The 104,675-nt window shown below is 39.8% G+C and overlaps 2 protein-coding genes across 8 annotated transcripts in view; both read left to right on the forward strand.

Moving 5' to 3' along the window:
* XIAP (X-linked inhibitor of apoptosis) overlaps positions 1-1,908 on the forward strand; it is a 17,552-nt gene extending 15,644 nt beyond the window's left edge. For both annotated transcript variants that reach the window (XM_061358096.1, XM_061358095.1), the window contains exon 6: positions 1,142-1,908. In XM_061358096.1, coding sequence (XP_061214080.1) covers positions 1,142-1,335 — 194 coding nt within the window. In that variant the 3' untranslated portion in view covers positions 1,336-1,908. The remainder of the gene's footprint in view (positions 1-1,141) is intronic.
* A 10,514-nt stretch (positions 1,909-12,422) lies between these two features.
* On the forward strand, positions 12,423-89,780 carry STAG2 (STAG2 cohesin complex component). Of its 6 annotated transcripts, none has more exons than XM_061358109.1 (34): positions 12,423-12,562; positions 49,418-49,562; positions 51,501-51,579; positions 52,437-52,598; positions 55,217-55,313; positions 56,616-56,692; positions 58,094-58,298; positions 60,486-60,637; positions 62,313-62,386; positions 62,502-62,625; positions 63,470-63,568; positions 63,666-63,745; positions 64,258-64,365; positions 65,253-65,364; positions 65,971-66,088; positions 66,817-66,920; positions 67,631-67,723; positions 67,910-67,999; positions 69,011-69,214; positions 70,677-70,747; positions 71,151-71,238; positions 71,340-71,420; positions 74,475-74,567; positions 76,731-76,905; positions 77,314-77,453; positions 78,757-78,858; positions 80,841-80,989; positions 81,542-81,670; positions 82,016-82,221; positions 82,599-82,788; positions 82,874-82,987; positions 84,528-84,654; positions 84,995-85,072; positions 87,863-89,780. In XM_061358109.1, the coding sequence occupies exons 2-34, from the start codon at positions 49,519-49,521 to the stop codon at positions 87,884-87,886; spliced, it is 3,789 nt and encodes a 1,262-aa protein (XP_061214093.1). In that variant the 5' UTR covers positions 12,423-12,562; positions 49,418-49,518; the 3' UTR covers positions 87,887-89,780. The 6 variants fall into 6 exon arrangements, with proteins under 6 accessions (XP_061214093.1, XP_061214089.1, XP_061214090.1 ...); XM_061358105.1 differs by lacking the exon at positions 87,863-89,780 and adding an exon at positions 85,788-87,763; XM_061358106.1 differs by lacking the exon at positions 87,863-89,780 and adding an exon at positions 85,788-87,763 and having other exon boundaries at positions 82,904-82,987.
* The last annotated feature ends 14,895 nt before the right edge of the window (positions 89,781-104,675 follow it).

Below are 104,675 nucleotides of genomic sequence, written 5' to 3' on the forward strand. Positions count from 1 at the left end.
GGTTATTCATGCTGACTGAAAGGCCAAAATTATTGTGACAATGACGTTTAAAAATAAAAGGAGGAATAACTTCAGATGGTGGGACTGTGGTGGCAGAATGAAACCAACACAGCAGCATACTGTCAAATATTCAGTATACTCAAAATGAAAAAGATCTTAGTAGGGCATTATTTATTTTCCAGTATAAAATTTTGTGTGGGACAGAAGCATTTGCCTTCTTGGATGATAAAGAAAAGTGTACTTCTAGATGGTGTTTCTTTTCTATTATCTGTGTTCCAGCAATGCTGGGACATGCGAGTAATGCTCTGAAAGCCACTGTGGTACAATGCAAGTAGACCAAACCCAAGAGTTCTAACTCAGGAGATCTGTAGTGGAAGATGAACATATGGGTGAGCTCCTAGGGAGGGAGAAGACCATCTGGTTGGCATGAAAGACAGATATCTTACCAGCCTACTCTTTTAATAATATTTTTAATGGATATTATGGGAGAAAAAGAACTCACAATGGAGGTGGGTGTTATTTCTGTGGCTGGCTGTGCAGAGCTTTCCCCATGTGGCGGGGGAAGGCGTTTGAAGTTTGTGCTTTCAAATGGGGCACACTGGAATAATAAAGAGCTCATGTAAAATGCAAAATTGATTCTTTCTGTATTACACATTTACAAGCTTCTGAAGTATGGGCATTTTGTAAATGGAGGCAGGGAGGGAAATAACATCCTCATTCTCTTAATTCTTTTTGGGGGAAAAAATAAACTAAATTACTTAACCAGTATCAACGAGCTCTTCCTGCAGCTTCTGTTCAAGTTTGGGGAAAGCTGTCAATGGGAAGTCTGTGAAAAGAATGGCTCCTGATTGAAATATGTGTATCTAAATTTAATAGATACTTCAAGCTCTTGCAAATAAATAGATAGCTGAACTCCCTGCTGGCATTGGCCTGGGAGATGTAATGAGATGGGGGAGAGGAGACGCAGAGGATTCATTCCATGCTGCAGCTTGGTTTCCTATCTCTTGTAATTTATTTTTTTTCTTTTTTAAAGGTGTGACCTTTAAATTCAGACAAAGAAAACCTTGTCCTTGTGTATAAGGAAAAAAAGAGAGATTCAGCCGTGCTAAGTATGTTCTTTTTATGTTTTTAATTTCCATAGATCTCAGCACAGAAGAGAAGCTAAGACGCTTGCAGGAAGAAAAGCTCTGTAAAATCTGTATGGCTAAAGATGTATCAGTCGTCCTCATTCCCTGTGGCCACCTCATTGCCTGTAAGGAGTGTGCTGCAGCAGTTGATAAATGCCCTCTGTGTCGTGCAAATATAATGAAAAAACAGGAAATTTTTATGTATTAGTGAAAAACGCAGCACTGTGGATTAATGTTTCCTGGTTTATTTGCTTTAATTAGGTGTCATGTAATGCAAACAGTGCATTACAATTTCAGCCTGTAATCACATGGCTGCATTGAGAATTTCCTCCTGTGAAACTTTACATATCTTTTAAGATTTTAAAAATTGTTTTCCTTAAATGAATTTTGAATATTGGAAGGCAAATGTACATATTCTGTAATTTGAATTCATAAACCTGATTTGGGAAATCCTAAGTAATGCAAAGCTGTATTTACGTAGTCATTCCTTTGCTTCACTTTGGTAGGACTCGTTACGACTGAAGCTCATGCAAATACAGTTGTGTAGAGAGTCTGGCCCTATGTAACAATTGTAAATAAGTGAATTAAAATGTTATTTTATACACATGTATTATAGCTGAGATTTTAACTTCTCAAAGATGTTTTGTATGATTGAAAATTTTTATTCCTGTAACTTTGGTTGGGACATAATTCAGAGAATATGTGTAAAGCTGCTGCTGCAGCGGATCACTTTCTGCTCTCTGCTACTACTGTGTAAGTTTGCCTGCTTTGATAGTCAATTCCTGTCTCCATTTTTGCGGGGGTGGGGGGGGGCTGGCTTTGATGTATAAATTGGCTGTTTTTTACAAAAACCCCGCTATATATGTGTACGTCAATTTCATTCCTTAAAAGAGAACTCAAGAGAAACGAAGGAGATTTTACCTACATTGTGCCCTTCGTGAAGGAGCCGTCTCATTTTAATCCTATCCCTTACCCAAAAAGGCTTCATTTTAGTGACTATTTTAGTGAGAGTCTATTTTAGACTATTTTAGTGAGTCACCTCAAAATATTTAATATTTAATAAACTATTTCTTACTGGACTGTTAATTTTCCAATTAACAAAATATCACAGCTTTGTATTTAATTCCACCTGGTTTGCCATCACTGCTTAATTGTGTGACTTTTTTATTTTGTGGAGCTACTAGTATGTTCTGTGTATGTATTTTTTATCTTTGAGTCCTACACACTAAGAGATTAAGAATATAGACTATGCAGAATATAGTTTTTTCAGATGATACAAGTTTCACATTCAATGTGTACAGAAATTTAATGTCTACTTTTTCTATTTTTGTACATGAGCACTGTGGCTCTGTGCTAGTGGAATGTTATGAATAGTTAAAGTGCAACCCAGTTTCTCCTTGATCAGCAGATTTGATTCTCACATGCAGAAAAATAATCACAACAGAAGGTTGCTTTCTGTTGCCTTTGTTGTTGTTGTTTGTTTGTTTTTTGTAACTTAACTGTTACTAATTTAACCTGAGTGTTATTAAGGAGAACAAATATATTTTAATTGGAGAGGGAATAAAATCTATTGTTTATATAAATTCATTGTATAAATGCATTGATTATAAAATTAAAGTATGTTAATTTTGCTCTTTTATTTGGTAAGAGATTAGAATTTGGTTGTTAGGTTTACATGATGACTCAAAATTCATGAGGAAATCAGCACAGAAAGGCTGTGTTTTCCTATTTGTGCCTTTGTGCAGAGTTCAGTGGTTCAGGTAACTCATGCACATAGGGGTTTTTCAGGACAGACACGGCCTGTCGATTCCCACAGGCTTGTTTATGGCTCCCATGTGCACTCACAGGGTTTCTGTACCCGTCAAGGGAATAAAGGGGAGTGGGTTGGGGGTGTCTGCCTACGAGCTGGTGTATCTTGCCTGAAATAGCTTCTTCAGTCAACGCTGCAAACCGTTTTACTGGCTTGTACTGCAGACCTTTTTACTGGCTTGCCTCAGCAGATGGTTTGTTACCTAAGCTTGACCCAAGTCATGTGAGAGAGACGATCTGGATGAGCTGCATCCAACTTGGAGGCTGCAGGACTTGGCGTGCAGCTCAGCAGAGCCCTGTCTGGGAAAGAGATTGACCAAATTGTACTCAGAACTAAGAGTAAAATTAATACAGAAAAGTAAAACCTAGTTACAAAAGTAAATCCTGGTAAGGAGAGGATTCTGGGTGTAAATACCGTATGGGAACTGTCCAAGAAAAGCAGCAGGTCACAAATAGTACCTCTTGAGCTGAAATGGAAGCAAACACACTGTCCAAATAATGTGCAAGCGAATAGCATAAATGCTTCATGTTAGAGCTTGTTACCTTTTAAAAGGATACTGTATCCCTTACTGTAACTTCTTGATAAACACTATAAAAGATCCATTTAAATTGTAATCACTTGGGAACATTAAGGGGTTAAAAGCCCATTAGATGACAGAATAACTGCTCTGCAGGTTTAGGTTTTTAAAATACCACTAATCAGGGTTCTATTCAGATTAAAAGTGAAACAAATAATTAGCACAGTCATCAAATTTTAACAACTTGAATTGAGAAGATGTTTTTTCAAATTACTTTGATTTTCAGTATCTTAAAAGATACAGAAGAAATTCCATGGGTGCTGATACTGGGCTGAGTGCTTAAAAGAGACAGAAATGAAGGATGCGAGTAAATGAGGTAGAAGCACAAGTGCTTTGAAAAGGAGGTTTGTTGCAGCACAGAGATGCTTTGGGAGCTCATTTTTACAAGAGTTACTTGGAATGAAGAGCTATAGATTATATTCAGGTGTCAGTATTCAGTAACTTCCTTCTAGCAGCTTCTAGAATGTAAAATCCTCACTCCTAATTTGACTTGCAAGAACAGAACTATTTGCTGCTCTAGATACATGGGAGGCTTACAGGGGGTTTTAGTAATGCGCCCTTGGAACTATTTTATTTAGAAAATGCCTGATTTAGGGTCAGAGGCTAAAATAAGGAAAACCCATAGATGAAATTGTTACGTATTTGGCTTTTTCTCACTGCCTCACAATAAAAGATTTTCAATGATAATTTATTCTTTTTCAATTATTTTCACTCTCTTTTTATCATTGTCTGGCTAGTTTTGACTGTGGCATTCCCATGTTTATTTGTTAGCTGTATGTGCAGCCTTAAGCTACAGGACAAATAGTTTGTCAAAGTTTTCAAGGCATTGCTGTTAACTGGAGACATGGGGGTTTAAACGTAGCTTTGATGTTTGATTTTATTGAAGCTAACAAAAAATGAAATACAATGGTTTCTTAGAATTGAATTAGAACTGGGTGGGAAGTCAGTGCAGACACTTCTAGCATATGATGTGTAAGGCCTACCTGAACGAAAGGTCAGCTCTTCATGCAGCAAAGTAGGAGCTGGAGATGTTTCTGGCTCTTGCAGTGTTTCCCCGTGGCGATGTGAACAGTGAGCTGTTCTTTGTTAACCTCACTTTGTGCTGGACTGATTCCTGGCAGCAGGAATGCAAGATGCCAAGGAGCAGGCTGGAGAAGCAGTTGCACTGCTGTCCCTTTGGCTCTTCATGGCCTGTCAGGTGCAGCATGGCTGGATGGGCCTGAGCTCTTGAGCCTGCTTTGTGAAGGGTGGTTGAAGGTTGTCTTCTCCATGTGGTCAAATGGGAAGGGCCAGTCTGGTGAGATCACCCTCATTCGTCATGGAACTGAAGTATGGGTGAATACTCTCCCTCTCACTGTTTTTGTGTGTGTTTTACACGTCAGTTTTACAGAGTAGCTTAGAAATTTATCAAGAAAACCTTTCCTGCCCCATGCCCCTGCTGTGGCTTCGCACTGACTCAGGTTATCAACAGTATCTTGCTGTCTTTGCCAACGCTTTGAGAGATGTGCTGATGCTGCCGTACAACAATTAGCTGCTGTAATTATAATGGGGCTTTCTGTGAGGAGGTAAATGAACTGTGGTAATACAGAATCTTTGCTGAAATTCAGATTTTATCTTTAGTGTTTTTTCTTAACCAGGAATTCTGATGAAGCAACACTGACTTCAACATGACAGTAAAACTACAAGCATTAATTCAGAGGATGTAGCTCTGTGACTATTCAAAGAACTTGCTTTTTCCTAGGACAGAGAAGAAGGCAGTATATATTCAGCTGTAAATGGCTTGGATAAACAAAATCCCGAGCGAAATCTAGGGTAAAAATGGCATTATTACATTGTATGTAATATTTCAAGGTAGGTGAAGACAACTTGCTTTCCTTTGGATAATTATTAATTTATGATTTTGTATGTGGTTTTTCTGGACAGCTATTGATGGCTGAGATAAAATGCTTGGTAGGTTAGAACTGCTGGAAATGTATTGGAGAGATACTTGAATTAGGGGTTTGCTCTTAGATTGAAAAATGGTGTTTACTATCAAAAACTGAAAAACACTTTTGCAGAGTTCCCCTGTGAAAACATGTAGGAGAATCATTACAGTAAGTCCTAAAAAGCCAAGTTTAGCAGAAATGCACATGGTTACCTGCAAGTTCTGGAGAATGAATAGCTTCAAAAATCAGTATTTAAATTCATTAATGTTAAGTCTTTTTGATCTTACAAAATTAGATCTTGCTGTAAAACTCTTGACACAATTTCTCATAGGTAGCTTGTGCATGTGAAATGATGAGAGCCATCATTTAAGCCAAACAGTTAATCTGAATACAAGCTTTTCAAAAGTGTCAACCCACAGTAGTCTTCCAACTCTTGTGTAACAGCAAGAGGTTCCCTGAGCCTCAGATGGACTTTACCTCCCTTTCCTGCCAAACCAACCCATGTGACGGTGCAGGAGTCAGGATGGGAGGGTTGTTGGTAGGGTAAGAGCCACCACAAAAGTAACTGTTGCTTCAGGTGTCTCTTTTGGTGTTCTGCAAAACAGAAAGTACCAAAAGTAACATGAATTCAACTCCTATCTCTGAATCACAATTTAACCCTTCTATAACTTCGTTAACAGTTGATTTGTAAAAGCTTGATCAGAAGTTGCAGGTTTCTGTAAGGAAAAGGCATGTTCCAGGTTGGAAGTGTCACCTCTGCTGGGTTCACAGCTGGAACCAGTGGTAAAGGGCATGGGGTTGGCAATCCCTGTCGTTGGCATTTACAATGAGCATCCCAGGAGTGCCCTTTGCCATGAGGGGACACCCTCTGTTCACAGCTGCTGGTGTTGAGGCTTTGCAGGGCCTCTATACAGTCGTGCTAAAGGAAGTCACAGCGTAAAAGAAGTATTTTTATCTTAACGGTTTTGAACATCTGTGCAAGCCACCAACACATCACAAACTGTTGCATTCCTTCCTACTTATTATGCATTGTGCCACTTAGACAACATCTAAACTGCAAGCAAGGGTAACATTTTGCTTTGCTTTCACCTCCCACTGTGTCAGAAAGAGGCAAGAGTAGCCTTGAACCCCAGACATGATTTAAAGGAGAGGGCACTTCCAAGAAGCACTTTTGAAAGTAATCTTCAAGTTGGCTGATGATGAAATCTAAACCAAAGGAAAGCTTGTTAGGGACATATGTGGAATCTTGGGAATGTGGTAGGTCAGCCCCAGGAAACTATGCAAACTTGTTATCTGGAAGAGTAATGTGTTCCTTGACCTTATCTGTCTGTCATGTAACAACTCCATTGCATACTCCCACTTTAATCCTCTCAGTTCTCACATTAGTAGTTTGTGGGTAAAAGACCAAGATAAACCAAACCACTGTCATCCTCCAAACATGGTGCTTGCCTGCCAATAGAGAAGATAGCTGTCCTGTTCATTTGATGGAGGATTTTCTTCAAAGCTTAAACATATTTGAATTTATAACTGCTTTTCTTTATGGTCTCAGACAGAGGTTGCGCTGAATAATGACATTTCTGTCCCAGTTCCACTCTGACTTCATCTAACCATAAGCCAGGCTCCTTCCTCCTCTTTTCCATCAACCTTGTCTGTCAGGAGTCTTAGGGGGCTACAGGCCCTGAGAAACCTGACCAGCAGAAAACTGCTTTCTGCTCCTGCCAGGTTTGGTCCCCTCCACATCAACAGCATGATGTAGTTTCACTGTTTTTTAGTGGTTGCTCAGCTCAAGCAGCTTCCCCTGCTCTGTGCCAGTTGCTGCTCTTTAACCCACTTGACCTTATTTCAGCTCATGTGCTTCATATGCCCCAGCCCTTTTTCTGCCATACAGTCTGTTCTTTCCTGCCTCTAGCTGTGCCCTGCCACTTACCCAGCTTACCCAATCTGAAACATGTTGCTCTGGTTCCTGTGCTTCTTCCACAGACTTTTGTTACTAATGCTGGCATGGTGCCTGACTCACAAAATGGTCCTTGATTCATGATGCCTCTGCCTGGGCTTAGCTACAGGACACAAGTAGGTCTTGGTTGTTTTCCAAAACCCCCCTACCTCTGGAAACCAGACCAGACCATGTCCCAGGTTTAAGAGAGGTGGCCCTGATGGGAACACTTACCCCTTCCTGTACATAAGGTAGGGTGATGCCTCAAGGGAAAGCAACTCCTCCTGATTGAGTCTATGAGAAGGGCTTTTCATTACATTCTGCCAATAACTCATGTGGCCTCCACAGAGTTTGGTGATGGGAACTTTAAAACATGGCTAAAGGAATTTTATTGCAGAGAATGAGGCATAGCAGGAGAACCTCACCTCAAATAGGGGCTTTGGGTAACCAATGGCTCAGACAGCTGAATAAAGCTGCTGATAATGCAATTAGCAGGAAAGCATTTGCAACTTAGGGGGCCTCTATTCATTTCCAGAGCTAATAACAAAGGTGAACTAAAACTTCCTTCCTTTTCAGCAATATGGGGCAAACTGGGATTCTGTGCTCCTTCATGCTCTGCAAGCATGGTGAGCAAGAACTTCCTGAATCAAAGAAAACTCAGGCTTCAGTTAGGTGTTCTGGAAAGACCTGGCAAGAAATAGGGGCATACAACAGAGACTTATGTAAATCACAAAGAATTTATTCATGGAACAGGGAAAGGCCTGAGGAGCTACTGATGTGTAATGTCCCTCCTGCAAATTATGGGCAAGTAACCCATTTTCTGGTCTTTATTGTTGTTTCTTATGTAATATCTCATCTCCAAAAGGATTCAGAGCAGATTTCCCTAGAGTGACTAAGCCAGTTTCAAAAATCTAAGAAAAAAACTCCAACTGGGAAGACTGCTTCTCCCCCCTGCACCCAACTCAGCAGATAAAAATATGACTGCTTTTTATTTAAATAGAGGCCATTGAAGTTCCCACCTCACCCTGGAACAAACCCAGTATACAAAGCCTGGTTTGTTTTCCAGTTCTCATAAGCAAATTCTGTTAAAAAATAAAAGGAATGGTGAAGGATTGTGGCTCTTTTTTAACAGAAAAGAGGAAACGGAACTGCAGAGGGGGTTCCTGTTCCGCTGCCTTGGCAGAAAAGGAAGCAGCACAAATATGAATCTCCTGCCTGGAAGAATGAATCAGCCATCTGGCAGCTTGTGTTTGTTTTGATCTTTGCTAGTGGTGAACCTCTGGCCATTAATTCAGACATGGATTTGGTATCTACCATCTCCTCGCTCAGGTTCTTAGCTGGGTGACTGAACAAGAGCTCTCTTTGGACAAAGCACAGTAAAAGTCCCTGTTGTGAAGTCTGTGTTAAATCCTCTCTGAATTGGGCTCGGTATCAGAAACACTGGACTTTGAAGCTCTTAAAGAAAGCTTCTCTTCTCTTTTATGAGAAGGATGACATAGTCCTGTAGAATGCTTTCTCCTACAGTTTTCCACAGAACATCTTTTCTATCAGATACAAATCCTTTGTAGGAAGCTCAGAATTTAAGATCTATTTTCTTATCACGCTTGGATAATACTTTTTTATTTTACTTTTTTTCATTGTATTGGGAAGGATGCTGAAATGCTGAACTATACAGAAACTTCAGGATGTTCTTTGATTTTCTCACAGTCTGAACAGATGGTAGAAGCCCAGTCTGGAATTGTCAGCTTAGAAAGAAGTGGTGCACTAGCAGAGGAACTGCTTTTCAACTCTTCCCTGTTGTACCAACTGGAAGGCTCAGTCCCAGAAGCACGATCAGTTCCTAGGGAAAATACAGAAGCCAGGCTCTCCCAGGGCTGCTTTTGTCCTCATGCAACGGTTGAGAACTTGTTCCGCTTTTCTGCCCCCTACATTCCTACCCATCATTCAAGAGGCTGCTCTGCTTGCTCCTTAGATGTGTGCTATACAAACTGGTTTATGGTGGTTATTTGGTGAGTGCAGTGCTGTGTTGGGAACCCTCCCAGGGCACAGCTGGCTTAAGAAATTCCCATCCTCTGGTCACTGGAGCAGAGCAGAAACATTCCCGACCTTGACAGGAGCATACCACACCTTCAGTTATGCTGAGTAAACTGCTGATGTGGTTGTACTCTGGATAGTGTCTGAGAAATGATCTGGTTTGGGTAAAAACAAAATGAAACCATTCTCTCAGACAACAAACGACTCCTCTCCCTATCTCTGATGAGGCAACAGCTTTGCTTACAGAGCAGCTAGGCAAACAGTTGAATGGGGCAACTGGGAGAGAGGAAATGAACTGGAGAGTGCAAAATCCTCTTGGGCAGGCTCTGTGAGCAGCAGTTCATAGTACACCAGGACACCTGGAGCCTGATCTCCAGAGTGCTCCCATGTTTTGTTGTCACAACTTTAAAAAAGCAAACTCATCATGTGAGTCAGGACACCCAGAAGTGTTTTGGAGCTGGGCTTCCAAGGTCTGAGTCAGCTCTGGAAACAGGCTGAACTCTGCCGTGGCACTGTCAGCACTTGCACACTCATTCCTTCAGAAACACACCCTAAGAACTATGTCACGTTTTGTTCTACTGAATGCATTTACCTGAAAAAATCTCAGCTATGAGGTCAAGTGTGAAGTACAGTGGGTTTGGAACACACCAAACATCTGATGCATCTAATTCACAGATTTTATGCACAGCTGCCTCTGAAGCTGCCTCATGCTGTGCTCCTGCCAGCTCTCACAGTAGACTGCTATAATCTCACAAAGTTTTGGATGCGAGTTGTAGTACGTGTAGCCCTATTGTATCTCAAGCAGAGAATACATTACTGGAATTCTGTGCGCAGGAAAAACGTTTGTTTTGGAAGCTGTAGTTTGTTTTCATGGAGAAGTTGTCTACCTGGCAGCTGTCAGAAGTTGACTTTGCACAGGGAAGGCACAAATGGATCCAGCTCCTTTGCATCTATTTCTGTGTAATTTAACAACCATCATAGTAAATATATATATTTTGAGACATTTATATATATAAAGTTTAAAACTTGAGGTTTGGTGTGTGGATTTAACAGATTATATTTTCTTCACAATTCTTCTCCAAACATAACATTAACAGATTCATATTAAAGATCATCACTATCAGCAGCACCTGTAGCTGTAACTGAAACTTTGCACACAGCTTTATGAGTAGTCAGGGTACTGTTTTAAAGTGTTCCCTAAGAGGGAATCTTTCTCCTCATTTTCTTGTCAGGAGGTAAAAAGACATTCTGAAACGTAAATTCAAACTATAGAATGTATTTTTTTAGGTCTGTCTCATGTACCACAGATTCCACCTAGAACTGCTAAGTGACATCAACTCGTATTACAGTAGGTTTTCTTTTATTTTAAACTCCTTATCACAGTTTCCATTGTGTTATTGGCTCTGCAATGCCTCAGCTTTGAAAAGACTGGAACTGACCTCACAGTTACTCTTAAGTGTCCTGCCTTTGTTAAGCAGGTGAGCAGAGTAACTCAGCTTAGTGCCTGCTTAGTTATGCTAACTGTCCCCCAAAACTAGAAGTAGGTAAAACACAAGAGGCCGATTAGTCTAATTACCAGGACAAAACTGTTCTTCGGGGGTGGTCTCTCTTCGCAATTAACAAGAGAACAGGACAACAGGAAACGGCCTCCAAGTGCACCAAGGGAGGTTCAGACTGTGTATTAGAAACAATTTCTTCACGGAGAAGGTGCTCAGGCATTGGAACAGGCTGCCCAGGGCAGTCGCCATCCCTGGAAGTGTTCATGCACCGTGTAGACCCTCAGTGACATGGGTCAGCGGTGGCCTTGGCAGTGCTGCGGAACAGTTGGACTCGATGATCTTAAGTGTCTTTTCCAACCCAGTTGGTTCTATGATTGTGCTGACTGTTCTGACTATAAGCTTGTGTGCAACTATTCAGCATGAGTAATGTGCTCAGCATTACACAATACAGAGAAAAAAACGTAGCAGGAACTGCTAAGATCCATGCTTGGAAAAACAAGAACCACAAATTTTGTATCTAGTTAAGTTTTCTATATTGGTTCTATGAGACCGCTTCAGGTTCATGCAGGTAAGAAAACAGAACCACACTCAGAGCCTAGGAGCAACTCCTGATTTGAACTGGGACCGTGCTCAGTGATGGGTAGAAGCGGGAAACGTTTCAGAACGCTCTGAACCACACAAAACACCATCAGTGGCAGCTACGTTGCTTCTGTTTGCACCGTCACACAAGCTTGGTGTCCTCAAGATAAGGCACACTGCAGCCATGGGGGCAAATGTACATTTATCTTCGAGACCATAGACTCCCTTGCGTACAACTCGGCTTCTTGAGCGCACAACTGATGAAGACAGACCAGACCAGCCGTGGTGGCTCTGAAGGGACGGTGGTGGCTGGGCCCTGGCGACCACTGCGAGCTTTGGAGGGCTGCCATTAATAGGACAGGACACTGCAAGCGGTTAATGCATTATTTCTGTAAAGACTGAACTTTGCCTCGGCTTAACAATCATTCTCTAATCAATTCGGCAGAGAACACCCGGCCCTGCCCGTGTGAGACCGGACGAGCCTCTGGAGCCACCGCTCTCGCTCCTTTTTAGGCTGTCCGCCCGCTTCGGTCACCCGATCCTGCCCCGCGAACTCAGCCAGCAACTGGGCCGCCTCCCCCCTCCCGCGGCCGCGCACGGGCCGGGGCCGGGACCGGGGCTAGGGCAGGGCTGAGTCTGGAGACGGAGCCGCTGCGGCCCCGCCCCGCTCCCCTCAGGCGGCCGCACTCGCGAGCGGGAGGGAGCGGGCACGGGACGCGCGCTCGCTCGCGCATGCGCGGCACCTTGTTTACCCCGCTCGGCGCGGCCTTGCCCGCTGCCCGCCGGCAGGTGTCGCCCCACGCCCAGGAGAGCGGGCGCCGCTCGGTGGCCGCCAGGTGGCGCCTGCGGCCTCCATTCGGTCGCGAGCCGCCGAGCAGCGAACACCCCAAACAATCCCCAGCGCCGCCGCCAAATTAAACAACCTGCCCGCGCCCCGCGCTGCCCCCCGCACAGCCCCCGCTGCCGCCTAGCCTCCGCGACGGGCCGGGCCGGGCGCGCAACCGGCAGCCGGGCCGCGGGTATAGGAGCGGAGCTACGCGCCTGGGCCTCCTCGCTGCCTACGCCGACACTGGGCAAGGTAAGTTAGAAAATGGCGGCGAAGCTTCTGGAAGTTTGGAGGGGGGACTCGGGATCGCGGTGCGTGGTTGCGGAGAGAAGCCGGGACGGGGCCCGCGGTCCCCGGGCCTGCGAGGACGGCGCGGGGCGCTAGGCCGGCTGGCCACAGGGACTCCGCGCAGCCAAGATGGAGGACGGCGGGGCCGAGCCGCGAAAACACTCCAGCCCCCCGCTTCCCCACCCCCCCTTCCCAGCGCGCCTCGGCGGGGAGGGGGGAAGCGAGCGGGAGCGCGAGTGAGAGAGCGAGAGGGCGCCGAAAGCGGACCCCGCTGCCCGTCTGGAGCCCCGTGCCTCCTGCCCAGAGCCGGCCGCGGGCAGGCTGGGCCCAGTGCGCGGCGAGCTAAAATGGAGAACCACCTTCTCCTCCTCCTCCTCCCCCCTTCTCCCGAGCCGAGCGGGGGCTGCTGGCAAGATGGAGGACTCGGGCATTGTGTGTGCGGGGTGTGTGTGTGTGTGTGTGGGCAAGCCGGGCCGGGCCGCCCGGAGGGTGCGGAGGGAGGGGACGGGGATCGGAGCCGCCGCGGACGGAGCGGGCCGCGTTCGGCGGGGCAGAGCGCTGGGCCGCGCGGCGCGCAGGAGAAAATGGTGGGGCGGCTGCCGGTGCCCCGGGGTTCGGTGTCGGAGGAGGCCGGGGAGAGGGAACTCCCAGCCCTGACAGCGCTCGCTGGGGCTCCCTTGACTCTCTTTCCCGCTGCCCAGCAGCTCGGCTCTTCGTGCCAGCCCGCGTCTGGCGGCTGCTCGTCGGAGGGAAGTGCCGAGGGACCGGAGTCTCTCTCCCCCGTCTCGGTTGAGCTGGGGCACCTCCGGCCGCCCCTTCCCGAGTGACGGGGCCGAAAGGAGCGAGCTTCTTCGGCCCAAGTGAGGACGTAGGGACTGACCTGCCCCTCTCCCCCGCTGCCATTCGCTGGCTCCTCCGAAAGAGCTGGCGACCCCCACCCCACCCCTGGCGCCCAGCTCGGGGAAGGCCTTTGTGGGGCGAGTGTTCCCCTCCGAGTGACTTTGGGCGAGCTCTTGGGCGGCTGCCCGCCGAGAGGAGGAGTTGTGGCGGTTTCTGTTCGGCTTGTTTTATTTATTTCTTTTGGTAAAGAAAGGGCGCTTGCCAACTTGTGCCGGGGACGCCCGGTGCCGGGAGCCGCGTGTTGCAGGAACCCCGCTGGGCTCTCGCCGGCCCCGGTGGGGGAGGGGGGGAAGGAGGAGGAGGAGGAAGAAGAAGAATGCTTCTTACTGGGGGGTTTTGGCGCCACTTTTGTTTTAGATAGTGCTTCTCTGCCCCCTCCTCCTCGGCACGCACTGAACTGAGCTGAACCCTGCCCAGGTAGGAAGCGAGAGCTTTCCTGGTGTTTCTCCTTTTCTGGGCGCTTATTTTCTCTACACGGATTAAAAACACACTGTTGTTGCCGTGGTTAGGGACTTACGAGGGACAGGGAGGCGGTGGACGGGAGGAGAGCGGCGGCAGATGGCTGGGCCGGGCTGGGCGGCTCCGGCTTTCGGGTGTCCTTCCCCTGCCCGGGTGTCGGTGCCGCCGAGTGCCAGCCCCGCCGCTCTCCCTCCATCGCCCATAGTGTCGTAGAGTCCGTCCTGTCCCGTCGAAATACGGGACCGACCGACTTCAAGAAAATTACTTATTTTCCTTTTTTTTTTCTTTTTTTTTCTTCTCTTCCCCGAGCACGGGGAGCTAAGGCGGTCGGCTCCCTCTTTGGCTGTTTTTTATTGATTTATTGCACTGGCCCGGCTCACTGGCTGTGGTCTTCCTACGGCATGCGGTGTCTGGAGTTAACACAAAGTTCCGATGTCCACCGAGTCCGGTGCTGTAGTTACTGCGTCTGTTCGGTGTTTATTTAATGACTTTTCGGCAGCCCGGCACCATTGCTACCCTCCCCCCAGTGCCCCCCGCGCTCTTCCCGTGTGCTTCCCGGAGCCACACCCTGGCGTGCCCGGTTTTCTCCGCCGTTGCGACCCCGCATTCTCCCGCCTCCCGGCGTGCCCGGAGGTAACCCGCGGGGCCGGACCCGCGCTGCCGAGTCTGTCGGTGGGGCGAGGAGGGGCCGTGGCAGCGCGGCGGGGCCCGCCGGGGCGGGGAGTCGGGTTACCGAAGTGCGTCACAGGCGGCCCCGACGGGGCCTTCTCCGCCGCTTCGGGCCGCCGCCCCACCTGCCGCTTATTGGCCCGTGCCCGGTCGGGAGGCGGTGACTTCCGACGGGGTTCCGTTTACCGTGGGGGAGCTGGGGCGGCCCGAGGCGTGCGGGGAGCGGCGGCGAAGGTCACCCTCCGCCTGCAGCTCGCGGCCGCGCCGTCCCTGTTCGGTTGGCGTTTTTTGGAAGGGCAAGGCAGGAGAACGCTTTCTGGGTCTCTTCCCTCGGAGCCGCTGGACAGCCGTCTGTACGCGGTCCGGGAGTTTTGTCGAGTCTTGTTCTAAATGGAACTGGAGTTCCTGACACGTCTCGCAGCAAGATGTTCTTCAAGCATAGCCCCAGTGCTAACTCTGGGCAGTTCAGTCTCGACTTGTAACTGATGATGTCTTCTTCATTTATAATGTTTGGTCATTTGAAATTACTTATTTCCTTTTAATATCTTTTTCCCGAAGTACTTTGTTTATCCACATATTTATTATTCCTGGAGTATTTGTCTATTACTGAACTGTCCGGGATTTACATAATACCCATGTGCATGCGGATTGGTTATGTGCAGGTAAATAAACACCACAAGTGACTGCAATTGGCAGACATTAATCTCTGTCGACCTGATATTACTTGCTCATTATACGCCACTTTTCATTTTTTGGCTAAATCTTGATGGTGATCAGTTGCAAAATCACAATGCCGGAGTTCTCATATGGGGGCTTTTTCCTGGGTAACACTGTGTTTTCCCTTATACCCGTGATGACAGTTTAATTACACTAGGAAGCAGAGTGTGAGAAGGCAGCTGCTATGCTGGTAGCAGAAACCTTCAGCAGCAGAGCTGAACGGGTGGGAATCCCCATCCCGTTCCGGTTAATTAAAGGCTAAGAATGCTTCAAAGTTACACGAAGAAGAAAAGTTGGCATTAACTCCGATTTTTGACAGATAGATCTTGCTCTGATCTAGGGGAGGGCTTGTGTGGGTGGTGCTTAACAAAACCAGTGACATTTAGTGGCGTCATCTACAGGTGGGTTTTATGCAACCCATGAGGGAAACTCGTAAATTTCTGCTACTTGTATTAACTGTGAACTTAACACTGGATGTTGCATCAGCTTAAATTCAAACAAAGGCGTGGAACTGTGGCATGGGAGAGATTCTTCAGTCTTCCTCTGAAACTTCCTAGTGCTCAGATATTCCCCAAGTTATGTACTTGAGCCAGAGTTAAGTTTGTGGAGCTTTTTTCAACCATTTACAGTTTTTTATTACAGTTTCAGGAAGATAATACTAATTAAAGTCAATAAGCAGTGTAAGGATTTGTTAAATTTGTATTTAAGAAGATCAGTTAAAATTTACACACAGATCTTTTAGACATAACATTTTGAAACTGAAAATTACTGGGATATTTTAATGCTATTGCTTTTTTTTTTTTTTTTTAAATGGGTTCTGTGAAATGACAAAAAATTGGTAGGTTCATAACTTATTTAAAATACTTGGTTTAAAAATGGAGTGTGCTCCTTGGAAGAGCATTCCATCTTTAAAATAGTATTTAATTAGCTGGCTGTTAATGTAACTCAGATGCCATGAATATGTCACATTCTAGCTTTACGTGTTAAAGTCTTTAAAGGCATAAATACGCGCAATGAAATAATTTCTGCTTGGAAGGAGTGTAAATAGAATTGTCAGTAAAATGCTCTCTTAAAGTTTCATTTTGTTTCAGTATAACTTATGAACAGCCACTGATTTTGGTTTTTTTTTTTTTTATGTTTTAAGTAATGTAGACAGCTTCTCTTGAATATTACATGCTACTACAGTCTCCTGTAGAAAATAGCTGCAGGCAACTAACCACTTGAAAGTGTGTGCTCCTGTTGGTGGGAGCAGCTATGTTAGCTTTAGTCAAATCATGAAATAATGTTAGCACATCAGAACATGATGAACTTTTTTAATTAGATTGCTCTCTGTCACTTATGGTTCAAATTTAGAATGATATGAGAGTCCTCAATTTGTCATTTTCATTTGTGGTGTTACTGTCTCAGTTGTTTTGCTGCAGGCAAATACAGGAAAGATTCAGTTTTCTGGATCTTGTGTTGCCAGCATAAACAGGTTGTATGTTTTACAGAAGCCTTAAACACTTTGGTTGCTTATTTTCACTAAATGAATCCCCAAAAGTAAGGAAATATTTCTGTTGGGTAGTCATGCTTCTCAGCTGTGTTACTGAAACGCTGTGTTTTGTTGAAGGACATGAGGTTTGGAACTCAGTGTGATTTCTGCCTTCAGTGTGACCATTTCACCTCCGATTAGGTTGAAAACTTAGGAGAATATTGTAGGTGTAAATATCCAAAATATAGTAGTGGCGGGTTTGGGTTTTATTTGATGGTGGGATTGTGTGTGTGTGTGTGTGTGTGTAATGAAGAAAACATACTGGAAAAGGAAGTGTGTTGTAGATTGTGTCTCTTTCAAATAGATGATAGAATTTCATATAGAAGCTTTATCTGCTTCAGTACTTGTCTTGTAATGGAAGGAAGTGATTGAAAGCATCCATCAACTTAACACTGTAATATTCTTAAATAAGCTCTGCTCACTTTCTCAGTAGCACTTAAACACTTCACATTCTGAAAGCTTCACCTTCCTTTTATGTAAGAATCGTTGACAAGAAGTGGTAGCTTAGTCCTTGTGGAACAGGGGTGAACAGGGAATTGTAGTTTTAGGTTGGAGAATGCGAAGCTTGTATACAACAAAAGAGTGGAGGAATGGAAAAGCTCTTTCCTGTATGTATCACAAAACTTAAATGGTGGCACCCAGGGTTATTGCATTGGTTTAAGTTCAACACTATCCAGCGTTTTAGATCATTTCCACTTGTAAAGTCAAAGGGTAAGTAAAAATGGGAGTTCTTCATGGTCCCATAGCTCTTCTGGTGCTGGTAGTCCTGTGGTCTGGTCTGCTCTGGTCCTCTTCGTGCCTTCCCACCCTGTTGTAATGTTGGCTGTGGACAGAGTTGGAACTAAATGGGGCTATAAGCAGAATAAATGTCCAGGTTAAGATAGCAGAGTCCTTCCTGCCAGGAAGAAGCTTATTTATGGTGTGGCAAGTCACTTGCTATGGTTTGTTCAGGTTTGGGCTGCTTCTGGAGCAGGTCTGGGTTGGTTGTGGTTTGTCAGTGTTACTCTTTTTCGTCCTTGCCCCTGCACCACAGAGGGCGCTGCGGAGGCATTTGAAGGGTCTTTGTGGGAGAGCCATGCTTGGAGGCCAGTGCATGGAGGTAGAAGGACATGGATTTCTGATTTTGGTAGAGAAAATTTGTGAGGGGGGAGCTTTTTGGTAACTTTGGCAGTATTGCATCAGCATAACTGAAGCATTTGTGTTTTCTAAAAGACTGTTTTCTGGAGTAAACCATTTAAAACTATTGCACCATTCTGTGAACAGATTTCATGTTTGAAGAATAGCCCAGTCACTTCAGTTGGCTTTTTATATTATGGTATTAAAAAAAAAAAAAAAGTGCTCTCAAGAAGTTTTATATCTTTGTGATTTAAGGGTAAGCCTTGAAATCTGATGAGACTTCTGACAAGGTCAGGTATTTACTTACGAGTTATACAGTGAAAACTTCTGGCTTGAGAGTTGGAGATTAAAATGTACTTTTAATCATATGTTGTTTTAATTAGAATTAATTTTCTTCAAGTTTTCCCATATTGGAGTTTTTAACAATCTGGTGAAGTTGGATTTTTTTGAGGGGGGAGAGCAGGAGAGTAAGTATGGTGTAAGAGAAACTTGTGACCATGGCCGTCATTTAGATCACCACAGACAAATGTAGGGCTAATGCTGAATTGTTTGAGTTGGGAAGCTTAAGGGGCTAATGTCTGACTGGCTTCTATCTTGAGGAAGATATTTCACTGTTCGCAGATCAATACAAAAAACTGTTTTCTTTTCTTGATCGTATCATGTTGATGGCTGGGTTCACAAGGACTAGAAGAGTCCTAAATTTCTTGGGTTGTGGCATTGCAGTAGTTCACAGGGTGCTTTAGCGCTTTTTAGTATCTGTATCTTTAAGTATTGCATTATTAAGAAAATTTCAGACCTGTGAGATCTTGGGTGAAAAAGGGAAAGGAAGGCATTTCTTTCCTTGCAGCTCACAAACATTTTTGTGCAACTAGTCAGATCTGAGGAGAGATCTGGCACCAAATTTTTGAGATATGGATGTGGGGAAGCTTGATCTCCCAAGATACCCCTTGGCTTTCATGTGTCAGCTTTTCCTGGCCTTTATTGGCGCCACAGTAAATACAGTGACATTTCAGGAAGTATGGAGGAGCACAGGCACAGGCTGTTTTTAAACTTTTTTATACTAGAGTCAGAAGTGAAGGATGCATCGAACTGCATTTGTATGCAGCTACATCTTATTGTGACTTAAGAGGAAAATCAGGTTAGCTGACCTGTAGCTGCTTTGTCCACGTACACCCTTTATGTCCAGGTATGTTGCCTATTCTGTATATTTTTTGGTTGTGTAACTAGCTCCAACCTCCCCCTCTGGAGGGCTTATTTTAATAAATAAAATTAGAAGAGCAAGAAGAAATAAGAAGATTGGCATATATATTCGAGGGTAAATTGTGATCTCTGATTGAGAAGTTAATCACAATACCCACCTAGAAAAGAAGTATCTAGAGATGACTCGGTTGGTTGGTGGGTTTTGGGTTTGGATTTTTGTTTTTTTTTTTTTTTTTTTTTTTTTTTTTTTTTTAGGTAAATGACTGGTTTATTTTCTTACAGTTCTGAATCTGATGGCATATTAGTTCTGCCCTTACACAACCTTTTGTACATTTTTACTTCACTATGCTTTTATTTCAGTAAAGGTAAGTCATTGGATTAGCATGAAGGAGTATGTGTGGCACGTAGAAGTCAGTGGAAGAATATTTGTTTTCTGCAGCAGTTTTTTGTTTGAGCTTCTGTGTTGTGGCTCGGAGAGGAAGGTAATTTTGTACCTCTTCCCATTGTTCTGGTGTTGATAGAGCAAGCCAATAACATCTTGCTTATATTTTGGAAAAGGTCTCAAGTGGTTCATGTTGCCACGTAATGCAAATGTCTACATGCAGTGGTCTACAGCGATAAGAATAATAATAGCTGGAGTACAAATTTCAGGATTTTCCACTAGCAAAATAATAAAAAGAAATCAAATATACTGATATTTCAGAAAGTACAAAATATTTCTGAAAATCCTGTCCACTTAAAAAGGAAGCAACAAACCTTAAGAATGTGTGTTTTATTTAGTTGTGATCGCATTCCAAAATTGGCTTCAAGTTGCTGCCAAGGTTTGGTGAAATGCTGCTTAACTTCTGGCCAGCATGTGAGTTTTGAATGATCTGCAGGACAAGTTACTGTACCTGCAGCTTCACCCTTCCCCATAATACCCCATTCCCACCTAGTGACAGTGTCATTTAGTGCACACTCTTGTCAGTTTGATGCTTTCTGGGAAGATGTGGTGATGTACATGTAATCACGCAGCAGAGGGGTCTTAACGCGGTTATTTTCCCATTGCTTAATAATACATGTGATCTGGCTAGAAAGATAGGAATATTTTTGATTTGGAGGTAATGTTGCAAATTTTTGGTTATGGCTGAAATTGACTTTTTTTTTTTTTTTTTTTTTTTTACTTAACGTGGGATTTCAGCCTAAGTGGATCTTGTTTGTTTGTTTTTAGTAAATAATATCTTCCTTGCAGCATCTCATCTGAGGAAGAAAAAAAGGTTGCCCTTTGTTAGCAAATAAAAATAATCTGTTAAAGATAAGGCTTCGCTGTCGTCTTTGTTACTGTTACCTGTTACTACTTTGGATAATACTCCCAGTTCTTCCCTTAAGAAAGATCAACTCTGGAAATCTGGACCCCATAGCAAATCTTAGTAAGCAGGTAATATGCAAGTAGTATAATTGGCTGATTTTATTTGTCAGAGTGTAATCTTCCAGCAGGGAGTGTTGTGTATGAGGAGAGCTTGTATGATGTAGGGGGTGTTAATATTTAAGATGCATATTTTCCTTTTTTTAGGTTACTTTATTATCTTACTACAGGCAGTTGACTGTATAGATAACTGAAGTTACTGCAACAAAAGTGTAAGTAGTAAATGTCAGGAACACAATTTTGTAATCCATGTAGCGTGCATTTGAGGTGTCTAGTTTTTAATTTGGAGGGGATTTTATGACATGAGTCTCTGGAATAAGTTATTCTTTATAGGTGTGGGTATAGTGGCCAAATAATTTAATTGGCATAGTAAGGTGGTACATCCTGAACTACTGGCAGTATTTGTCATTTCACTTCCGACCTTCTTAGAAGCAGGGAACTGATTAATTAGGATGATTTTTCCAAGGGAGAAAACTGCAGAAACTTGATAAAAACTTTTTTAAAATGGGACTGCGCACTGGTGGTAGTTCCCATATGGCAGTGCTGTGCGTGTGGCAGACAGGCAGGAAGCAGAATTGATACAGGCTATTGTATCTTGATTTAGGGTAAAGGATATGATTTAGATATAGTTGGCAAGGAAAGACCGTGATGTTCATAATTTAATTAATTCTTATTCTTCTGCTGTCCACACTCGAGCTTCACAATCATGTCTATGACCAGGTCCTGCAAATGAAACTTGCTTCCCTAAGCATTTACCTGTTCACTTTCAATGTCATCCTGTACCAGTGAAAATGATTCCTTCTTTCAGTTTTTGTATTTAAGCACTGATATTTTTATTCCTCCTCATAAGTATTATTTCTAGAAATTTACAGTTCATTTGAAACTATGGTAACCAGAAAAGAGAGCTGCACAAGTATCTCTCTGGCATCTGTGATACAGGTCTGTTGTTACTTGCCTAATAAACAGTTGGCCAAAAAAAGGTGAAGCTGGCTTTTGTGTATTGATTTACCAAACACAGAAATGGTTTATTAAGGCGAATACTTCAGTGGTAATGGATTTTTTTTTTTCCATGTGCTGCAGGGTTACATTTTTTTTTTTCTCCAATATTCAATGTTTCAGCTGCTCTTGTTTTATTAGATGGGCTTCCATTTGACTTGTTTTGATAAGCTGTATTTTCAAAACTGATGCATTTATATTGGTATTTGTTTGTTTTTTAGACGTTTATGAATCAAAAAGCATTGTGAATGTAGCTATGTGTGTATCGTATCCTGTATTATTACTATACTGTGAAATGGAGCAGATTTTGTAAACTGGAAGACCTGTGGCTTGACAGTTGAGACATAATCAGAAAAATCAGCCTTTAGGCATTTTGTTTCTCTTGCTGCATTGCATTGTCTTTCTGGTTATACTGCTCAATTTCTGTTCAGCAATGCACTGGTTTTATGGAAGTTAATAAAACTGCACTTACAAGAGGGTATATTAGTGCTTCAGACCAGTAACTGCTGGCAAGCAAAAATATTCTAAGGTGGCACAAAAGAGGTTGTATACACCAGTATGATTTAAAAATGTCAAAAACATTTTTAGAAACTTTAACTACAGTAACCCTGGATAGAAGAAAATACTGTAAGTCATCCTGTTCATGTACAGGAGGTCAGGTATTAAGATTCTTCATATTCCCTCCCAAATGCAATAACTATCTCTGCAGAACTAAATTCTCAGTTTGTATCCCCTTGGTACAGAAAGGAAAAAAACTTCTGTGAAGCGTACCTTGCATTCAGAACTGGTTAGGGAAGTTTTGTTTACAGAGAGGATTTATGCATTCTTGCATAATCCTACAAATGGGCTTAGTTTTCCCCTATCTCCAATGAAAAGAAGAATGGAAAAATTCTAGTGGTTCTTTTGGATGCAAGAGTGAGTCTGTGTTGTTGGTAGCTTGGGGATTTAAGAAACTTACTGAAGTTTTTCAGTTCTTCACAGTAAGGACTATTTGACAGTATAAGAATATAGAATTGAGGGGCATTGCCTCTTTCAGTATTTGAAGTGTCATATCAGTTGCCTGGTCCAACAGTAGTGGCAATTTTTTCCATCTGTAGGTCTAGGAAAACGAAACTTGATTCCTGCTGTGGTCTGCTACTTTTCTACCTGATCTTACTCTTAAAACCTACTTGGGCAATATGCCAGTTCCAGAGGCAGTCCTCTAATCTTTGTAGTTACCTGTTTTGTTGTTGTCCTCTCCCTTCTTCCCCTCCCAAAATATTGCATAGGCTGTCAGTTAGAGCTCAGCAAGGAATTCAAGGCTGCTGGTGATTTACATAATATATGCGGGCAGGAAGATCATGCACATTTTTCTTTGGTTTCAGTTTACATGCTAGTTAGAAGTTTTGCAGGTATTATGTGGAAGGGGTTATGGAGGGTTTAGGAATGGTTGTAGAAGTTTCCTCCCTTCAAGATTTCCCTCCAGCTTTAGTATGGTTAATCAGATGCTGTTGTCAAAACCCTGTTAGACCTCCTCCTTCAGTTGGATGCTTACCAGCCTGTTGTGGTTAGATCTTATTATAAGCCTTTGCACTCTTGAGTTTTCCGTGGTTTATGGAAGCTGCAGTGCCAGTTCTATACATGAGGTCTTTGTCCTTTTTTACAGAATGTGGACCATTCTATGCAATGATCTTCAGTCCCATTCCTCTCCGCTTATATCCCTCATAGCTTCTGAGTTTCTGGGGGTGTGCTGAGGCTATGGGTCTGATCTCCAGGAGTACCTGACAGATAAGCCAGACATAGCCTTTTTCATGAAATAGTAGTACTGTCCATTAGAGATCCTGAGAAATAGGCCAAATAATGCTTGAACACTTTGCTTGCCCCTCCTCTCCACTTTAGGCTTAGTTCAGAGCATTTTGTTTTCTTCCTCTTTTGGAAGGAGACTTGCAGAGTGATTTTTATGATGTGGAATCTTCTGATTTTTTCCAGCTAGCTGAGAAGATGCTGGCTTCTTTAGACATTTGGGAAAGGCTTTAGTGTTGATCGATGAGAAACTGTTCCTCAGTTCCTCACCATTGTGCAGTTCAGGTCTGGGGAAACGGACCTGCTGTAGGCAGAAGCTGTGATTTGTTGAAAATAAGCTTCCATAGAATCATAGAATAGTTAGGGTTGGAAAGGACCTTAAGATCATCAAGTTCCAACCCCCCTGCCATGGGCAGGGACACCTCACACTAAACTATGGCACCCAAGGCTCTGTCCAACCTGTCCTTGAACACTGCCAGGGATGGAGCATTCACAACTTCCCTGGGCAACCCATTCCAGTGCCTCACCACCCTTACAGGAAAGTATTTCTTCCTTATATCCAATCTAAACTTCCCCTGTTTGAGTTTTACCTGTTGCCCCTTGTCCTGTCACTACAGTCCCTAATGAATAGTGCCTCCCTAGCATCCCTATAGCCCTCCTTCAGATACTGGAAGGCTGCTATGGGGCCTCCACACAGCCTTCTCTTCTCCAGGCTGAACAGCCCCAACTTTCTCAGCCTGTCTTCATATGGGAGGTGCTCCAGTCCCCTGATCATCCTTGTGGCCCTCCTCTGGACTTGTTCCAACAGTTCCGTGTCCTTTTTATGTTGAGGACACCAGAACTGCACACAATACTCCAAGTGAGGTCTCATGAGAGTAGAGTAGAGGGGCAGGATCACCTCCTTCGACCTGCTAGTCCTGCTCCTTTTGATGCAGCCCAGGGTACGGTTGGCTTTCTGGACTGTGAGCGCACACTGCTGGCTCATTTTCTCATTGACCAACACCCCCAAGTCCTTCTCCACAGGGCTGCTCTGAATCTCTTCTCTGCCCAACTTGTAGCTGTGCCTGGGATTGCTCCTACCCAGGTGTAGGACCTTGCACTTGTCATGGTTAAACTTCATAAGGTTGGCATCAGCCCACCTCACACGCGTGTCAAGGTCCCTCTGGATGGCATTCCTTCCCTCCAGCATATCAACCGAACCACACAGCTTGGTGTCATTGGCAAACATGCTGAGGGCGTACTCAATCCCACTGCCCGGGTCAGCTACAAAGATGTTGAACAAGACTGGTCCCAACACCGATCCCTGAGGGACACCATTCGTTACAGGTCTCCAGCTGGACATTGAGCCATTGACCGCAACTCTTTGTGTGCGGCCATCCAGACAGTTCTTTATCCACCGAGTGGCCCATTCATCAAATTGTTCTGTAGCCCCATCATAGAAGGCCACCAAATTGGTCAGGCAGGATTTCCCCTTAGTGAAGCACGTTGTTGTTTTTCATGTGCCTTAGCAGGAGAATCTGCTCCCAAGATTTTGCCAGGCACAGAGGTGAGACTGACTGGTCTGTAATTCCCTGGGTCATCCATTTTCCCCTTCTTGAAAATGGGGGTTTTGTTTCCCTTTTTCCAGTCATCGGGAAATTCACTTGACTGCCATGATTTTTCAAATATGATGGCCAGTGGCTTAGCAACTTCGTTTGCTAGCTCCTTCAGGACTCATGTGAGTAGTCAGACTGACCGCTACAGCATGCTTTGTGAATGTGTAGCCTGATGAGAAATACTAGACAAGGGAACAGCTGCGTATACAGAACTTTGAGTTTTGTAAATTGTTTTAGGTTGGACAGAGGATTCTAGAGATTGGGGTTGTTCAGTGTCCATTTATGTAAGCCCCGCCAGAACTGTACTTACTTCTTTGGTGTTGAATTTGACGCACGGCGCAGTGAGCGTGGCTACTGGGCATTACTTTTCCCCAGTTTTGCAGGTGCTCCTTAGAAGGACCGGTGTGAATATAACTGCAGTTGCCTGAGTGCTCTGTTTCTCCTTAACTGCTGTTGAAACGTTTCTGTGGGACTTCCCTGCTTGGAGGCATGCCAGAATGAGTGTGTGGGAAGACTTAATACTTGCTACTTACATAGCATTTTGTATGTTCAGAGTCTTCTGCAAATATTAACTAATCTTTATTTAACATTTGAGTCCAATTTCTGTCAGAATAAATCAGTAACAGCCAGTTATGACCTCTACTTCTTCTGATGTCAAAAGAATGAAATGCTCGAACTGGAGTGGTTAAGAAAAATACCATCTTATTAACATACCTTTTTTGTCACTCTGCCCTTCTGGCTTACTGTGGTGTAGGGAAAAGTTATGAATAGAGTATAGAACTACTCTTCAGGAGGTCCATGCGTTATAGGATACTGACTGCTGGAAAGAATGGCATTTCGTTCATCTTGTGTGTGGTATTTCAAGCTTTTCTATGCTGGTTTTTGTTTTGCTATATTACGGTTTATTTCTTTCCATTCTAAGGAGCCATACTGTATTCATAACAAGTAATGCTGAGAGAATAATGTTAATTCTGAGCTAGCTTCTTCAGAACAGGCATTCATCTGAAAACATAGTTTTAAGTTGAAAATTATTTTACTTACTGTATACATGTATTAAAAAGTTACTGCGTTTCTTTCCCTGTGTTCTGGAATTATAAATGGTAGTTTTCACTTAACTGGTATTTATTAAATATAAGTCACGTAACAAAATCATTAAGCTGCTAGTGTTTAGACTAAAGTAAGGGTCTTGCAGCACCAAACCCAAAGCAGCTTTCAGTACGATCCAGTATGCTGCTTTAAAAGTTACTCTTACACTGGTTTTTGTGTACGTTGCTGATCAGCAGTAGGTGACCAGTGTGTTGTATGGAGGTATTTTGCTGCAGCAGTGTCTGAAAAATCAGCATATGGATTTAAACCAAACTGATATATAATTTGTAAAATTGCCCCTTTTGAGTGCCAGTTTTCACAGAAATTTGTGTAGTTGCACAACTTAGCTTGTATTACCCTGATTTTCTACTGCTTGTTTCTCTGCAAGAGTCTGTAAAATACTTTTTTCTTCAGGTAGTTTACAACTGTAATATGCATGAACTTAAAAATGCATGTCTTTGCAAATTGCATTGGATATGTTTTCATATTATACGTCCTTTTAAAGAGAGTCTTCAGCAGTTCTGACTTAAGTGTCAAGATTTTGTCATTCTAACATTTCCTTAGGGAGTTAAACTGAAAAATTTGCAAAACAGGTTTGCACAGTAAATTTCATGCTGGAAATAGTGTGAACTAATAGGAAGAAAAACTGAGTTCAGGACCACCTTAGTGTAAGTGGGGTGCTGGCTAAAAGAGCTCTCTTTCTGCACTGGGGCTGGCTGGCCTGAATTCTCTTACATTGTGTTGCATCTTGGAGAAAAAGAAGGCAAAGGGGAATGAAGTGTTGGATAGTGCATATTGGTCTTAAACTTCCATCTGAGAGTTGAAAGAGGAATTTCCCAAATGAATGTAAGAAATGGTCTGACAATAATATGTATTCTCATGGGAATGTGGAGTTCACAAAATTTTGAGAGCAAAATTCTGTGTCAGTAGTAAACAAGCTTGAATTGCAGCTTGTAACACATTAAAAGTTGACTGTAAATTTCAGAGAAAAAGTTCTGTGGTAGAAGGTCTGTTTTTTTACTCCCTGATATGTTTTGCCATTGCCCAAGGAGTTCACCAGTTCTGAAGTGGTTGTTATGTATTATTTTGCTGTTGAGTTTTAGTTGATGGGTGGGTTTCGTTTGTTGAAAAGTTTAGTACCTTTAGAAGTCAGTTGTCTCTGAGGCTTTTGACATTCACTAGGTGTTGAAAATGTAGCTTTTTAAGAAAAGCGGTGGTGTACAGGAAGTAATAGCAGACATAAGTATCCCAGTATGTAGGGCTGTGACTGTTCCAAGAACTCTTCAGATTTTAGTTGAAAAGAAATAAAATTGTCTTTCTATTTGATTATCATTTGACACAATGGTAGACAGAACAACTTGGGTATGAACACAATAAACAGAAATGCTCTTTGTTTGTTTTGTGGTAATAATTATGATTTTTAGAAGCTACACAGATCAATGCAGAAAATCATTAGAAATAGAACTAGTTCTCATTATGTACTGGTAGAGTATAAAACTACTCAGTGGTGAGTGCTGTGTATGATTGAATGAAGCTAGTCCTGACTTTATAGAGAGTAATGGCAGATTCTAATCACATCTGATATGCTAAAGAAACATTGTAATAGTAATAGATTATAGGACCTAAATGAGCCCACTCTTGGCTGTACTTGGTATAATGAGCTAGTGGTTCTTTTTGAGCAGGGATGTAACTGTTTCTATTTCTGTCACATCTCTGCTGCTTTCATGGCTGTTTTATAGAGGGTTTAGGCAAAGGTGATCAACTGTTGGTTTATCAGGATATTTATTCAGACACCACAAAACAGTGAGTTCTTAATTTTTGTCATTGAAAAAGCAGCATGCTGAGGCCAGGCTTTTATGTTACAGAGCTGGCTCAATCACACTTTGTGCTGGCATTTGGGTGCTGTACCAAGGATGCATCATAGCGCTGTAGCCAGGGAAGATAAGCTAGATTAGGAGCAGCATATAGTAACTTCTGAAGCAGTTACTAGTCTACCAAAACAGTATGGGCATCTCTTTTTTTTTTTTTCTTCCTGTGACAGTTGATCATGTCTGCTCTAGTGTCTTGCTGATTTTGAAAAGAGCTGTTTCCGTGCACCAGCCATGGAACTCTTTTGTGGAGCCAGCTCAGTTTACTGAACTGCTGGGAAGCTAATTCATTCAGAAAGAAATTAATAGATGGTTGCTCAACAAAGGGTCTGACAAGTGCCCTTGACTATGAGATATAGCCAGAAGTAAGTGCAGGGAGAAGTGGGACTGTTCCTTGCTTTCAGTAGCAACCTATCTATGTATTACAAAACTATTATGGTTATTGTTTGTAGTTTCATTTCATTAATTATTTAGCAAAAAACAGGTTAGATATAGTTAATGCAGTCTGTTCAGACTGGTGTAAAATGTGTTTTCAGTTGATAATTCACAGGAATATTGTAAGAAAATTGGAGATTATTAGCATTTGGTTAAGTTGTTGCCATTGAGCAGCTTCCTTTCCTAAAGTTGGATGGCAATTTGAGAAAGCATGTAAAAGGCAAGGATTGTGAAAAGGGGAGGTAAGTAGAGCTAGTGGAAGTGCTCGAGTTTTAAAAATGGATTTTGTAAAATGCATGTTAGGCATTTCATATTCTCAAGTTTTCAATAATAGCAGTGTAAAACTTTCAACTGCTGGAGAGCATGATGGGTTTAAATATGGACTTAATTTTCAGGATTTGGTAGCTTCTGCACAAAAGGCTTAATGACATTTAGAATTGAAGGGTACATTTTGCAGGTTGTACACTGGGACGAGCATCACAATTTAGTAGAACATATTCTGCAGTGTTAGAAATCTGGGATATCTGTATTCTCAGACTGCTAAAATTTTACCATCTCGATACTTCTATTTAAGTGGTTCTCTGGAGCCACTAATCTGGGAATAGATGAATAAAATGGAGGAAGATTCTGTGCTTTATTCAGGGGACATAGACGGCTGAATTAATCAGTTAGACATGTCAAACAGTGTGAGCTGCATCTTGCTGTAAAAACGGTGCTGTTTTGGGCATCAGACAAAAGCTGAACTATTGCAATTGCCATATTTGGAAGCAATGTATCTAAGCAAATCAGAACAGTTAATTCTATTATGATAAAATGTTACTGACATGCAAAAGAAGTTACTTGAAAGGTACATTTCACCAGTGTTGTTACTAGATTTGAAATCTAGAGACAGCAATGCTAAGGAATATGTTTGTATGGATATACATGGAGTGAGATCAAAAGGAGGGGAGAATAAGTTAGTTTGAAAGAAATACAAATTACCCAGAGATAAAGTGGTCAAGAATTTTGAGAAGGTACTTTTTTAGACTATTTTAATGATAAAGCATAATGATAGATCGACATTGAAGGAAATACAAACTTGAGTAAAGAGTGCCTTCAAGGAAAATGTAGTAGAAATTATTTGGTACCAGGATTGAAAATCCTATTTTTGCATTGCTGTTGGGTGTATAGTACAGTATTTTGGTTTGTTATAGTCTGCGTTGGTTTTACTGAACAAAGGGTGAGCTTATCTTCAGTCTTGGAGATACTTTGCCTGCTATGTGAGTTAGAGTTGGTTGTCTTTTAAAAATACCATTGTACTTTAATTTCCATTACTCTAGAGTAACAGTGATATTTGAAGCTATGTGCTCATGGGGGAGGGAGCACATGAAGCTTTCTCTGTTCTTGGCCTCCTCCCTCTTCAGTATAGGTGTTATTTTACAGAAACTAAATTAAACTGGTGCTTGATAAAGTAAGGGCTTTTTCATTGTTGTTCCAGGTTGTTAATGCTTTCGTAATTTAAAAATCAGTTGTATTTTGGTGCCTATTCTTTGTGAAAAAGGCCTGGCAGCAGTGTGTCAGTGAATCAAAAATGCCACAGTTTCATGTTAGGAAGGTGCTAACTTATCTGCCTGTTTGTAAAATTGATCTATAATTCTCGAACTGGTTTAATGATGTGTCATTTATCTTCTGTCCAGGAAAGATCTGGTGGAATGTGTTGGTACAGAATAACCAGAAATGTAGTTATGTGCCTCAGTCTAATATGTCAGGTTTTCGTAACTGGTGAACTGGTGCTAGTTTGTCCAAGTATTAACAGTTGTGGTATTGGTGTGGAAGGGCTCTTGGAGTGTCCCGTGACACAGAAGGCAGATATTGGTGCAGAAAGCTGTAAGATGGTGTGATTTAAGGTTCATGTTGCAGGTTTTGACTGTCCTGTAAATTAGCTCTTCCTGTGCTGAGACTCTTCTTCCGGTGACTTAATTTTGGAATAAGACAATTATTTATTCTGAAAATATTATACTTAGGGTAGATCAGTTTTTTTTTTTTTTCCCCTCAGTGTTTTTCCTTGTGAACTATGTGTGATGACAGTATAGGTGAGTATACCCGTCGGTGTACCCTATCTATCTCTATGGCTTTATGGGTTACAGAATGAAATTCCTGTTATTATGGTTGAAATTTCTATTAACTGGATACTAAAGTTCTCTTATTTGAAAGACTAATTAAAGGCAGAAAAGTATTACTAATTTTGCTTAATAGAAGCTAAATTGTGTGGTAGGTAAATATTGTCCATAACAGCCGAGTATTAATCTTATTTTAATTTGTTGGCAGTTAACTTCCTGAAGGAAATCTTTATCCGTGCCATTTTCATTTGTCTCCTTCTGCTCCCTCATTCCTGCCCCCACATATTTAGATTTATGAATAGCATCTGTCTTTGAACACTGTTAAACTCCTCTGTCTTTCGGAATTCTCTGCAAGACATAGTAATGCTGCCCTATTTAATTGCATTAAAAAAATAAATCTTTCTAGCATTGATGTTTGCTAATTCTTCTTGTGAGGTAAATGGTCTTCAGGGTAGTGAGTAGAACAGGGGAGTTGTCAATAGTGGAGCTGTAGGCTAATGGGTCCACATTAACAACTATCACTGACAAGGCCTAGCAAACTCTTATCAGGGCCTTTAAAAAAAAACAGCTTTCTATGCCGAAGAAAGCCCAGGGACAAACTGGTTTTAGGGACCAGTTTGTGTACCTATGGAGGTAGACTTGATCGCTTAGTACCAGTTAGGGCAAAAGGCTGGGAAGGGAGAAATAAAACGTTTTCCCCTGTTTTTCTGTCAGTCACTATTATTTGTTAGAGGTGCAGTGTTACAACGGCTTTTTTTTCCTTTTTTTTAATACAGTGTTAAACTTCTATAAATTTCCCCACCTGTAGAAATGTGGAGACCTGAAGTCAGCTTAGTCATAAATGGAAGCTCATAAAGCAGTTCTTGGACTAAAATTTCATTTTGCTCTTATATGCATTGATGGAGAAAGTAAAACCCAAACATTTTTTTTTCACTCTCAGGAAAGGTTTCCACATTACACCAGTCAGCTTTAACTGAAATGATTAATTACTTTGAAACAAGAAGTACAGTATTGCACTCTTGAGTAAATGTTTGAGAGAAACTTTCTGTTAACATAATTCTCCTGTTACTTTTTCCCCTTAAAGTATGTTGCTAATTTCACTTGGACATGTAATAATATGTGCTACAGAAACTGCGCTGTGAAAACCCAATCTTAGAAAAGTGATTGTTGAATTCAGCAGGTGAATTGGTGAGTTCTTGAGGGAAGTAGGGTTTGCTGGCATTAAGTTAGATGACCACTGCAGCTCCTGCACAAGAGCTAGCAAAGAATTTAAAAGAATGTGTCAGTGATATTGCTATTTGTTTTATGTAGTTTTAGCGAGGGAAGCTTAAAACTAAGATGTGCATACTGATTGAGTTCTTGTTCAGGGTAGCCAGAACTTTGGTAGGTTGGCCGTAGTGGATGGTCATGCAGTTCTTTTTGTTTGGCCAATCATCTGTAGCTATTTGCTTGTCTGTGTACAATATACCTACCTTAAAGGTCTGCTTTAAAACTCGTATCCCTCTAAGAAATCCTCTGATTTCTTGTAAATAACATTTGTTCTGGCATTTCTCTGGAAAATATGCTAGTGTCCATTTGTGGGGAAAAATTGTATGTATTTGGGTTCTTAATGTTTTTTCACAAGACTGAAGCATGTGAGATTGAAGTAAGTAGGCTCTAGAAAAATGTTTTGGATTCCACAGTATTCTTAGCAATTTGGTGGCTTAAATTTAAAAACATTTTTCTTGTCTTAGACCACTGGTTGACACCATGGCTTTTTCAAGGAACTGTACAAAGCTTGCCTTGTCTGAAGGGTAACTGTTAGGTTAATAGCTGGTTTTAAGAAGTAAACTTAGTGTAGTTAGCGTTAAAAAGCTGTCTTTTTTAATAAATAAGGGTTACAAATATTTGTGATGGGCAACATTTTTTAATGTATACACATTCTGCACATTATTTTACTTTTAGCATTAGAATCATGACAGCTTTTCCTTCTGCCCGTTGATAAATCAGCTGAGGAGGTATTGCCTAGATCTGTACTCCCGACTGTCTGTACTCCATGTGCTTGTAGGATTGTTAGCTCATTAGAGAACTGCAGAAGCCTTCCAGGACTTTCAAGCAATTTTAACAAGTTAAAGTGAGATTGAAAAAATAATGGAAAAATGTGTAACTGACAGTTCTCTTCAGATCAGTAATGGGTCATAGAGGATGTAGTCAACCTAGGATACAGGGGGGATAGTTTGATGTTAGAGGTGCGAGTGCTGTCTTGTCTATGCAAGAAGGTTTTAGGACTAGATACCTTCTGTTGCAATGGGTTGTCCTTTTGGGGGTTGTTTTTCTTTTTTTCTTGTTTTTTCCTTGCTCCCCACATATGGAAGTACAGGCAGTGCTGGAGCAGACAGCAGAAATTTTGTCTGCTGTAAAATGGCTGGGGAAAGACCAGGAAGATGAATACTACTTGTTTCAGCTCTGCAGTTCTCTTTGGGCTTTGGGTTGTAGATGTTCATTATTCTTTCTGGTTTCAAGCTGTTTTGTAAGAAAACAGGTAACCTGTATCCAGTGTCAACAACTTTCTCATGTCTAAAAGTTTGTGAAGGGTTTGTTTTACATGCCTGGGAAGGAATAGATTAAATTATAAAATTGTCAATCTTTCTTAAAATACTGCTCTTCCTGAGTGATTTTAAGTCAGTGTTAAAAATACCAGTATATCCTGTGAAAGAGGGGAGGTTTGCTAATTGTGGATACCAGATGTTTTTAATAGTAAGTTCCCTTCAGTCATGACAAAATGCACATGCATCCCTTCTTTCATATGATTGAGGGGACTGGAATACTGCAGTATTGCTGGTTTGATTTTTGTTGGCTTTTAACTGCTAAGGTTAATGCAAATCTGGCAGTGTGGGGTGACTGTTACCTGCCTTTGCCTAGCTGGTTGTGTTATTGATGCTGCTTTAATCAACCATAAGCAGTTTCTAGAGAGCATCTTGAAGACATATTGTTTCCTTGGGGATTTATTGCATTTGCAGCATCACACCTCTGATCCTGCTGCTTACAGAATATGATTATCAGCCATTAGTACTGAATATTTAAACATGGTCACTACATAGTGTTTTCCTTCTTGTTATTTCTATCCTGCTTATTATTAAGGATCTCTCTAGTGTGCTTAGTGTTGATTCCTTCCATGCACTGTTTTTTCTCCCCTGTACTCATCATTGTGATATAAATTCTGTCTAGTTGTTAGTCTTATTGACACAAATGTTGATTTTTACAAAATCATTTTTTGTACAAAATGTTTTTGTTTTTCTATGGAGGGTGAAAGTTCCTTTTTAATAGTGATCAGTCGGTCTCTCTGTGCTCTATATTGTCTTGTGTGCTCCAGAAAACTGGAAAATCGCATCCAGAATTTTGGGGTTTTGTGATGATGTTGTCTAGATGAGAACTGTTAACGAGTAGCATGTTGTATTGCACATTAGAGGCTGTGGGATGTACAAGCACATCAAATGGTATCTGAACTCTGGTGGTTTAAATACGTTTTTTGAATTTGGTTTTTTCTTTGTTGGTTACTTTCAGCATAAACCTGTATTGTCATTCTACTGCTGTGCTGGAAATGGGCATGTTTAAACTACTGCTACTTATATAGAATGAAATTGTGATTTATAAATGACAATAGGATTTATTTACTATGTTGTTTTAATGTAAATTTTGGGAATGGTAAGTATCAAGACTTAAATTTGTTCTTTTAGTCTCAGGGTGGGAAATCATTGTTAGTGCATGAACCCTGATGTGTTAATTGGCGAGAGATTTAGTTCACATAGCCAGGCACCCTTTGTCTTCTCTCCCTTGACAGATAGTAGCTGCCATTTTGAGTGAGAATAATGTTCTGATAAAGGGGAGCCATTTAATGACATGATTTTATGCTAGTGCTTGAGGGTTATATATATTGTAATCCAGCAAATACTTGGAGATTTCTTGAGCTGGAAATTGCTGCCTGTGTTGCTCCAAAGAATCACCTCGTATGTAAAGTGAATTGCTTGATGAGTGCGTTGCTTTCTTCAGGGTTATTGAAGGAAGTGAAAATATTTTGGTATCTCCATCTAAACAGAATGCTGGACAGTTGTCTCTCTGCAGGATGATCTTTAGCTTTCTATTTAAACTTAAGGAAGTTAATTCTTGAAGAAGTCAGGTGAAGATCTGTCAATGTCATTGAAGTGCCTAGTTGATACTCTACAGTTTCTCACCTGTCAGTCGCAACAACTTTCATTTTTTCCTTAATGTGTTTTTCTGGAGGGTTCAAGGGGACTAACTGATTGCAGTTCTAGAATGTGTATACTCAGTTGAGGTGCAATACAGGATTAAATATAGAAATACTGTAATGTGAAGAATGATTAAACCTTTGTTGCTGTAGAATGTAAGTTGCAGTCTGTAATCATACGGTTAATAACATCATTATATGGTCTGATAGAGAATGGCATACAATTATTTTGCTTGAGAAGAGAAGATTATTATTTGTATATGCTACAGAAAAACCTGATGACATTTTGTTAGGCCTAAACTGGTAGGGTGTCCTTTGTGGGTTGGCTTCTGTTATAGTCAGCATAAAATGCCAGAATTACTCCTTTAACTGTGTCCTAGGTGTTGAGCGTTTGATGCATTTATGTGTGAGAAAGTTGTGTGAACAACAGTTGTGATAGAGTACTTCCTATTTCTCTGTATCATTACTACAAGGATGAAAAGGTTTCTTTGGAACTTGTCACAGGTAGTATGTTGTTACTGTGTGTAAATCCAGTGCTGAGACTTGGTATCTAACACTTACTATGCTTTCTTATTTTTGGATCTTAATGGAGTTAACGGATCCATTACACATGGATTTTAATTGGAGTTAATTCCCTGGGAGACCTGTGCAGAGTTCTGCAAATTGAGTGGTAGCTCAAGTTCGTTATAAAGCTTTTCTAATTTCTCAGGTGGTGTTTATGTTTTGTCATTTAATGTTGCTGTTTAAGCAGCTGTGACTTTGCCATTCTTGTGCTTTAGTCCTTCAAATGCTCTAGCTATATTCTTGGCCCTTGTCTTGCTGTGTAAGTCAGGTTCACAAGTAGCTAATTACTGCTTGTTCTGTGGTCCATCATCAGTCTTCTCTGACCTTTTTAAAGGTTCTGTGGTGCTGTTTGGCTCTTTATGCGGGTCTACTATTCTTGCTTTTGCTCCTTCCCTGCAGCTAAGACTCGTAGAAGAGGAATTTTACTAGTTTGTAGCCTAGCGAGCGTGTCTCGCTAAAACCAGATGTAAAAAACAAAAATGCTTACATACCTTTTGGGGTTATTTTCTTCTGCCTTATTTTCTTAGTGGGCTGTGTGTTATACACGATTCTGTGGTTCTAGAGTCATTTTGACGCTTAGCATATAAAGTCTTAAGTTAATTCACATAGTAATAAAATTTATGTTCTGTAATTAATTTTTTTGGCAGGCATCTGTTTCACAGTAATGAATTGGTAGCAGTTCCTAAAATGTCTGTTGACTGTCTAGAGAATTGTAGGAAAGTTGGCATTTAAAAATGTTTCTCATAACTGCAAGAAGTGGGCAGTTTTATATTAACCCATCTTTTCTCAGAAAAACTTTCCAAACTTCCAACTGAAATTACATATATATGTTAAAACATAATAAAAAGGTGGCCTATTTTTCTCTTAACATCTAAATGTAAAGGATAATTGCTTTCCCTTAATTTCAAAACCACCCTGAAATTAAAAGTAATATACTAAGTGTAGAAATAGTAGGCATGTTTCTTAAAAACACACAAAAAGCCCAACAAAAAACGGACAGCCCACTTGACGCTCTGTTATCTGTTATCACTGTTGTCTCTAACTCTTAGCAGCAGTTGAAAACCCTGCCTCTGATGGCAGGTTCATTTTAGGTTGCTTGCAAGACTAAATTTGCAGCATTTAATGATCTGGGATTTTCATACCCTAGGGCAAGATTAGAGTAAGTGGAGGTCAAGCTGAACAACCGCCAGACCTGATTTACACTCAGATAAAAATGTTCTTGTGTAACAATTAGATTGAATGCTATTACCTCTTTCCCTAACTTTTGCTAAAATTTGGTTTATTTTGTTTCAAGACTAAGGCAGTCTGATGCCCTGAAAGCATCCTCTGAATGGAGTATTAGTCTCATCTTTCGAGTTAATGAAATTGTGCAGGATAGGGTATACATATTAATGTCCCCTGGCATGCTTGTTGTGGAGGGGATAGGAGACTTAATCCAAATAGAATGTTTTTTTAATACATGAACTCTTAATATGGTGTCCACAAGAAAGCAGCATTCAGTGTTGCTGAAGCAGGGGAAGAAAAAGAAATCTTATGAAGTTAACTCCTTTGGTTATTTACATTTGAGTTATCCAAGATGGATCTGATAATTGTGTTTCAGTAGGTTTATTATAGTCACTTCTTCACATCAGTTGATTTATTACTAGCCTATGTTTTGTCACCTATGTAATACACCATGACCAAAATAGAGAGGTGTTTCACGTAAGTTAGTGAGGGATTAAAACTCACTCTGAAACATTTAAAACTGATTTCACTTAACTGTATATGGGCAAACAAAAGTAAAGGAAAGATGGTAAATATATTTCAGTCAAAGCATTGTGTTATTGTAACTAAATGTGTAGCTATTTTGTCAGGTCATATTCACTTCTGGTGGCAATGGCAGGTTTGGGATTTACTTCATATTTTAGAAAATTTGGGGTGCAAACCTGTTTGAGACAAGATACTGTACTTGTGATCCTAATTAGTTGTACAGCATGAGAATTCTGTACTGCGTATTGATTTTAAGAGCAATTGTAAACATTAAGTGGCTTTTTGTCTAAGCAGAACACAAAGTGTGCATTAGTAATGTAAAGAAATTAATATCAAGTAGTTTATTGTTGTGTTCTTACGAAATCAGTGCCTAGCACATTGAAATGTCTTGAAAAAATTCTCTTGATGATACTTATCTATACTGAGTTACTTTTTGTATATAGGTATTTTAAATGTGCATGAAATCTAATCCAGATACTTACATTTTACTCTTTCTTTTTCCTGTAATGAATGGCCAAGCCTGTGATAACAAACTATATGTAATTGATTTTTTTTTAAGTAGACCTTGATTTCAGAAGCTGTGAACTTGCTCCGAATAATGATTTTGCATAATCTGATTGAGTGAATAACTTTTTAATTGCAGATAGATGTTAGAATCCTGAGTGGTGGTCACAAACTATTGGTAAAAATAATTTATGAGATCAAAATCGGTTAGCTGTAAGAGCAGAGTCTGCAAGTTCAACACAGGAGTAATAAATAATTCTGTAATGATGGCTACCTAATGCAGTCAGAGAAGCACCGCTCTTGAGCGAGTAGCTAGGACAACTGAATAACTTAATATGCGGACTTCAACTAGATTTAATCTTGGATTTCAAAAATCTAAATACATGGTTTAGTAAAGTATACTGACTTACGTTAGTGTTGCATCATTGTACAACATTTTTATGTCAAAGCAATCTGAAAGAGGTGTTGTCCGTTTTAAATAATCCTGCTTCTGTCCAAGTGTTTAAAGCAGTTGGAATTATTTACTGGGAGGCTTCAGGGAAACTAGGACTGAAAAAGCCCCATGCGTTTCACAGCATGTTGTGTTGTCAAGTGCTGAGTTACCGGTTTCTGATTTGAGTGTGGGGAAATGGGGGATGTGTATGTGACACAAAACAGAGGAAAAGAAACCTGTACTAAGGGTAGGACTGCAGTTAATTATGAAACCACAACAATTGTTGAGGAAGATGTCATGATAGATACTGGATGTGCAATCGAGCAATTCTTGTTCTAATAATCAGAGGTAATTTTAAACTGGTAAGTTAAATATGAACATCAGCTGAAACCCACAAGAAGATGATACAGTTCAGATAATAAACTAAAAGCTGAAACGATAGTGACTGATAGAAGTGTTTTTTCCATGCAACTGTTGGACAAGTATAGATTTTGATAGTTGTCCTCCAGTGACTTCCACCATGGCAGTTGGAGTTCCCACCCCTGTAACAGAAGTCAGCAAAATGGGATTTGTCAGCTCTTGACAAACGCAGTTCAGGATATTGACATTAATTGTCAGTGAAGGTGAGCTGTCATTAATAGATCCGACTGTAATCCAGAGCATATGAAATTTGAAAACTTGTTCTTTTTAATTTTTAATTTTACCCCCCACCCCAACGGAATGATAATACTTGATCTAGTTAGGTTCCCCCTTGGGTAGCAGCCCGTTCAGAGTCCTAGGGAAGCGTTCAGCAGGAGATTTACCTGAATTTACCACACAAAATCACAGGTATTAAGCTCCTGTATGAATTAAATACAGTTGCTGTAAGTACAGCCAATCCTGCAATGAAATACACATACTTACCAACTAACTTGTAGCAGAGAAGAATGGTTTTTGCTATGCCTTGTTGTCGTGGTTTAAGCCCTGTTAATAGAGCAGGTAAACTACAGTGACTGAAAGGACGTGCTTTTTGTGTATGAGGTACTGTGAAAAACAACAGCTTGAATTTGTCACTTATGCCCAAGATTACATTTTTGTTTCAGCTGTAAGGAAGAAAACAACCCCAGCATTCAGCATGTGAGACTTGTTTCCTCTGCTGGGGGTGAGGGTATTAGTAAGGGATTGGTACCTCAGAGTCCTGGAAATGTGCTGCGAGTTTCATGTGATTCCAAAAGTATGGGGTGATGCTCTGAATTCAGCTAAGCAGCGCTATAGGGTGCACCCCGCTCCAGAATGCCCCTCTTGGAGTGGGGGAAGGGGAGCAATCGCAGCACATGTAGCTTGTTTAAGAGACATCTGGCACTACTGCTCTTTTTTTTTTTTTTTTTTTTTTTTTTCATCCCCCTTAGAAAGAAAATACAGGAAAAAGAGTGTCAGTAACTACCTTATTGCAGGAGCTTCTGCTGTGCTGCTGAGCTATTAAGTGTGATAGTTCTAATTTTTAAAAGTAATCTGTGTACTGAATGTTGCTCAAGTAAAACACTACAAATGATAGTATGTGCATAATGTGACCAGTAAATTTGCAACAAAATACAAATTCAGCTGTAGGCTATAAGTGCCTTCTGAAGGAGGAGTGAGTACCAGCTTTGTTGGCATGATGAATTCACTGAAGAACAAACATACAAGGGCATAGGGTTTTTTTTGTTTGTTTGGTTGGTTTTTTTTAGATAAATGAAGAAACCTGAGGGTTAATTTTGGTCGATCTAACAAACTTATCATATTTGTATGTATCTGTAGATCTGTGTGGAATGGATGCTCCTGTATCCCTGCAGTGCCTAATGTGCAGTGTTTGAGAGCCATAAAGGAAGATCATTTCAGAAGGACAAACTGCACTAACCTTTCCTTCAGAATATTTTATACTCATCAAGAGTTTTTCAGTATTTGTCAGCTTACTTAGTAAAATGCAGTTGTTCTCTAAAAAAGCCTGGGTTTGATACTTTTTTCTTCATGTTGGCTTTCATAAACCAGGCATGGTATTATGTTCTAGCTCTCACAGTTGGTATAATTTGTTACCTGCCACGAGTAAGAAATTACAGAGTTGAAAGAACTTATTGATTCGAATAATGCCAATATTATTGCAGTGTTCTTAGGACATATACAAGTGGCCAGGCTGGTTTCTTCCGGATGTTTAATGAGTACCAATAGCTAACTCTAGGTTTCCATATGTGGGGCTTTAGCACCAGTCATTTCTCCCACAAAATTCTTTTAAGGGGGCTCAGTTTTAGGATGAATAAAGAGAGAGAGTGATTTTTAGATTTTGAGATGACATGTATTTTTATTAATCTGGTAATGAATTCATTAATGGATTATTAGCATTCTGCATTGTGGATGTATTCAGTTCTCTAAATTGTGTGGGGGGAAAGCCATGTGCATCACAACTATTGTTTCGTGTCAAATTAGTATTCAGTGCTGCAAGTCTCCGAACAAACCAGTTGGGATTTTAGCCCAAATGTTATGAGGGATAACAAGAACAAAATGTTGGGTATTAAAAATCTTGAAGTTATGACTGAGGTTGTATGGAGCACAGATGTTCTGAGGCTGGCAGAATTGCAGAGATAAGTTTTTAATGAAAGATTACAAGGTTTTAATCTTATTTCCTCTGTTTTAGAGAAGCCAATTTTTGCATGTATGAGTAATTGCTTGAATTTTTATTTTGTAAGGACGATTATTTATATTGGTTGTTGTAAGAGCCATAATCCACTTATAGAAGGCTTAGGTTTTAGTTATCATTCTGGTTGGCTTGGATGTGGCACAATATTCCTTTTTTCATCAATACTCTTTTTTTCTTTCTTATGGCAGAGATTTTCATTTGAGCCAGGGAAGGATGGACAGTTGCTCTTGATTGTGTACATAAGTACCAAGGTGATGGCAGTTTTTGGTGCTTCACCCTAAATAAAGCTTTATACTGCTGTTGTGAGGCTAATAGTGACAGTAGTCATGCAACCGAGAGGGTGATGGGAGGGCACACTGTACTGGGTGCAGAACTGTGGCATTCTGCAGGGAGCCCATGGGGAATCCATTAAGTGATGCCCTTTCTGTAGTGCAGGCCCGTTAAAAGCTGGACTGGTACAGTGGAGGAAAGCAGGATGGAATGAGGCATGAAGCACTCTTAACCCTTCTCCCCCCCTTTTCTTTTTTCTTAATTATTATTTTAAAGATCCAGTTAAGATTGGTACAGTTTGACTTGTGCTTCTGTTCTGTTTGTTTCTGTGCTGGACTTTCATTAGTTACTGTCTGGAAACAGTTAAACCATTTTTATGTGGTGTCAAGCTTCAGCTAATACTCTGGTGGGTCTGAGCTGACAAAACACAGAACTGAGCTGGTTCTCCTTATCTTAGAATGCTTGGGATCCCAGTGCAGGCGAGCCCTTCAAAGTGGGACCGTCAAAGGACTATCCAAAGTGCGCTATGACTTGGGCTCATACAGGCTGACTTCGGGAAATGTGCTTGAGAGATCTTACTCTCCACTTTCCAGTAGTCTTGTATTATGGGGTTTCCCCTTTTTTCAGCCATTTAGTATTGACTGTATCTTATACTAGCAGATGATGCTATGGCAGTATATACTGTGTAGTTCCCCCTCCAGAATTTATAATAAGATGCAGTTGTTCTTAGAAATGCCTGAGCAATGTTTTGGGCACAAAGCTCTAGAGGCCTGGAATCTTCAAATGGGAAAATCTGTATGGTAGCAGGGGAATTTCCTGTAAAGTGAGGCAGCTTGCAGGCTCACATTGATCAGAATGCTAGGTAGTACTTGCTAGATGGATACCTTGTCAGTTGAAAAACCCTGCCTCTGCCACATGTACTAAAGTCATTAATCGCTGTTGCCTGCTCATTGAAACATGCTAACTCTGTTCTAGGCTTCTACCTAGAACCTTCTAGCTAGTTACCTGCTTGCTGTGGGCAGTGCGTGGGCATCTTCATCCCTACCTTTTACAAGAGTCAGGATTTGGAAGGGGTTGTGCAAAGGCCTCTGTTGTTGAAAAATCAGTGTGTGAAGGGGCATATTGATCTATTCTTAATTTAGTTTGGGAACTTGCAGTGTTTAGGCAGCTGGGAGGTGCATTTGCCTTCTACCATAAATGATCTAGTACTCTTCTGCTGGCTTGTTTAAGTAGGCATCTTGGTTGTCATCCGACTTGGCTTTTTTTCTTCCTAAGAGCCTCATTTTCCACGCAGTCAGACTGCAACATCTGGAAGCCATCTCTTTTTTGGCAGGGAAAGATGTGATGGACACAATGAGGTGTAACTACTACTTTGTTATCTTACCTTTGCCTTTTTTAAAAGACATCCAAGACCAAACCATTTTAAAGATGTATGCGAATTTCGAGTGCATTTTAACAAAACTCAGGAGTACTGCTGGGCTGAATATTAGAGAGTAATACAGGTATTTTCCCCTTTAATAAGGGGAATAGTTTCATTTATTGTAGAGTTGATTAATGTTTGTGTTTTTAATGCTTATATCAAGTGTTTTAAACACAGATTTTACTGGACAATGTAAATTACTAAATACCAATATAAAAACCTTATTTGATTCAAACCATAGCAGTATATTTTTATTTCAAAACAGTATTTAACTTCCTGCATTAAAGATATTAATGGTACTTTAATGAGTAATCCTGTGACTGTGAAACACCATAGGAAGCTCTTTTCCTTCTATAGTAGCTGTTTTCACATACTTATTTAAAAAAAAAACAGCAGAAGTACTAAACATACTTTTAATAAGATGGGGACTTTTTGATGGTGAAGTTGAGTTTGGCAGAGTTATTGGGGTGGTACAGGGGTCCTTGAATGTTATTCATGTTTCAAGTCTCTAAACTTAGGGTAAAGTCTCAACCTTCACTTGAGGTTTTAGCTTGGCTTTTTTCATAGGCCTTTTAAATATTTTTTTTTCTTCTTTCCCAAAATAAAGCCTGTTTAAGCTTTTGCTTTGACAGCATTAAACTGCAAAACCAAATTTTGCTTTCTGCTCACTGATGCGTGCATTCCCTCTGGGGACTTATGTTTTCCATGTGCTTGGCTATTTCCTGGCTGGTCCTGGCAGGCACCATCAGCTGTTAGCTGGGCTTCTGTATATGTGTAGTCTGCTGTATAATGAAAATGTGGGAAATGCATGTGAAAAGGAGTAAGGAGAATGCTTTGCAGAGACAGCTAAGGGTGGGCACGTGCCTGGCAGATTTACAGGCAGAACATGGTGTGTCTCAGTGATGTGTGGGTGACAGGTATAGCAGGCACTTAACTGCAGGGCTAGTCCCCCCTCAGCTGGCAGCCCAGTGCATGTGGAGAGCCACTTGGATATATCTGGTCCTGCTCCTGGTGCACTGGTACGGGCAGAGCTCACCATCCACTTTGCTGTTGAGGGGTAGGGTTCAGAGTTCATCTAGTGACTTGTGTTGCTGCAGGAGGAGATGATTCAGTTGGCTGATCCAGTGAAGAGCTAATCATGGTGGGAGGTTTTGTTTTCATAATTTGCTTTCTGCAGGTTCATTAGGGTGCTATAAGGGAGCAGGAACTTTCCTGTGTGTTTGGGGAATGGAAAGGAAGATGATTGCTTTCAGCAGCACACCACTGCATGAAAAGCATGTTCTGAGACGGCTCTCAAACTCTTAATTGCAAGACTTGTTGTATGAACTAAACAGCAAATATTATAAAAAAGGAATAAACAACAGGCCAGGGAATAAAGTAGTAGTGTGATAGCGTAGTATCAACCATAACATTGATTTTTCAGTTTTTGAAAGATGAAGAGAAAGAGGTGTGTGGACACAAGGGGTGCAAAGAGGGTGTAGGAGGTGGAAGTTGAGAAAAAAATAAATTGTGAAGAATGACTGAAAGCAATAAGACCTGTATAAATTAGGTCATTTCAGTTCTTTGTTGAAGTGTTAACTGTTCAGTGACTTTGGCACCCTGGACTGTTACCGTGTGTACAGACCATGTCTCAGTAGCAGGAAGGAATGTAGGTTGATGACGTCTAGTCCAGGTGGTCTTGTAAAAAAGTTAAAAATCTCATTTGTTAAGCAAATAGCACAAAAATAACCATGTTTTAAAGGTATTAATTGCATTATTGTTCAGTTTAGTCTTGATCACGCCATCATAATGATCAAAACCGCTGGTATGGTTGCAACTAAATCATGTTAAAGTACAGTTGTTACAATACAGAGTGCTACTTGAAGTATATTTTCTGTGTTTTACTGAAATTATAAAATTGCTTTAAAGTTTGTTGGCAGCTGCAATAATTGGGTTGTATAATGTTGGTAGAAATAACGTGTAGAAATAATACACTTTTCCAGGTCTGCAGGGAGTGTCATGCAGTTGTTAGAATACTGGTTAAAAATCCACCTATGAAGATAAACGCAAAAGTAATCTGAAGCAGCATACTTACATGGGAGAATGCCTCCAACCAGTCAAATCTTATTTTATAAAACAAAGGTTCAGTCATATTCTAGTCTTTCAGAAAAGGAGTGAGGGTCATAATGTAGTTGATAACAGCTTTTTCTACCAAGATAGTTAAGGGAAAATACTGGACATACTTCTGATTATTTAAATTTTCTCTGACTAGCATATTAACTGTTGCTGCTGCAAATTGGTTGTGACGCATCAACGTCTCATTCATGCATAGATAAGTAATTTGGGAGATGAACTTCAGCCACGCACTTCATTCAGCTTTACAATTTAGAAGTTCCAGTTTTCTGACTTTAAAAAGTGAGGACCTTGGTTTTACAGGTGGTTAACTGAGTTACAGGGAGAAAAATCAATGCATCTCTCAACAGCCACCCTGCATTTCCAAAACCTTTGTCCTGGCCACATAGCTATCTTTAAGCTTTGCCTCTCTACCTTCCCAGAAGAAGGATGGCCACTATACTGATCACCCTTCTAAACCTTTCACAGAATCGAAGCCAAACAGCAACAACAGAAGTGTTGTGAGGAGGCCCAGCCCAGCCCGAAACCCACCTACCTGAAATGCTTTGCTATGAGTTTGTTAAGGAATATTCTAGTTACTGCATTTACACAAGTGTGTGAAACACAAACTACCAGGACAGATCCTGTGATTCTTTGTGTATGTGTTTTTGTATATATGCAGGTGTATTCTTTTTAGGAAAGGCTGTTTGCTGAATTAATGCTTGTTTAGACTATTTGGGCATGCAATAGAAATGGAGGACAGGTAGCACTCAGCAGCTGCTGATGGCATGTGTTACTGTGTGAATTGTGCTGATTGTCAGCTTTTGCCAAATCTCAACATTTGGCCAGTATATTTGACCAGTCACAACCATACTTAAATTAGCTATTAATGTATTAAGGAAAAATAACCTTTTAAATATTTTTCCATGAAGACACATTTGGGTTCTTTATAGTGTTTTCATGCTTAGCTCTTGATTTTATCAAATTATTTTAAATAGAGACTCTGCTTACATTTGGCAACATTATGTGTGATTAGCATTCCTAGACTAGTGCTGTTGTCCTGCTGGTCTTCTAGTTCATTAACATTTTGTTAGCAAGATTTTAAATAGCTGGGTACAATAAAGGGATACATTAATTCTGCTATTAAAATGTATTTTGAAATTCTTCTGCTTGCTTTTGAAAGATAAATAGCAGAGGCTAGTGGTACTGCAGCAGCTGTGTGCACTTCCATCTTTGGAAGAGTCTTCGAACATGTTTATGCATTTATTTCAGAAAAGAGGCAGGAATCTTCTGGTTTCTTTATGTACGCAAAATATAAATCTAAAGGAAATTTGCTACAATATTACTGCAGTTTTAGCAATCTATTATAAAGTTTACTGCACAGAAATAACTAGGTCAACCTCTGGATGACCTGTCTTTTGGAGTTTCTTTGGTTAGCTTTAGGCTAGAGCTCCACCTTGTGATCTTTCAGCAGGATACATTTTATAGTTAATAATTTAATTAAGATTTCATGAAGTTGGGTGACTTCAGGAAGTTTTCAGGCTTGAGGGATTTCAGTATCTGCTCGGGAAAATGGAAGCTGGAATTCTGTGAACATGCAAAAACTGAAGAGCTGCTCTTCAGTTTAGAGTTAACTTATTATTTGAGTGCATTTAATATATAATGTAGACTTTTCCCTGTTCGGAATGGCATATGCAAGAATGTAATTTTCCTGTGATGAATTTGGTATATTTTACAAGTTCTGACTGGATGCTCATATGGACCATTCTCCTTTTTCATTGACTACCCAAACTGGGTGCCTTGAATGAGTCACCAGTATGTGCATGAAGAAACCTCATCTGGCAGTAGTCTTGAATTTTCAGAAGGCATTTACTGAGATCAGAGATAATGGGGGATGACAAATGCCAGTGGTTTCCCATACCAGAACAAGAGAACATCAAATGAAATTGGCAAGTGATAAATTCAAGGCAAAGAATATGCCTCTTGGTGTATGCAGTTTGGCTGTAGGAGTTTTTGTGTGGAATACACAATGTTGCTGCTGAATACTGAATTCAGAAAGTGATTGGAAATACTTACGGAAAAAATATTGATAAGGGATTAGGAAATGTAGGTACAGCCTCTCTGGCTGAAAAAAACCCTGAAGTATTACTGGATGCTGGGAGGGTATTCAGGGAAAACATCACTATGTTCTTCCTTGGGCAGATTCTGTTGGCTCCTGCAAGGACGAGTCCCAGGCTAACCCTGGTGGTTGAGAATCAAAGGTCCATGTCATCTGGATGTACGTAAATGTTTAAAAATGATCCTTTACTGGGGCAAATACAAGGAGTGTTTTGGTCATTGCTGGGGTTTGAGCTAGACGTTGGAGATCCTTTACAGTCTTACCTCATCTGTTCTTGCAGGGCATTCATCTGTGATTTCCATAACACTTGTATAGAATTGCATTCATGAGAGCCAGGTTTCTTCTTCAAGAAAAACAGTTTTTGAAATGGAAATCTTTCTGGATACTGAAGCACTAAGTTACTAAGAACTTGATACTTCTTTCCCATTTTTGGAGGTGATTCTGACCCAACAATGCCATGTTTTCTTTCATGGTTTGTTCTTTGCACTAAGCTGAACTGTTCTTTCAAGAAGTTCAAGTTGGTATAAACTGCAGTGAGCTAGTTTTGTCAGGCGATTTGACTTTTTTGTTGTAGAGAATATATACTTTAATAATTTACCCATTCTTTTTATCGTTTTTCTTTAAAAAAGAATTGTGACTTTTTTTTCAAAATTCGATAGGATAGCAGCTTGCTTTTCATAAAGGGAGCTAAAAATGGATAATCCAAGTGGTTAACTTACTTTGTTCCTCAGAACTTTCAAATTGTATGGAATAAGCAATTTTAGTATTGTAAATAGGTAGTATTAATGATCCATAACACAAAATTTGCATGGAAACATCCTGATTGTCACTTCAGTAGATGTCTTGCTTCTCAACTGAAGAATGCAAACTAGAAAAAGTCAAATAACATGTTGTTGGTCAGGTTGAACTTGTAACTGAGCAGTGTGGGTTTTGAAGTTTGCATCTTTGTGTTGCGACTGAATCGTAAGCATGGCCCCAAAAGGATCTGTGTGGCTGGATCTCTTTTGCATGTTCAGTTTCTGTTTGTTCCCCACTCCCTGAAGTACACCTGATCAGGTACTAGCCTCATGACCAAAGCACTAAAGTATGCTATTTTTCCAAGTTCAACTTGCTGAAAAGGATCTGAACAAATAGTAAGAATAAATACACATACATCCTAAAAGTACAATCCAAAGTGTAGAGCTGTATCACCAACTGAGCATACAGATTTAGACAGCCTGGATGGTATAATAGCTCCCTGCCACCAGAGAAAGGAGTTTTGCTCTTCCCACCCATGCTTGTGGCTATGCAGTCTTGTGTTTCCCATGTCTTAGCTCTAGATACCTGCTGTCGAACCAGTTTAACTTGAGAATCCAGGGGGAAAAATTCTTGAGGTATAATTTGCCCATTTTGTTGGGGAATTGAATTGGGTGATATGGAATGGCCGAGCCTATGAAGCTGAATGGCTGGGGCAAGGATGTTACCCTGCCCGTGAATGAGAGTTTGCAGAAGTGTGTGTAAATGGGCAGGAGAGCATGAAACACTGGTCCTGTGCTGTGTGGTTTTTGAGAAGGGAGCAGTAGGGTGGCAAAGGTTGGTGCCATTCTGCAGCAACAGTTTATGAAGCATTTTATCTTCTACTGTGTTCTGGATGGAACATGTTTTAGTAGTTGCAGACTAAATTGAGATTCACCAGCCTATCTGGAACCTCCTCTTATTTTGCCACTATTTCCTTCCACTCCTCTGCTTTTATGTAATTGTGTGAAATGTGGAGAAAGAGAACATAGTAAGTTCAGGGTTTATGGTTTCTCTCAGCTCTCTGAATTCTGGAACCTACAGTGGCCCCTAGCATTCAGAAGAAGCACTTGCAGGAAAAAAAAAATGTACGGCCTCTATCTACGTGCTCCATTGAAATGCAGTCTCTGAAGCGTAGCTACCAGACATTAAGCAACATGTGTTTAGCATGCCAAAATTAAATCTCTCCCTCAAATACCTAGTCACTCCAGCAAGCTGTAGAGTCAGCAGCAGACTTTGAAGGTTTTTCTCTTTGCTATTGCACTTTAAAATACATGAATATCAAGCTGTACAAAAGTTAGCCTGGGGTAGATGATTGACATAGAAAACTTTTCCCTGCATGGTTAAATCTCACGTTTGAAGTATCCTGTGATTTCCTGCCCCATTTAAACATAGGAAAATTAGCTAAAAATTCAGGTGGAAATTTAAAATTAAGTTGAAAGGCAAGTATTTCACAATCTTTGTTTTCTTGAGAATACACTATGCTGTTTCTGATGGTTTGCTTTATAGTATGCAGATAGTATTATCTTCCTTGATATCCTTAGAGTCTTGTCAAATGCTTTAAATAGTAGAACTGTTGTAAGCCTGGTTTATCAACTCTGGAAGATGGGAAGTTGTGAAACAGCTGATTGTAAGAACTTGTTAATAAGAGCTTATCTTTATGGGAAATGTCATGGAAGTTTACACATTGGAGATACAAAGTTGGTGTATATATAATGTCCTTAAATGTACACATACCGTGTTTAAATTTGACACGAAATCTGGTTTTGCTTTGGTTTGTCAGAAATATCCTAGCGTTGGTTAAGTCTGGGTGCTGAAGTGCATGGTGTTACAGTTCAAAAGTGCAAACATAAATCTAGTGTAGATTTAGAAATAAAAGCTATTACTTGCAAGGTGTTAATGAAAACTATTCCACTTTCCTCATCCTAATCAGATTTCATCCTGCCCAATGTTTCTGCATTTTATTTGATGCTTTTAACATTTGTGGAAGTACTTTGTAGTAAGAACATGGGAGGAATCTAACATATGAAATCTTGAACCAGGGAAAAGGTTGGTCAAAAACTGGGTGGTGTGATCTGACTTTTTCATGTTCCCAACTTTTTTGCTTCTTCATTTGTGGGGAAAAAGTGTTCATGGTATTTATTTTTTTTGTTTTATTGCAGAAGTTGTCCACCGCAAAGGAGGAAAGAAAAGTAAGCTTGTACTTCAGACGGGTTTTTGAACATCTTTCTAATACAGTGGTGTTGCAGAAGATGATAAAGAAATGATAGCAGCTCCAGAAATACCAACTGATTTTACTCTCCTTCAGTAAGTGTTTTAAGAATTTATAGTTTCATTTTTAAGCGTACTTGCTCTTTAGTGTTATGGTTGGTATTCTCCTGGAAACAAGGAAACAAAATGAGAGATAGGGTTCTAGATTTTTTTCCTGTTGAGATGCTGACAAAGCAGTGCTTAAATTCTTTCTTTAATATTCAGCAGGAATTAAGTATTTTAGAAGTGCTTAATTATTTTATATCTGTTGTCAAACTTTGCTGGTAGGAAGCCGTGGCGACAGACTTGGTTTTGTGTGATGGACTTCTTAGGATTTTGTCTTTCAGAATAAAATGTTTGAATAAAACCCATCTTTGATTAAGAATTTAAAAAAAAGTTTCCTTCGTTAAAGGCTTGTTAGAGAGGAAGTAGTTGCAGTATTTGCCCTTGATAACTGGGGCAGGTCACCTAATATTTAAAATACTTAATGCCAAATGCTTTAGTTAAAACCAAGGTCTTAGCTTCCATAAGCCATCGGTCTCTTGATGGTTTTACCATCATTTTATTAGCTCTCCATTCTTCCTACAATTTTTAGGAAACATACATTGGACTTTCCAAGCTTTAATTGAGGTATAAGTTATATTTTGGAAGAGAAGTAAAATGATTAGTTTAAGCAGACAAAAAGAATCCAGTTCCTCACCTTCTAATTGTCAAGAAATTTGTGTGAACATATTTCAGCAGACTGTTGAAAATTCGTGGATTGGTGTAAAGTCTAAAATGATAGATTTGGTTTTGTGTGGGCTTTTATCTTTTTAAAATTGGAAGATGGTTTAATATGAAGTACTGTTTTTACAGCTGTTTATAATTTTTGTTAACTCTGTCGGTACAGTTCATTGCTTAGTATTCTTTCCTGTGAAAAGAGCACCTAGGAGGTTTTGAAGAAGAAATATTTCTCAGCTTATCCCAGTCCTCCAATTGGAGACTTTTTCAGTCTGTATCAGAGTATAGTCAGCAAACCCAGAGATGGCAAAATACGTGTTAGAAGGCTGAAAGCCCCTTTTAGATGCTTGAATAGTGAGAGACCTTAAGTTTCTGGATTATGTTAGAATGTTATAAATACATAGGACTGGGTTTCCTGTGCTGCCTGGTCATCTTTATGATTGCATTGTTAATTGAATCAGGAAGTGTGAAATCGGGATCAGAAATGAGTGACAGCAGCCAGAATTCATCATACTGCATGTATGCCATTAAACAAGGCATAGTAGCATCATTTGTGGTCTACTCGAAATGTTGGAATAGAGAATGCTTAGTTTAGATACTCTTTATTTATAATTCAGGTTGGCAATAAAGGATTGGTGTATTGATAGAAGAAAGTTTGTATAGTGTTTAACAACATTCTAGCTTCTTAAGCCTGAACAGAACTACTTGTTACCTTTTTGACGGAGAAACCTCACGTAAGCATTTTTTATGTACCTTTCAACTTAAGTGCATACTTCTTACTTACCTGCTTAGTTTCTAATAGTATACAGAGATCTGTTGAGACACTTTGGTTGCGAGGGAAGGTGGTGGTTTCTTTTTTGCTGTTGTTTTCTTCCTCCCTCTTTTCTATTTTGTGGTGTTTAAATAATTGTGGCAGATGCTTACAAGTGCTCTTTGCTGCTTTTTTTTTTTTTACCACCCCCCCCCCCCCAATGGTGTGATGTTTGTCACATGCCAAAAGCAAGGTTCTCAACCTCTTGCTGTTTCCTACCCACCTTTGCATCTTTTAAGCTTTACTGTATGACTTTCTTCACTGCCATATTGCTTGGAGAAGGCAGGGTGAATGTGAGGGTATGCTCTGATCTGTTCCTTGACAGTAGGTTTAAACAGAAGGAAAAAGGCAGCTTCGCTGTTGAGGGTTGACTGACTGGACTGAGAGCATAATACGACCTTATGTAGTAATTTAAGCATGGTTCTGATGAAATGTGTAAATGGGTTGTCTTTTTATCATTGCAGGGAGTCTGAAACACACTTCTCTTCTGATACAGACTTTGAGGATATTGAAGGAAAAAACCAAAAGCAAGGCAAAGGAAAAGTATGTTCAGTTTATAGGGATACTGAAACACTTCTACTGTTAAAAACTGAAGAGTTGAGCGCTTGCTTTGAAGATAAATGAGCTAGGAATATTTCCTGAAAGTGCAAGCGTTCTGTGAAGAGAGTTCATATTTGTATTTGCATTTTAGTTCTTTATCTTGAGTATTTGCATGAGATTTCCTTAGTGATATGGAGGCATAAGGGTGGTGGGGGAGAAAAGGTGAGCTTTGATTTGATAATTATCTCTGCATGTGTTCCATTCTATACTGAAATTTGTTGCTAATGCAGTTTCTTTTTTTTGGTGCCATTACTTCTGGCTCTCTTGTCCTTTGAAAAGTGAACAGAAACCAGTAATGGAGTTCACATTCAATTATATTGAATACATTCATATATGTATATGTGAACTATATTCACATATAGTTTCTTAACTATAATTTTTTTCAAGTATGTCCTAGATAGGAAGTTGCACTTTTGGAGTTTGTAAGGGAATTGCTATAGCTACTTTAAATAAAATCTGTATAATCTGTTTTACAGTTTAAACATAAGACAAATCTTTGTGTCATACACTACCACTAACAGCATTTTTAGTTGCTATAAGATTTTTTATGAGGGGAGAAGGAAATGGAACCTGTAGAAATCTCACAGGTCTTTTTATGAATTAGGTTCAGCTGTTATTCTCAATTTTGGATTTTAAATCTGGTTCTTCAGATCAAAAGGCCCTGTTTATAGTTGTCATGTTATGGATAATAGATTGTTGGTGGGTTTTTTGTTTGTTTGGTTTTTTTGTTTGTTTGGTTTTTTTTATTATTACTACATAGTATTCAACTAAAACTTACTGTGTGTGTTGTGTGATTGCAGACCTGTAAGAAAGGGAAAAAAGGACCAGCAGAGAAAGGGAAAAGTGGGAACGGAGGAGGGAAACCTGGTGGTCCGAATCGGATGAATGGACATCACCAACAGAATGGTGTGGAAAACATGATGCTGTTTGAAGTAGTTAAAATGGGCAAGAGTGCTATGCAGGTAAGACTCTGATTTGGATGAATATACAATTTAAGGCTGTTTTACTGCACATATGCTTTAATAAAATAATGCATAAAGTAAATCCTTCTATTAAATGTGTACGGTTTAGTTCAAGTGGTTTTGCATTGTTAAGGTTTGAATTTCAGTGAACTGATTTTTCATTTCTGAATGTCAGGGATGAGTAAACGCATATATAATGAAGACGTTCAAACTGTGATTGAAAGTGTGTTTTCGGTGTATCAAGCAAAGAAAGGTTATTTCAGGAGACATGACCTTGAAAGTCCTTTTTGTGCATCTGTACCTAATACAGATGTTGTTTATTCCTATAGTTGTCATAGAACTCAACAGAAATCTATAGTTTCTGGGTGTTCCTAGAGCTTAAATTATCCAACCCCCCAAAAATTAATTCTCTAACCCAAAGTAAAATTACTAGCTGCAACTTACAGGCTACTCTTCAAACTTCCCCTAAGTTTACTTGGTTGGCATGGCTTATGTCTATTGTAAAACTCTAATTGGGTGGAATTCATCAGGAAATCATAACCTGTTAGAAGCCTCTGCATTAGGTGCTCTCTCCACTGCATTTACAGACAGGACTGAAGTAAGTCTGTTTTGAAATTGAGTACTAAAAGTGTAATTTTTCAGTTCAATCAGTAAAGCGTTTGTTTCACTGTGAGAATCCTTCAGTGGAGAGAGGGTTAAAGCATAAGCCTGTCAGCCATGAAGCCTTCCTGCTGACTCACTCATGTGACTCCTCAGCAGCCTCCAAGAAAAGACTATCTTTGGGATTGAAAATGTAGAGTTTACAGCTCCTGTGTTACGCGTTCAGGAAGCTGGGTCTGCCTGCAGTCGTCTGAACAGTTTGCAGGCTCCTGCATTAGAGCTGGGTACTTCGAAGCGTGAATTCCTTGGCAGAAGTTTAGTTCTGACTTTTAAAGAAGAACACACTACTTTGATGTATTTGCGCAGAGAAATTCTGGTATTTCCATCATTTGTTTTGTTCTGCTATATTTCAAAGCAGGTGGAAAAAAGGTGCTTTTCTAACTGTTGCTATGTGCATTGCGTTTTCAGCCATTTACCAGCAACTGTGTCTTCAGGACATTGTAACTATTTAAAAGGATACACAGGCAAAATCTTTTGCTTTCTGAAAACAAAAAGAACCTTTGTCAGCCCTGATGACTCTGTTGAATTGGGGAATTGATACCTGGGTGATAGAGTGAATCTTAATACTATTTTTTGTCAAAATGAAGAAAAATTCTCAAAGCATTTCTGAAGTCAAGTCCATTCAGCCTTCAGTGTGAAAAGTTTCCTCTGTGGCCCGCAGCATTGCTTGCCTAAAAAGATTGCGATAATAATACTTATTTTCAGTTCCATACCTTCCTGTGAATAAGTGTCTATTCTCTTGCAAAACCAGATGGTTCAGCCATGGAGACAAAGTGTTTTGGGAAACTACTGTTTTGCTGGAGGTTCTTCAAAGTAAATAAATTCTTAAAACAAGGCTGCCTGGGATATCTCACATTATCCTGTTCTGCACAGCGACCTTTATAAGCCTAATTTAAGATACTTCCTAAATTGTTTTCCCTCCTCCCCACAGACCATTCAAATCAGTACTAGTTTGTAGGTTCTGTTCCTACAGGGAACACTGTGATAATTCCACTTCAAGTTTTTCATTCTTTCTGTGTTGCTGACGAAAGTTGTGCATCATACTATAAACAGTCTTAACTTTAGGGAAGAGGAATTTAGCTGTATCTGTGTTCAGAAGTTTTTCTTCATGGCAGTTACTTTTACTTGTCCTCACAGCATTGATGCATGTGAGAGTAAGCAGTGAGAAGAGTACAGACAGGAAGCATTAGAGGTGCTGTGTACTCCTGTTGTCTTAAGGAGGTTCTGAACTATTCCCTCGTCTCTATTTAAAATGCCTAGATTTTAAGGCCAGGGTATCAACATACTAAAACCCTTGAACTGAGGGCTTGATACAAAAGTGAATCTTTAGTGCCTGTGTTAATAAATTAATTGTATGATGTATGTTTTTATGACTTCTGCAGTAGACAGTTTGTACTGCACACATGGATCATTTAAACATAATTGCATATAAATTCTGTTTTCTTAAAACCATAGGTTAAAATCATAGGTTGCCTATTAATTTGCTTCCCTTTAATGCTCTTATTCCTGTTCTGTTTAGTGAATATAGAGTAGCTAATGTCTGTGCAGCGTAGGGCAGTGCTGTTCATCGTGCTGTGTGTATGGAGCATAGTTCATCAAAGGGGCAAATTCTTGAGGAGTGTAGAGAGTTGTAGCTGTTGGAACTGAACACCTAGAATAGTATCCTTAAAGAAGTGTCACTAGGCAGGGGAAGGGATGGAGGGGGAGAGAAAAACTGCTTCTGCAAAATACTGCAATTATTTGTACATTCTTCAAAAAAAATATTTATAGATGTTTTCTTTTCTTGAAAACTGATATTATGTCAGTAAAGGATTATTCAAGCATTTTTTTCTGTACTAATAAAAAAAATCCAGAGCTCAAGTTATTTGTGGAAGGAAGAAAAATCACTGCAAAGCAGTTAAATAACATCCTTCAATTTGTGAAAACTAAAATGACCCTTTATATTTGTTTCTTTTCAGTCTGTAGTGGATGACTGGATAGAGTCCTACAAACATGACAGAGATATAGCACTTCTTGATCTCATTAACTTCTTTATTCAGTGTTCAGGCTGCAAAGGTAAGATATGGAAATGTTTACTCATCCTTTTAAAGAGTAATATAGTACAATTCTCATTCTTTGCTTTTATACTGCAGCTGCTCCATTCCTGCAGCTAGTTTACACTATTCTTGTAGGTAAAGCTAGGGTTTCTGAAGGTGGGGGCAGGGATCTTAGAAATTACATACTGTATTTTAAAATGCGGATTAAGCCTTTTGTATTCACACCAGAGAAAATGCAGTTGGTACTTATCTTTCTCTGCTCCTGCAGTTATTTCAGAAAACAATGGTGCTCTCAACATTGATAGTTCAACTTGTTCAGTCTTGGTATTCTAGTTTGGATTTGTTTGCTTCTTACCATTGAGTGCTTTGATTGTTTCATAGCCTTTGTAAAGATGCTCGGTTTAAAAGATACTGTGGGCAGCTTCAAGGTGGTCTGTCTACAGTAAGATTGTATTCCCATATTTTGTTTTCATCTTTGTTTTCTGGTTTTCTTTGCTTGTTTTCATGTCCTCCATTTTTTTTTCTCCTTTCCCTGCAGTGTGTCACTGCACTTGACAGAGTAGAACTGGATGTAATTTTTCTGCTTGAGCATTTCTCTGTCCTGATAAACTTCTAACATGCATAAATCTCCAGAAAGCTAGTAGCATTCCTCGGAGGTTATCCATGCTTTCAAGAGCAGTGACCTTTCGATTATTGTTGCCAGATAAAACTGCAGAATCTGTTATGCTTTCTGAGATGGTCCTTGTCATGAATTTTGCAGTGTAGTGGCAATAAACTTGAGGAGATCTATTTGTTTTTTATAACTCCGTTCACACTCTCAACAATTTGAGGCTAAGACAGAAATTGTGTGAAATCACTGTGTTTATTACAGTGCAGAAGATAATCAGTAGCAACAGAACCGTTCATAATTGTCTTACACTATTTAGAGTCTTGAATCTGGAAAGGTCATTTCAGATTAGTGTAGTCTCTGGACTGATGAAGTGGTCTGGCACAAGTATCCTTGATTTCTGGATATGAGTGAATGAGTAAATTCTAGATGTGTGTGTTTGCACACACACAAAAACACTTCTCAAAAAAGATAATAAACCCCATATATATATATATATACATGCACACACACCAAAATGTATGTAGTATTGGTGCCAAGTGCTTGCTGTGTATGAACAATAAAACAGAAAATGGGTAACTTATTATACATAGGGTTTTTTTTTCTGTAGGTAAGATGAAGATTGATAGTTTTTACATTTTAGCAGGAGTCCTGTCATCTCCCATCTGCCTCTTTCATATTAACAGTGCTAATAATGTTATATTTATATTGTAGGAGTTGTTACAGCAGAGATGTTTCGACATATGCAGAATTCTGAAATAATCCGAAAAATGACTGAAGAATTTGATGAGGTAATTTAATGAACTGTTTAATTCTTTCATTTTACCTGTTAATAATCTTACTGGATCATGTTGCTGCAGGTTTCTTTCAAGGATAAAGTCAGCTGCAGAAACACCAGATCTCTTACCAATGAAAATCTTCATCTCCCTTATTGTAAGACTCATAACATCTCCCTGAATTTGTAAGACTAGGAAGTAAAGCACTGCATGCGAATCACTTGTTTTAATTAATGGTTTAAGAAATCAATATCGACCTTTAGTTTTTGAATGGTGGGAACTCTGACTACTGTGGAGCTGTGTGGGATGCTTCTCTGTACCTGCTAAGGCCTCTTAAGTCTTCTTTAACTTTTAAAAATGATTGTGAAATTTATTTCCATGAATTCGTTAATCTGCAACTTGGGATTTGAATTTGATTATTTTGCAGTTGAAGACTAGCTTTAAAACCTTGTCCCTAAATTTCTCTAATACGGGAATAATCCACATCCACACCATGAGTAGAAAATTTTCAGTGGAGAAAATGTAATATACTTTTGTTTAAAAGGATTTTAGCATTACTTAGAAATATCTCAATGCATAAATAGATTTCATTACATAAGGTAATATTGTATGAAATGTATAAAGCTTCAGCCAGGAGTGTTTGTTCAGGTTTTTTTTTTATCACTTTGTTACGCTTAGTCTTTGTTATAGCAGAATTCTAATGAACAGCTCTTGGATTTCTAATCCCTTTTCATGGATACTTCCTTCATTTTTCAATCTGTAATGTTGTTTAGCCTCTTAAAGAAGCTGTTCGGTACTGATACAACTGGTTGAGTTTTTTTTCCTCCCTGTCATTTTTACTATTACTTGTAAAGGTTCCCAGACTGGGAGAAGAACACGCATTTGTTATATCCAAGCTCTTACAGTAGGTCATTTTGTGACTTCAGGAATTTTCAGTCTGATACATATGCATCTCCCTGTAAGCTTTATTATGGTCCTTTATTATTATGTAAACTTGGTTAGGAGCTGAGTGTTCCTAAACGTAACAACTAACTGTTCGTGTGGTGGTTCTTTTGTTCTAGTATAACCTGAAGCAGATTTGTAAGGGGTGTGATTTACTTTAGTTTTACATTTATTTATTTATTTATTTTTTTTTTAAGGAGTAGGACAGAAAGAAGACAGTAATAGTGATTTCGGGATATGTGGTTATGTTTGGTTTTCATGGTAGGACTTGCAGAATGTTGTCTCTGTGTACAACAAACCTGAGCTGCAAAGTAGATGCATATTTGTAGAATCACTTTCTTCTGATACATCTTTTTTTAATGGCATCAGAGATCTTGGCTTTAAAGTTGTCACCATCTCTTTTTAATCTTTATTTAATAAAATAACTTTTAAGATATCTGAAGATTTCCTGTTTCCCTTTTTGTTTTTTAATAGGACAGTGGAGATTACCCGCTAACTATGGCTGGTCCCCAGTGGAAGAAGTTCAAATCCAGTTTTTGTGAGTTTATTGGAGTACTCGTCCGACAATGTCAATATAGCATCATATATGATGAATATATGATGGATACTGTCATTTCACTGCTTACGGGGCTGTCAGACTCACAAGTCAGAGCATTTCGGCACACTAGCACACTGGCAGGTCAGTGCGTTATTTCTTGTGTGTTGTATTGCTTTTGTGGTATGTTTTGTGTTGCACAGGAAAGAACTGTTTTGGTTGAACTTTTTGATATTTGGCATTCAACTTGCATTTTATTGTGTGATACAGTTTTCTTCGAATGCAGCTTGTTTTGGTACAGCTTTCTTAACTTTGTCTTCATAGGTTTTTCATGACTAAAACCCATAGCATTATTATAAAGCATTCTTTATGAGCTACCTGGTACTTAATGTTTGTTAGCCTTTACTCTAGTAGAGAAAGTAAATAGGAAGAAACTTTTCAGTTGATTCTGCAAGTTTGTCTTTGGTTATAACAACAGTGTAAGTATCTTTTTAACCTCAAATGCAGTTGAACCTGTTTACGCCTTGCATTAAGTAGAATGGGAGTTGTATTATCATATTGGATGCGGTTTTTACCATGAATTTAAATTGTGCTGTATAGAGGCCACGACACAATGTAATTGAAAATAGCACCTCCATTTATTGCATTAGAAATAATTTTAAAGAATGCTTCATCAGTGATACAGTCACTGAATTTCTGTATGGCTTTAAGTAATAGAAGTAGGTAAGTAAGGTTCCCTTCCCCTCTCTCCCATACCGCCCATTTGTTAAATTACAAAGAAATCCCTTTTGGGTTAAGTATGGAGTGTTATTAAGAGAAATAAACCCTTATATGGACAAAGGATAAGCTGCTTTGTTAAGAAAGTCCTAAACCAGCACTGATTAATGGAGGGTCTCAGATGGCATTGTGCATCAGTCCACTTACGTGAGGCTTATGATAGCAATTCTAGTGTGAGCAAGGTGAATTTAGACTGTACAGGAAACTGAGCCTTTTGCCTCACTGGAAGAATTTCTGGTAAGCTCCACTGGAACTGGCGGATTTACAGCTAGCTTCAGTCCTTTCTATGTGATCAGTTTTCTATTTCATCGATCATCTCTCTTGAATATATATTAGCATATGGTGTCTATTATGGAGTGAGGTGGATGTACTGCTGTATCATCAATTTAACCGTTGTACCATATAATGAATACAAATTTTAGTTCTTAAACCCCAAGTTTTTACTACTTTCTAAACTCCGAGTTGGGCCTGAATAAAAATTGCCCAGTTCCATGTTGATTTCTCTCACATGAAATACTTTATCAGTAGTCTGTTTGTTCACGTCAGTAATGGATTCTGTTGATTTTATGTAATTACTTGGCATTTCATATGAGATTACAGGTTGTATTCTTAAAGATTGTGATTCTGTATGGGGTGGAGGCAGCCAGCAAAATCCTTGTATCCATATTTACTGTTACGCACCATAATTTTGGCTTCTGGAGTTAGCTCAGACTTGTTCTTTTCATCTTGATATCCTTGGAGATGATGATGTGTGATGATAGTTCGATATATCTGCATGTCTTTATGCCTTACTCATCAAATTTTGCTAGTGATACACTCTTAATGATGTTCTGTGTATGCTTTGCCAATATAAGTCTGTTTATGCCAGTGCTACAAAAGTTCAAAAGAAAAGCAAGTATGCTGTTGACCACTCACTTGTTTCTGGAATAGGCACATTTGTCTGCACCCTTTTTAAAGGGGTTGATTTGGAAATAATAGCTTGCAAAAAAATCTCACGCAAATGTCTTGCATCTTACAGTTGCAATTCTCTGGCTTCTAACTCTCTAATGTCCTTTCTCCACTCCTGCGGTTGAAGAAAGCTGCCCCTTATTATAATTAAATTGAGGGAGAAATAGTAGCATTGGTTGTCCAAGGCATTTGCTTTTGAACAAAGAAACTTACGTGTTTGAGGTTGGATGATTTGAGAAAACCAACTGATTTTAACCATGAAAACTTTAATCTTTCTTGGGATATGTTTGTAAATCTTGGATTCTGCCTGCATGTTTTGGGGGAAACATATCCTGTCATATCCTACATCTTAATTCAACTGTAGTGCTTATAGTATCAAATTGACAGAAGAAAATTAACAAAATGTCAGTCTTTTATTTATTGTGTTCATAACTAATGATGGTGTACTTAGGAAAACTTGGAATTTGCATATCAAGAAATTTACACTGAATATGTTTTCATAAATCCAGAAAGGGTTGCCAGGAGAAGCATGTCAGTATTCTTGTTCATTGCTTTTCCTAGCTCAGGTAACCATAATCCTTATTCTTTTCACCGTTTTTTTTGTAGCCATGAAGCTGATGACTGCTTTAGTGAATGTGGCATTAAATCTTAGTATTAACATGGACAATACACAACGGCAGTATGAAGCAGAAAGAAATAAAATAATTGGGAAACGAGCCAATGATAGGCTGGAACTCCTACTACAGAAGAGAAAGGAGGTTAGTGCAACTGACTAGCTGGTGTGCGTAGGATGAGTGTTGATAAATAACAGTCCTGTTCTCTGTTATCTTTATAGAGGTAGTTATTAGTCCCCTGTGTTTCATTCTTTAAGTTGTTCATGTTTAATATCTGAAAAACTTCAAAAGTGCTTCTCATCACCTAGTTTTCTGTAAAAAGAGATAAATGTAGACTTAAATTCAGATAGTGCAGTCTTAGTCAACAGGAGAGACTGCAGTCAGTAAGAAATACTTTCTTTTATCGTATTTCTTCACCAGTTTCCTAAACTGAGCTCAAATATGTAAGAAAAATTATCCTACAATTGACTGGTTTTGGCATGTAGAGAGCCAGCCCATGGTGTTGGAGCAAAATAGTATTTTATGATGTCAATACCAGTCTCAGCAGAGAGTGTGTTGAAAGGCTTTAGGTAAGGTTTTTTCTTTTACAGAAATCATGATGAAGATTGAAAATGCAGTCTACTTGTGCTTGCTTTCTTTTTGTGTAAAAGGGACTTGCTGATTCATTGCTGACAGAGCTGTCTTCTTTAAAGCCCTTATTCATTCAGGGTTAAGGGTTTTTTATTTTGGGGGAATTGGTGTTTTGGTATGTGTTTTTTGTTCAGTGGGTAGGGTGTTTTTAGACATTAGAAATAACCTCATGATCAAAGGAAATGTCTCACCTTTGCTCTTCAACTTCTGTGCTGTTAAGATCTGTACTTCATTGACAGTTCAGATGTACAGAAGGCAAAGTTGTTAGTTTATCTCACAAATGCCTTGCAGTTTGAGACTGATCCCTTAAACACTCTAAATCCCTTAAATGTAGTTATTCCAGATGGGGGTACAGAACCAGTCCTTTTATAAGCAATACACAGATACATCACAAAATGCAGTGATGTGAGAATTAAAACTTTCACCAGTCTCAGTTGTGCTTACTATTGGCTTTTAGGATATCGGCTTCTGTAGGCAAGGTTCTTTGCATTTTCTGTCTATTCCCCTGCATATGTGCACCCCCTGTCTTATGTTTTGAAAGCAAGTACAATTTTTTCTGTATTAATACACTGCATATATTACTTCTTGACTCTTTTGTATGTCTTTTTTCTTGTTATTCAGAGGCTGGATTTGTCTGCTCCGTTATTATTTTTCAGATTCAAATTCTTGAATGATTTTTTTTGGCAACACTTTCCTCAGTTTCTGCATTTTTTCCCCTCTTTAATTAAGACAGAGTAAATGATCTAAATTACAAATTCTTTAGCATACAGAAAAGACTCCTTGTAATGCAGTTCCCATGATTTGGGTATTGTTCTAATAATGACATGTCCATCAAAACATAGCCAATATATTAAAAATTGGGCTGCATGTTTGGCTTAAAAACATCCTAGAAAATTAAGTCCATTTTTCTTACAAATAGCTTAAGAAGGAGCTTGCAAAAGCCCAAGATGCCTTTGTTACAGTTGAAGAACAGTTTTCCAGTGGTCAAAATCCCTAAAATTTGTATGCTGTGATAGGTACAACTCCTTAAATAATAGCATGTTGTACTGTAAAACAGATTTATGAATATTTCATGAAAAGATTTAATGGTCATACTGGCAAATGTTAACTTAGTTTGCCTTATCAGCACCATCTGATCTGAATGTAGAAGTGCTGCTCACTGTTTTATGACCTTTGTTCATTCTTTCAGCTTCAGGAAAATCAAGATGAAATAGAAAACATGATGAATGCAATATTTAAAGGTGTTTTTGTGCATAGATACCGGTAAGTTTTTCTTACTAAGTAATTTGTAACTTCATTCATTTAGTTTGGAATCTGGTTACAAGTTATTTCTAATTATTCATCCATTTGATCCTATTGCCCTGCTTACCTCTAACAGAGATGCAATTGCTGAAATAAGAGCTATCTGCATTGAAGAGATTGGAATATGGATGAAGATGTACAGTGATGCCTTTCTAAATGACAGCTACTTAAAATATGTAGGGTGGACTATGCATGATAAGGTAAGCTGCCTTGAGGAAAAGGAACAGTCGTGAGGGATAGCTCCATGTGTTGTTGGTTGCTGATCTTGCCAGACTGGGTTCTGATCTTTTAACTGTTCTGATCAGTCTTTACTGACATGGGTGTCTCAAGGTGTTTCTTACCAGCTAGAACTTATTCTCTGCTTGGAGTGGTCAACAGCTACGGTTTAGGAAATGCTCAATTCATTGTTGAGTCAGCATGTTGCAGTTCCTGCACTGGAGGCTTCAAGCTATGAATTTGAAGTGAAACAAATGAGGGATGTTCACTTGTGCTATGCTGTTTCTTGGCTTGGGTGTCAAAACCCGATGAACTTTGGCAGTGAGGTGATAAGAAACTCTGTGAAGTCAGGTGTCTCAAACTTCTGAAAAGTATTTCTGTACATATACCTTAAACATGTGCTCTGCTAAGGCAGATATTGTACCTCAGGAGGAATCTTTCTGTCTACTTGGCAATTCTGATCTAACATAAGATGGTCATTAATGATGTAAATGTTGCCAGTTTTAATTTAAGTGGGAAGAAACACACAGAATTCCACTTAGAAATACCTTGAACATTTAGAGTACATCTTTAAAGAATGAAATGAGTATATTTTGACTTGCAGAGATACTAACTGCAGTAAGACATTGAGGTTGTTTGGTTTTTTTTCTCCACTGTCTTGTTACAGACAAGGACGTATTCTTGTGTCATTAATGTGATTACTGATAGTATATCTTGAGAACATTCAGTCTTTGAAGTAATTGAGACTGCAAAAGAAACTTGTATGGTTTAAAGATCACATCTGTATCCTATATTTGACTTCTAATCCAGTTCTTAATTTTATTTTAGCAAGGGGAAGTAAGACTCAAATGCCTAACTGCTTTGCAAGGGCTTTACTATAATAAAGAGCTTAATTCCAAATTGGAACTCTTCACCAGTCGGTTCAAGGTTAGTGTAACTTCATATTTTTAAGTACATACAAATTCTTTCAAAGTTGATATTACACTTCTTTCCTCTTTGAAAATACTTTATTTTGTGTTCTTAGGATAGAATTGTGTCTATGACTCTTGACAAAGAATATGATGTTGCAGTCCAAGCAATAAAATTACTCACTCTTGTTTTACAGTAAGTATATGTTTATCTCCTTATCTGACCTACAACAAGTATTAAAATGTTCAAATATTTCTCATAGCTGTGGGCAAGGACAGCAGCTTGACAGAACTCAGATAATCCAAAATCTAGGGAAATGTCTGCATCTCACTCTCAAATAAGAACTTCAAAAAGTAATCTGGCTAGAGCAGTGCTATTACTTACCACAGTTAAGTGTGAAGCCTAACAACTTATAATTCAGCCTCCCTAATTTGAAGCTGTCATGGATTGAAGAAATACAATATGTATGTGAACATTACACAGTAACTGAACTTTTGAGCATAACCTTCTACCAAATGCTCATACTTTATCAGTGATTTTTGTTTAGGAAGACTTTGGAATTAAGCTGTCTTGGTTTTGGTTTTAAGATTATAAATTTAAGGAAAAGATTTAGATTGTCCTTCTTTTTCATCTCCCTCGTTATAGTTCATAGTCTTTTGACTCAGCTTGGGTTTTTTTCCTTTCCTTCTTCTCATTCCCACCCCTAGGAGTAGTGAAGAAGTTCTGACTGCAGAAGACTGTGAGAATGTCTACCATCTGGTTTATTCTGCTCATCGGCCAGTAGCAGTTGCCGCAGGGGAATTCCTTTATAAAAAGTAAGATGAAGAAATTAGTTATTTTTTTTGCACCTGTAGGCTTTAGTGTGAGCATTAATACTATGATTTCCATTAGTTTCAATTAATAAAATGGAAAACGGAGTAATGAAGTGGCCTTAAGAAAAAACTGAGTAATGAAATGGTCTTAAGAAAAAACTTACAGAATATGTGATGCTACTGTAGTTTTTGAACTGTTGCAGTTTTTCTGAATGGGAAAAGGAATAATTTTAAAGGCTGTGCTTTAAAAGCTTGCGTCTACAGGAAATATAATAAAAACAATTCCTGTCTTCTCCTTTCCCATCCTTCCTGTGTTCTGTGAAGCATCTTAAAGTGCTGTTGTAGTTTGGTACTAAAACTTGTGCTTGCATCATAATGGGTGTTTTGCCACTTTGAGTGTCATGTGCCCCCCAAGCTGGCTCATATCACCAGTTCATAAGGTATTTTTCTGTTTAAAGCATTGAAAAAAGGAGAGAGTCAGTACACATCAGGTGTGTAATTAAACAAAATACAGTTTCCATCTAATACTTCCCAGATCTTCTTCCAGTATTTATTTGTGGCTTTAAAGTCTCATGGGGGGACATTGAGAAAACGTAATCTGATAAAGAGGAGCATTGGGACCTCAAGCAGTCTGCAGTTATCACCAGTGTTTGTAAAATATTTTGTTATAATTATACGTTCCATTAAAAACAGTCAGTGAAATACCAGTGCAGCATATATGAAATTGTTCAAATGATACTTGGCTCAAGTTACTTCCTTTCAAAATAAAAGCATGGAGCCAGGCAGCGAGGTATTGAGTGTGTGTCTGTAGAAAAACAGTATCTTGATATGAGTTGACTCTGGCAAAGGCAATGAAGAAGAAATTTGTCCTGAAAAAATTTTTCTTTTAGGCTTTTCAGCCGCAGAGATCCTGAAGACGATGGAATACTTAAAAGGAGGGGAAGGCAAAGTCCGAATGCTAATCTTGTGAAGACATTAGTGTTTTTCTTTTTGGAAAGTGAAGTAAGTTGAATTTCAGGGCTGTCTTTGATTTTGTGGTATACGTTTTGTTTGTTGGATTTTTGTTATTTGTTACTGGTTCATCTTTTCCCCACTTGTTGGTTAGTAACTATGAATCCATGCTGGTTTTCTTAGTATTTGAGCAACGTGGGAGCCAGCAGACTGTTTAGTGTGGTTATGTTTATTTGAAGGATCTGACCAGTACACAGGGTTGAGACAGGCTGTGAGCTCTACTCTGACAAATACTCTTCTGTCATTCTTCATGCTAATACATAGGCAGAAAGAACTTGTGATTTAGGAGATGTATAAGGGGGGAGGGAAAACCAACCAACCAAAACAACCCCACAACCACCACCCCTGCCCTCCTATCCCCAAAGGTCTGACAGATCTCGTGGCATGACTCTTTGTAGCAGTTGGTCTGGATTAAACTTTTTAGGTTAATTGAGGAAGAGGCTTCTGTTGAATCAGAGAGCTGGTAGATTTTTCTCTCTTCTTTTTTTTTAATGCCACAGACAGGAGCCAAATGAGACAAATACCTTGTATCATGGCAAGTTCTCTAATGAACTTTATTACTGATAAAGAATAATAATTAATCTGTTCCCATTTTAGTTGCATGAACATGCTGCATATCTTGTGGACAGCATGTGGGACTGTGCAACAGACCTCTTGAAGGACTGGGAATGTATGAACAGTCTTCTGTTGGAGGAGCCTCTCAATGGAGAAGAACGTAAGAGATTTTTGTAGATTTCATTGCTCTGCAGTTTGTTAGTCTTGATTTATAGGAGTATTAAGTTGTTTACGAGTCCCCAAATGCTCTATTTTTACGTGACTGTAATAAATCACTAAATACGAACTATAGAATGTAAGGCAAACTAGAAAGACATCACTTCTAGTATGGAAGTGAGACACAGAGCAGCACTGGGGAGGGAAAAGAGAGGGGAATAAGCATGTAGTGTCCAGTTGCCTTGTTGTTCCACAGGTTCTGGCTTTTGAGAAGCCAAGTTGCTTATGAAACTGGTTCATTTATTGAGTGCTAAAATTACCCTATGGAAAAATACTGTCATTTCTTTGACAGTAAAAACAGCTCAACCCCCTGGCATAATTCTGTAATTCATAAGTCCTAGTAAGCGGACCTCAGAAAAATGAAAAGGAACTAAAATGATTCTGAAACTTGGTATGTGTTCCATCCTGTCCTTTGACTCATCCAGTTATATTCTCTCAATTTAAAATATTTTCTTGTGTTGTTTTATAAGGGGCTTATCTTCTTTATCCACCGTGTCACCCCCACTTCTAGAAACAAGCTAGTGGCCTAAATAACAACCCCTGCCCCCTTCATTTTTAACCCTTAAGAAAAGGGAGAAAAAGACACCGCCATTCATTTTGATTCTTAGATACTAATACTTGTGGAAAATGAAAAAACAAGGTGTGTATTAACATCTGTTTCTTTAATTTCAGCTTTAACAGATAGACAGGAAAGCGCACTGATTGAAATAATGCTTTGTACAATTCGGCAAGCAGCTGAATGTCATCCTCCTGTGGGAAGAGGAACAGGGAAAAGGGTAAGGAGCAAAAAGCTACTCTTCTACAGATGTGGGAATCGCTGTGTGAGGACAGTGTAGGAAGAAGAAAAACATTGTAGGCAGCTCCTGCTGAAGGGACTGAATTCAGGAATTCAGCTTTGGTCTTCACAGCCCCCAGATCCTCACTACCTGGCTAGTCCGCTTTTTCTGGGCTTTGGCATGTGCTCAGTACTGTTTGGAGTACATTTGATTTTATTGTTGAAGGTAGTACAGAATGAAAGAATATTGGTTGGAAAGGAGAACAAAAATCAAAGTTTGGAGAAAGCAAAAACTATTTTCAATTTGAAAGATCAAAATGAGAGAAGAGAACATACTTCATAATCTCTCTGATCATGTAAGAGTTCAGGCTGCACTCTTTACTGGGGCATTAAGCAGGGATGGGAACTCTTCAAAGGTTTTGGTAAGAAACCTACTTACGAACAGATTGAGAACTTGTCAGATTTGACATACGAATTGAGTAAATACCATTAAAAACCATAAGCTGAAAGGTTTGCAGCTCCTTCATTATCAAGACCAGTCTTCTTACAGTGGTGTTTTGTGGCAGGGCATGACTTATTTATTTTTTTATAAAGTGTCTCTCCCTCTTCCCCCAATATTTTACAGTCAATGTAGCTGTCATTTCATTAATGGTAATGTAATATTGCATTAGAACTTTTAGTTGTAAAATCCTTACAATATTGATATTTCAGGTGCTGACAGCAAAGGAGAAGAAAACCCAGCTGGATGACAGGACAAAAATTACTGAACTTTTTGCAGTGGCACTTCCTCAGCTGCTAGCAAAGGTATGATTCCATTTTTTGCTGATGGACAGTTACTGAAATCTTAGCAAGTGTAGTTTTGTAATTAACTGTATGACTTGTACAAGTTTTCATTTTCTGTTATTAGTCTCTATTAGTATTTGATTGTTTTATAACAAATTATTTTGTCCAAGACTTTAATTTCAACTTTTTTCCTTGTCAATATTACAGTATTCTGTAGATGCAGAGAAAGTCACCAACTTACTGCAGTTACCGCAGTACTTTGATTTGGAAATCTATACAACAGGGCGATTAGAAAAGGTAAGGTAACAGTCAGTAAAACAACACAGAAGGAGAGACCCCAGAATTTAGACTTAGTCACTGGAATTTCAGTTGCCATTTATCATAACCCTTACTGAGAGTGTGAGACTTTGACTTCAGAGCTGTGACTCTGCTGTTGTTAAGGATACTAAAACTCTTAAGTTGTTAGAAAACTCTCTGGCAAATTTTAACAGAGAATCTTGCCAGTTAGATGAACTTCATGCAAGAGCATTTACTGTGAGGTTATGGTGTTGCTTTGAGGTATGCTGCGTGACATACAAAGGTTGTAGAAATAGCTTAATAAGTTCTCTTTTTCTGATCACTGAAACTGATTATCACCATCTTCATTGCAATGAAACATGGGAAAACTACCAGATCACAGATCATGTATACTGCTCTCCTTTTATCTGCCATGGTGGTGAAATTGGTGTAAGCTATTTGCATCCCTTTTCTCCTTCTTAGATTTGCTGCATTGTGAAGCAAGTGGAAATTACTATATAGAAATAATATAGGGTCAGAAAAGTAATAACATGTTCAGTTGACAGCACAGCCTAGCAGTGATAGAGTAGCAGTGAGCAACTCGGGTTGAGGGGGGGCATGTAAGAACAACTTTAGTTGCTGACACTTGAATGTTACGAAACTGAATCTTCAATTATGCAGCTTTTAAGAACACGCATAAATGTTTGTGTGAGTGGGAGATAAATGCGTCCATGTTGTTCAGTTGTCACTGCAACTTCAAGTGTTAGATAAAACCACACTGACAATTGCAAATTTTAATGACTTCTTAAAATGCATCAAATCTTTAGCCATTGACAAGCTCCTACTCATTTCTTTGCTAAATAGAGTTTTAATATACTTTGAACTTCCAGAAGTGTTTTGTGCACTGTATCCTAGTTACAAAAGTAATAAATTGAATATATCTTTTAAAATTCCTTAAGGTTTATTAAAAATACATGTGTTTGTGTGTGTATCTATACGAGTAATTTTTTTTTTCCATGCCTCATCTTGTAGCATTTGGATGCCTTACTGCGACAAATCCGGGATATCGTAGAGAAGCACACAGATATAGATGTCTTGGAAGCCTGTTCAAAAACATACCACGCTCTCTGTAATGAAGAATTCACAATTTTCAACAGGGTTGACATTGCAAGAAGTCAGTTAATAGATGAGTTGGCAGACAAGTTTAATCGACTTCTTGAAGACTTCCTGCAAGAGGTATTTTAATGTGCAAGATCAAATATTTCCAGTATGTTTTTCTGCCTTCCATAAGGGATGGGATCTTCCCTCTGACTTTCAGAGTTGTGCTGTCAGGCAGAATACTACAACACTATCATTGCTGTGATTATATGAACTTGACTGTTATATTAGAACAGTGAATTTTCAGTTTTCATCTCCTTTTCACAAGTGTCTTTTGGGAATTTGAAAAGTTTCAGATAAACTATGAAATTATGTAAACTTTTTACCTTTTAAGTTTTGAAGCTCATGAGAGGTGCAGTGTTGTAATTCCACTAGGATTCTCCTCAGATCTGCTAGAGCTGCTAGTCTTGCCTGTGATTGCATATTGCTGTTGTTAAATATCAAATCTCTTAAAAGCACTCCCCCTTTCTTTCTGGATGCAAGCAGATGCAATTAATAGCTGAAAAATCACTTTGTTCCCACACTGTGCTAATCTGAAGAGTGAGAATTTTCTGATAGTTTTTTAACATTGTGGGATCTCTGACATTCAGACAAAACTTGTTTCTCCTCCTCCTCATCTGATAAAGAGCATGGGAAGTGTGTTTTTGACAACTTCATTCTCCACATTTCGCCGATTATTTTATCAAGCTTTGCTCCTGTTCCTCTTGCTTAGTGATCTGAGCTAGGACTTTGCTCTAGAAACTGTGGACTTGTGCGCACTATATAAGAAATGTGCCTGGTAGTCCATTTTTTTCCTCATTGTAAGAAAAAGAAGAGCTAAAGCAAGGAAATTAAATGTCAGACTGTTGGCTTGAAGGGAAATAGCAAATACTTTGGTAGAAGTGCTGAAATCCACAGTGCTTTGATAAGGTTGTGCAACTCAGTAAAGCACGATGAGCTGGCAGCATCTCTGCTAAACTGAGGAGTTTCTGTGACCTTAAATATTGTATCCTGTGTATTTAAATATATTTTTTTTGTTGGACACTTTCCTTTTTACTCTTTCTCCAAATGCAAATTTGTCAAAACTTGTGGGAAAATTAGACAGAAAATTTCTCTCAAGAGCTTTTTTTTCCGTGATTAAAGTAAGACTGACCTGTGGCCCATCTAGTCCAGTATCCATTGTCTGACAGTGGCCTCTGCTGGATTCTTCAGAGAAAATTGAAGCACCTACATAATACATTGTATTCCACTATCCTAGACTTTTTCCATTTTTTTTTCCCCTTCTCCTCCCTTCCCCTTCAGTGTTTTTCTCCACATGCTGCTATTTCTAAACATGAACTGCTGCCTTCTCTCTCAAACTCTTTAACTCTTCTAAAGCAAATATGTCATCGATAAATAATTCAGATGCAGCTCTCTGCTTGCTGTTGGTTAGATTTGGGGTGTGTTTTTTCTGTTTGTTGTTTGGGGTTGGTTTTGTTTGTTTAAAAAAAACAATCTGAAGTTCCCTTAGCTTGCTTAGCATTCATTGCGTGGGATATCTTACTATATGATTATTAAATAGGGGGAGGAACCTGATGAAGATGATGCATATCAAGTCTTGTCAACACTGAAGAGAATCACTGCTTTTCACAAGTAGGCTTCTGCAAACATCTGTCAGGGTTTGTGGTGTTGGAGGGGGATGGTTGTGTTTGGTTTTAATTTGTTAACCAACTTTTTAATACAACTTCGAGGGATTTTTTTGTTTCGTTTAGTGTGTATGATGAGTTATGCGTAGAGCATAATGTGTTTTGGATATGTGAAGATTATGTATATACAAAGTGAAATCTGGTTTTATTGTTTGCTTTTGTATAATCTTTCTGTGGTGTTGGGAGTGTGTTTTGTTGAGGTTTAGTGGGGTATTTGTATGTAGCCTTTTTTTGGGGTGTTTAGGTTTTTTAATATTTTAGACCAGTTAAGTTTTTAGTAGTTGTTAACATCAAACTGCAGAAATGGTGCTAGTTAAATTACATCTTTGCTTCATTTTGTACGTTCCCAGTGCTCATGATCTATCAAGATGGGACTTGTTTGGCTGCAACTACAAGTTATTGAAAACTGGCATTGAAAATGGAGACATGCCAGAACAGGTCTGTAGTTAAATGTGATCTATAGGTACAACAGTAAATAGCTTTTGTTGTTGTCTTTTATTGGCCTCTGTCATCTAATACCTTTTCTCTTTTGATTTCAGATTGTTATTCATGCACTGCAGTGTACTCATTATGTAATCCTTTGGCAGCTAGCAAAAGTCACTGAAAGCAGTTCCACAAAGGTATGCCTTGTTCCCATTGTACTAGTAAACAAACATTTGTATGTACCTGCAGTGTCATCAAGTGGGAACTGTAATGGAATTAATTAATATTTTTTTTGTTTAATAATGATGCCTGCTTTAATCTGCTTTTGTAAGAAGTTCTTCAGAATTCATAATTTTAGTAGTGGAATGCTTGACTTTTAAACCCAGTATTTCTCTAAATTATAGTTTTATTATTTAAACATTATTACTATTCTTATTTTGATAGAATTTTAAAGTAATTGTAGTAAATAAATGCAATACCTATTAGTTTGGCACAGTAACAGTACTAAGGAGGGGTAGAATGCCAACTGAGAAACACTGTATATAGTCAGTCTTCCTGTTTGCGAGAGGTGAGTTTGAATTTCTTCGCAAACTCTAAAGTATCAGTGACAAGTCAGTGAGATAAAAGAATTTGCACGCTGCTGTAACATTCTTACTGCTCAGTATGTTGCAGTGGCACTTAGCTCTTCATCAGTCTTTTAAATGTGTTGTTAAAGACATGAAAAGATTAAGTTCAGTTTCAGACTTTCTCAGGGAATAAGAGGGCCTGTTCTGTGTCTATGTATAGCAACCTTGAAGGGCAAAGCTCTGGCAAATGTCATCTTTCTAATTTCACTTCTTGAAAAATCTTGGAGGAAGGATTAAGGTTTCTTGTACTGGAAGGCATTGCTTGAAGAAGGCGATGAGGTGGTTTGCTGTGTGAACAGACTAATGAAGACGGGTTTTGAAAGGCTAGACCGTTCAGAATGGAGTTTTAAGTGTTGAAGCATTTTGATTTCTTTAACTAAAAAAACCTTATATTCAAATACTTTTTTGGAAGCCTTCTACAGTACTGTGAGAAGGGTGTATTTTTGTGCTCTTTCACTGGAAACTTATGCTGGGATTGCACTTTGTTATTGGAGTTACTGATAATACATCCTTTATGTCAGAGATGAAATAAGTACATTCTTCAGGTTTTTTCAACACTTGGATTGCCATACTTAAGAAGAAGCAGTTGTAGGCATCTGTCATAATTTATTAGGGAGAAAACAAAGAGAACTAATGGCATTAATAATTCATAATACACAAATTACAATTTGTAATTAATAATCCATTATTATGATAAACCTTCACGTGAGGATGTGTAAATTCTTTTTTTCAGGGTATGCTAGCATGCGCTTCTGGTAGCTACAGGAATGGAGAAGCATGCTTTGTAACTTGTACTAATGTTTTTTATAACAGAGAACACCTTTGTGTGATCATAGTGTTTCTTTCTACTTTCAGCTATCATGTTAAGATTCATTAGCTCAGTAAATAATTGTGGACTTACTGATTCAGTAATTGCAGTCTTCAACGCTGGCTGGCTAAGCTAGTTTACGCATCTGGTGTTCAATGGCTTTTAGCATTTTTTATCTGATACATAAACTATTGAGAACCACTTAAGTGAGTGAAGGATCCGGAAGGCATCTGGAGGCTTTGTTAGCTTATTCTTTAAAGGGTAGCCATCAATCTGAGTCTGTTGTAATAGTGATTAAACCTTTATCACAAGCCTGCTGGCAGAAGCAGAGCTAAATACTGGAAAGTTAGGTTATAGATGAAGATTAACTTAGCTGCTTTGCGGTAAAATGTAATTTCAGCAGGAATGAGAAGAACTTACTTAGAAACTGGTTATTCATTGAGGCTGTTGTCCACTCCTGTATAATAAAATGGGGTAAATTAAAGCTTTCATAGTTGTGGTTCAGATGTTAAGCCTGTTTTATTGCATTTAACTGCTTGATTGCTGCCAAGTAGACTAGGTACATGAAAAAGTTCCATTGGCTTCCGTTCGGTGTCGTTGCAACGTAACAGCGAAGAAGTTGAAACGCACAAACAAGTGACAGAAATGTACTGTGCCTAAAGTTTTGTGTGGGTTTTTTTTTTTGTTTGTTTGGGTTTTTTTGCTGTGGCAACTGCTGACTGCGTGCTGGTTTTGAATAGGTTCACTAAGTAAGGGAATCAGCTGCATAATACAGGCTGCAAAAATAAGAGACTAAATAGTTCAATTTTTATTAAAATTCAAATGTTTAATTCTTCATGAAGGAAAGAATAATCCTATGTGTAATTCTCTTTACATCAGTATAATTAATCTGAATGGTAAATGTTGAGAGAAAAGATTTTATGTTAGTGAATGTGTTCTAAAATCATATTATACTTAAACTCATAGTCAAGAAACAGCTGTTGAGATTCCTAAAAATAATGTGTTGTACCAGTGTGTTACCTGCTTCCTTGAGGGAAGAGACTTGTTTTGGTTTAGATAGTGTGGATAGTTTTTAAACTTCTCAGGGGTATTTCTTTTGTCTGGGCTTATGCTGGTTATACAGTTGGTCTTCCCCTCTTCTACATGGGCTAAAATCTTCATGTGGTTGAGTACCACCAACTATGCCACGCACATGGATGGAATTTGTACCAACTGGATACTTTTATTTTCTCAGTAATCTATTTCTCTGGAAGTTACTGCAACACTTAGAAAGCTACAGATTTTCTTCCCTTTTTTTTTTTTTTTTTTTCCCAATGGAAGAGGGGTAGAAACCCCCAAGTCCCATCTGACCTTTAACTTTATCCCCAGGCAGTGAGTTACAAAACAAAATCAATAATGCCGTGTAGCCTTGTTACTGTAGTTACAAACAGCTACCTAAAATCTGTCCTCTAGGTTGAGACTATGGGTGTTTTAAAGAGAAAATGCTTTGTGCTCTGGGATTTTGTTTGGATCTGGGGAGGGGGAGTGGTGTTGGTGGTTGGGTTTTTTTTGTGGGGGGGGGGGGGAGGGGAGGTGTTACTATTGTTTAATAACCCATTTTACCATTTTCATCCCAACTTTCATCTCTTTTTGTGGTACACAGGATGACAAAATTGAGGAAATTGCTGTCTGTTTTTATTTGTAATAGTGATTTTAAAATAATGCAGTGACCTTGAATATTGCAACTTTGTGGTGCACAGTTCTGTGAAAATGCAAACACTAAATGTCACTATAAAACTGTACCAGCAAACCTGTTACGTGAAATCTTCTCTTTAAAGGAGGATCTTCTACGTCTAAAGAAGCAGATGAGAGTGTTCTGTCAAATCTGTCAACACTACCTGACCAATGTAAACACTGCTGTTAAGGAACAGGTTAGTGACTTGTTCATTCTTGTAGTCTTCTAATATACTTCTAAAGCAGTTGAAAAGTTCCTCTTGCTAATATTTTTAGGGCTTCTGTAGGAAGCTCATTGTGGATTCATAGAATTGGAAATGGAAAAGCTAGGGACATGTACTTAAAAGACACAAGTTATTTTTCTAGTTCTGTATTTGAATGTTTTTACGTTCTTCTCACATTTTTACTATGATATATATGTGCTTGTCCACTCAAGAACTGTGAAAACAACTGTTTTCCTCTTTCTATAAACCCATGAGGACAAAGGGGGGCAACTTCTTGGTCTGCTCCCCTTCACCATGATGCTGCATGCAGAATATATTCCTCGATTCTTTGGAGTCCCAGGATTTTGGGGATCAGTGAATCAGGAGAAAAATAATGGGTGCTTAACATGAGTGTGTATTCATGCATTCACATACAGTGTGCACTGCAGCCTGCATTTCTTTCTTTGTTCTCACCCTTGGCTACACTCACACACTGGTCAGTTGTTAACAGGATTGTTTAGAGATCTTTGGAGACCACTCCAGCAGATGCTTGGAAGCCTCAAAAGTGACGTAGTGCTCAGAAGAGATGTCAGCAGTTTTCACATTACCAGTTTTATAGTTAGTGCCTTGTACAATGGTACTCTCTGGGGGAGAATTTTACCTGCAACTAAGTTTTTGCATATTTCAGACATAAAATATGTAGGTATTTAGTCCTTGCAAGCAGTGCCTGACATTTCAGGCAGCTTTTGTCCCAAGTTGTGACTTTTTGGTTAAAAAAAAAAAAAAAGGAAGCATGTAAGTTTTGGTTGTTGTTTTTTATCTTTCTTCTGTTCCAAAAAGAATTGAGACATCACCTTGGGAAATACTTGTTTTGAGAGCAATAGGGTCAAAGGAAGAGGTTAAACTGTAGGGGCTGAGTCTCTTCCAGTCTGTGGTCAAGTAGTTCTCTACCCGTGACGCTCAAAAGGATCTCAGGTTCCAGTGAAGCGCACAGGTTACTGATAGCAGGATTAATTTTAAGTAAATGCCTTTAACAAGTCCAAAATGAGAAAACAAACCAACCAACTTCTGTGGGGGAAGGACCAAACTATCTTCTGGGCATACTTATAATTAATCAGAAAGCCAGGAGATTTTGCTGCTGAAGGTAATAGTAATCTGGTTGAGCTTGAAGTTGAAAATCTGGTGCACCGAGCTGCACAGCTGCAGTTTTAGAAACTCTTGGTAGAACAAGCATATTCCTGGAACTGAATAAACATGTTCTGTCAGAGAGCTATCGAGTGTAAAGATCACAGGGTGCAGGGTGTGAAATGCAAATAACAAAAATCACTAAACCTGGGAGTAGGTCTCTAGAAGAGTGTAACTCTTGGACTCAGGTGAATGCTCTAGAAACTACAGCTGCCTCAGTCACAGAGGCTACCGGAGCCATGGTTCTGCTTTCCTTCCCTAATCTCCTGCAATGGCACAAGGGTCTTCAGAGGAGCGTATGTAATTCTGTGACCAGGAAATTAGTAGTACTTGCTTTGAGGAGTTAGAGAACAGATCTGTTCATTAAAATGGAAGTACTTAAGAGATTAGAGCCCAGGAGATGAGGTGCAGCACTGCTCAGTGTGTTGCCTTGATCTGTTCATTTGAAGAATGCCAGTCTAGGTCCTGATACATTCTGGGGGTGTGGCGTATAGTCAGGTCAGATGCACAAATTAGCCAGCAAAATGAAGGGGTGTTTGCTTTTTTGGAGGCAAGGCATACATTAGGGTTTCAAGGGATTGAATGACCTCAGCTGTTGGATCTTTCACAAATGTGGTTGAAACAACTAAATAAGAAAGGAAGAAGGACACTATACTATGGTGGTGTTCACCAAGTTCTGTAGTGACTTAATGTATCCATCAGGCAGAACTTGGGAGTTTCAGGCTCCTCATGTTTTAATCTCACAATGTTTTGATACTTAGTTGGCTTCATATGTGCAATATTTTCATTTGGAGACCCAGTCTTTGCCCAGCAGCCTCCCGTAAGAAGCTGTCCATATTTTGGCTTCCGGGGTCCTTTGCAGTTGTTCTGTACTTAAGTGGCCTGTATGTGTATATGGGCTCTAAGTATTATGTTACGTGGAAATACAAAATCCAGTATTCCCAAGTATTTACTAAGGTTTCTTTTTAATAGGCTTTCACAATTCTGTGTGACGTGTTGATGATCTTCAGCCATCAGATCATGACAGGAGGACGTGACATGTTGGAGCCACTTGTTTACACTCCTGATTCTTCTTTGCAATCTGAACTACTCAGTTTTATTTTAGATCATGTCTTCATTGATCAGGATGATGATAATAATAGTGCAGGTTTGTACAAAACTTGTGTTTCCTGTATATTATTTGCCTTCTAACGAAAATATTTGTTTGCCTGTGCTTTTATTTCTTGTGGTTTTGGTTGGGGATTTTTTCCCCTTTCTTTTTTTCTCCTCTGGCATTCAGAGGTGTTCATGGGCACAGAAGTAGGTTTGTCTTTTAAATGTCAGCAGCCAATTAAGCATTTTATGTTTTGGGGACGTACAGGATAATTGTGGTGAAGGTTTGGTTCAGTAGGCACAAATATATATGCCTCCATACCAGGACAATAAAGTGCACTGCTGTCCGAATTGAGACTTGATTTTTCAGAGTCCTCATGATTAGCTCACATCACTTCCTGTATCAGTGCTTAAATCTGAAGTATTGAAACCTGACAGTTTTTATGTTCTGAACTCTTTCTAGATGGACAGCAGGATGATGAAGCTAGCAAAATTGAAGCATTGCACAAAAGAAGAAATCTACTTGCAGCTTTTTGTAAACTCATTGTATATACTGTGGTGGAAATGAATACAGCTGCAGACATTTTCAAGCAATATATGAAGGTAAATCTGAAGCTTAGTAGTGACGCTTCATAAACCTGCTGGAATACAGTAGCTGTGAATTTCATGTTATTTTGTATTTTTTTACCTTGCAAAGTAACTGGTTCAGAATGTGAAGAATTCAAACCTCTGGAGTTGGTAGTTCATAGACCTTTTAAAATGCTTTTTCCATGAGAAGGGGACAAAATTACTTGATACTTAGTTTCACAGTTCCAGTGTGTTATCGGGGAGGGAGGAAGGAAACCTGGTAATTATTTTTACATTGTTTTAATAGGTATATTTTCTTACCCAGATCAGTGGTAGATTTTTAGTTCAGTTACTAGTGTAGCAGGCCTTTTGAGAATCTTCTCACAAAGATCAACTCCATGATCTTTACTGTGAGGGTGGTGAGGCACTGGAATGGGTTGCCCAAAGGAAGTTGTGAATGCTCCATCCTGGCAGTGTTCAAGACCGGCTTGGACAGAGCCTTGGGTGGCATGGTTTAGTGTGAGGTGTCCCTGCCCATGGCAGGGAGTTGGAGCTTGATGATCTTAAGGGCCTTTCCAACCCTAACTATTCTGTGATTCTGTGTCTAGCCTTATCCAGTAATTTCACTTAAACTTTGAAGAAGAGAGATAATTGGTTTTGAGTAGCCTCCTCCCAATTTTTACATCTGTTTCTATCTTATCTGAATATGAAACCCTGTGCCTGGCTCCTGGGATTCACAGCTGCTCAGTTATGAGTTTTCATTTTGTGAATATAATAAAGCTTTGCTCCTTGGTGATTACCTTAAAAATTAAAAATTTGGACAGCCTGCTTTTGTCTGAGTTCCCTATGTGTATTTTAGATCTCTAAAGAGGTAACTGGGTCTTTCTTGAACTTGAAATACTTACAGAACTGAACAGGCAGCTTTCCTCATTGGAAAAATTATGGCTATAACACTGTTAGTGTTTCCTTTCAGCAAACTAAAAACTCCCCACCAGAGATAGAAGACTTAGTAAAAAGATTAGATTCTAATCTTGTACCCTGAAGGGGTGAACACATGTCGTTAACAAATGTGTCATGGCCTTAAAGATAAATAGGTCATTCTGCCTCTAAAGTCATGCTAACAAGAAGAGTGTGAACTGGATATTATACTACTTATTTGAGGGTTTTTTTTAATGTTTTGGAGGTGGTTTAGGATATTTTGATGATACAATCATAAACATGTTAGGTTTTTTTCCTTTGGAAGTCTTCAGTTATTGTTTTTTAAGATGTTGTTTTCTGAAGAATGCAGTAGTTGTTTTCAACTAAAATTGGAATTTAACCTTTTTTTATTTTTTCCTAGTATTACAATGATTATGGTGATATTATTAAAGAAACAATGAGTAAAACAAGACAGATAGACAAAATCCAGTGTGCTAAAACACTTATTCTTAGCTTGCAGCAGGTAAGAATCATTTACAATATTTTTTTTTTGCATGTAATTCCGTCCTGTAGATAATGTCCTGTAGTTTAATAGCTAATGTGAGGTATTAATGATGAAATGCTTATGGAAGGTAGGGATGAGTAGGTCTAAACTGGAACATATTTTCTGCAGCCATTTAAAAACTGCCAGAAGTCTTCCTATACTTAGAAAAGACTGTGCTACACAAAGTGTATGCGAGAGCTGCATGAATAAGAAATGGATGTAACTCCATGATACCTTCTTAGCCCTAAACCGATAGTTGGAGTCACATATTCAGAAATGTGTTGTGAAAATTGTGGTTCACTTACTCATGAGCAAGGGAGAACACTTCCTGCCAGTGTGGTGGGGTTTGGTTTTTACTTGTAATTGTTTTCTTTTTGTTTGATTGTGCCCCCCATTTCCCCTCCCATTGTGTTGACTTTTGTTTTTCTTGAAGGGTGGTGGTTGGGTTTTTTTGTTTCTTTTGGTTTGATTTTAAACTATTCTGAGAATTAATGAGAAGTTTTAGTAATTCAGTATTTCTTAATGTTTGGTAGGGGCTTCACCCATCTTTGAAATTAAAACTTGATTTAATGCTCTCTTCAGTAAAAGAGCTTGTTTGTGTGGATACCTGATGAATTCAGTCGAGGTCAGAGTCGGATTCATCTGCTCACATGAACCATCTGCATGAATCTTACTTACAGGATCAGAACAATAAAGCCATATCTCTGCAAATCACTGTAATCCAACAATCTCTGCTGTTGTTGAAAGGAACACGTGTTGATAGGAAAAGCGTACCCCAGTTTGTCCTTTTTCCTCACACCTCATTTTTTGACTAGAGGTCATAGAGCCACATAGTGGATATAGGTCTAGATACTGATCCTGGTTGAGAGCTAACCAGAGAAAGGCCTTAAGCCCCATAACCGGTTTATCTATATGGGTATTGCCAATACCAGGGAGGATGAGGCCTTTCCTTTTTTAGCAGTGTGACTGTAGCTGGTGGAAATGCACATAAAATGGGCAGTTAGATACTTTACAGTTTTTGCCAACTTTTCACCAGAGTTCACAATTTTTTGTGATACTGGTTAAATATTACCCTCCATAGTCTTTTCTGTCTCAAGAATAACCAGCCCCGTAGATTTTAAAGGGCAGACAAAGTGAATGTAAGTACAGTTACACATGAAACAGGGTGGCAGTTAGACAATTCTCATGTGGCAGTAAGAAAAGTAACGAGAGGACCCAAGTATTACAAAACAAACATACAGAGGAAACCCTCAGGAACGGAAACATGTAACTGGTTTCAGGAAAACTGCGTAAAAAAGAAAACTAACAAGAGAAGAAATACAAAAAGTGATAGTGGGTAAAGGGGAATAATTAAGCTAATGTTCATAGCTCTTGTCTGGTTTTGGTTTATTCTGTCTTATATAAGAGAGTGAAGGGCAAGTGTTTTAGAATTAGAAAATACTAGAAAAAATACTGTTGAAGATCATTATAGTCAAATTCAGAGGAATAAAAAAAGGATTGATGAAGCTGAAAAGATGAAATTGATTGTTCAGCTTTGCCGACCAGTGATAAATAGTTGAAATTCAGGTTCTCAGTGGCAAAGGTTTTGGTGCCTTTGGCAAGCTTCCTTGAAGGCATGTGTCCATTTTAGAATTTCTTCTATTATTCTTGTATTTTGAAAATATTAAAAAGCAGAATTGGCAGGTAGTAGTTGAAAAGCTGTTATAGCTTGATAGTGTGCAGAGGACAGTGTGCATTTCAAGGATTAAGTTTGAAGTGTAGACTCTTGAAAAGACTATTATTGACTTGGCTTTCCAAAGCCTTGACTTGATTTTCCTAAACCTCCATGTTTGTTTTGGGGTGGTTGAATTAAGAGAAAAATGCTGTAAACCACTTTTTTACTGATAATTAGCTTTGTGTTGATTGCTCTGAAGTTTGGCAGTCATTTAATAAATGAAAATCTCCCTTTTCCTTTCATACAGCTTTTCAATGAAATGATTCAAGAAAATGGTTATAATTTTGACAGATCGTCACCAACATTCAGTGGCATAAAGGAACTTGCTCGACGTTTTGCTTTAACGTTTGGATTGGATCAGTTGAAAACAAGAGAAGCTATTGCTATGTTACACAAGTAATTGTGTGCTTTGTATTACTTCCTTTTTCATAAATGCTTCTTGACTAACATTGAAATACCTTTTCAGTCTTTCAAAATCATTTTGCTAATGCAAAACGCATCAACACTAGAGATGGAACCCATTGATAAATTATGAGATGACTGCAGTTTTGTGCCTGAATTAAACCCAAATGATAAGTAATATTGGTATTCTTCAGCCCCATTGTATAAGCCTTTAAATGACTGCAGTGTTGATGCTATCACAAAAAAGTATTTTTAATCTCTTACCCATAAGAGTAAGAACTGATTACCGACCCCATTATTAGTGGTGGGTTGTGTTGGACTTGGGCAGCAAACTTGAAATGCAAGGTAGAAATGTCATGACAGAAAGAGTGTGTGCAGATTCAAATAATGAATAGTGTTTACTTTTTTTTTCTGCCAGAGCATGGAAACCTCAAATAATTGCTTTCTTGACAGAGAAGAAAGGTGTTCAGTTTTGATAGCTTCCAGTGCTTAGAACTTCCTCTTCAGTTTGTGCTTGATGTGACTTCATTTATATTTTTTTCTTAGGGATGGCATTGAATTTGCTTTTAAGGAGCCTAATCCACAAGGTGAGAGCCACCCACCATTAAATTTGGCATTTCTTGATATTCTGAGTGAGTTCTCCTCCAAACTTCTCAGACAAGACAAGAGAACAGTGTAAGTATTATTATTCTTAATATTTGTAATGATAATCGTAAGAGCTGCATCTGAATAAACATGTAGTTGTGTGTGCTGCATTTACCTAAAGTGGAATCTGGCACATCAAGATAATTTTACATTAATGCAGTCAAGTATAATCAGAAAGGATAAATTGTATTTATTCTTGTTATTCTCATTTTACGGTGGATGAACAGAAATCATGTTCTGGATTTGCCGTTGCCAGGCCTTTTTGTTAGCTAGATGAGGAGCTTTGAATGTTAAGTGCAGTAGTTGCATATCTTGACATGTTAACATCTTGTTACAGATATTTTGCATTGTTGTAATTATTTTTTCTATTTAAAGGTATGTTTACTTGGAGAAGTTTATGACCTTTCAGATGTCTCTACGAAGAGAAGATGTGTGGCTCCCTCTCATGTCCTACAGAAACTCTTTATTAGCTGGTGGGGATGATGATACTATGTCAGTGATTAGTGGAATTAGTAGTCGAGGTTCTACAGTAAGAAATAAGAAGACAAAGCCAGCAACAGGGAAACGGAAAGTACCTGAAGGTAGAACTTTTCTCATCTTAAAATGTAGATACCCATATGAACTACACGTGTCAATACTTACTTGTTAGCTTGAGTGAATTTGTATGCTTTAATGTATTTTTTTTAAACAGGGTAACTTCTATGCATTTATGTGTCTTGGTGGGAAAACTGTTCATTCGAAGAGGCTGAATCATGTAACACTGATTCACAAAAGAAAATAACGGCACTGTGCTGCTTTAAGTCAGAATACAAAAGTATTTTAAATACTCTAGCCAATGGTTGTAAATCCAGGCCTTTCAGGGCACGTGTAAGATGTTGCGGCAAAAAGCAGTCATGCTTAAACTTGCAACTTTAGGTTAGTTTGGAAAACTTTACTGATGTTCTGTGTTGCCTTCCAGCTGAAGAAAGCAGCAGTAGTGACAGTATGTGGCTGAACAGGGAGCAGACAATGCACACACCAGTGATGATGCAGACACCTCAGCTTACTTCCACTATAATGAGGGAGCCCAAGAGATTGCGACCTGAAGAAAGTTATATGGGTGTCTATCCTATGCAGCCCGAACATCACCAAGCTCCACTTGATTATAAGTACGTAGATGAGTAGGTCTGCTTTGTGTTAGTGTTCATACACAAAACCAGTTCATGTTTAAAATAGAATAATGGTCTTTTTAAGCACGCAAGTAACGTGGATGTTGGCTCAAAGGCAACAGGAAGAAGCCGCGCGACAACAGCAGGAGAGGGCAGCGATGAACTACGTCAAGCTGAGAAGTAACTTGCAACACGCTATGTGAGTGAGAGTGGAATGGTCTTTCAGTGGTTTGGGGAGGGGAGGGTTTATTAAGTGCAGTGTTACTCCTGTATCTTTCAAAAGGGATACATTTTAAAGTTTTCTTTGTCTTAAAACTTGTAAAAGTGTGTGATAATTTAGCAGTATAGATCCATTTGATTTCTTGCTTATTTTTTAAACTGAAGTTTCAGAAAAATTAAATAATAGTGAGATACGTAATAAGGGACCTGGTAATTGAACCGAATGCTGTGTGTGGCAGGAATATATTATCAATATACGTGGCACATCTTCATGTATAATTACAGAATCATTTTTGGAATAGAACATTAAAAATGAGTCTTATAATAGGTGTTCAGTATGTGGAGCAGAAAGTTTCTGCTTAGTTTAATTAGACTGTTTCTTTCTCCTTTGAATTCTGAGTTGCAAGTTTAAAGTTCTGATGATGATGCTTTTTACTTCTGAAAAAATTCCTCCTTTGAAAGGAGTTGCTGTTTTCAGCATTTGTGTGACTGATGCAGACTTTGTCTGGCCTAAACAGACACCAGTGTTGAGAGGAATCCTGTAGTACCAGTTTTTGTAGAACTTCTCAAAGCAAACACACAAACCATGTTAAGTTCTCCATATTGTGAACATAGATAAAGACAGTCTAATGTTTCTTAAATTAATGTCCTTCAGAGGTCATTCTTACTGTAATGTCATTCACTCCATTATGATTCATCACGTGTGCATTTTGATATACACACTAGTGAAGTTATGTTCAAGAGTTAGTTTAACTGAGGAGGGGAAGACTAGTTTTGGAAGTTCTCAGCTTCAATAAAACTGCGTGGTTCTACAGAAAAAAAAAGTACAAGTTATAAACTAAAACTACAGACATACATATATTGAGGAGCTTTACATCTTTCCCGTAGTTGTTTTTAATTCTTTAATACCAGTGCTTCATGTAACGTAGTTTGTGTTCAGTGTAATGAGTCACTCCTTTAGTGTTGAGTGACTCCTCCTTCTGAGGAGTCATCCTCAGAATGACTCCTTACTTTAAATTTCTGGTGTTGCATGTAGAAATTATGAGGCAAGAGGCTGAAGGGCTGTGTGGGAATGTCTGAAAATGGATTTATGTATCTGGTTTATTGCAAAGGCATTGTTCCTTGCCTTGTCTTAAGGCAGGAACAGTTTTTCTGTAGGTGGCAAATCTTAGATTCTTTTTTTATATGCAAGGAAAAGTACTTGCATATAAATCTTAACTCAGGTGTGGTTTTGATCTGCTTATCCATTCCTGCAGCCTCTTAAAATACCCATGTAGGGATCTGCCACAAAGTTCCATAAGTTGGTCTTTGTTAGTTATTCTCTCTTTATCTCTTAGAATCTTTTAGTTGGTTAAATACCAGCCTTAATAGTAGTTACACTTTTATTTAGTTAGTTTCTTTTATATCTAATGGGATTGTCACTTGTTGGCAATTCCTTACTGAGCATTAGCTTTTTAAATACTTAGATAAACCTTAACTTGATCTAGTCCTAAACGGTATGCTATATCATTTCATTTCAGTCGACGTGGCACAAGTCTAATGGAAGATGATGAAGAGCCAATTGTGGAAGATGTGATGATGTCATCAGAAGGGCGGATTGAAGATCTCAATGAAGGCATGGATTTTGACACCATGGACATAGACCTAGTAAGAAAACTACTTGTCTTTTTGAAGGGATTTTGGATTCGTATTTCTGCTTTTAAATAGGGTATTTGAATCAAATTTTTTGTTTTGGTGAAATAGAAATCATTCTTACTGATCTATGCATTCTTAGGTGGCTGTGCCACTACCTGTATACAAGTGCCATCTGTCCAAACTGCCATACAAAAAGCAAGAACATTTCCTGTAATAGTAATGTGAGAAGTGAACATTTATCTCCTTGTAAATTCTTATACCCTGGGAGTTCAGCTTCATTTATTACAGTCTAAAAACTTCGTTGCTTTTTCTGAAATTAAAGTTAATATGTTTGTTTCCTTGCTTTTTAAAGCCACCATCAAAGAACAGGAGAGAAAGAACGGAACTAAAACCAGATTTCTTTGACCCCGCTTCAATCATGGATGAATCGGTAGGTTAACTTACATAGAGGAAAATAATGTAAAATCAGCCATAGAGTTACAATACTCACTCACTTCAAGTATTAAATGGAAAGAATGCAATCTTTAGGTTCTCTTCATCAGTTTATTTTGGAAGACTGGTACAGTCAGTGAAATAACTTTATGCTGTAATTCAGCTTCATAAATTCTAAGATAGTCAATGTTCTTTGCAAGTTTGTAGGATTTTTTTGTTCTTAATACTTTCTATGTAGCTATGTAAAAATCAAAAGCCTTTGAATCTCAGAAGAAAACACATCTGGGATGGAAAACATCCTTGCAGAAGTTGGTAGCAAAGAGCTTAAAAAAAATAAAGCTTGTGCATACACTTATATTAAAGGCAAGTTTCCTGTTGTGATGAGCTTAGCTGAGTGACTGATGTCATTACCAATTGTCAGCATTGGATGGTTTTGCAGTGGTTTTATATATATATATTTTTAAAATTGGCATATTTACTTTTGTGCATAAGTAAGATAATGGAGAAAATAGAAATAATACAGCTATCTGTTTATAGAGATGAGAGGTATTTTTTCTTTCCATATAAAGTTTTAGGTCCAAAACATCTGAAGTCTGTAGTTTCTGCTTGCAGTTGCCCTTTTTTCCGACTTGATAAATCTGCAGTCTCTATTCTCTTTTAAAAAATCTGCATGAGGGATTCCTTCTGTCTTGAACCACTTGTAATGTATGCAGCCATTTTTGACCTTGTGTAGCTGGTACAAAATTACACTGGAAATAACAAGCTACAGCAAGCCAGCAGAGGACAGTGCAACAAGGCTTCCTGGGAATCTTGGACAGCTTGGTGGAATTTGGAAGACAGTTATGTATTTTTTTACAGCATTGTTGCAGTGTGAACCTGTTCTTGTTATGGGAGAAGTCTTAAATGCTGTTTTAAATGCAAATCCATACATTTTGTACCAGTAGGCCTTTGCGCTAGTAGTAATGAATCAGATTAGGTTGTGCATCTGGCTGTTGTGTGTTCTGTTGCTGAAGTAACACCAAGGAAGTTCATCACCTGTTTTCTGACATTCTGTTTTAAAATAATTCTTCCCTTCCCCTTCTTGCTTTTTAATTGATCTGTGAAATACCAGTCATTTTCTAATCTGACTATACCAGAAATTTGGTCTTCTACATGTGGATTTCATTGATTTGAGAAACCTTTCAGCTTTTCGGTTTCTAAAACTAATTCAGAATAGTTCTAATCAGTTTACTGTTGGCTAGGTTTCTTTCCTGTTACTTTCTCATTCACCACCACCCTTCCTGAGCCCGGATTTGCCAGGCAGTCCTCAGCTGCAGTGTGGGAGCATCACCACATGATGGCAGCCGACTACAGTCGCATTGCTCTGCGGGCTCTTGAGCCAGGGCTGAGAGCCAGCGGTGGCCTGGTCCCATGTGCCCTCTGCAAGGAGGGAGCAGTGCTGCACTGCAGTGAGCTGCTTTGGTCCATGGGTCATCATCTAGCAAACCTCCCTCCCAGGTAGGATGCAGGCAGGGGGCTGATCCTGGAAACAGGACTGCAGAAAACAGCTGCATCACAGAACACAGCTGCTCTTTAGCATAAACCCCACCAAAATGAGTTTGACTACCTAAATGGGGAAAGCTCGGCTAATAGTTTAGGAGACACCATGAATCCGTTTAAATCAGAACTGAATTTTTATCAGTCAGTGTTTAAAATAAAAACAGCCCAGTTTCATAAATGCAAACAGTCTTCTCAGAATAAAATTACTTTCCTTCATTCAAATAGTTAATTTCAGAGGTCCATAGTTCTTGGATTTGTTGCACTTTTTTTTAATAGTCCTAGACATAATAAAGCTGTTTAATTTATTCAGATGCACGTGGTTTATGGTCAGAATTTCAGTCTGTATTTTCTTTTTTTTTTGATGTGTCCAGTTATTGCTGGCACCAGAGGCAGTTGTATCTTAGTCTGCTATATTATATGGTGCATCTAAAGTGAATCTAATACAAAGAACAGTAAAAATCGGTTTATAAACAGATAAATGTGAACAGCAGGGTTAAAGTTTGGGGAAATAAAGTCTCTCATGGCTCTTCCTGATGTTATAAAGTCCTATAAAGCTAGGACAGTCACAATATCTATATCTTGTGGGGCTTCCATTGGCATAGAAAACTGTATGACTTGCTTCTATGTGGGAAGCGGGAACTGATTCTTTATTTCAGGAAAGGTTTTTCTTCACTTAATCACAGTCTCCTGAAGGACACTGTTGTCATTTTACCTGATTATTGTTTCTTTTTTTCTACTGTGTTCCTGACAGAGTTAATATATTTAATAGGAAATATTAAGCTTATGTCCTGGCTGATTGTTGCAGGCTGACATGCTTTTATGAACACAGATGCAGCAGTAGCTAGCACATAAGACTGTTTTGTCCCAGACCTAGTTGCTCAAAACTACACGCTTTGTTTTAAGTTAAGACCTGTAGAATGCCATTGTGAAAAAAGTCCCAAGATAGGCTAACAAACAAAAAATTACTTTGCAGTTGCTACCCAAAGTGATTAAAGCACAGTCTTTATCACATTCCTACTCGATCAAGCTAATTTCAAGTGGGGGAAAAATATTTTCTAAAGAACAAGGTGCCCTTTTCATATTACTGCATAAATCAGAAGTGTGGTGAATCTGGTTTGGAAGAAGAATAAACTTACAATGCCTTAACATATCTTGAAGTGTCTTAATCTTAAATCATATACTAATTGCTTTGTTTCTGTTAAATGTGTAGTAGACAACAAATTGACACCATTTCTAACTTTTTTTTTAGGTTCTTGGGGTGTCAATGTTTTAATACCAGAGCAGCAAATAAATCAGTGGTGAAGTCATTTTCTAAGTGGAAGAGGAAGTTTTTCAATACAAAATTGTGGTAGATACAGTGAAATTCTGAACAGATTTTTCTCTAAGGAGAATGACATGCTTTCAAGATCAAGTGCATTGAAGGGGCAGTTTTGTTTGCCTGAAAAAAATAAAGAGAAATGTAAAGGACAAGTAAACAAATTGAGGATAAGCTACACTTTTTTTTGTTGGGAAAAAAAATCAATATTTTATTTATGTGCTATCAGTTTATTTCTGGCTCATAAGAAGTATTCCCTCTGAGTTTGAATCTAAGTCTGAGAGGTGTTTGGTACAGATTTGAGCCCTTCTCTATACATTTGCTGGCTATACTAAATAATCATGAGCTCTGCTGGATTGCTGTTTACATCCATGAACTGAAGTACTAGATGGATTGGTTTTCTCACAGTGATAGAACCAGAAGAGTTGTCAGTATTTGAAATTAAATGCAAACTTCAGCCACGGAAGGTTTGTATTAATTAATCATTGAAAAGAAAATACATAAAGCAGAATCTAAACAGCTTTTTAATCTAAACCATATTTTTATTCCAAAAGCTTCTTGCTAGCCTTCTCAGAAAGGTCCATAAACTATGAACTACCCAAAAGTAACAGATCTCAGCCATGCTTGCCCATTACCAACCCTGAAAGTTTGCTTGTCCTTTAAGAAAAATGTAATGTTGTGAAATTCCTTCCAGTAGTGCCACTGTATTTTGTCTCCAAATAAAAAGAAGCTTATTGTAGTATGTTTGCAGAAAAATTCTAAACAAAAATTATACAGCTTATTAGAGTGTGGGAATAGGGATCTAAATTTTAAATAAAATTATATATATATATAAATTGGTGCTGATTTTATAATTGCGCAGTTTGTTTAGTTTTTTCTTACTTTTAAATTCCAACTTAAAATTATGAGGTTTCAGAAATATATTGAAAGTTTAACAATGTTTAAAAATAGAAGAGCATGAGAATTCATGCTTTAAAAATGATTTTTAAATTTGTATTTTATATTGTTTTATCTATCTGTCTTTGCAAGCAGTCTTCAGGTTAAAGATACTTCTAACAGGTTACAGTACATTTCCTCTGTATGTAAATTAGATTGGATAATAGAAATTCATAAACAACCCATAATATTCTTTGAAAGCTAAGCTTTAAACTTCATTTTGTGTCCATTCACAAATAAATTAAATTTGGTCTAAAACAGAAAGTGGATCTATGCCATTTTGACATCGACTCATTTTGCAAGGCTTAGGCAGCTAGACATCATTTTAAAGGAAATATTAACTTATATTACATATGTATATTTTTTGTCAGTTGTCTCTCGGTTCTTGAGGTATATTATTTTAATCATTCCATGCCTTAATATGCTTGCAATACAAGAATCTCCCCAAATGGGTGAACACAAAAGGCTTCCTGTTTTTAGACTCAGAAATTAAACATTCGGCTGTGGTAGCCAAAAACCATAGATTATCTAAAGGATCATGATAAAATATAATTATTTTACTAAGTCATGGGGTAACAACAAACTCAAAACTAGATCTGCCTAACTCATTTTACATAAATAAATACTCTCATGTCTAAAAGTACTGCCTATATTGTTTTTCACACCACTGCATTTAATAGAACTGCTGAAAGGACTGTATATATGATTTTAAACTTAAGTTGATTTTTCTTACTCTTGAAGGAGTGTTTCTTTGTGAAAGCAGTTCTTACAGCTTTGTTTTCAACCAGCTAAAAATGTTTTATATATTTACCTTAACCTGTTGTCCTCCACATTCTATTGTCCTAATTGTACTGTTTTCTGATTTGTATTTATGTCTTGAGACAGTAACTTTTTGAATAAAAATAAACCTACAGTATGTTGTATGTTTGATCTTTTTAAATCGGGGTTAGGGGAGGACAGTGAAGAAAGGGGTATGAGTAATGCAAATGTTATGTTTATAGAAATCAAAATCTTTTTCCATGTCTTTTAAGTGTTTGTCTCAGAGTTGGGATAATGTATGAAAAACTGCACTGTTTTATATTTGTAATAAATTGTACAAGTTTTTAAAATGTGAATAAAGCACTAATTGGGTAATAATTTAAAGTAGAAAAGTTAATGCAATCATGATTGTTTTAAATATGCTTTAATTTGAGATAAGCTTGTTAAAAGAATTAGTGTAAATACAGAGTGAGCTTTTCAAGAGGTTAGTACCTGCAAATAAAATTTTTAAAGTTTGTATAGAACTTTTACATGCCAAGAAATCGATGCTTAATTATTTTTGTGTTCTGTTTTTTAAAGGTGTATCAATAGCCTTCCTGTTGGTTTCTTTTTAACTTCTATCTGACATGATTCAGAATGCTTTTGATTCAGACATTGGAGATACTGTATATAGTCCAATGGAAATGCCACTGAAAGTGTTTGCTTTACCATACACCTGATTAATAGTCTAAGCTTAATTGGCAAGACAGCGAGGAAATGAGGGGGCAACCATAAGCAGCTCTTGCCCCCCCTCTCCCCTTTCCTCAACTACTGAGCAGCTTTGGCTGCATGTGGAAAACTTCCTGTTACAAGGCTTTTTAAAGGAATCATTTTAAAATCTTAGAGATAATACTTCTAATCCTTGCTAATGTAACTTTGGCTGGTATTTTATTATTATTATTATTAATTACAAATGTTAAAACCTGTCTCTACATCCTGCTGTAAGTTCAATAGTATCTTGTGGAAAATGGTTTTAGTAGGGTTTAAGTTTATAACGAGAAATACCTTTACTATACAATGTAAAGTCTGTCCTAGTTACACTGTTCTGGTACAAAAGCCTGTAAACGAAAGAAGTTTGAGTTTTGAAGAGATGTGATAAAAATGTAGAAACCAACAAAATGATTCAGAGAAAGTGTGTCCTCTAGTTTACCAAAGAGGCCACAGAGAAGGTACTGACACAGAGTGAAATTCAAAGGAATAGTCTTCACATATTCTGTAAAAAAAAGTATTTCTTGATATTAAACAACCAAAGACAATATGTAAGAAGTTAGTGATTGCTGTTGTTTATTTCTTTGTTTTTCCTTTGGATGGTGTGGTGCTTGTCAGAGCCCGTAAATCCCTATCTTCTCTAACTAAATAATTGCTGCTTTGGAAGTTACTCGTCTCTGTTTTCCAGATAGCTTACACACACACTTGTTTTGGCGTGGGATTTCAGGATACGAATACTGTTAAGCTTTAACTTCCTACCCGTAAAAAGTCTGCTGAGCTTTCTGAGATGCTTTCATTCACATTAGTGTTTTGCTGCTTTTCAACCTATGGCTACCTTTTTTTTTGGGGGGGGGGAGGCGAGTTTAATAGCCTGATGAACATCATGGTCTTGTTAATTACATGAAGCATTTGTCAAAATTGTCAGGTTTGCTTCAAAATTCTTGTGATAAAACACAAATTGGTTCTTTAAAAATATCCTTATTCGTACTCATCTGCTTAAGTTTTCTTAATTTAGGATACTGACTTGCAGCTTCTGCCGTTCCCTCATTTTTCATAATCCTAAACCATCTCTAGTACTGCTACTGTTTACTTTCAAAAGGGGTCGTAGCTTTGATGGAGGTGAGTGATGACACATCCTTGGAAAATGAGGTAATGTAGGGCGGTGCTGCTCTATACTAATAGTTGTATTAAAAAAGCAACAATTCAGTGTTAGTAGTGCCTGTCATTTCTCTCAGCTGTCTCTCCTGTATCCTCTCTTCCTGTTGTGAGCTTTCTTGAATGTATTCCTTTAATTGAACCTTATTTTCTTTTGCAGTTTTTTTTAAGAGCCAGACTTTGCCTCCGTGTGTAACTTGAGTGCCTTCCAGCTAGAGATCCTGTTGCTTTTTTTGTTGTGTTTTTTGTGCCTGCTGCCAAATTTATAGATGTGAGTCCGAATGGCTGCACAGTGATAAGAAGCTATGACCATGACCATGCCCATCCAAAGCATGTTGGAAGTGATTGGGTGGCTGTTAACTCTTCCTAGATGTCCTGGGTTCAGCAGTAGCAGTCATTTTTCTCCTGTGTGCAGCTCTCTGTAATGTTGTGTAATTTCTGCTAAGCTTTTCCAAGGAGTTTCTGATTGGAGAAGAAGCAAGGCCATCATTTTTGCCTGTATTAACTATATTTGTGGAAAAAGCTGATTATAGCTTGAATTCTGCACTGTAAATCAAAATGCTAAACCCTCTAGGGGTCCTAGAACATCTCAAATTAGGAAGGGGATATGAAGTCAGTAGGTACTTCATGAAAGCACTCGTAATACAAGAAGATTTTGTAGAAATTAATTAGTTTGATGAAGACAGCTTCTTTGTGTGTTGAGATGGGTAATGACAAGTCAGATCAATGTGCACAGCAACAGTTTGTTTCCAATTTGGCGGGCTGTGAATGTACCTAGAACACTCTTGGATAAGCAGCCAGTGTCGTGTTTATTTGCACTCTTCGAGTGCCTGTGGGCCCCCCCCTCCAATGTGCATTTCTTCCAGATACAAATACTATGATTTTGTGTCAGAATTTTAGCAGGGATGTTGTCTGTGTACTCGTTTACCCTTTCTCTGTACTGCTCGTTCAGTACAATTACTGTAGCTTAAACCTTTCTGCCTACCTTTATCTGTTGGCTGCAAGGGCTGTTAATGGGCATTGTAGGACAGCAGCTCCTTGGGAGCTGCAGGGAGCACTGTGTGCAGTTAATGGCTGGGTTGGCTCAGAGCTGGGTTCATGTGATGGGGCTTCATCTCGACTGTCCCATCGTGTGCTGCTAAGCTCCACTATTTATCTGACAGAGTGCTTCACCCTCTGAGTACTCTGTTGGCAGCTCCACGTGAAGCCTTTTATTCACCACACCATATGGCCATTCCAGGAAGCCACACCATTTGCTGCTGCTTTTTAAACAGCAGTTAACCCACAGTTCTTGAGTGACATACGTGCAGATCTCGTACTACTTTAACACACTTTTCACGGGGTTACATTCTGTTTTCTTCTTCTTGGACTGCTAAACTCCACCAAAAGCAAAAAACCCAAACCACAGCCACTTGTTTTTCATATCATGCACAAAAGCACTGAAAGATGTGGCGTATCTTATATTTAGCCTGCTCTTCATGTTTTTCATCTAAAAATACTGAGCTGTCTTTTATACAACTGTTCGTGCGTATCAACTGACAAAACCTGTCTTCTCATTCTTTCTGCTGCTGGCATATAATCTTTTCAATCTTGAAAAGCAGACTTTTTTGGGGCACTTTTTTTTTTTTTAACTGAAGTCTTCCATTACAGCCAGGAATTGAAGCGCTCTACGAAACCCAGCGTGGATTAGGGAAGTGGTTCTGTCAGTGGAAACACTATCTTGTCATTTCCATCCTGTTTGAGGTACTGATGGTGTTACGGTTTAAGGGCATATTGTGGCAATGCTTGTAACTGGAGAAGCCTGCAGGTTTGGACTATCGGTTTTCCTTGTTTAGGAACTATTTCTTTTTTCTTCTTTGTACCAACAGCTTGTACTTCGTGAAGGCAGCTTGGTTGAAGTGCCATGGAGCTGAAAGGAACAGATGTTCTATTTAAAGTTGCTTTCACTACACAGTCTTTTTCTCCTTAACTTTCCAACACTTCATCTTCTGTTTCAGAATGACTTTTAACGTCATTTCTAGCTTGCCTGGCTTGGATTTGTAGATCTGACAGACGTCGTGTCCCATAGAACAGAGGGACTGCCAGGGATGAGGCTTAAGCGGTTAGCATTGCGTGCCTTTTCCTGGGATCTGTGCTGAGTTAACTAAAGAAAATAGGTTGGTTGGCTGTTGTGGCACGCTGCTGATCTATCGCAGGATGTGACAGACCCACACATTTTATAGATCTAGTTTGGAAGCACTGTCTCTTCGCTTTCTGTTCCTTCAGTTAATAGTATTAGATGTAGGTCACTTGATTCATTATTAAATTCAAAAGATGTGACTTGTAGACTTCTCTTGAATCCCTACCCACAAGAAAAGTCAGGTTCCTATTTATTTACATATATATTTTTGTATTTGATTAGCTGTTTATCTCATTCATTTACCAGAAATGAGTGATGTGTGGAGCAGAACCAAACCACACCAGTCAGTGATGCATAGTAAAAGAAGTGAGAACTTGGCAGCTGGCTCTTGCAGGTAGATCACAGCTCTCTTCTCTGGATAATGAATGACTCCTGTTCTACAGAGCACAAACGTAACAGGCATATAAATCCCCAGTCCGGATCTAGTTCAACCCAGCGTATCATGGATCACAACGTGATTCCTCCTCAGGCGCTGCCTTCTGCCTGGTGTTAGATGTGTGGTGCCCATCTCCTCCCTGAAGGGGAATTAGTCATTATTCCTATGTTACCAGTCTGCTAGGGGCCTTGCCAGGCCTGTAACCCTGATGGCTAAAACTGATGGCTAGAAAGATACCAATAAAGTTCCCTTTGCTGTCCAGCTTTCAGAACATTCATGTTGCTGCCTTCATTTTCCACTCTTGGCCTGAATTCAGGGGGTGTCTCTTAACTCCGCTCTCTTTGTAATTGGTCAGAAGAGCAATACAAGTCAACTGTTGTCTCCCATCCTTGGGTGCTGGGTGCTGAAATGGCAGGCGGATCCAGAGGTACCATCTTTCACCTGCCTACACTGACCAGCACTATTGTTTTCTGAATTTAGTGATGGAGAACTTTATCTATACAATTTTAAAGTACAAAAAAGAGTGCAGGATTTTGGACTGAATTATTTGGGGAACCAAGCTTTGTCTTTCAAGGCAGATGCGTACTGTGATGTAAACTGATCTTCGTAGTACAGCTGCCAACAATTCTGCTTTCAGAGGACAATGCTAACAGTTATGCAGAGTGAAGTTCATGTTAGTGATACCCTGCAGCTCAAATCAGTGTTGTATTTTTAAGTGATGCTTTGTAGCTTTTGCAGAAGTTGAAGTATTAATTCTGTTGTCATCCCAGTGCCATAGCTTTTAGGGGTGAGATTAATGCTGAGTTTGTATGAGAATCAGGTCTGGATAGGTAATTTATGATAACTTATTAGATGAATTTGGTCTCCCTGATTTGTTCAAACATTGGGTTGTTGGTTTTTTTTCAGTTACTTCTGTTCCTGGTCCCACTATCCCTGGCTGAGATTCAGGGTTTGGTGTTTTTTCCTGCTACTCTTCAAAATATGGAGAGCTTTTCTAGTTATCTTTAGTCCCTATTGTCTCTTTTTTAATATCCTTTTTGGAAAACCAAAGCTTTTTAATGCCGTTTCAGTATAGCTCTTGAACACCTAACACATCACTGAGTGAAGGTAACCTTCAGGCTAGCAGTCGACTTGAGACTTGTAAGACAGCTCTAGTCTCCAACCAGACTGAGGAAAAGTTGCAAGTATTTGTGACATCCAAAATGTTAAAGCAACAAACAGCATCCAACCTGGTTGTAATTTTTAGTAAGATTGTAGAATCATAGAAATGGGAGAATTCTGCAGCTTCCAGGGCCTAAAAGGGCCAGCGAGCTCTGAAGAGGGGCTTTTTACAAGGGCCTATAGGGACAGGACAAGGGGGGATGGATTTGAACTGAAAGAGAAGGGAATTAGATAGTAGGATGAAGCTCTTCACTGTGAGGGTGCTGAGGCACTGGCACAGGGTGCCCAGAGAAGCTGTGGCTGCCCCATCCCTGGCAGTGTTCAAGGCCAGGTTGGATGGAGGGGTGCTTGGAGCTCTCTGCTCTAGTGAAAGGTGTCCCTGCCCATGGCAGAGGGTTGGAACCGGATATATTTAAGGTCCCTTCCAACCCAAACCAGTCTGGGATTCTGCAGTGTTATTTGAGGCATGTCCTTGCCAGAGCAGAGCACCATAAGGCCTCAGTCTATCTGCTAGTCAGGCAGGCTGCTGTGATGAAATGGAAGATCATCTTTAAATCTGTTTCAGCCAGGATCAAGTGATTTTTACATTCAGCTGGCTCTCCACAGGCCTTTCCAGAATTATGAGGCAAATAAATTTTACTGAACATTGTATTAATATATCACTACTTGAGGGACTATTTAATATCTGTGTATGCGTATTTAGTAGCTCGATCTGCATGAGCAGAGATTTACTCTACCGGAATGAGAGGTGTTGGTCTGGAATGGTGTGATGCTCCCTGGCCCCACCGTCTGCTTTCCAGCAGGATAACCAGTACAGGACTTGAATCTACTGAAATTATCTTTTTTTCTCTTTCCAGTATTTCCAGTTAACTCTGATACTTACATGTAAACTCCCATATAGCACCTTACAGTAGCCGAGTGTACAACGTATGCTGTGGCTTGTCCACTTCTGCAGATCACATCCATCTGCACTTGCACAACCTGGATGTTTATTTGGGCTAGAATTGATCTGATGCAGATGTCACTGGGATAAGGTCTCAGTGTTTAGGGTTTTTTGCTTGGTTGGTTTTCTCCCCCTCTTTATGAGTTTGTACCTGCAGCTCATCATAAACTGTAAATCTCTACAAAAACATACAAATAAGCAGAGCTGTTCATGTTGTTTATAGTAACAAAAGAAAACCCTATTCTCAGTGGAAAGGTCATGATAAGCTGCATCAGGGTAAAGATAAAATTGGTTAACAAGACTCTTCATAGAGAAAAATGATAGTGTTGAAGAACATTATCTTCTTATGGAATACTCCCGGGTTTGTGTTGTGAGGGCAGGGTTGAGGATTCTCTGCTGTGTTTTAAATGCCATGGTGTGTGTGGGCTTCATCTCTCCCCTTAAGCCCCAGGAGCTGTGGAAGTGCCTGTGAATGGCTGCTGTGGGGTGTCTGATGGTCCCAGGAGCCCTGGTTTCAGTACAAAGCACTTGATGCTGTCTTCTTGCAGGGTCAGCTTTGCAGTGCACTCCTGCAGCCTTCACCTCTGCTCTCACCCTTCAGCAGATAGAGGGGTAGATACCTCTGTGGTAATGAACAAAGCAGCAAGTACGTCTGGAGCTGAACGGAATTTATTGCTGGATTAAAATGGGCTGAGTTCTCTGTATTAGGAAAACATGTTTTAGGCAAATATTAAATCACAGGAGCCTCTTAATAGACACAAAGGAGCTGGCAGAGCAGAAAGGTAACTTGAGATGTTTACATGGTTTTAGTAGCAGGGAAATTTGAGAGTAGATTGTCCTTCTCAGTGCTGCCAGGATGTGATTTACAGATGTTCTGGTTTAGATGTGTAATGAACAATATGTTCTAAGTGCTGGAGCATCAGTGTGGTGAAGACTGCTGTACTTCCCATGGGAGGAGAGCTCAGGTAAGCAAAGTTCAGTTCCTAGGAGAGGGCTTCTTCCTTTTTCCATGTAGCCAGAAATTTGGGGAAGAGAATGCTTCTTGCTCAAGCTTTAAGTGGAACATAAACATAGCTAAATTTGTTCTAGGACCCAAAATAGCCCAGCAGTGTAAGTCATGGTGCAGTATGTTGTGCAGATACTCTTATCCCCCTGTATAGATCCTCCATTAGTCTGATAGGTGCCTGTGCTCCACAGTGTAAGGGGATCTGCTCCAGCACTGCCATCACCTTGCTAGTGCTCAGGAGATATGCAGCCACCAGAAGAGCTCCACTAACAGACTTGAGCCACAATGCAGATTTCACAGTCCCACCTTCTGGCAAAGCTTGTTCAAGGTCCTTATAACACATGATACCATGGATCACTGGGTTTGAATGCTGTCCAGGCTGGTTACTCCATTTCCATCCCTGGAATCACTCATTCTACCCCATTTCTCCTGTAGCTGCCTTATCAAGACAATACTCAGTTCAGACAGGACGTCCTCACCATCATGGAGTAGTCTCTAACTGGGGCTTTGGGAAGAGGTTCTTTCCCAATCAGGAAAACAAAAGAATTGCAAGAACCTTTCCTGGACTGTTTTCTCCCTGTGTCCTCTCAGTGGCCTTCAGCTGGGAACGAAAACAAAGGTTTTGAATGCGTTCAGCAGGAATTTGGGATGGAAATTCAGTGGAAGCCACTTATCCAACATCCGGTATTTTCCCCTAATTCCTTTTTTCTTGCACTCTCCTGATTGGATTTGTCACATCTGCCACATTTTTCAGCCTGAAAAACAGTAATTTTTATTTATCTATTTATCTCCCTCCTTTTGTGGCTGCCTCAGCATTAGGATGGGTGTCTTGCCCTGCGGTGTCCTGGGGGAGCAGCCACCTTTGCCACCCTCACCCATCACCTTGGCCGGAAGCAGCAGACACTCTGACGTGGGTACCAGTAAAGCATGAAAGTCGTAACATGAGAAACCACCCGGCTGCTGCCGTGTGTTAGATGGTGACACACGATACACAGGTATAGCCTTTCATTAACAGCAGCTAATCAGGTCTTTGTGTATGAAAGTGTCAGTCTGTTCAAAGTGCTGTCCCCTTTTACTGCCTTACTTCAAGCTTGCTTCTCCTAAAATTGTTACAGCTTCCTCACTCATTTGCCATTTGCACAAGTAATTGTCAAATGTGCTTGGCAGAGCGAAAGAACAAGGAAAACCCAAACCAATTTGTATTTCAAATTTGAATAGTTTTAAGCTGGAATTGATTTGACTCCACATTCAGCTCCCGAGCTGGTGTTAGGACCTCGGAAATGCTGGCTTCTGCACCAGTTAGGACTAATCAGTGTCATTTAAAAAGGAATTTAGGATCTGCCTAGTTTGATACGCTTTCTACTAAAGGATGTTTCAGTCTCCACCCTCTCTCAGTAGCAGTCAAAGTCTCCTTGGTGCTGTAGATGGATTTGTTTCGAGCCAGGCTAAAACTTTGTGGGCTCTCCTTCCAGTCAGCAAGGCATCGTTACAGCGACAAAGAGGAATGTTAGAGTGGGAGCAAAACCCTCTTCTTTCTTGAGGAATGATCATAAAACCTTGGATGACTCCATTTTCTATGTTTCCGTTGTACACTTCACGTAACTGGCTCTGTAATCCTGACAGATGTTTTACAGCATCTGTGTGGAGCACTGTGGCTGTGGGAGCTGAGCTCGTGGCTCCACATCCCAGGGGGTCAGTGCTAAGAACTGGGGGTCTGGGCTGTGGGGACCATGGAGGAGTTTAGTGGTGACGGGGCAGGAATGGCTGGTCAGCTATGGCAGAGCAGGGACTGGGTCCTCTTCTTCAGCAGGTGAAATGGGCCTGGGAGAGGCTCTGCTGGTGGGTTCACCCCAGTGGTGGTTGGGAGTTTTCAAACTGCTCCTTGCTGCTCTCCTTGAAGAAGGGAAGCGTGGGACAGTGGTAGTGCTGTGGGAAGGGCTTGTGCTGGGAGCTTTCTGTATTGATGAGTTGCCACCACCACGATACAACAGAGAGGCTTCTGCTTGCCTTGTAGGAAATGCTGTGTGTTTTTTATGCAGGACATTAAAGGTCTTGCAGCACTCTGGGTGCAGCAGAGATGGAGGTGCTGAAGGGGAGGGAGGGAGGTTCACCCTTATCCTCGGAATGGCCTTTATGTGCTGTCTCGGTGGGACCACAGGTCTGGTGCTCTCCCATCTTACACCAGGTAGAGAGCATCTCTGTGTGGGGGCTGTGGATGTGAACATGGGGAGGCTCATGCAGGGCCAGGTACTTGCTCAGCAGGTGACGGCTGCTCAGTAAGGTCCGAAGTGGAATTTAACAAAGGCAGGATCCTCTTGTCACAGCAAGTGCTCAACAGAAGGCTGAGCTGCAGGGCTGCCGAGCAGCTGTCTGACTCTAGAGACGTCTTCCCTGGTGCCAGGACGGTGCCTGAGCCATTGGACAAATCTGCTGGAATTGTTACAGGATCTCACAGTGTTGGTGAAGTCTGTGATTCTCTGATGCTGATGGAAGCCACATGGAGCCTCTCGCCTACATTGTATTTACCTAATCCTCTCTTTCAGTGTACCACGAAAGATCACCTTCTACACCTTTCAAAAGCTTGTGTGCAAATTAACACCCACCTTCCTCTTGACCAAGTGCTGCATATGTACATCTGCACAACACGGCGTCTCTCAGCTGAGAAGGGCACACGTGTTCTGCTTTTGGGGTTCCTTTCACAGCGTCCAGGCTGCAGTTGCTTGTGTTTGGGGGATGGACCTGTAAGTAGAGAGGAGGGGTGGGAACCAAATGAGATACAGGTTAGGAAAAGAAACACTGTAAGTGGGGAACCAATGGGGATGTGTTGATGCCAGTCGGCTCTCTGGCCCTGCACAAGTCCCAGGAAAAGAATCCATTAAGGAAAATGGACCTACCAGCAAGTGAGAGAGATGTGATTGAGGAGGAAGCCGCTAGTGCTGCTCAATAAAACGGGCTTTGAAGGAAACTTTAGTGTTGGGTGGAAAGTCCAAAGTTGCTAAAATGGAAGGGAAGAGGAAGTTGCAGAATGATGCAGAAGACAAAGTGCTCTGCAGGAACCTGATTGCTGATGCTGACACAGCAGGAGCCCTGAAGGCAGGAAAGGCAGCTCCTGCTCACATGAGAATGAGCCCCTTTGGCTGGTAAAGCTTCCCCCAGCAGTGGGGCTGTGGTGCTCATCACACCGTGGTTGGTCTCTTGAAGCTTTTTGGAGCTCTTCCGTCACAAAAAATCCATGTATATCAGACGAAGGAGAAGGGTCCTGTCTCGCTGGATCCAAGTCTTAGTCCAGACCCCAGTGGGTGAGAGAAAAGCTCGTCTAACGAACACACGGGGCTCTGGCTGTGCGATCCCACAGATGAAGGCTCAGCTTTTCCTCGAGCATGGAATGTGTTTGCTGGTGTCGCATGGTCCATGGGCACAGCTCCTCCTGCAAGTGAGTGCGGCTGCTTTGGAGCTGATTCTTGAGTGCTGGTGTGGTGTAGCCAAGGGCAGTGATGGTGGCTGGCCCCATCCCACACCAGACGGCTGCGGGCAGGTAGCAGATACCTGTGTGTAAAGCGGAGCTCATAGCTCTCTGGTGCGCAGGGCTTGTGCCCACCCTTGCAGCATCTCCTGCTCATCCTCTTTGCTCTTCCCCAGGCAGCCTCCGCCTCTGCAACCCCCTGAAACCTGTAACAAACTGCACAAACTGCCAAGGGAGAAGAGACCTCTGTGGGATTGGCAGGTTTCACTGCTCTGCTTAAAATTCAAGTGCAGATGGGAATACAGGAGCCATGGGAAGATGGTGATGGGAGCTGCAATGTTATCTCCAAGCAGCATATACCATAGATTAGTACAAGCCAAATGATAAATTTTGGGCATCTGATTTCATGAGGTCAGGTAAGGAATCCATCTAAACGAGTGGTTTCATCCTCCTGGATGAAGTACAATGTGGCATACAGTGCAATACCTGCTGTTTCACACTGAGTTTAATCAGGCCTTGCCTTGGTGCTGCAGGAGCTCTCAAGGGTTTGTTCTGCAGGATATGGGTGCCTCGGCCCTCTTCTCATCCCTGTGCTGGGAGTGGGGAAAGGACTTGTCCCCACTGTGCTGATGTGGCTGCCAGCGTGGGATCCATCCTACAGGTGTCCATCTGTCCATCCCACATGGTGCACCAGAGATATGTCTGTCCTGCTTTTTCGTGCCTTGGAGCTGGGGTGTGAACACTGCCACCATCTCAACACAGGGCACTGCTGGCTGGTGAGGAACTCCCTGGTCCTCTGGGTTGGTGAGAAGTGTCTATGGAAAGGTTTCCTGTTCTTTCCTGGTAGGTCTGGGAGGGGGAGGAAAAAAATGAATTTTTTTTTAAGGGAAAAGAGTTTCCTTTGTGCTATGGGATTGTGCAGCCTCTCAGGAAATGTTTATTGTGGTGAATGTCTGTGATCAGATGAAGTGGTTGGAGCTGGGTCACTAATAAAACACTAGATATTTGCATTTCTCTTTCAAACTGTGTTCAAAGCACCAGGCGTGAGAGGTGGCACTTGATGAGAGATTACTGTTGCATTGCTGGGTATGTGACTCAGGTCTGCCTGATGTCTGATCATGCCAGATCTCCTAAGAGGCACAGAGCTCACCTGGGTATGGGTGTTTAAAAGTGCATCATCCAATTCAAGTACAAAGCAGATGAATGGCCTTATAAATATGATCGGTCATTTGTTTGCTTAAGTCAAGCATTGCCTCTTTGAAAATCCAAATCCCTGTTCATCTTCAATCAGAGCTGCCAGCTCCTCTTCTCTTCCTAATATATTTATTTTTAATACCTAGCTGCTCGTGTGGCTGCGCTCCCCCCAGGGGGACAAACGCGTGCCAGCTCGCTGGTGAGAGAACACGCTGGGGAGGCAACGTGATTTGTGTTTGTGTGCGAGCAGTGACAAAATTGAAGTGTAAATAAGGGCTCAGGCTGTATAAATCTGACACTGCGCTGGGTGCTGCTGGGTGGTAAATCCATGTGTCCCAAAGGGAGGAGGTGGCAGGAGGCTGTCTCAGCTCCCACCTGCTGCAGAGTGGAGTCGGTGAGTGAAGAAGGAAGCGATGAACACACAAACCTCCCCGGGCGAGAGCTTTGCCTCTTGCAGTTGTGGTGTCTGCCCTGCACCAGAGTTAAGCCATGTGAGCCCGTTGGGCTTTGGGGTGTGCTGCCCAATGGGATGGTCCCTCTTGTCCCCCAGAACAGGCTTCGTTTCTCTGCTGGCACTGGGAAAGGTGCTAAAATTGCTCCAAGGAGACGTGTGATGGGGCCCATCTCTGTAGGAAATACACCTGTTTCATTACATTCAATAGAGCCTCATTCCATCTCACAACGTTGCTACTCACAGGGTGTAAGGAAGGGCTGCTGTCCCTGTGGCCCCCAGCTCCATCGACAGCTGTGTTTGGGGAGAAGCAGGTATTAATCCAGGAAGGGATATTCTAGGGAAGCAGAGGGGCTGGCTCTGAGGAGAGGTCAAGTACTGGGAAGAGGTTTGGCCTCAGTGCTGCTGAGGGCTGTTCCCAGAGAAAAAGTGTATTTATAGAAGGGCCCAGAAATAGCAGTGTGATGTCTGCAAGTGCTGCAGGCCCCTTGTTCCCTGCCAGGGCATTTGGGGTGGCTTGGCCATTTAAAGCATTTCAGGCATGGCACAGCATCAGCTGCCATCAAAGCTTGCACGGAAGAGCAAGAAGAGCCTGGGTGCGGCAGCAGCAGCCCTGAGCTCTCTGCCCAGAACTGCACATGAGCTGTGCCATTCTTCCTCCAACCGTTTTCTTTCTGAGGGTGTTTGCAAGCACTGCAGTCTATTAGTAGTATCTTTATGTGTGTAGTGCAAGTAGTTTAGAGAGAAAAGACAATTCAATTCTACTTCATCCCTCTCTTTACTCCCACCCCCAAGCCTGGCTTTCCCATGGGAGCTGCAGCTCAGCCCTTTCGAGTTCCCCCTTCAAGACGCTGCACAGGAGACAGGGGAAAGACAAGTCCCCACATTGCTGCCCACACACAGCCCTTCCCTCGAACTAAATGCCCTTAAGGTCCTTTTCCAACTCAAACCGTTCTACAATTCTGTTTTTTAATCTCCATCCATGTTGGGAACTCGGCAGGATCCCCTCTGCCCGGTCCATTGCTCGCAGGGCTGTGATGGGGCTGCGCATTTGGCACTGCCTCTGTCTGGCTCCCCTCTCCCAAAGGTGGAAACATCCCTGCTCTGTGTGCCCCTGGGCAGTGGGACAAGAAGGGGCAAACCTCACATTTTTTCCATATGTCACAACGTGGTTTTTACCCTGCCAGTATCAAGCAGGGATACAGGCAGAGAGAGGTCCTTTATGCTCCCTGGGAAGTCCCATGTGTGTTTGCCCTGGCTGTGAGCTTTTGGAAAGGGCTGGTGTGTCCAGGCTTTTTGTCAGGGCTCGAAGCTTTTGGCTCTGTTGGGAAATTAATGGCAAAGGAAATATTCCCACTGATTTCAAGAGGCCCAATCAAGGCTAAAAATCATGTGCATTAAGTTTTGTTCACTGTAGCATTTGCATTGATTTGTCCTGTACCATCACCGTTCCATGTAGGAGCAGGACACATCCCACAGGGCAGCTTGCAAGATCAGATCTATACTGTGCACAGTTAGGGAGGAACTGCTCTGTGAAATCCACTGTCTAAAGGATATCTGGCTTTGCCACTACATGTTCTTTTCTAATAAAAACCCTTCCCAGCAGCAGCTAGTGCAAACTTAACTTGATGCATATGATTTGATGAGTGAGGGGCTGCAGTATGACCAGAGCTCAGGAGTTATGCATAACAGTGATTAAAATATAACCCTGTCTCCTTCCTGCAAGCGAGAGTTGGGGCTTTTCTTACCCCTGGAGCCCTGCTGGGGCTCATGTGAGGGTGCAGAAGGGTGCCAATCCCTGTGGATACCGAGAGCTGATGAGATGAAATGGAAATTGAGGTTTTCTCAACAAGAGAGGGTGGCTTGGCTTCGCCTTCCTGCAGGAAAAGGCCACCAAATCCTGTGGGATCCAGGTGGAAATGAGCTGTGCTTTTTTCCCATGAGACAGTTAAGGAGGACCAAGGGCCAGATGTGGCCTGTGGTTGACTGAGCTTAACTTACCCCATGGTGAACCCCCGCTGACTTGCTTGTATGAGATTGGACCTTATAGGAAAACACCAATATGAGTTGTTAGCATGAAGCAGCAGCCAGAGGATTGTCTCATCTTAAGACTGTTTCCATTTCTTAAGCCAAACAACTAAACCACAGCAAAGGTAACACCTTCTGGGTGGGGGGTTGCATGAGAAAGTGGGGTAGTTGTGCATTTCATGGTCTGTTTAATTTATGTGTTGGTGGTTTGTGTGTGGAGTCCTTACATCATGCATGCTCCCCTATGGTTTAGCCACCTCTTTCTCACAGTAATACCTACCACTGCTTCTCCGGAAGAAACAGTGATGTTCTTCCCAGTGTTAATGGGATTAATGGGACCGGTCGTTTG

Source organism: Neopsephotus bourkii, unplaced genomic scaffold (genome assembly GCF_033783945.1).
Source record: "Neopsephotus bourkii isolate Nb327-2 ecotype Australia unplaced genomic scaffold, CSIRO-AGI_Nbou_v1 NB_936, whole genome shotgun sequence".
NCBI lineage: Eukaryota > Metazoa > Chordata > Aves > Psittaciformes > Psittacidae > Neopsephotus > Neopsephotus bourkii.

Bases quoted from the DNA above. Each gene is read 5' to 3' on its own strand.
- STAG2 (XM_061358105.1), top strand. From the start codon at position 49,519: ATGATAGCAGCTCCAGAAATACCAACTGATTTTACTCTCCTTCA. The intron at 63,746-64,257 runs GTAAGTATATGT...TCCCACCCCTAG, and splicing joins TTACTCACTCTTGTTTTACA to GAGTAGTGAAGAAGTTCTGA. The intron at 74,568-76,730 runs GTTAGTGACTTG...TCTTTTTAATAG, and splicing joins ACACTGCTGTTAAGGAACAG to GCTTTCACAATTCTGTGTGA.